This window comes from Perca fluviatilis, chromosome 9 (assembly GCF_010015445.1).
Source record: "Perca fluviatilis chromosome 9, GENO_Pfluv_1.0, whole genome shotgun sequence".
Taxonomy (NCBI): Eukaryota; Metazoa; Chordata; class Actinopteri; order Perciformes; family Percidae; genus Perca; species Perca fluviatilis.
Genome location: NC_053120.1, coordinates 4438439 through 4578472, shown reverse-complemented (window position 1 = coordinate 4578472; position 140034 = coordinate 4438439). Strand labels below are relative to the sequence as shown.

The window sequence follows — 140034 nt, the reverse complement described above, 5'->3', positions numbered from 1 at the left end:
AAAAACCATTGGGATATAATTTTATATTACTACAAATTTTTTTATATAAAGATATACTCGTCTGTGTATCGTACAGTATTGCACGGAATATCGTACTATGCTGTTCTTTTTTACCCTAATAGCAGACCGGCTGCGGGTTGTTGTCCGCATCTACAGTCGAGCTAGCTACCGGGATGAGCATAACCCGAAGCCAGAGAACTCATTTTGTGCAGAATGTGGTACCACGCAGTGGCGGTTTTGCAGGGACGGCAGCTGCAGCATTTTCATGTCACATGGGGGGCAGGAGCTTAAAAAAAATCTCTGCACTGCTGCGTTTCTGTTTTCTATCATTTCACTGTGTGGGAATTGGCATAATAGCCCCAGGGCTGCAGGCCCTGCTTGCTGAGAGAGGTCAACACCCCTACTTTCACAATGAAATGGACTAGTCCTTACAGTGCACCAGCGAAGTAAACACAGTGACAGGAGAAATGGGAGTAGGCTAAGCAGAGACGGAGCAAGATGAGTCTAAACCTTTCTTTTATGTCAATGGTCTAAACGCCAAAGTGAAACAAAGTTACCCAAGCGGCTCAAATAAAAGAAAAAAGCGAAAAGACATGTTTTCGGCAGTAGCAGGACCTTCATCAGCTCCCGTGGCCGATGATAGTAGTGGTGGTGTCGGCTACAGTGACATGCACAGTGAGGAGGAGACTTTAGGAGGAGAGGGACAGAGATGAGGGAGTGAGGCTATAACCTGCGGTAAGCACAACTGCCCTTAAAACACTTAACCCCTTGATAAAACTGAGTGGTGGACAAACTGTTGATGATAACACTACAACAATTAAGACAATCAAAGACGTAGGCAAGCTTTACTGTATGATTGCATTAGTAGCCTATATAAACGTTTCACATCATGCAAATGTTCGTAACGAGAATTGATGCTTTTCTATCTGCATTGACAGACAAAAACACATGAGAGACCTCTTCAAATTATAGCATAGGGCCTTTTGAAATTATATATATATATATATAGCTTGTTTTATGATTTATTAGGAGTATATAGTTTTATTGTATTAATAAATGGCACTTTGTTGAAGTATTTAATGTGTAGTTTTAGGAGTAGGAGTTGGTATACATATTCAGGGGAGCGCAAGGACGGGTACAGCTTTATCAATACTAGTTAAACAGTTGTACAGTTTTATTCCCAATGTGTATATATTTTAAATTATTTGTTCTTATATTTTATCCTGTTATTATTTCATGTATATTGTATCCTATTACTTCATTTATATTCTGTGTGTGCTGTGTGTCTGATATTGTGCTGCTTCAGTCATTCATCATTTTTTTGGGATCAATAAAAATCTATCTGTCTATCTATCCATCTATCTATCTATCTATTTTTGATCTTATGTGGTGGGCCGGTCTGGGCCAAAATGCCAGGTCTGATTTTTGGTCCCAGTCCATCCCTGTCAGTCACTGTGGCTCAAGCAGAGAGGAGCTCATCCAGACTAAAGTTGATCAGGTCATACCTGAGGTCAACCGAACGGTTCACTGGCCTTGTCGTCATCAATATCAATCACTCAATAGGGGAGCAGATTTTATACGATGACATCATTGATGATTTTGCATCAAGGAAGGCCAGAAAGGTCAGGTTTTAGTTTTAGTTTGTGTTTTCTGTTCTTAGTGCTATAGTATAATCATTAGATTCTCTTTAGTGTGTCTTCACATTTGTGTGATGAAGGATTTGTGCTATTTCGAATATTTAGTCTACATTGTGTCTTTTGGCAATGTTGGAGGTAGAGATTGTGCACCTTAACAAAAAAAAATTGTTGGGGGGCGCTTGGAGGGGGTCAAGCATGGGGCGTCATTCAGTGTAGAACCGCCCCTGCCAACCGCAGAATCGTTGTCCAGCACGGCTCACCTGACCTGGAGCCCTGTCGGTAATATACAGGCCATTTTATTTACCACGAAAACAGCACACTGCCGTCTACATAGCCCCCGATGCTAACGTTAGCACAAGTTTGGCTCACTGCTAACCATAGTGAACTAACTCCAGCGCGATCATCTGGAGGGGATACATATTATAGCAGGGGAATTTTACAAGGCGTCCTTAAAGTCTGTACTCCCCAGCTTTTTCCAGCATTCAGCTTGTGCTACTAGAGGGAAGAACACACTAGACCATGTATACTCTAACATAGCATGCAGAACTGCGCCTCTACCTCACCTGGGCCAGTCAGGTCACATCCAACTATTTCTGATCCCAGCATAAATCCCGGTCAGAAGGACTATACAGCGAAGTAGGACTATCAAAACCTGGCCTGACACTACCCTATCTCATCTCCAGAACTGCTTCCAATAAGGACATGGTTGTGTGCAATATGTTACAGAACAGAGCCCTTTATTATTATGATTTAATCTTGCTTGTATGCTGCACAATTTACATTACAGCAGGTGTAGAACTGAATGTTTACTCAGAGTTCAATGTTTCTACACTAGTTCAATTAGTATTAGTATAGTATTCGTATTTTGTCTTTAAATTGTTTTTACTTGAATACTTAAATTTTAAAGAAAATAAATAAGAATTGTTTTCATTCAACATTGTGCCCATTATTATAATCAGTGATTAAGTAACTCAGACTTTTAAAAACACAATTTTAAAGGATATCGTCTAATTATCGTTATCGTCAAAATCTGCAAAAATATCGAGATATTTTTTGTCCATATCGCCCACCCCTAATGAAAAGGTAATTAGTTGTGATTAGTGCTGCTGCCAGTAAGATAAACCCAATAACTCCAGAAAGTCTTACATACTGAGTCTGATATCAGGTCTTCATACCGCTACATCTCGTACAAAGGTCAGTAATAAAAACCCGGCATCTTGGCTTTGACTATTTCAGTGTGTGAAACTCTGTGAGTCATCTTACTCTTCAAGAAGAAGCTACAGTAATCACAAACTTTGTCATGATTTCTTTCAGATATTTGGCTGTAGGTATCCATTCCTGGGAAACGACAGTTAAAGCTCCATTGTATAATTTTTTGAGTTGATTCTTAGCAAAAAAAAAACTTTGTTCTTTCACAAATATGTCCTCATTCATGTGTAATTACTTCCACCAACTAATCAAAGTATTCTTGTACGCGTAGAATCTGCCATTCAGAATCATTCAGAATACATACGAGCGAGTTGCTCGAATGACGGCCGCCATGTCCATCTTTAAAATACATTAGCCAAAGAGGGACATACCTCCGCCTTTCGCGCTTTTACACTCAGTGGCACCGTGACGAATGCCAGGGAGGGGGAGAAGATAACGGAGTCGCCATGGAAGTTAAAAACAGAATTAAAACGACAACGCGACAGGCAAAGAAATAAGACCAAAGTTAATATTGGAGTGGTATTTCCAAGATGGAAAGAGCTCATAAGGAGCAAGGATTTTAAAAGGGATGCCAAAGTTGCCTGCTTTCTTCTCAACAGGTAATTCTGCCTATTTGTGTAAATTCAAAGTTTTGTAGTTGCTTGGTTGCATGGTTGTGCATAACGCTAGAACGACGTCTAAGGATACTTTTCCTGGCGTCAATGATGAGAAAGGATTGTCTACCTTGTAACATAAACAATCATACGTGTCGTGATTTCCCTGACAGACAACTCACGTCATGCAGTTGTAACACAGACTAGCTACAGCTAGAAGAGCTGCGTGTAACCGATGGAGATACTAAGAGGTAATTTGGTTTCATTGACATTGTTCATACTGCTCAGAGAAATATATTAAAAACACAAACCTCTGTTGCTTCTCTCCTATGCTGTAAACATTGCCTTACACTATTAATCTCGTACAATATACAGAATAACGATAGCACTGATACTTTAATAACATTAGCTTGCATATGTTTGGGAACCTGATAGCTGATGTTGAATGAAATGGTACCAAAATAACTTAAAACAATTATTACACTGGAAGGAACACTCACGGACAAAGTCGTACTTCTTGGAATAATACGGCCACCGTAGGAGTTAGAATTTACTCAGAATGGGAGGGGCTAGAAAGTAATATTCAGTTGGTTGTCATATACAATTTTACCACTAGATGGGAGAAATTCTTTCACAATGTAGCTTTAACTTAACAACGGTGTTATATTCCTGTTGTGTTCAATTGTTCTTCATTTGAACTGTATTTTTGTCAGTTTTTATAAGAATATTATACTCTCTAAAATTTGCTCTTTTATAATGAAGACTGTTAATTTGATGTGTAACCTGAATATGATCTCCATTTGTAGCCTACACGATACTATTAAATATACTTTATGTGAACTAAGAAATCCTGTCCCAGTTTGTTTTGATTTGGTGGTAACTAAACAATAAATTCCTGTTTTCTACACAATCTTGCAGAACTTCACACAGGACGATTGATGGACAATAACCAAACTATAACTTCTGAAAGCTGCTGCCAAATTGTTTGTTTTGTTAACTTTCAACTTTTCAGTCAACATGATGAGCATCAAATAAATACAACTGTATATTAATATCTCCGAGGTGACAGGTTAAAGATGATTAAATAGAGATGTTGTGTCTACTAGAAGTGTTTTTCAGTGAAACTGACCCCTGTCAGTGTGAAGTGGTAACAAACAGTAATCTGATTACACCGGTAGGTGGCAGCAGAACGTCATCATGCAGGCGTCTCCTAGGTAACCGCTGTCCCAGCTCACCTGCGCCACATGTAGGTCTACTAAACACGTGTGTAAAGTAGGCTAATGGCTTAATATTTCCATTTGATGTGTTGATGTGTTCGTATACATATACAGTACTGTGCAAAAGTCTTAAGCAGGTGTGGAAACTAAACTAAGAATGCTTTCAAAAATATAAATAATGATTGTTTATTTTTATCAATTTACAAAATGCAAAGTGAGAAACCAAAAAAATATCAATCAATCAAATCACATCAATATTTGGTGTTACTACCCTTTGTCTTCAAACCAGCATCAATTGTTATAGGTACACTTGCAAAAACTCAGGGAACATTGAGGATCGTAGACGTAGTGGTCGGCCAAAGAAACTTAGTGCAGCAGATGAAAAACACATCAAGCTTATTTATTTAAATATATATATATATATATATATGTAAAACCAAATAAAGAAAAAATAGGCTTTGCAAATTATTTTCATTGCTTTATAGGCTATTATCTCAGTCCATCACGTAGCCTTTATGCCTTTAATGTCTGATTTATATTTGAAATTGTTGTAGGCTGCTGTATTTCTGGATTCTATTTCGTCCATTTCCATTTGTAAATGTTCAAAGTGACCACATAAACTAAATATAACATATAACTGCATATATAGCCTAGTTTCAAGGAGAAGAAACAACTTTTTCTAACTTGAAATCTACATACAAGCAAATAATCACACAGTGGGATGAGTCATGTTTTAGTTTTTTATTCCCGGATGTGATTTCTGTTCCTGGGAAATGAAAGACTTGATATGAAAATGCCACACCTCGGACTTTTCTCTTCGAAGCAGCATCAAGCGCAAAACTAAGTCAAATTTAGGTTGAGGAGGAAACAGCTGAATGATGAGGTGAGTGGCTGAATAATGAGAATCGTTATAATTTAGGTTATTATAAGCTATTACTAAATCCCAGAGCTCCTTTCTTTCTGTTTTCTTACTTTTTCTCTCTTCTGTTTCTTGTTCTTTTCATTTCTTCCATTTTCCCTAGAGCCAGGATCATAAGTAGCCAATTAACTTTAAAAAGCATTACATTTTTACATGTAGCTGATGCTTTTATCCAAAGCAATTTACAATTGCTACATATGTCAGAGGACACACACCTCTGCAGCCAGTGTTGGGAAGGATACTTTCAAAACGTATTTCGTTACAGAATACAGAATACATGCCCACAAATGTAATTTGTAACGTATTCTGTAACGTTACTCAATCTGAGTAACGTATTCTGAATACTTGGATTACTTCAGGATTACTTCCACATTGAATTGCGTTTTATAAGTGTAGGAATGCAGCTATCACATCCAGCTTACTAAACAGGCCTATAATGGTGTGTTCTTTTTATTCCAACTAGCTGAATGTGTACCTGAACAAGCAGATAGATTATTGTATTGGTAGTCCCGAACTGCATACTACAAAAATCTAACCGCAGTCTTGCTACCACGAGCTAATTTTAGCTAACGTTAGCTAGCATGTCAAATGGGGCTAGTAAATCAGCAGGTAGGAGAATGTAAAGTCGCACGTCAATGTTAAAATAGCAAGGTGACCAGTAAAACTACAGCAGACGACTACACCTGGCTAATTAAAAAAATAGCTTACTTTAAGATGCTTCTTCAGGTTGGAGGTGGAGTAATTTGGACGCTGAAAGGAGGTTGGTTGCTGGCAAGCAGAGGTTGCACTGCACAGTTATATTTCATTCTCCCTGTTCGTTCTTTAATGTGAAATGCTGTTTGAATTTCCAAGATAGAAATGTATTCCTGTCCTGGCTCTGTCGTGCCGGTTCCGACTCCATTGTGACTGATCACGCAAATAGCTATTTTTTTCGATTTCATATCGGGGCTTCTGGAAAATGCATAGAGTTGCCTTAATTTAGTCAGAGTGAATAAACTCGTGAAACAGATAAGTATCGTCATGTAATCCATTGATTTCAACAATGTGACTGTATTCTAAATACCAACTATTTAAATTGTAACTGTAACGGAATACAGTTACTCATAATTTGTATTCTGAATATGTAACGCCGTTACATGTATTCCGTTACTCCCCAACACTGTCTGCAGCAACTAGGGGTTGCTCAGGGACAAATTGGTTGATGTATTGAAGTGGGAATTGAACCCAGGTCTACCACACCAAAGGCATGTGTCATATCCACTGCGCCATCACAACAGAAAATTAAAAAACAAATAGGCTAATGATCGATTTATTTTCCTACACTGCCATGACTATAACGGTGGCTTATGCTGTCTGTCTGTCTGTCACGCACAAACATCCTGTGTTTAGTTGAGATCTGAATGCATATAGGGCTTCTCCAGTCGGGCATAATGGCGGCCTGTTCGGATTACGATCTCGTATTTTACGGAAATAGTTCATTGAAATGTGTTTCTGAAAACATTAAGCGAGAAATAGACCGTGCAGTTGAAGAATCTGTCTTTATTTCAGTTTAAAAGATTTTTGTCAGATTTTGAGAGCCGTTTGTCCCGCTCATCCCACTCGTCATTTCCGGGTTAGCACTCCACCAATCAGATTGGTCATTGAGTCCGACTGCCCGCCCGCTGACTCAAATCGGCTAAAATGAAGGCCGATGGCACGGAACACACCAAACAGACTCGAGTCACTGACCTCGCCAGACTGTCCGACGGCCGATTATCGGGTTAGTGTGTCAGGGCTATTACAGAAAAAGTCTTTTTTGCGACGTTAGTGCTGCTTTTGTACTTTCATCCGAAAGGAAAGCCAAAACTTTACAACATGGAGTAACATTTCACAGATGAAAAAGGGGTTTTACAATATTTTACTGTTACGAACGAAGAGGTAGGCCTAGCCTAACCTAATGTTAATCCTTCTTTTAAGCTAACATACAGTTAAGTGACTGTCCTGATACTAAATTATGCTAATGCTAGCTTGTGTCATATAAAGTAGCCCATTTATTTTAATTTAAGTAATTAGTAAGATGCTGAAATTTTTTTGGCAGGGGGGTTCCACGGTCCACATAGAGCCTAAAGATACTAAGTTACACAGGCTGTGTATTTTGCAGACCACTCTACCTCTGCCTCTTTTTAAAAACTCACTCGCCCCTCCCCTCCATGAAGTACAGCTGAGCAGACGGTGCGTACAAACTATATCCCAACATAGGACCTACTGCACGGCGAACTCCAAAAACCAGCGATGAAAAAAGTAGGCCTATCTAAATATCTGTGTGAATATGTGCATATAAACTAAAATGTTATTTATATAGTGCAACCAATGTAAATTATATATTATTAGCAATACATGCATAATCAAAATGTCGCACCAGGATTGGTTTTCTAGATGACAATGTATGTTTATTTTAAAACAACCACAAGTAGATTAAGTGTTCATAAACCGCATAACAGCCAGACAAACTATGCAAAATCTTTCTTTTCCGACAGTATGTGACAAATTCTAAAAAATTACAGACTATTCGTTTCTTTATAATAGGCATACATAAATCACCTATATTCTAGGCTAAATGTAGGCTACCATCTGGGCCGGCACGTCGGCAGGAAAAAGTAAGACACTGTGTCTCTACCTTATGATGATTTCGGTACATCAAACGTTGATTTGCGCTCTGGAGTTCGGCTGATAAACTCTGCCATGAGACCGGAGACAAAGTACCGGCGCACTTTAACAGCTCAGCAGGCTCTCTCTGTCACTTTTTGGACGTTTTCTGTGTTGGACACTGTGTGTAAACTGGGGGGCTCGGGGCTCGTGGATAAACGCACTTTTGGGAGAACAACTGATGTTGCATCTCCCTACTGTATGAGCGCATAGGGAGCACAGGACCACCCCTATCCTCCCCTCCTCTCAAGAGGTAAGGTGTTTAGTTCTCCTCGAACACACTTACATCAGGCGGGAAGCCATTAACATGCGGCTCCATGCCTTCCATTAAGACCGGTTACTACTGCCATATTCACCCCGTCAGGTCTCGGTGCTGCTGATTTGCATGTCTTCATGAACAGGATCACTGTGTGGAAGCGTCGCTGTACGTTCAGAAACTTAGAATGTCGCTGCAACAAGGGATAGGGGGAAAGTACAAGACACTCTAAAGATTAACAAACAATAAATAGATATAAATATGATAAATGATAAAGCTATCATTTTATTTTCATTGCAGTTTTAAAGCTTCACCACCAGGTGGTGCAGCTGCACCTGCAGCACCCCCACTTCCCGCGCCTATGCTATCATGTGTGTTAAAATGGTTACAAACCAACCAGATGGCCGACCCTCGGCAGAAAAGCCAGTGGAAATGATCAGTCGCGTCCCCGAGGTCCAAAAAGTGCCACAGAACACACCAAAAAGACGAGACGAGACATAATACATCTCTATAACAGCAGGCGGCGCTAATCTGTATTGTTGCCCAAGAAATGAAAACCGGCAGCTGATTGGACAAACGCGTCACATGGGTTTGTTTTCTCCGGAAATTCAAAGCCAGACTGTCATGGCGGAAGTTCAGAATACGATATCTCATATTGTACTAAAATAGTTCACCGAAACGTGTTTCTGAAAACATTTGAAGGGAGAAATAGGCCGTGCAGTTGCTGAATCTGTCTTCATTTCAGATCGACAAAGGTCAGTTTAAAAGATTGTCGTCAGATTTTGAGAGACTCTAGTCACCTCATTCTGCTCCCCATTTCTGGGTGAGTCCCGACTGCCCTGCCGCCGACTGAACACGTCAGGTTGGCCAAAATGAACGCCGACACAGGCACAGTTCAGGGTGTGGTCTGAGCAAGGGCGCCATAAGTAAGGAAGGAGCCATTTCCATCTTCCTTCCTTCCTGCCCTAGTCCTTCCTCCACATGAAATGAACCAGGATTATCCAAACACTTTAAGGCATATCACATTGATTTACTGTTGATGTTAATTTTATTCTCCATCAGTGCTGCTCAGAGTCAAACAACACTGGAGTCCAAACTGGAGGCCCTGCAGTGCCACTTCACCTGGGATCTGGACCCCAGCAAGTCCATGCTGTTACGTCGAAAGGAAAAGTTCGAAGACATCGGCACCGAGGAGGGGAACAGCTGGCTGGGTCACATTTACAACCTGCGGGGGTTCGTTCAGTACAAGCTGGGGTTCACCGAAGACGCCCAGAGTTTCTTCAACAAGGCTGCAGAGGCCTTCAGCAAGATAAGAAACGCAGATGAGGGTCCCTGGTTGGTGGTGAACTACAGGAACCTGGCGTGGCTGCACCACCACCTGGGAGACCAAGCAGAGAGTCAGGCTTACCTGTCAAAGGTCAACGCCCTGATGAATAAATACCCATCTCCATCCCAGGACCAGCTCCATCCAGAGATCTACGCTGAGAAAGCCTGGACCCTGATGAAGTTCAGCAGAGAACAAAAGAAAGAGGCTGCAGATTACTTCCAGAGAGCCATCAGGATGCAGCCGGATATGGTGGAGTGGAACACCAGCCACGTCTTAGGGTTAGTGGGGTCTATCAGGCACAACAAAAAGCTGGAGGCTGACCTTCTGGAGAAAATGAGAATTGCCAAGGAACAGGATCCAGAGAACTTTTACCTTGCTGTTCACTACCTTTATCAATGTTTTCTGAAAGGAGAGAGAATCGAAGAAGAAGCACGTGAGTTAGCCAGAAAGGTTTTAAAGAATCCTGTCAGCAGCTACAGTGGTATTAAACCATTACTAAAGGTTTACTATTACTATCTATCTGTTGATGAGGCCATTGATTTGGCAGAGGAGGCTCTGGAAACCCATCCAGATGAGCGTTATCTGAAGAGATGCGCTGCCCTCTGCTACAAATGGAAAATCATTTATGTCAGGGACAGTCGTCTAAATCCAAGCATGATAGACAGAGCAATCAGTCTCCATAAAGAGGTGATTGCTCTCTACCCTCATTCTTTCCTTATGAAGAAAATAGACCTCGCAAATATATATGCATTGTTAAATTACGGCCAGGCCGAAGCTGAGCAGATATATCAGGAACTGCTAGAAAGTGATCTGGAACCTGCAGACAAACAGTTGGTTTATTACTGCTATGCAAAACATTTATACCTCCGTTGTAGGGATTACCAAAGGTCAACACAATATCACATGAAGGCAGCAGCGATACCGCAGCAATCCTTCTATAGATGGAACAGCATCAACACTCTGAAGAAGATTAGAGACAGAGGCAGGAGCCACATGTGTAGAGAAATAGAGGAGTTTTTGGCAAACCTGCAAGAGCCATATTGTTTTTAAAAGCACTGGTTCTTAATCCAGAAATTGATTACACATCAGGAAAACCTGATCCTTCTGTTGGTCTGCTGGTCCAGAAGCAGCAGACCAACTGTATCCTTTAGAGGCAGGTTTTTACACTTTATGGAAGTATAATAAAAACCTTTACATTTGTTCTGGAAAACTAAGCAGTAGTACACACTAGATATATGAAACAAGCTGAATCATTTAATAACACTGGTCCTTTAAATAACATCCACTCTGGACACGTTCAAATGTCATCCTCCTCAACCATGGTATTTGTTATAGTCCTGTTGTGTTGAAATGTTTTTCCTTTGCCCTGTAATTTAAGCTTATATAACAACAGTATGAAGTTTGCTTTGCTGTAAGAAAAATAAATGGTTGGTAATGTAATAGTTAATTTGATGTATAACCTGAATATGATCGCTATTTGTGCACACACAATAGTATTAAATATACATTATGTGAACTAACGTATCCTTGTTTCGTGTGTTTGTTGTGTTTTGGTGGTAACTATACAAGATATTCATGTATTCTACACAATCAAGACGATGATGAATGTTATCAAACTGCAACTTTTAAAAACTGCTGCCAAACTTATGTTTATAGCCTACAACTGTACAACAATATCTACAAGTCGATATCTGAAAAGGTGAAAAAAATGAGTAACCAAAGTGCAAAACAAACAAAACTAGTTCTTGCTTTAAATCAACTGAAGACCAAATAATCACAGAATGTGATGAGTCATGTTTTAGTTGTATTTCTGGGTGTGACTTCATTCCTGGGATACGAACGCCAAGCACAAGACTCACCACACCTCGGACTTTGTCTTCAGAGTAACGTCAAGAACCAAACTAACTCATATTTAGAGAACTACTGAGCGGACGAAACAGCTGAATGATGAGGTGAGTCTTCCATGTCAAAAGTTGTCTCTTACAACCCACTTTCCTCATTTCTCCATCTGTCCTCCTCTCTTTCTTTTCCTCAATTTTCTTTTTTTAATGTGTTCCTGGAGGTGAATTTGAATATCCTAGGATGGCAAAGGACTGTCCCGCCCTACTCTGCCTCTGATTGGCTAATATTCGTTGCCTTCGTTAGTTGGATTGGTTAAGTTTAGACAGTAGGCGCATGAGATTGGTTAGAGCTAGGGTAAGAATATCAGGGTAAGCCAATCAGAGGCAGAGTATTGCCTAGGTTTTGCATCCTGGGGCACGTTCAATCTCAAAACGGTGCGCACCGTTTTGCTACGGTTTCCAGGTTGAACGAAATATTTCATCAGTGTGAAACAAACTTTGATAAATTTTTCTCCCGTTTGGTTCAGCAGCGACGTGCATGTAGGCTATTAAAAAGGGAGTGTAATGGCCCCGGCACCTTTTCAGTTTAAATTAACCTTTTGCTACGTTTTGTCTGGGTTAAACATGCTCCTTGAGACACTTACTGTAGGAGGAACTATTATAGAGGCGGTTTGAGTACTTTGCCTTTGTCTGTCTATCCGTCTGTGACCAGGTTTTGTCACTAACAGATAGCATCACAACCATGCAAGTTGCAGTGACCAAAGTCCACAGGTGTGGTCAGAGTAAGGGCGCCAGAACAAGGGAAGGGACCATTTCTATTCTGTTCTTTATTTGCATACCAAAAACAAAGAGCAGGCTGCAGATAAACTAACTGACGCACCGGTCCATGTTTCTGACTGGCTGGATGTTCTTCTCTAAGACAACCACAAGTGCACAGCAGGCTGATGTTTTTATTGGAGGAGAAAAACTCATGGTTGTGTCTGATTTTAAATACCTTGGTATCATTTTAAACTCTAACTTTTAAAATGCATGTTAAAAAGGTGGCTAATACCATCAGATATAATCTGACTAACCTTAGACACATAAGGCCATATCTAACCACAGAGGCAGCCAAACTTTTTATGCATGCCATGATCTTTTCCCACATATCATACTGTTTCACAAGCTGGTCCCAAGCAAACATGACACCCCTTAAACCAATAAAAACCCTTTATCAGCAAACTTTAAAAACACTAGATCAAACACCTATCAGCTATCACCACTGCCATATCACTACTAAATACAACTTGTATTACAAGATAGTATCTAGATGCCTGCCTCATTTTCAAACTATGACATGGGCTTGCACCTCCACCACTGGGTGGATTTATACAACAGAAGAAGAGAAGTGGCAGAGCAACTAGGGTAACTAGGGCAACCACCAGGGGAGACTGTGTTGTACAGTATAGACATACAGTAGTAAGTCTGGCCAAACAGTCTTCTCAGTACAGGGCTAAAATTATTGGAACTGCCTTCCTATTGAACTCAGAGAAAGCACCAGCTGTCTATCATTTAAAACCACACTCAAGAGATGGATTAAAAACGATCACAACTGCAATCATCAATATCTGGTTTACCTGATCCTAGGTACTGCCCTGCTTTTTATTGTACTTATTTTTTATTTATTTAGTCTCTTCTTTCTTCTTTTTTAATTTGCTCTTTAACTTTCTTACATTCTTTTTTATTAATGTAATATGATGATGTGTCCCCTGCCAAGGGACTACAGATGAAAATTATCTTGTTTGCTAACTCTGGCACATTTACATTTTGAGTGTAAACAAAAAATGTCAATGGATGTGCATTGTCCCTTTTAAATAAACAAATAAATAAATAAGTATCTTCCTTCCTTCCCCCCTTCTTCCTCCATATGAAATGAACAGTGATTATCCAAACACTTAAAGCTTAGACTAGAGCATATTAAATTAACTTACTGTTATAGTGTTGTTTTATTCTCCATCAGTGCTGCTCAGAGTCAAACAACACTGGAGTCCAAACTGGAGGCCCTGCAGTGCCACTTCACCTGGGATCTGGAGACCAGTGAGTCCCTACTTTTACGTCGCAGGGACAAGCTGGAGGACATCGGCACCGAGGAGGGGAACAGCTGGCTGGGTCACATTTACAACCTGCGGGGGTTCATTCAGTACAAGCTGGGGTTCACCGAAGACGCCCAGAGTTTCTTCAACAAGGCTGCAGAGGCCTTCAGCAAGATAAGAAACGCAGATGAGGGTCCCTGGTTGGTGGTGAACTACGGGAACCTAGCGTGGCTGCACCACCACCTGGGAGACCAAGCAGAGAGTCAGGCTTACCTGTCAAAGGTCAACACCCTGATGAATAAATACCCATCTCCATCCCAGGACCAGCTCCATCCAGAGATCTACGCTGAGAAAGCCTGGACTCCTGTTGACGTTCAGCAGAGAACAAAAGAAAGCGGCTGCAGATTACTTCCAGAGAGCCATCAGGATGCAGCCGGACATGGTGGAGTGGAACACCAGCCATGCCCGAGCACTAGAGTATGCTTCTAGTCACCACGGCATCTTGGAGATTATGAGAATAGCCAAGGAACAGGATCCAGAGAACTTGTACCTCGCTGCTCACTACTTAACTCTACGTGCTGACCGCGGAGAAGAAATCGAAGATGAAGCACGTGAGTTAGCCAGAAAGGTTTTGAGAAATCCTTTCGGCCTCTACAGTGGTGTTAGACCATTACTACGGGTTTACAGTATCTATGTATCTATTGATGAAGCCATTGATTTGGCAGAGGAGGCTCTGGGAAAACATCCAGATGAGCGTTATCTGAAGAAATGCGTTGCACTCCTCTACCAATGGAAAATCTTCAGGGAGAGTCGCCCAGATCAAGGCGTGATAGACAGAGGAATCATTCTCATGGAGGAGGTGATTTCTCTTTACCCTCATTCTTCATTTGACAGGAAATTAGCTCTTGCAGATATATACGCAATGTCACTTTACAAACAGGATAAAGCTGAGCAGATATTCCAGGAACTGTTAGAAAGTGATCTGGAACCTGCAGACAAAGAGTTGGTTTATATCTGCTATGCAAGATATATTTAAACTGTAATCGACAGGAATACCAAAGGTCTGGAGAAGATGAAAGACAAAGGCCACATGTGTAGAGAAATAGAAGAGTTTCTGGAAAGCCTGCAAGAGCCATAGTGTTTTTAAAGATGCTGTAAGTGATGTGACGTGTTTTTTAGGCTAAAACATTTTTCGTCACATACAGCAAACATCTCCTCACTATCCGCTAGCTGCCTGTCCCCTGAACACACTGTAAAAAAATGTGATCTCTGTAGTCAGCCCAGGCTCCACAAACGGCAACAAAAACAAACTGTGCCAACCTGCACCACCAAACATAACAAACAGTGTTCCAGCCAATAACCGACAAGAAGGAGCTGGTTGAGCCATCACTGCAGCAGCGTTAGCATGTAGGCTACTTCCACAATGCGTATTCATGACTAAACCAGCTCCTTCTTGTCAGTTTATGTAACAAAAATTGTTGTAGCCTAAAAAACGCGTCACATCACTTAGAGCACCTTTAAAAGCACTGGTTCTAAATCCAGAAGAAAAGGTAATGCATTACCTAAAATAAATCTGCACATATTTGTTAAATGCCCAGTGTGTAACGTGTTTAGTTGTTCATTATCAAAATCTGTTTTGCCCGTTCACAAACTTGTCCTTTTTCATGACTATTTACCACCACCATCAATTCCAAGTATCCTATTGGCATGAAATTTTACATTTGCGTTTGCATGAACTGGAGTAGACGCTCCATGTTCATGCGCCATCTTGAAATACGTTAGCGGGTAAGGGACATACAGGACATACTGCTCCACCTTTCGCGTTTTCTCTGTCACATGATAAACTCACAGGTACTGCTAATGCTGCTAACGGGTATCGTAGCTTCCTTGCCTCCGGCAAGTTTGAAAAAGGAAACATGGAGGACCACACGTATTCAAAATCTAAATTTCAGGAACAGGAGTCTTCTTCTTCTTCTTTGCCCAGAAAAAGAAAAAGAAGATTGAAAAGAGCAAGAGACTGGTGTTTTGAAGTGTGAAGGCTACCGTAGCTGGAATACGTACTTTGAACTGCGTGGTGTGAGAGAGTTGATTGCGATATATGATCTCAACGCTAGATGGGAGAAATTCCCACACATTGGACCTTTAATGTAATTACTTCCAGGAAAGATTTGTGGCAATTGTGAACAAGATTCTCAAAATAAAACATGGAAGTGAGAAACTTATAACTGAGTCAGTCAATTACACAATTAATTTAAATATATCATATGTTGTCTTTTTATTATGTTCCTATTGGGTTGAATTGTTTTTCCTTTGCATTGCATTTGACGTTATAATAAGAACAAACTGTCTTAAGGAAATTTGATTTGCTGTAAGAAAAATCAAACTGAATGCTAATGTAATAGTTACTTTGATTGTATAACCTGAATAATGTCGGTAGATGCAACTGATTGTCAACCTGTGTCTCAGTTGTACACAATACAATACAATAAATCTATCTATCTATCTATCTATCTATCTATCTATCTATCTATCTATCTATCTATCTATCTATCTATCTATCTATCTATCTATATATAGTCGGAGTGAATACTCAATTCAGATTGGCTGGGTCCGTGACCCTAGGGGGTCCTCAGAGTAAGTGCAGGGGGGCCGCCATATTATGTCTAAAATGTTTTTGAAAGTTTCTTTTTTCAAAAATTCAAATATGTCTGAAAATATACAATAATATGAATCCAACTTATTATTAGGAAAGATAATTTGGCCTATTTGTGAAAAGAAAACCATTTCATTTACACATTGAAGAGAAGCTTAATATAGGTAGCCATACAGTTAGGCTTAAGAATTCACTGTGCCTTCCACATATATAGTTTACCATTAAAACATGATGTATAAATAATATATATCTATTCATTTTCATCCATCCGACCCAGTTTAACATGCAACTCAATTTTATACAATATATGTACAGTAGTAGGGGGTCCTTAATCCGTCTCTCTTTCAGCTAAGGGGTCCTTGGCCTAAAAAACTTTGAAAATGAATGCGCTACATCAACTGAATATCTCATTTCCAACACTGAGTGTAGTCCTTCAGTTCCTCGTCCTCTGACCAACACAAGATGGCGCTAACACACAAGCTACAAGAAGTAAGTTACACTCTACAACCCTCAACATGCCTCCTCTGAACTTGTTAGGGTTAGTTAGTGTTCATCTCTCTACTTCAGGCTGCGGCCGACAGTTTCAGATTACTGTCTGTTACAATTTAACACTGACAGGGTCCAGTTTCACTCAAAAACACTTCTATTTCACACAAAATCTCTATTTAATCATCTTTAACCTGTCCCCTTGGAGATATTAATATAGAGTTGTATTTGTTGATTGACTGAAAAGTTGAAAGTTCAAAAATGTATTTGGCAGCAGCTTTTTAAAAATGTGTAGTTTGATTAACGTCCATCACCGTCCTGTGTGAAGTTCTGCAAGATTGTGTAGAAAACATAATATAGTTACCACCAACACAAAAAAACGAACGAAAGAGGATTTCTTAGTTCATATAATGTATTTTTAATAGTATCGCGTAGACTACAAATTGCGATCATATTCAGGTTATACATCAAATTAACTTTTGCATTAACAACTGTTTATTTTTCTTTTGTAGTATCTGGACTTCTAATGGACTTTTAATAAACTTTGTCTTAAGTTTCTGGGTATAAAGGAGACCTCAAATGAACTTTACTCTACTTTTACAGGACACTTCCCCGGAAACATCTGGAACGCGTTATTAGTGGGGCCCCTAGAAATAGGGATGCCTATGTTGGCTTGGTTCCAAAAGGATGATAGCCATTGGTCAAATTATTGTTTCCTCCCCCATCTATGTTACACACATTATAGATATATACAGTTTTCAAACAAAGAAAGGCAGAGTGACCATTTGAGAATTGGGAAACTGTCGCTCTCCGGCTCTGCAGGGCTTGTAAATTGATGCTGAATTCTTTGATATAATAAAACTTTTATAATCAAGGACAGTGTCAGCGGATTCTTCTCCACACAACATCACAGCATTGCCACAAAAGACACCACACTTTCAGTAAAGCAAACTTCATACACAGTATTATGTACGTATTTTAACTTCAAAATGAAAACATTCAACACAACAGGAATATAATAAACACCGTGGTTAGGTTAAGAAAAACATCTGATCAAAATCTATTTGAATTAATATTGTAACTGACATTTTACCAACCGTTTATTTTTCTTACAGGAAAGCAAGTATGAGTTTATATAAACATCAAAAACAGTTAAAAGGAAAACATTAAACACAACAGGAATATAATAAACAGTTGGAAAGACAACATCTAATCAAAATCTATTTGAATTAATCATGTGATGACATCTGAACATGTTCACAGTGGATGCTACTTAAAGGACCAGTGTTAATAAATGATTCAGCTTGTTTGATACAGATCTAGTGTACTACTGCTGACAGGTTTTCAGAGTCAATATTTTTTTTATTTTAATCAGAATCACAATTTCCTTTATTGTCATTGTAATGACATACAACAAAATTAAAAGTGCTACTCTACGGTGCAAACATAAAAACACACACATAACAGCCTTTGTCTTCTATTAACTGTACTAAAGCGCAGACATAGATATCTTTGTGATAACCATTAAAAGACCAAAACCAACAACGAGTTGATCGTACATGTTCTGAATAAGGTGTTGCTGCTTCTGGACCAGCAGACCAAAAGAAGGAAACAGGTTTTCCTGATGTATGTAATCAATATAATGTAATGTATGTACCTACACTTAATCTGGATTAAGAAGCAGTGCTTTTAAAAACACGGTGGCTCTTGCAAGTTTGCCAGAAACGCCTCTATTTCTCTACACATTGGACTTTTGTTTTTGTGCTTCTTCAGGGTTGTGATGCTGGTCTTCCGATAGATAGATTTTTGTGGTATCTTTGCAACCTTCATGTGATATCGTAGTGACCCTTCGCTGTCTTGTTGATTAAAGTATAAATGTTTTGCATAGATGTTGTAAAGTATCTGTTTGTCTGCAGGTTCCAGATCTATTTCTAGCAGTTCCTGGTATATCTGATCAGCTTTATCCTGGCTTTTTAACTTTGCGTATATCTTTGCGAGGTTTATTTTCTTCACAAGTGAAGAATAAGGGTAAAGAGAAATCACCTCCTCATGGAGACTGATTGCTCTGTCTATCATGCTTTGCTCTGGGCTTTCCCTGAAGATCTTCCATTGGTAGCAGTGTGCGAGACATTTCTTCAGATAACGTTTATCTGGATGTTTTTCCAGAGCCTCCTCTGCCAAATCAATGGCTTCATCAATAGATACATGTTTTATGTAAACCTCTAATAATGGTCTAATACCACTGTAGCTGCTGACAGGATTTCTCAAAATCTTTCTTGCCAACTCACGTGCTTCATCTTCGATTCTCTCTCCTTTCTTTGCACAATGCTCAAGGTAGAGAACAGCGAGGTAAAAGTTCTCTGGATCCTGTTCCTTGGCAATTCTCATTTTCTCCAAAAAGTCAGCCTCCTGCCCTTTGTTGTTTTCCCTGAAATCATACATTAACCCTAAGATGTAGCTGGTGTTCCACTCCACTATGTCTGGCTGCATCCTGATGGCTCTCTGGAAGTAATCTGCAGCCTCTTTCTTTTGTTCTCTGCTGAACTTCATCAGGGTCCAGCCTTTCTCAGCGTAGATCTCTGGATGGAGCTGGTCCTGGGATGGAGATGGGTATTTATTCGTCAGGGCGTCGACCTTTGACAGGTAAGCCTGACTCTCTGCTTGGTCTCCCAGGTGGTGGTGCAGGCCGCCCACGCCCCGTGCAGGTTCACCACCAACCAGGGACCCTCATCTGCGTTTCTTATCTTGCTGAAGGCCTCTGCAGCCTTGTTGAAGAAACTCTGGGCGTCTTCGGTGAACCCCAGCTTGTACTGAACGAACCCCCGCAGGTTCTAAATGTGACCCAGCCAGCTGTTCCCCTCCTCGGTGCCAATGTCCTCCAGGTGGTCCCTTAGATATAAAAGTAGGGACTTGCTGGTCTACAGATCCCAGGTGAAGTGGCACTGCAGGGCCTCCAGTTTGGACTCCAGTGTTGTTTGACTCTGAGCAGCACTGACGGAGAATTAAAATAAATATTCTTTCATTAATTAACAATTTTAATTCATTTTTTTAACAGTATACAAAAAAAAACGAACCCCCCATTCGTCATCACCACTTACCCAGACAAAAATCAAGAAAAGTAACCCTAACACAACAGAATAACAACAAAATAGATAGTTAACTGTAAACTAAATAAACATATGTATGTGACAACCAGTGGCATTTTTATATAAAAAAAAGGCAACAAGATAACTGGAACATGAGTCGGCTGTACTGCCGACTGAACACAGGGGGGAAGGAGTCTCTCGGGCGCCGGACACTGGATCACTGGAAAGCAGCTTAGACTCTGGAAGGCTGGTCGTCAGCGGAGACTCTGGACCTCTGCACAGCACGGGTTCAGACTCGCTGGACAACACAGGCTTATGGTGCTGACACACTAAGCCGACTAAGTCGGGTCCCCGAGGTCCAAAAAACTGCCTCGGGACACACTGAGGTGACACCGATTTGAGAAACGTAATACATCTACATAGCAGCAGGCGGCGCTACTCTGTATTGTTGCGCAAGAAATGACAACCGGAATCTGATTGGACGAACGTGTCACATGGGTTTGTTTTCTCCGGAAATTCAAAGCCAGACTGTCATGGCGGTTCGTTCAGAATATGATCTCATATTGGACTAAAACAGTTCACCGAAACATGTTTCTGGAAACATTTGAAGAGAGAAACAGGCCATGCAGTTGCTGAATCTGTTTTCATTTCAGATCAACAAAGGTCAGTTTAAAAGATTTTCGTCAGATTTTGAGAGACTCTAGTCACCTCATTCTGCTCCCCATTTCCGGGTGAGTCCCGACTGCCCTGCTGCCTACTGAACATGTCAGGTCGGCCAAAATGAACGCCGACAGCCCCCCAGACTGATGACGGCACGGGACATACCGAACAGACTCGAGAAACAGGAAGACTACAAAATAAAAGAAACAACACATGAAACAAACCCAAGGAAAAACACAAAGGACAGAAAACATGAGAAGTAAAACAAGGAACCAGAACAAATAAACACAATGAAACAGGAAAAAAACAGAAAATCCACAATCATGACATGGGCATGGTCCACGACAGCAGGCCTCTGCATCTGGGATTTAAAACAGCCCCATTGGTAACCATTCACCAGGCATCAGTGATATCAGGGAGGTGCCTGTGCAGAACCCAAAGGATATTAAAAGACAACACCCGCCCAGCAGCAGCCTGTTCCCCCTGTTGCCGTCTGACAAGAAATACAAAAGCATCTGCCATCGTACCACCAAATTACAGCAGCAGCTTTCCTCTGGCTGTGAGACTCCTCAACTCATCCTCTGTAGTCCACCATAACAAATAGTGTTATTTTGTTTCTTGTGTAGCATAAAGGCACTACAATTTGAATTTCGTTATGCAACCCTGTGTTGTGGAATGATAAAAATCAACTTGAAAAGAAACAGAAGATAGAAAAGAAAGAATGAAGAAAGAAAAAAAATGAATGAAAACATCAACATTGACTTGTAGGATCCATAATGTTAATATTTTGGGCTCTGGGGCTCAATAATAAGATGTTAAATACATCATAATTATTCTCTTTATAAATGACCTGCAGAAGCAGCTACTCACCTCATCATTCAGCTGTTAACTCGACTCAGTAGTTCTCTAAATATTCGGCAGGTTTCGGCTCTTGATGCTTCTTTGGGTTCGCTGGTATAAAGTCAGTGATGTCCAACTTTTGCTTCGCTGTAAATGATGAGATGTTGTTGATGCACGCAGCTTTAAATAGTCACACTGAAGTCGGCGTGTATGTCATTTGTAGACAAGTGGTCCAACTCTTTTTAAGTCAACTGTTTTTAATGTTTCCTCATTCCCCAAAACATAAAACAACACTTGATTAAGTGTCTGTAAGAAGAAGCAGGCACAGAGCCAGAAGTATAAGGAAACAGAATTTCACATCCATCAGCAGATGAATGTGAAACAGTCTATTTGGGCGGACATGTTCCGGGACCTCCCTACATAGTTGGAGATCTCAATGTTAAACCTAAAGTTACACCCTTCTGTCAGACAAAGCAGGTGGAGAACTGAATGTGACTTTGCAGCTTCTCTCGCCCCCATTGGCTCGAGATCAAATGCTTAGAAAAGTCACCTAACCGCTGAGTGACAGCAGCCAGAGTCTGAGAAGGGTTGGAGAATAGTTGTGGAATTTGTTTCAACATAATTAAACACTGAACCAACTGGTTCATGGGATGTAACTTTTACTTTAGTTTTCTCTGAAACTCTTTACACTTAATACTGGACCAACGTCAACGAACAGTGGAACAAAATTTTGGTCAAACGGGGCTAGGGAACTGAGGATAGTGGGCATTCGGGAACTGGGGACAGTGGGACTTGGGGACAGAAAGGCTGCAGCCAGCAGGGAAGAAAGCGATACCCCTCAGGCGGCCGTTGGCGAAGGCCCTCTGGAGGCCGAGCCGGTCAACGAAGGCGATATCCCTCTGGAGGCCGCCGGCTCTGGAGTAACTGGAGCAGAAGTCGGCCGGACCACCAACAAAACACGGGGGGCAGGAGTAGGTCGGACCGACAACAAAGGCAAAGTCTCTGGGGGGCAGGACAAGGGCATACTCACTGGGGTGGTCTCAGGAGTGGTCTCAGGGCGCCGGAGACCGGCAAAGTCACAGTGGCTCTGCACGGCACAGTCTCTGAGGTGCCTAACAAAGGCGTAGCCTATGGGAGGTCGGTCGACGTAGACTCTGTGAGGCTACACGTCACCTGAAACTCTGGAACACTGGTCAGCTCAGGAATACCGGCAAAGAGTATAGAAGTACCAAGAGGCGAAACTCTGTACAACGTTGTGTTGCATTCAGTCCAAGATGGAGCTGCAGCTTGGTCATTGATGTGTTTAGTTCTAATAGTGGGGCAGATAAGGGGAAAAATCGTTCACAAGTGGATACAAGCACCAAATTTGGTGTGGTTATCCCTCTGGGGCCAATAATTTGAAAAATAACGTTAGCCACCTGATTTTTCAAAATGGCCGCCATTTCTGGCATTGGAAAACACATATCTTGCCACATAATTTTACTCATGGGACATATTTCAAGGTTTTTACCTTTGAATCCTATGTTTTTGACTATGAGGATGTCACATACTTATCTATTTTGTGTTTTGAGAGTCTTTTGTGGTATTTAGAGTAAATAATGTGAAAAAACAAGCATAAAACGTGACATAATTCCAAGAAAAAAATTATTACGAAGTATGCAAAAGTAACAGGAGGTTTTATGTTATTTACTTTTTTGGAGACACATACAATTATTGTATTTATGTTCTTTGTATTTATGTGGGTGATTATATTTATGTTCATTATAGGCTAACGGTAATGTGAGTTTGCGTACATTTTCAGCTCACGTACTGTACGTACAGGTATAGACGAAAGTGATAGCATTTACATCTTCGGCATTCTGCTTTGCATCCACATTCGCAATTGTCTGTTGTGACAGCTCTCATACAATTGGTGATAGCTCTGTCCAGAAGATCTGTCATACACCACCTGTCTTGGTCCATCCCCACTCAGCAGGACTCAGTGTTTCTGGCTGGCATTAAAGTTGCTTCCAGATGCAGCCTGCCTGGTAGGCTGAAGAATATATGTGCTGGCAATACTTTTAGATTTTTTTTGTTTCTGGCAAAAAGTCCAACCTGGCTTCAAGTTCTACCTCCGCCCGCTTAAAATCTTCAGGTCACCATCATCCATTCGAGTGAAAGTGCTGCTAGGCTTCTAGATTTCAGCAGTCTATATCGTCCAGGTTTGCCAAGCGGTCTTCTTCCCTTTGCCACAAGGTTGAAACAACATCACAGCCAGTGAATGCATGAAAGAAGAGAATACCACTGCTCCTCTCCCTTCCAATACATTGATAGAGGTCATGTACAGGGATCCATCTTTGGTTCACTCTTTGGCCAAAAGCGAGCCACAATTGTTGCAGACCAATGTCCTGAAGAACTGGCAGAACACTGACTGCAATAACAAGAACGTCTGTGTCACTGGCTTTGACCATGAAGTTTTTGCTGCCATTTTTGGCTGCATGTTTAGCATGGACAAAGATCCTGGTGTCAGCTTCCTCATGACTACATGGACTTACATCATCTAGGTTGATGGAGTGGTTGCTGACAGCTTGAGCCTCTTTGGTCACTATAACCACATTTGGTGTTAAAGTTTCTGCAATTCTGTCAGCTAGGAAGTGGAACAGCTCAGTTTTATTCTCATCATCTCTGAGAAAGTTCCGCCAGTTTGTGGGTATTTTGCCATTGCTGGTCACTTTTGTGTCTGGCTCCATGTCCTCTCTTTGACCTAGCTTCTGCCTTCAAACTAGATTGTTGGTAAATGTCAAAGACTATGTCTGTTCTTTTGTATTTCAAAGAGTATGCCTCTATTTTGGGGAGAACCTCAAATGCAGCGTAGTGGTCAAATGTTTTTGAGCTCCGTGGTGGCAAACTGTTCACCAGCGCTGAGCCATCAATAATGATGGTTTCTGCTTCTGGTTCAGTGTCGGGGGTTTTGACAAGAGACTCAAGGATGGCAGCCAGCTGAGATTTCTGTCCACTGTGGAGCTTCCCACCATCACTCAGGGCAGCAGGGAATGGCTGATTCTCATGTCTAAAGAACTCTTTCAGATCACATTATCTGCTCTGGCATGAGATAAACAGTTTGGAGAAGAGCTGGCAGTCCTCTTTCAGCACCTTTTTCTTCAAAGAATTGACAGAGGCTCGTTCCTGATGGAAGAAGTTCATGCAGTTCTTCTTGATTGGCTCATAAAGTTTGGGTTCTTCTTAAAATCCTTTCATGAACTGTTGGAAACGGGTTTTGCCTCTCTCATAGTGCGTATGAATCAATGCAGCTGCACTTGGGTTTGCAATATCCTTTGTGTCTAGTGAAAACAGATCCTGGCTGTCTTCCTTGAAAGGATTGCCCATATCTTTCATGACACTGGTTAGTTTGTTGACTTTGTCAAGAAACAACACTTGAGCTCGTTTGGTCTGCTCATGGTGGCTGGTTTGTTCTGTACCTTCTTTGACTAAAGATGCTGCATCGTACTGCAAAACCAAGCAGCTGACTTCAGGACCAGCTACCATCCACCTTCTTAGGGCTGATGGATCTTCAGTCAAACCTATTGCTCCCCCACTTCCCTTGATGACAGCATTGGCCTGTTCATGAGCTTGGTCTATGGCCATTGCAGAGAACTCTCTGCTTGATTTGTGCACAACAAATTTTCCACTCTGAAACTCCTGGGCTAGCTGAGGGTGTTTATGTTTCAGGGTCATCATGTCTCTGAGGTGGATTGGAAGCCAGCGTGCATAATTCACATTGTTGTTGGAAAAAAAGTATGGTATTAACTCAGCCAGTGACTGACAGTACAGGCTGAAGTTGGCTTCCCTGAACAATCGGATCAGCAGGAGGATCACAAGTTCCATTGAAAACACCAAATGCCAGAACTGAAATTGGGGGCTTTGTACTTTGCGATTCTCACACCAAGCCTCAAATTCAAGCATGTCCTCATTATTTTGAACCGTCTCATTTGTGTAGTCATTGTAAGCTGCCTGCAGAAGCTTGTACAGACAGCATGCCATTATCTGGTGCATTTGTCATGTTTTAGTGGTGCTTGAAGCTGTTAAAAATGATTCTGCTCTTCCAGAGGATGCTATCCCTGCCTCGACCAGAGCCCCTGTCCAACCACTGTCCTGAAGTAGAGTTCCGATTGACCTCAGGGCCGCCATCTCAATATGTAGGCCCCCAAACATGATGACAAAGTTGTCTTCACCATACTTCTCAGGCCAATGCCACTGCACCTGCTTGGCTACTGCATAAATAGGTTGGTCAGCAGCAATAACAGGTACCTGGCCTGGGTTCAGGAATGCTACTATGTCCTTGATCTTGTCCATCACATGTTTGACTGTAGCAACTGAGTGGGCCTGATCCCGAAGCAGAGGTAACAGTGATGTGATGCTGATCTCAAATGCAGGGCTTCTCTTCTTGGAAGCGTGGTGTGCTGACCAAGTCACATCTACTGACTCTTCAGTCAAGGTTATCTTCTCCAGCCACTCATACTCCAGTGCAATCTGTTATCTCAGCAGACTTGTACCTGGATCTGTTTCACTGTCTTCTGTAGGATCTGCCAACTTACTTTGTGGAGGAGAGGGATTCTTCTTTGTGAAGAAGGCAGGATGGATATTTGTGAAGGTTTCAGGTAGTTCTGGAACTCTTTTCACTTTCTCATCTCCAAACCTCAGTTTCTCACGCTCTTTTGTCGTGTCTTGTTTTTGGTTGGATGTTGAAAAACAGAGATGCTGGTTCCATGAAAAGATGTGGTTGCTGTTGTTGCAGTAGGATTATGGTCTATATTATCCATGGCTGCCGTGGTGAACAACCCTCTTCTCAGAACAGATGGACAGACTACACCATCTTCTACATATTTGCTCACTGCTGCCTCTCCCAGCTGTGCAGATATTTCCAGCACCCTGTCATAAGAAATGCTGACACCATGTTCATGAAGCAGTTCAACCAGTGCCCTTTTCCTAGTCTTTGCATAGACAGACATCCCCATGTAAATAGGAAATGGAGTCTCATAGGCTTTCAAGTGCCTGTTAGTTGCATTGCAGTTGTACTGCAGCAGTTGGGCAATTGCAAGGTCTGCCTTTGATGCACCAAATGTCAGCTGAGATTTGATATCAGCTCCATGTTCAACCATGCCCACAAATTGAAGAAGACTGGATGGAATGGCCTCATCAATACACCCCTCATGGAATATCCCATCAAATGTAGACTTATGGTTAAGCATCTGCGTTCGCAAGATCTTAGCTGCTTGACCAAGGATTATGGCATCACTGTATTCACAGGCTTGTGATAAAGCCAACCCAACATCATTTTGGAAAGTGAGGAGTACCATCTCTTCTCCTGCTTATGAGCTTCCAACTCAGGTATTTCTGCCAGTAGTCTATCTTTAAGTCTGGTGGCATTTACATCAGATTTCTCCATACCCAGCTGTTCTAGCCGTTGCTGGTACAGATGAACCAGATCTGCGAGGCGAAGACTGAAGGACCCTCAGAGCTAGATTTGGTCTCCACTATATATATGACCAGTTCAGAAAATGCCTGTGGGTATGTATGCTGTTCATGTGTCTGGTCATGGTCCTGTTTCTTGATTGTTCTGAGGTAGGTTCTCTTTCTGTTGTATAGGTCAGCCAAACATGCAACATGGTACTTCAGCTCCTGTGCAATGGCAGCTCCACCACTCAGCTGTGATAGAATGTTACTCCATTACTATCTTTTTACATAGAAAGCAATGAGATTCTGACCTTCATGGCTCTGCGCATCTTACTGTGACCTTCTGCTTGGTTATTACTCTGTGCATCAGCTCTCCTTTTCCTTGCCCGATCAAGTTTGGTGTTGTTGAATAGAAGGCGGCAGCTCTGATGGTACTTGGCCTGACTTCGTCTAAGAGTCTCTTCTATTCCACCACCCTCATCCAGTCTTGCAGGATCTAGAATAATGGGCAGATCGCTTATGGCAAGAAAGAGGGGGACATTGTTTGCAATCATGGTGTAACCATCTTGTTCTGCTGAATAGCGTGTAGGTGGGGCTTTGAGATCTTCATCTGTCTCCTTTTGGCACAAACAACATTTACTCCAGTCAGTTTGCCATTTAGATGGCACTGGTGATGAATTTGCCATATTGCTTTGCAGTCAATATATCTGCAACATATACCTACAACAAAAAACAAAAGTTAAAGTGATTCAGTACATATTATAGACAGCATAAACATGAGGCTAGCACCTCAATGAGCTATGCTAGGCCAGAGGTCCCAGTTAGCTAAAATGCCAGTTGTGGTGGCATATTCTAAAGAGCCTTTTTGCCTCTTAACAGACACAAAATGTAATTAAAATGTCTGTGCTTCAAGTTGGCCTTATTAAAGTCCCCTGCGATTATATGAAACCCACTGCTGTTCGTTTATGGTGTTCAGCAGGAGAGAGAGCGCCGTGTTTACATTGGCGTCAGGGTGGAATATACACAGCCGTCACGATAACTACTGTTAGCTCTCTTTAGAAAAAAATTGTCAGGGGAACAGTGTTTATCTAAATCCTTGTGAATTGAATTACATTATTTTACATTTAGAAGGTAGGCTACATGCTTTAAAACACTTTAATTATCTCAATGTAAGACAAAATGTAAAAACTTACCTCAGACAAAATGTTCCACAACTGATAAATCATACTTCTTTCAGCGGATTGATAGCTGTCCTCCAGAGTGAACAGAACTGCGTCCATGGCAACGCTCTGCTATGCATGGCAACGCTGTGTTATACTTAGCAACAGTCTGTTATCAACCGCAGAAAGCCATGTAATAAATCCAATGTAACATGTTTTAAAACATTACTCTTTTTTCAAATATTCCACAGATTCACCAGAAATTCCTTAAAATTTCATAATTTTATAATTTACATTCAGGATCATTAGATCTCACCATTAGACTTAACTATTGATATAATTAGTTTATGATGTTGAATATAGTGTCATTGTAATTCTTGACCATCAAAACATAGGGGTAAATATCACCTCTTGTGATTTATCATGTTTGGTTCAAGAGATATGATGGAAAATACATAATTTGGTTATGGCGGAACCCAAAATGGCCGCCACAGCTGTCTAAAGGCCTTCATTTATGTTGCATGTGGTATCATTGTAATCGTTGACCATCAAAACATAAGGGTAGGCATCATCCTTTATGCAGTTGAATGTTTTGTTCAGGAGATATCATGCAAAATACATAATTTGGCTATGGCGGAAAGTAAAATGGCCGCCGCCGCTGACATGACGTTTTTTTGCGATGGCTAACGTACTTTTTTGAAAGAGCACTATCCACTGAGTAATTGTGCCAATTTTGGTGCTTGTATCCACATGTGAACGATTTCCCTAAAAAATGGCACTTATCTGCTCCACTATAAAGAGTGCAGCTCCGCCATCTTGGACTGAACGCAACATAACATTCTATAGAGTTTCGCCTCTTGGTACTTCTATACTCTTTGATACCAGTCAGCTCTGACTTGGGACCGTTGAACAGCACGGGCTCGAGGCCACTGCACAGCACGGGCTCGGGACCACTGAACAGCGAGGACTCAGGGCTGAAGAGTGGTTGATCATGGAAACGGGACCCATATCGACCACGTTCCCTATTGCGGCCTCCATGGTTCCCTAAAAATATAGCCAGATGGGACAAGACTGTTTGTAGATGGGGATATCTTCTGAACGGGTAGCTGATCAGCTGACAGACAGGAGGTCAGGGGAGCTGCTAGTTACTATACTGGACTCCTTCCTTCCATCTGGAAGGCTGGCTGATTTGGCCTCCACAGTCTTTCTAGCTGACATGGCAAAATACTGAAACAAAGTCATATAAGTCTCTGGCTGTCCTCCAGGAAAGGGGCAGGCCGGGTCAAAAACAAAGAACCTGTAGCCAATACGCTGGCAGGCCGAGCAACAGGCAGGCTGGTGTGGGCTAGCTGGCACTGAGGTAGGCCGGGAATCTGAAGAGGAGCTTTGGTGGAGCCTACAGACTTGGTAGAACATATTCCCTTAGCAGATGAATGAGCTGGAGTGGAAAGGAAGCGTTTAGCCCAGTCAGGAAAAGAGTCCTTAAACCAGGGTTTTTCTGACATCTTATCTTGAGCAAATTACAAGATTGCCTCCTTCTGGCAATCACTGTCGGCCTCCTTCCACATAGTCTTCAGCTCTATAAGGTCAAACATTAAATCACACAGTTCAACAGACATAGGTTCTGCCTCTCCTCTAAATGGAGAAACGTCAGGCCTAGGAGAAGCAGGCAAAGGGGCGGACCGGTAAACCGGCAGGCTGGTGGGTGAGTCATTATGAAAACCATCTAACCTTTTCTTGATAACATCAAGGTGGGGAACAAAATGGCTCACCCAAGGTCTCTCATCAAACTTCTGCTGCTGCGAGGAAATAGGAACACGCAGTTGTGGCCTAGATCTCAAAAGTTCAGCCACACTCCGGTCAAACTGCGACACCCTCTCATTGAAGAGATGCATCTCTGCTGGGTCCATGACTGGTCAGGTCATTCTGTCATAACAGTAGAGAATGTTGGACCCAAATGCATAGATGGCAGGCGAAGTGATGAGCTTGAATATTTATTAAACAAAAAATCCATACAACAAAAGGTGTCCAAAAACAGAAAGCAAGGTTATCCAAAAAACTAAGTAACAACGAAGAACAGGAACCACGGGAATAAGCAACAAGGAGACAGACAAATACACAGCACTCCGACACAAAGAAGAAAATACAATGACCTGACAACAGACAAGGGAAACACAGAGACTAAATACAGGAGGTAGCGAGCAAACAAGGCACAAGTGATACAATGGGTGAAACACATAAGACAATCACAAGGACGGGAAAACTAAAGACAGGAAGTAAAACCAGACAAGACTAGGGAGAAAAGACAGACTACTAAATAAAAGAGGAAACAGAACATAACAGAAACTTACAATCATGACAGCCACAGAAATTGGCGCTGGTGAAACAGAGAAAAGGTTAACACAGACCATGCCACAACTCTCTGTCATGAAAAGCAAAAAAAAGGGAAAACCACACACAATCCTCAGGGACACAAGGCACCTGCACAAAAGTGACGGATTGACAGCAGAGTCCCAAATGTTTGTGTCTCAATACACAACATACCTGTCTCGGATGAGGCGAGTAAAGCAAAGAGGAAGAGGCGTGGCCACTGGGATGCTCTTATGGACGGCGGCCAAACCTCCTAACGTCAGTCACATGACTTTGTTGATATAATGTCTCGAGGATACATTGAAGCATCATTCAAGGTAAGACCGTGGTGACGGTCTGAGTGAGGTCGACATAGATCTCTGCACACACTGCACAGAGTTTTTGTGTCGCTTTTGTACAAAGCACTGTGTTACATTAATTTGTATAAAATGTGCAATAGAAATAAAGTTTGATTGATTGACTAACAGCAAGCAAACTAAAACAGTAGCCTATACTGGCAACCCTGCTGGCTTCTTCTGTTTGAATATTTCACTGTGGCATCATAATATAGCTTCAAGAAGCTTTTGTCAAGTGTGTTTCTAGGGTACCATTCCTGGGAAACGAAAGTCAAGGTGAGATAGTAAAAAAGAAACTTAAGGCAAACCTCAGACATCCGCTCCGACTTCAGCGTGACTATGTAAAGCTGCGTGCTTCAACAACATCTCATAATTTACAGCAAAGCAGAAGTTGGACATCACTGACTTTATACCAGCAAACCCAAAGCAGCATCACCAGCCGAATATTTAGAGAACTACTGAGTCGAGGAAACAGCTGAATGATGAGGTGAGGAGCTGCTGCTGCATTTCATATCATTGTGTTATTATGGACCATACAAGTCAATTATGATGTTTTCATTCCCTGCCTTCTTTCTTCTTTCTTACTTTTCTCTCTTCTGTGTTTCTTTTTAAGCTTCAACGTTGATTTATTGTCATTCCACAATATAGATTGTAGAATATCAATCAATCATCATCATAAATATTAGCAGTTAAAGGTATATTTGTGCACGTTGCAAAGGAAGCTGTGTGCAGTCATTGAGGAAGTGGTTCAAGGAAATGTCACTGACGCATAGAAGGTTAAACGTAAGCAGTTAACAATAGTTTAGCTTTTTATGGCATAGGAATGCATTGTGTACCAGACAGATAAGCAGAAAAAATGGAAAGAGCAGAAACCAGCCATATATTAGAGAACTACTGAGTCGAGGAAACAGCTGAATCAGGGCTGGACTGGGACAAAAAATGGGCCCTGGCATTTTTGGCCCAGGCGGCCCACACCCGCTGTGATTGGTCAGACACATTCCCTGCAGACAGTCCTCTTAAAATATGCGTGCATGCTATGATATGAGTTGCCTAGTGTTCTGCGTTCATGTGATAGTTTTGGATCCTTCAAGAGGGGTCTCAAGACTTGACTGTTGATCTTACACTTAAATAATTAATTAATTCTTAGAGTTATGATTTGTATATTTATGGTATTTTTTTATTATTTATTTTTGAAAATGTATTGCCATTATTGTTATTATTACTATTTTGCTTAATATTGGCTTAGTAACTTTCAATTTCATTTTAACTATTGTAATTATATCATTTATATTAGATATTATTATTATATTATTATTATATTAGATTGATATTTTTTGCTTTGGACATAAGTAATAATACTATAACCATAACCATAACCCTTCCCAAAAGCTACAATAAAGCTGAAAGTAGTACAGTATATGCCCTGGAAAAGAGCACCAATACAAGAGAAGCTAATTAAGCCATTCAAGGAACACTGATGCTTGTATCATCACTGATTTTATAGATCACACAGACTTTTCAGCTAACAGGCTAACCGCTAGCATTTTCAATGTAAGCTTAGCAGTTAGGTTACCTGACAGCCACTAACTTTAATGTTACAGCCAAACTGCTTGTTATTGTTATGACGTGACACACGTGCGCACAGCCACTAAAAAGGCCAATAAGAGAATTCATGCTAGAAAAAAAGCACCTTATTTGGGATTTTTTCAGGAAAGGACAGTCTCCGTTTTTACTTTGTTTTCTTGCTGTCTAATTAATGCTCCTCACGTCCTTCTTCCACATAAGATAAACAGGCCAAACATAGCAGACTTCAGAGCATATTGTTTAAACCTGCTGATGTATGTTACAATAATTATTTTTATTCTCCATCAGTGCTGCTCAGAGTCACACAACACTGGAGTCCCAACTGGAGGCCCTGCAGTGCCACTTCACCTGGGATCTGGAGAGCAGCGAGCCCATACCTTTACATCTAAGAGACCACCTGGAGGACATCGGCACCGAGGAGGGAAACAGCTGGCTGGGTCACATTTACAACCTGCGGGGGTTCGTTCAGTACAAGCTGGGGTTCACCGAAGACGCCCAGAGTTTCTTCAACAAGGCTGCAGAGGCCTTCAGCAAGATAAGAAACGCAGATGAGGGTCCCTGGTTGGTGGTGAACTACGGGAACCTGGCGTGGCTGCACCACCACCTGGGAGACCAAGCAGAGAGTCAGGCTTACCTGTCAAAGGTCAACGCCCTGATGAGTAAATACCCATCTCCATCCCAGGATGAGCTCCATCAAGAGATCTACGCTGAGAAAGGCTGGACCCTGATGAAGTTCAGCAGAGAACAAAAGAAAGAGGCTGCAGATTACTTCCAGAGAGCCATCAGGATGCAGCCAGACATGGTGGAGTGGAACACCAGCTACGTCTTAGGGTTAGCGTATACTTGTGATAAGAGAGACACAGGGCAGGTGGCTGACCTTCTGGAGAAAATGAGAGTGGCCAAGGAACAGGATCCAGAGAACATGTTCCTCGCTGCTCACTACTTAACTCTACGTGCTGACTGCGGAGAAGAAATCAAAGATGAAGCACGTGAGTTAGCCAGAAAGGTTTTGAGAAATCCTGTGAGCAGCTACAGTGGTATTATACCATTACTAAATGTTTTCCGTGATTATGTATCTATTGATGAGGCCATTGAATTGGCAGAGGAGGCTCTGGAAACCCATCCAGATAAGCGTTATTTGAAGAGATGCGCTGCACACTGCTACAAATTCAAGCTCATTTTTTTTAGGGACAGTCGCCCAGATCAAAGACTGATAGACAGAGCAATCAGTCTTCATAAAGAGGTGATTGGTCTTTACCCTGTTTCCTCACTTGCGAAGAAAATAGACCTTGCAAATATATATGCAAAGTCAAATTACAGCCAGGATAAAGCTGAGCAGATATACCAGGAACTGCTACAAAGTGATCTGGAACCTGCAGTCAAACAGAGGATTTACCAGAGCTACGCAAAATATTTATACTTCTCTCGACATGATAGCGAAGGGTCACTACGATACCACATGAAGGTGGCAAAGATACCGCAACAAAGTATCCATCGGGAGACCAGCATCACAACTCTGAAGAAATTTAGAGACAGAGGCAGGAGCCACATGTGTAGAGAAATAGAGGAGTTTCTGGCAAACCTGCAAGAGCCATAGTGTTTTTCAAAGCACTGCTTCTAAATCCAGATTAAATAGGTACATACTGTACATTACATTATATTGATTACAATCATCAGGAAAACCTGTTTCCTTCTGTTGGTCTGCTGGTCCAGAAGCAGCAACACCTTGTTCAGAACATGTATGATCAACACGTTGTTGGTTTTGGTCTTTTAATGGTTATAACAAAGATATGTATCATTTGTCTATGCACTATAGTACAGTTAAAGGTGCTCAAAGCGATGTCACGCGTTTTTTAGGCTAAAACTTTTTTTTGTCATGTTAAGAAATTCTAAAAGACGTGATCGTTTGATTTCTGAGGAGGAAGGAGAGGCTGGGTCGAATTGAAAGATTAAGCAAAAGGTTTAATGAACAACACGATGAAAACGACATGACAAAAACATAAAACATGAAACACTGCCAGCAGTGGACTGAAATGACATGCCTCCTCTTCAGGAATTACATCAATCAGTCCTGAAACATGACAAAACAAATACACTGTAAAACAGCGGTATGCTAACATGCTTCCCCTTGCGGGGTCACAGTTGCAGCCCTGAATTCACCTCTGTTTCCGAATTATATTCCTTTAGGATTGTGGGTGTTTCCTTGAATGGAAACTATCCCAGGTTGAAGACACACCTCTGATTTCAGGTTTACTCCAGTTCACAGACAAAGGTTGTTTAACATGGTAGTGCCAATTCTATTCAACTTTACAGATATATGCATTTCCTTTGTTCTAATCAAGTCTGGCCCAGCAGGGAGTGGCTCCCCAAAAGGCAGAAACAACGTGTGTGGGGACAAGGAGCTTTCCTCCAGTATGCTAAATGACAGATATGACCTGAAGAATCTTTAGAAGCTTCAGAAGGTGTGAAGCAGTCGAATGCTGATTAAGCTTAATCAGAATTGAAACCATTTTTGGCTTTTCAGCAGTTTACATAAAATAAGTTAAATGTTTACCTCAAAGTATTTTGCTCTAAAACATCAATGTTTTAACTTTTTTTTAACCTCAACAGTCACATACAGCAAACATCTCCTCCCTATCTGCTAGCTGCCTGTCCCCTGAACACACTGTAAAAAAACATCTCCTCACTATCTGCTAGCTGCCTGTCCCCTGAACACGCTGTAAAAATATCTCCTCACTATCTGCTAGCTGCCTGTCCCCTGAACACGCTGTAAAAAACATCTCCTCACTATCTGCTAGCTGCCTGTCCCCTGAACACACTGTAAAAAAACGTGGTCTCTGTAGACAGCCCAGGGTCCACAAACGCCAACAAAAACAAACTGCACCAACCTGCACCACCAAACATAACATTAACTGACAAGAAGGATTTGGGGGGTGGGGGTTGGGGGGTTAGTGCACGGAAGGGAGGGGGGGGGGCAGGATGTGGAGGAGGGAGGGGCGAGCTAGCCTCCGTTTTGATTGAAAATACTTTGAACGTCAACAAGAAGTGAGGTTACCCAATATTGCTTAGAGCACCTTTAATAGAAGACAAAGGCTGTTATGTGTGTATGTTTATATATTATGCATTATATTTTGTTGTATGTACTTACAATGACAATAAAGTCAATTCTGATTCTGATTCAAAATAAAAATAACTTTAACATTGACTCTGAAAACCTGTCAGCAGTAGTACACTAGATCTGTATCAAACAAGCTGAATAATTTAATAACACTGGTCCTTTAAATAACATCCACTGTGGACATGTTCAGATGTCATTACATGATTAATTAAAATAGATTTTGATCAGATGTTGTCTTTCCAAACTTAACTGTTTATTATATTCCTGTTGTGTTGAATGTTTTACTTTGAACTGTTTTTGAAGTTTGTATAATAACCTAATACTCTCTTGTTAAACATGTTTTTCAAAATTAGGCCCTATTATCCCACACTTCCTTTTTCATAAATTTGTATCAGATTTTATCCCCGTTTCTCCCAATTTGGTAGCCAATTACACCCAACCTATTATCCAGTAGCAATGGACTACATATGGAATATAAACCTAATCGTAACTCTAACATAGGGCTTTTAAGAAGAATTTTAAGAAAAATCTTAGAAATGTGGGACCATAGACCTGTGGGTCCATTGGGCTGTGGGACCATTGGGCTGAACCCAGAAAAATAAATGGTTGGTAAGATGTCAGTTACAATATTCATTTAAATAGATTTTGATCAGATGTTTTCTTAAATTTACCACAGTGTTTATTATATTCCTGTTGTGTTGAATGTTTTCATGTTTAAGTTTAAACAAAGACATTATACTTTAATACTATAAATTTGCTTTGCTGTAAGAAAAATAAACAGTTGTTAATGTAATAGTTAATTTGATGTATAACCTGAATATCATCGCCATTTGTAGCCTACACGATACTATTAAATAAACATTATATGAACTAAGAGATCCTGTTTTTTGTGTTTTTTTTGTTTTCTACATAATCTTGCAGAACTTTATACAGGACGATAATGGATGTTAACCAAACTATAACTTTTTATAAAGCTGCTGCCAAATAATTCTTTTAACTTTCAACTTTTCAGTCAACCCGATGAGCATCAAACAAATACAACTGTATAACAATATCACCAAGGTGACAGTAACCTGGTTACACCGGTAGGTGGCAGCAGAACGTCATAAATATGCTTAACCCTCCTGTTGTCCTCAGTAAAAATTTTACCCATTTTCCAGAAGTTTCCACATCAGAAATTTGGGTTTCTTTCAACCAAAAAAAACGTTGATGGTTCCATACAACACTCTTCACAAGTTAAGTAAATACTCAGTTCACTACTTTCAGCGAATTTGGGTGTTTTAGTCAATTTTATAGCATTTGAAAAAAAAAAAAAGAACTTTGAAAAAAGTGACAAAAATGTCATGAAAAAACCTTCAAAAACGTGGTGAAAAAACTAAAACTTCAAATAAAGTGATAAAGTGCAGAAGAAATCGACAAAGACATCGAAAAAAGTGACAAAAAACTTGGAAAAAAGTGACAAAAACTTAATAAAAGCGACAAGAAGTGTAAAAAAAAAACCAAACAACCAAAGCAAAAGGTTTTAATTTTAAATTTTGACCCCGAAAACTTAAAAGTTGCTTGTTGGTCGACAGGAAGACAACACGAGGGTTAAGACTATTAATTTATAGGCATATTTTTTATGCGTTTTACAGTCAAAATGTGAAGTTTTTGTCAAACAAGATATCCGTTTCCCCTAGTAACACCTGAGGGTTTGACTAATACCCGGAACAATCATTCCTATCCCATATGGTTCTTATGCAATGTAAACATTGTTCACTTCTCCAGTAAATAGGACGGATCTTTGATACGACCACATGGCATCGGGAGATATTTCTAGCTACGAGACATTAGCCAGCTAAGGCTATGCTATCAAGATTTAGAGTCAATGACATTGTAATTACCTGATGTGAGTCGAGTGCAGATGTGAGTTGCGCAAGCTCAGATTTAAACGGTTTATGGCATAATGCCATGGGTTCCGGCAAACGTAGCTATCTATGATTGTTTGATTGCTAAAGTTAGCTCAAAACGGCATTCAAGTGACAGCCTTTGTTGTGTTTGATTGCTAACTTTTAGGCAGCAGTGAACAATCTTTGTTATGTAGGTCCATTTTAATTGTATTGACATTACAGAAGTTTCTTGTTAGCAGATTCTTGTCGGCTACTTCAGCCTCTAATCTAGAACTGACATCAGGGCTCATGCCGTGAACATGTGATGTTTTTTGCTAAATAATAAAGTACTGCTATGTAATGTACCTGTCTCATTATTCTGTGGCTAATAAAGTACTGCTATGTAATGTATCTATCTCATTATTCTGTGGCTAACAGCAAAACAGATCTGTGTGAAGTCACAAAGTGACGCATACGCAACTCACATCTGCACTCAACTCACATCGGGTGGTGACAACATTGTGTACGGTTGACAATCATTAAATATAATCTGACAGTATGTTTAACCCTTATGTTGTCCTTGAGTCCAATTTGACCCATTTTCAAGACAATTCTTCAGAAAATAGTTTTGCTCTTTTTGTTTGCTCTGTAGCATCAGTTCTTTTGGACCTGGGGATATCCTGGCTAATATTTGACATATATGCCAGTCTGTTATAATCCAAAACAACTAATAGACGTACTTTCTCCTCATATTACTCAGAAATTACGGATAATTTTCATGTTTTATTGACCATGAATGCAAAAAGTACGTGTAAAACTAGTTCAAATGAGTTGGAATGTACTTGGCTAAGAAGATGTAAGTCAGAATTTGGTGATACTTTTTTATGCTTTATAAACAGACAAACCAGACGAGGGAGGACAACAAGTGCATGGTCGACGGGAAGACAATACTTAACAACAAGACAAGCTAGCTTTCTCAGCCATGTCTGTGTCCACAAATCAATATGAAGACTATCATGAAGAAATGACCCGCCATGTTTACTGTCAGTCGCAGCCTGAAGTAGAGAGATGAACACTAACTCACCCTAACAAGTTCAGAGGAGGCATGTAGAGTGTAGAGTTTAACTTTCAAAAAACCTACCCTCGATCCTGAAGTCTTAGCCAACTATAGACCTATATCTAACCTTCCCTTTCTCTCCAAAATCCTTGAGAAGGTAGTCGCTAACCAATTATGTGACTTTCTACATAGCAACAGTTTATTTGAAGACTTTCAGTCAGGATTTAGAATGTATCATATCACAGAGACGGCACTGGTGAAAATTACTAACAACCTTCTAACTGCTGCTGACAAAGGACTTGTCTCCATACTTGTTTTATTAGATCTTAGTGCTGCATTCGACACTATTGACCATACCATCCTGTTACAGAGACTGGAGCACTTAGTTGGCATTAAAGGAATGGCACTAAGCTGGTTTAAGTCCTATTTCTCTGAGCGATCCCAATTTGTTAAAGGAATATTTCACCGCTGGAAAGCTGAATATATCTTTAAATTGGGTCACTTATGTAGTAGAAATGTGAAAAAAAAATTGAAATTGGTGCCTTCTAGGCCGAGAAAAGCCAGAAAATGTGTTTTGGTCTTATATGGATGAAAAACACCAAATCCCAGAATGCACCTGCTTCGTTGCTTTGAGTCCACTCCCAAGCCACGCCTACCGCTTGACAGACCGACAGAGGCATTCAACTCAACTCAAGCGTGTTTTATTGTCATTTCAACCATATACCGCGAAACAACGTTTCATCGTTGACTCAAGTGGTGTTACACATTTAACATATATAAAAACGACATTATATAAAAACGACATACGAAAGGCTACATTTAGTACACACACTTTATAGGCTCCTTAAAGTTCAGCTAACGCATACTAGCATTAGCGCTTGGTGGGCTGTAAACACCGAGCATAAACACAGCCGTGAATTAGTGTGTAATGTAGAATGGTCGGCATTTAACAGTCACAAACTCCACCAGCAGTTAGCAGTTAAATGGATACAATACAGAGTATTGCGTCTGTAATAACGTTTCCTCCATATTCTCCGATCTGTACCGATGTATCCCGGTGGTACACACGTCCGGTAGTTTGAATGCAGATAATTGTTGTAAATGTTTTCTGCTGAAAACCGAAAGCCTGTTTAGCGAAGATTCAAGATGGCTGACAGTCGTTTTCATTCGGAATAACCTCGGCCAGACTCGGCAGTCCAACCCCCTGTGGGCGTGTTGAAAACATACGGAAGTAGATCCTACTACTGGCTGTAGTCCTTTGCCTCTGGCCCAAAAATCTTCCAATGACGCAAAAATCGTCATTTTACGTCATCGGAAGATTTTTTCCAGGCCCCAAATGCAGAAATCTCTCGTCTCAGGGGGACATGAGGGAGGGAGGCACGGTCATTCAGAAATACTATCGGGGAGCGGTAACACTTTAGAATAACTACACATAATTCATCATTTATTAAGCATTAGTTAACGATTAGTTAATGGTTTGTTCATGATTACTTATTAATTGTTCATACATAGTTCATCATTAGTAAAGTATTTGTTCACACAATTATAAATGGTTTGTTCATAGTAAATAAGCCTATTAGTTAATGGTTTTTTTCATCATTATTAATTAATTGTTCTTACAGAATTCATCATCAGTAAAGCATTTATTCACATAGTTATAAATGGTTTGGTCATAGTAAATAAGCCTATCTTGAAAAATATGTTTGTAAGTACATGATTTATACTTAACAAATAATGAAACAACCATTTGGAAATGAAATAATTTTCCCACCATAAACCAGTTACTAACTATTGCTAAATGCTTTGTTCATCATTTGTAAAGCACTGCTCCTATGTTAATTCTCATGAATGAAGCATTTGTGTACACACTCATAAATGGTTTGTTCATAGTAAATAAGGCTCTTGTAAGTTATGTTCATAAATAGAAGTTTGACACTTTCTAAGTATTGCAAAACCATTAGTGAATTAAATAATTTTCCTTTATAAACTCTACAAACTAGTAGTAATTTATTTGTTTATCATTTGTAAAGCATAGTTCCTACATTCATTCTAATCAGTAAAGCATTTGTAAATGCAGTTAGTAAATGGTTGGTCCATAGTAAGTAAGCCCATGTAAAAGGTTTATCAGTATTTTTTTTAATAATTCCTACATGATGCATTAACCATTTGTAAATTAAGTAATTTTACCATTAAACGAAACGGTTGTTTATAACTAGGAAGTTAATGATTAACAGACTATCTAGACTTACATTTGTTCATGTCTTAAATAAAATGTTATGATTTAGAAAAAGGCCTAAACTAATAGCTTGGGTGTTAACACATCTGTTACCAATACTTACCAATAATGTAATCCGTGATTAACTCATGAGTTACTACTGGTTAGTTAAGTATACTGTGTGAGCGCATCTAAAGTGAGGACTTTCTATGCTTTACAAACCATTTATAAATGAGTTCCAAAGGCTAACAGAACCCGGACACACACATGTATTGCTCTATCTGGACATGCCTTCAGAAATATAGTTAGTGTTAATACATCTTTAACAAGCACTTACCAACACATCAATTCATGATTAACTCATGAGTTACTAGTGATTAGATGACTACATGGTGTGAGCCCATCTAAAGTGAGGACTTTCTATGCTTTACAGAGCATTTATAAATGAGTTGCAAAGGCTAGCAGATACAAGGAAACAGCAAGTAAAAAAGTATTCGAGCTGTTATTACGATGTAGTAAGAATGTACATTTATGAAATAGAAATAGCTCGTTGATATCAGGGTGAATTTGGACCAGAACCAGAAGAAAACTAGATTGTTAAGACCCAGAGAATTGAACATCAATAAAGAGACTAGGAAACCAGGATAAAGTTTGAGAAGTGTATTAATATACACAGAAACATGGCATACACATATACAGATAAAACACAGGAATGAAAAATAACAACTAAAATAATAAAGTGCGCTCATAAAAGAAACCCTTTTCAGTTCTATGAGCTCAATTGTTCTTTGATGACAAGAGTTCAGAGATGTTCAATGTTGGGGCCCATATAAGTTTGGTTTCTGTTTGTCCTACCACCATAAAGATGGAATCCAGGGCAATCCGTATAAGTTCTTAGTCTTGATCCTGTAGCTGCCACCCAGCCCACTGAACTGGGAATCTCTAACCCCTGGAAGACTCTGGGATCTGAAGAATCAATGTGATCCAATATCTGTCTCTGGACTGGACCTCCCGTCGTGGCAGCTTCTCAAATCTCCACCTCCTCCATCTGTAGATGAGGTAAAATCAGTTCTCTCTATTACTAAAATGCTAATGCTAATCGTTGCTAATCATGGATGTATTAGCTAAGAGAACGGTGCTAATAGTGCAAAGCTAACGGGTTAGCTAAGATGCTGTATTCATATGCTAATAGGGTAATTAGCCACAAAAGGCTAGCCGAGTACTGTATATTTCCTGTGAAAAGGCTAATGATTCTATCTATTGGTTATGGAAAGTAATGTTGCTTTTCAACACTACTGCTAGCTGTGGGTATTTGTTGAATGAATGTTAGTACAAGTTGTGTGTTTAATTGTTTAACTGGAGTTTATGGAGAAGTAACTCAAAGAGGCTAATTTTAGTGCATTCTTTTTACTGTTAGCTGGGCAGGGAGGGATAAATAAGCACGCATGTCTTAATTTCTCTAAATTACAACACTGTAGCTTAAGTTATGGGAAAAAATACAATTTGAGAGATGTTTACATGCAATTTATGCAATTATATTAAGAATAGTGTTAATGCTACTAATGTAGGTTCCTTAAAAACTTGAATTAGAAATGTAGTTTTTGTATAAAGGTTACCTATTAATATAAAATGTACTTTTGATACCTGAAAGGGATTTGTATACTTTTGATACTTAAGAGAAGACATTTTAGAACGGTTGTACAACTGAATAGAGATTTAGATATTTCAATATGGGTTAACTGAAAAATTATTTTCATTGTAGCCTAAGCAATTGATTTTATTTCTGAATAGTAATAGAGAGAACTGATTTTACCTCATCTACAGATGGAGGAGGTGGAGATTTGAGAAGCGCACCGTACGGGGAGGTCCAGTCCAGAGACAGATATTGGATCACATTGATTCTTCAGATCCCAGAGTCTTCCAGGGGTTAGAGATTCCCAGTTCAGTGGGCTGGGTGGCAGCTACAGGATCAAGACTAAGAACTTATACGGATTGCCCTGGATTCCATCTTTATGGTGGTAGGACAAACAGAAACCAAACTTATATGGGCCCCAACATTGAACATCTCTGAACTCTTGTCATCAAAGAACAATTGAGCTCATAGAACTGAAAAGGGTTTCTTTTATGGCGCGCACTTTATTATTTTAGTTGTTATTTTTCATTCCTGTGTTTTATCTGTATATGTGTATGCCATGTTTCTGTGTATATTAATACACTTCTCAAACTTTATCCTGGTTTCCTAGTCTCTTTATTGATGTTCAATTCTCTGGGTCTTAACAATCTAGTTTTTTCTGTTTAAACAAACTATTTCATAAATGTACATTCTTACTACATCGTAATAACGGTTACAATACTTTTTTACTTGTGTTCTGTTGTATCTGCTAGCCTTTGCCAACTCATTTATAAATGCGCTGTAAAGCATAGAAAGTCCTCACCGTAGGTGATACATTATTCTAATCACTAGTAACTCATGAGTTAATCATGAATTGATGTGTTGGTAAGTGCTTGTTAAATATGTATTAACACTAACTATATTTCTGAAGGCATGTCCAGATAGAGTAATACATTGTGTGTCCAGGTTCTGTTAGCCTTTGGAACTCATTTATAAATGGTTTGTAAAGCGTAGAAAGTCCTCACTTTAGATGGGCTCACACAGTATACTTAACTAACCAGTAGTAACTCATGAGTTAATCACGGATTACATTATTGGTAAGTATTTGTAACAGATGTGTTAACACCCAAGCTATTGGTTTAGGCCTTTTTCTAAATCATAACATTTTATTTAAGACATGAACAAATGTAATGCTAGATAGTCTGTTAATCATTAACTTCCTAGTTATAAACAACCGTTTACGTTTAATGGTAAAATTACTTAATTTACAAATGGTTAATGCATCATGTAGGAATTATTAAAAAATATATACTGATAAACCTCTTTACATGGGCTTACTTACTATGGACCAACCATTTACTAACTGCATTTACAAATGCTTTACTGATTAGAATGAATGTAGGAACTATGCTTTACAAATGATAAACAAATAAATTACTACTGGTTTGTAATATAAAGATTTATAAAGGAAAATTATTTAATTCACTAATGGTTTTTGCAAGTAAAACTTAGAAAGTGTCTAAACTTCTATTTATGAACATAACTTACAAGAGCCTTATTTACTATGAACAAACCATTTATGAGTGTGTACACAAATGCTTCATTCATGAGAATAAATTAACATAGGAGCGAAAATAAGTATGAACAAAGCATTTAGCAATAGTTAGTAACTGGTTTATGGTGGGAAAAATATTTCATTTCCAAATGGTTGTTTCATTATTTGTTAAGTATAAATCATGTACTTACAAACATATTTTTCAAGATAGGCTTATTTACTATGACCAAACCATTTATAACTATGTAATAAATGCTTTACTGATGATGAATTCTGTAAGAACAATTAATTAATAATGATGAAAAAAACCATTAACTAATAGGCTTATTTACTATGAACAAACCATTTATAATTGTGTGAACAAATACTTTACTAATGATGAACTATGTATGAACAATTAATAAGTAATCATGAACAAACCATTAACTAATCGTTAACTAATGCTTAATAAATGATGAATTATGTGTAGTTATTCTAAAGTGTTACCCGGGTTTCTACTGATACAAAGCTGAATGCTAAATCGGTGAAGTATCCCTTTAACATTAAGGCGAGACACTACAGGTGAATAGGGAATATTTTTTAACTAGCAGATATCACCATGAAACTCTGCCAGTTGATTACTTACATTAAGATGAGAAAAAAATGTATGACAAGATTTCTGTATTTTAATGTTTAAATATGCAAATTAGGCATTATCTAATGAAAAATGAACTAATTTGCATTTGGATAAAGCCACGTTCAAAATTATTTTTTCATTGTGTTCACATATTAGATGGGGAAATAATTACAGAGGGATTTATGGATATCTACTTTTGTTAACCTGTAAATCAGAAGATACTGTCAATAGCCTTAAAAAAACGATTTTCCCCATGTTTTTTGGAATAAAATGTTATATAAATCAGGCTAGGAATAATATATTTACAAATCCCTCTGTAATTGTCTTCATAATATAACTGGGTACAAGACTGGAAAGTTTGGTGTATAAAGGTGCTACTGAAGTGGAGATTTTGTTCTTGGAGTATGAGAGAAAAGTCATTTTGAGATAACGGGCTTTAAAGATTTTTATAGCAAAATTCCACTAATTTCTAATGAAAGCCATGAATTACAGACACATATCCCTTCTGGTCCAAGTAAGATCCATCTATCTCACTGTTTAACATCCACAACTCATTATTGCTTCATCCATCACTGATCATAACATCCAAAACAACACATCAACATGGCCTTCAACTGAAGACCATTACATCACAAACTTCGAACTGACAGAAAACAACCATTACAAAGCCTAGTTCCCCCAAGTTAGTTTACAGCCCACATATCCATGCCAGTACCATATGTACGGCCCTCCTCCATCTCCTGCCGGTGTCTTTTCACTATTTTGGCTGTGCTTACACTCTTAAGGCTCCACTTTGCACTGGAGGAATGGACACTATTGGCTTTTGAGATCCTAACCATGTCGTCATCCTTCATTGCATTAACAGTCTGTGCTCTGAAGCCACAATTTCACACACTCATTGAATGTAGAAATAGCCTTCATGGCTACAGTCTTTGGACACTGGGCCCATATAACCAAGTTGAGGCATGCGTTGGCATTCTGAGTGCCTCCATGCTGCACTGTCACTGGACATCCGGTGATACACAGGGATGAGCTTCTTATGAATCATTCAAAAGACCAATATTTAGAACATTGGAGAAAGCAATCAAAGTAGACTAAATTGTTATTAAACACATTATTTTCACACTGTCAGAGATACGAAGAAGAGACGGATCCTGACTAAATACAGGCTCAGTGACCACCAACTGGGTCAGACAGAGATGCACTTCCTCCTCCACTGGGAAAAAGTATCTTCACTAAGAGATTTACACCTTGGAAAAATAGTCAAAAAAAGTTAACACCAGAAAAGAAGCTGGTAGTTCTCCTAGGAGAGGGGACAGCAGCTCCACTGACAGCTAAATATGGATCTGCCTGCCACAGCCTGAGGGACTCACAACCACTTAGGATCCCAAAATTACAGATTTGTTTAGTATTTTATAGTAATTATAGTAGAATAGTATATATGTGACACCTACATAATTAATATATGACATGTAGGCCATAAATTTCTGTAAACTGCTTGGAGAGAGAGAGAGAGGGAGAGAGTCAGTCTGATTACCTCCGCTGTCTGAAAACTCCTGTTTTCTGAACGATAGTTGACACATTGGCGTATTATGTGAAGACATTTCATCATCTGCTGTCATAGTTTGTAATCCCCTGTGTCTTCTTAATAATAACAACTGTTTTCGTCTTCTCTGAGGTGTTTTTCGACCATTTTTGACGCATTTATTTTGACATTCTGAACTACCGCGGAAATGTCAGAGCGTGTCACGTGACCATTCTAAGCGAATCACGTTGTCAGGAATTGTCATCAGCCAATGAGATTGCACATTTAGCGCTAAATCCCCCCTTTTACTTTCACGATTGGTTGCTGATGAAAAGGAAATGACCACATTTGGATCTGACAGCATTGTAGATGAGAGAGAGAGCTTTCGGTATATGTGATGACAGGGTGCAGACAGCGATCGCGGAGCAGCGGGATGATTTAGAACACCAACTTTTGTTGAATTTAGGAGAAATCTACTGACGCTAATTGACCAGTGAAAAAAACCCAATGTTTTTGCCTTCCGTGTCTCGCCTTAATGATAAACCCTCTAAGTACGCTAAAGTTAGCCATGGTGTTCCTCAAGGCTCAGTGCTTGGACCAATTCTATTTTCATTATATATGCTTCCTCTAGGCAATATTATTAGGAATCACTCAATTAACTTTCACTGTTACGCTGACGACACGCAATTATATCTGTCAATTAAGCCAGACGAAAGTGGTCAGTTAGCTAAACTTCAAGCGTGCATTAAAGATATAAAATCCTGGATGACCTGCAATTTCCTGATGTTAAACTCAAACAAAACTGAAGTTATTGTTATGGGACCAAAGCACCGCCGAACCTCATTATCTAAAGACATAGCTTCTGTGGATGGAAATCTAGGAGTTATTTTTGATCAGGATATATCCTTCAATGCCCACTTAAAACAAACCTCAAGAACAGCCTTTTTCCATCATTGTAACATTGCCAAAATTAGGAACATCCTATCTCAAAACGACGCTGAAAAACTAGTCCATGCATTCGTTACTTCCAGGCTAGACTACTGTAATTCCCTACTGTCAGGTTGCTCAAATAAGTCCCTTAAAACTCTCCAGCTGATCCAGAATGCTGCAGCACGTGTTCTGACGAGAACTAAGAAAAGAGATCATATTTCTCCTGTATTAGCTTCTCTGCACTGGCTTCCTGTGTAATCTAGGATCGAATTTAAAATCCTCCTCCTGACCTACAAAGCTCTAAATGGTCAAGCACCATCATACTTAGAAGAGCTCTTAGTACCTTATTGTCCCACTAGAGCACTGCGCTCCCAGAACTCAGAGTTACTTGTGGTTCCTAGAGTCTCTAAAAGTAGAATGGCAGCCAGAGCCTTCAGGTACCAGGCTCCTCTCCTGTGGAATCAGCTCCCAGTCCGGGTTCGAGGGGCAGACACCGTCGCCACAATTAAGTGTAAACTGAAAACTCTCCTCTTTGGTAAAGCTTATAGTTAAGGAGTGAGGAGTTGCAGCGTCCGCCTAACCTGGCCCACCTGCTTCTCTTCGTAGTCATCAGATTTATATATCATATAATCAATAATATAGCGAGAGTAGAGGGAGGCAGGCCAGTACAGCCCGATCCAGCAGGGGAGAGTTCAAGCCCGATCCGGCACCTCTCTCTAAGCTAACCTGCCTCTCTTAGCTATGCTATTAAAATTCTAGACTGCCGGGGAAGTTCCTTCCTTTCTATGAGACACTGAGCTGCTCTCTCATCTCTCTTTTCATTTGTTTCCTTTTGTATGCATCCTGTCCCAGAAATTCTTGTTACTAACCTAGCTCTGGGGAGTTTAGAAAGATTTGCCCACACCTGTGCCTTTTAGCGAAAAATGAAACCTAATTAATAATAATAATAATAATAGTAATAATATAATAATAACAATAGTAGTAATAAAAATAATTGCACATTCCATCTGGTTGTAAACTTGCAGTGCAGCAATGTATAAACAAGCTTGTAAATTCTTCACAACTAAAACTGCTAAAATTTCAAAACTGTACATTAACATGTACAAAGGCAGTGTGTAGCCTTCCTTTGGCTATCTGGTTCAAATCTAGCAACATCAGGGTGCACTGTATAGTTTTAGAAAAGTAATTCAAACTCGAAAAGCAAAATTAACAATTTTAATAGGACAATAAAAACTATTTGATCCATTTCCATAACTGAATAAACATCCCATCCTCAGAAGAAAATAAAGTCCCTATAAGACTGCTTCCAACTAGAAAGGTGGCTACTTTACTAAGTAAAGCAGCCTGAAACTTTGAGGACAGTTGTTCATTTAATTATGAAATTGTATCAATGAAGAGCTTTCTTTTCTGATAAAAAATTATTTCCCAAAACTATATAGTACACCTTTTAAAAACAAAATGCCATAGTGTATAAACACTTAATTCAACCTTGCATTTCAGTTTAACAACAATAAAATTTACAATTACAAGTACAAAAACAGTGTGTACTTTGTGTCATTTGGCTGAAAACCAGTTGAGTAGAGCAGCAACTTTAACATCAACAGTTGAACAGTAGTCAACATGGACCTGACATGACATATTCTCATTGTGGACTATGCTTTAACAGAGTGAGCCATCAGAATCCACCACTCCTTTTTGGATCTTGAGTTACACATACAACATCAGGTCATTTGTAAGAGTCTGCAGCTTGGGTGACAGTTTAGAGTCATCAAGACCAAGTATATATGTTATCCCAGAGGACTCCGGAGGCAGTTGCAGGGTACCGAAGGGCCCGAAGGGCTGCAGCCTCTGCCGTGAAAGAGGCAAAGCAGCGGGTGTGGGAGAAGTTTGGAGAAGACATGGAGAAGGACTTTCGGTCGGCACCAAAGTGCTTCTGGAAAACTGTTCGCCACCTCAGGAGGGGGAAGCGGGGAACCATCCAAGCTGTGTACAGTAAGGATGGGACACTGTTGACCTCAACTGAGGAGGTAATAGGGCGGTGGAAGGAGCATTTTGAGGAACTCCTGAATCCGACTAATACACCCTCTATGTTAGAGGCAGAGCTGGAGGATGACGGGGGATTGGCGTCAATTTCCCGGGCGGAAGTCACTGATGTAGTCAAACAACTCCACAGTGGCAAAGCCCCGGGGATTGATGAGATCCGCCAGAAATGCTCAAGGCTCTGGGTGTGGAGGGTGCTCCTGGTTGACACGTCTCTTCAACATTGCGTGGAAGTCTGGAACAGTGCCAAAGGAGTGGCAGACTGGGGTGGTGGTTCCCCTTTTAAAAAGGGGGACCAGAGGGTGTGTGCCAATTACAGGGGTATCACACTTCTCAGCCTCCCTGGTAAAGTCTACTCCAAGGTGCTGGAAAGGAGGGTTCGGCCGATAGTCGAACCTCAGGTTGAGGAGGAACAATGCGGTTCCGTCCCTGGTCGTGGAACAACGGACCAGCTCTTCACTCGCAAGGATCCTGGAGGGGGCCTGGGAGTATGCCCAACCGGTCTACATGTGTTTTGTGGATTTGGAGAAGGCATATGACCGGGCCCCCGGGAGATACTGTGGGAGGTGCTGCGGGAGTATGGGGTGAGGGCCTCTACTCAGGGCCATCCAATCTGTACGACCAAAGTGAGAGCTGTGTCCGGGTTCTCGGCAGTAAGTCGGACTCGTTTCAGGTGAGGGTTTGGCCTCCGCCAGGGCTGCGCTTTGTCACCAATCCTGTTTGTGATATTTTATGGACAGGATATCGAGGCGTAGTCGGGTGGGGAGGTGTTGCAGTTCGGTGGGCTGGGGATCTCATCGCTGCTTTTGCAGATGATGTGGTCCTGATGGCATCATCGGCCTGCGACCTTCAGCACTCACTGGATCGGTTCGCAGCCGAGTGTGAAGCGGTTGGGATGAGGATCAGCACCTCTAAATCGGAGGCCATGGTTCTCAGCAGGAAACCGATGGAATGCCTTCTCCAGGTAGGGAATGAGTCCTTACCCCAAGTGAAGGAGTTCAAGTACCTTGGGGTTTTGTTCGCGAGTGAGGGACAATGGAGCGGAGGAGATTGGTCGGAGAATCGGGCAGCGGGTGCGGTATTACATTCCATCTACCGCACCCGTTGACGAAAAGAGAGCTGAGCCAGAAGGCAAAGCTCTCGATCTACCGGTCAGTTTCGTTCCTACCCACACCTATGGTCATGAAGGCTGGGTCATGACCGAAAGAACGAGATCCAGGGTGCAAGCGGGCGAAATGGGTTTCCTCAGGAGGGTGGCTGGCGTCTCCCTTAGAGATAGGGTGAGAAGCTCAGTCATCCGTGAGGAGCTTCGGAGTAGAGCCGCTGCCTGCGCCGAAAGGAGCCAGTTGAGGTGGTTCGGGCATCTGGTGAGGATGCCCCCTGGGCGCCTCCCTAGGGAGGTGTTCCAGGCCGTCCAGCTGGGAGGAGGCCTCGGGGAAGACCCAGGACTAGGTGGAGGGATTATATCTCCAACCTGGCCTGGGAACGCCTCGGGATCCCCCAGTCGGAGCTGGTTAATGTTGCTCGGGAAAGGGAAGTTTGGGGTCCCCTGCTGGAGCTGCTCCCCCCGCGACCCGACACCGGATAAGCGGACGAAGATGGATGGATGGATGGATGGAAGACCAAGTAAGATTTTCTGTGTGAACTCAAAAGTGTTTGTCAGTCCCTCGGGATAGCTGAGATGTAGTGTATAGATAAGGCCGAACATTACCAGGAAGGCATCAACAAGCCTGGGGAGATTGACAACCACATCACCCTCTAGGATGACAGAGACTCTCACTCGGTGGTAGTGAACTGGGCTTGTGGCATCATCACTGACGGTTGTAAGGAGGACCACTGATGCATCCCCCAGGTCTGGCTCATCCATATCATCCTTAAAAAAAATGAAAGGGAGATCACATACTAATCACATTCACTGAAACTATGGCTGTGGCAATTTTGATTACAGTTGGATGTCACATATAACAATAAATACACAAGTCTGAAAGACTCCTGTTCATTCTGCTGCATTATGCTCTCGTTGCTGAGAAAGTAAGATTACTTTTACGTGTTCCACTGTTAGGCTAATGACGGCTACTTTAATTTCTTTGCAGTTGATTTTTTTTTTATGTCGTAATGGGCTCAAAATGACACTTCACACTTATAAACATCTTGCCAGAGGTTTGTAATTGAAACACTGGTACATATACAGAAATTCTAGTGTGCTGGAAATGAAAATATGAATTGGTTAATTTACAGTACAATAGGCCTAATATCTCTTTTAATGGGAATTACCACACATGTTCTGAAAAATCCAGAGACTTCCTCACGTAGATACAAAGGAAGGGCATGGAGAACAGTGGTACGCCTTGTGTGGACATCATGTAATTCCTAAGAAGATTAAAATAGTGTTAAAAATAGTGACAAGTTTACTAATCAAACCAATGCCAAACAGTCTCAACTAATTATTAATTCATTACCAATATCTGCACATAAATCCACTAATAACCTGCTGACTTGTGCAATTGTAGAAAAGCTTATTTGAAGCATTAAACTCCCAATATTATACTAAGACTACCTGTGAAATGTATAATCACCTGTGTATCATGGACTTTGAAAATGTCTGCCAAAGCATCTGCAGTCTTTCCAGTTTTGGAAGCTTTCTGTCTAAATAAGGCCATCAAACGAGGAGTGTGGCGATCAAGCTCGGTATAGAAAGTGTTAGGTAGGTTCTTGTTAGTTATCCGTTGGAACTCTGCATATACCTGCATTGAGGAAAGGACAGTAACAGCAATTGTTTATTTTATGATGAATGAAATTTGGCAATATTACACACAATGTGACATACAGTAGCAAAGAAAAAAACTGAAAAAAAGAACCTAAAAAATTAATTTATTAAATTTATTTACCAAAGATAAAAACAGATGATAGAGTTGACCCATATTACCTCAGACTGCATATGAAGAGCAGGCCAGAGGTCCATTAGCTCTTTCACTGGTGGGCAGGACATCACAATAGTCTGTCGTCGCAAGGCAAACGTGTTCTGCATCATCTTACCAATAAGGGGTAGGTTTCTCTCAGTCTTCTTTACTTCCTCAACAATAGCCTGCCTCATAAGGTCAAGACTTGAGGGATCCTCTCCTTTAGGAAAGTTAGGCAGAAAGTTGACCTCTGCACGCTTAGGCCTTTTGATGTTGGAGTGTGAAGGTTCATTCTCAGGGTTTTTCCGGCTTCTTTTCCCAGCATTTACAGCAACTTCCTGACATCCAGCCCTTCTCATATTGGTCCTGTAATTGCCCATTTTAAACTTGATGCTGTTCTTCCAGCCGTTCCATCCATTGTCAGATCCTGCTTCTTTTAAACAGGGGTGTTTCCTCACAAGAGCTTCAGCCACCATTGCTATCTCTTTATCACTGGGGTAAGCCTTAAAACCATATATGGTAGATGCCAGTTTGTCTAAAATATTGTGCTTTTGGTCCCTTGACAACTGAAGAGGTGTTTCATTCTTTTCAAATTCAGCATTCCCATCTCTAAGTGTCAGCTCAACGTCCAATGCAAATGTGGGAATTTGAAAAGGACCTGGAGGCCATCTGCTCAACGTTGTCGGGGATACATCTGAAAGCGCAAGGTATTTTATGCAAGATAACTGGAATCCGTTAAGTGAAATATGAACACAGGCTTTTGGTGTACCTCGACGACCAACCAGCTTTGTGCAACTCGTTTAATGGCTACCCATCAAAAGTCAGGATCTTCACAATGCACTGAACGTCAGCAGTCCAATTCCAGTTGTTCTTTCAAAATCTCAATCAGTGCATCAACAGAGACTGGACGGGAGCTGAGTTTTAATTTTCTAACACGGTCTGCCTCGATGACACGAGGGATCATGTTTTGTGGGGCTTCAGCTGCCATCACTTTAATAAATGAAGAGATTTGGAGGTTAAAAACACATCGGCACACAGACATTATAGTGCATTTATAAGGCTTTCTAAATGTTTATAATCATTAATGACAACCTTATACGTGTTCGGCATTCATAATGCTTTATACCTCCATGCCAAAGTGACAGTGTTTGAAAGAAAAATCTGAGACCTGGGTTCCACAGTACATTATAACTACCATAACATTAGCCAGTTAAATGTGTGCTTTTAATGCATTATAGACATGTTCTTTAGAATGTGTTACTATAGAGTGCAATTCAAAAATGCAGGTCATGTATGTTGATTAGGGCTGTCCCGATTACCATGTTTAGATAATTGATTATTCACGGACATAAAATCGATCTTAATCGAAGCTTCGACGGCCGGCTAACTGGCGGACATAATGAATGTATGGCAAAACAAATGCTGCATGTCTCCAAAACTTATCAGGAAAGCTTCGGGAATGCCTACTCATTTCAATGTAACAATTACCGATGAGAACCGGTGTCAAAAATCGATCAGACTTCATGACCGATTACCATGGCAACGAACAAAGCGTCGATTTTTTTTGGGTCAGCCCTAATGTGGATGTATATAATGATTGATTATACTGAGCACATTTTCCAATAAATGAACAATTAATGATTTATGAAGAATTACTTACCATAGAGTGGTCTTAATTTTGTCTCACTTGTATGAACCTCTTGGGAGTCAACAGCAGCAAGCCATCAATCTTGTATGCAGAGAGTGGGATTGTATCATTGAAGTCACTTTGCAGGTGGATAGACAGGCTTCCCTGTGTGGCTGACAGCTCGTAGGATCGAAGATGCTCTACATACCAGGAGTCATAATCACAACAGAGAAAAGAAACATTGTGATTGACAAGGTAGATCTGTGTTAGTCTGCAAAATTTTGACAGTCCCCCACTGATTCCAACTGACACAAACATGCCACTGGTATAGTCTGTGCCATAAATGGTCACCTTGGATGTACGATAGACAGTGTCACTAGAAGTTTGTCCTCTAATGTGAGCCTGAGCTACTTCTGGTAGAGCTGAAACCAAAACAGAGTCAACCCTGGATGTTTGCGTTTTTGGTTTGAAAAACGATGGTGAACCAAGGTGATATGCCATCATGTGTTGGTGTCTGATTGCCAGTGTCTTCAAAACATTTTTGAAGTTTTGAGCGTCATGCACCACCCTCTTGAAGAAACGATGTTTAGCTTCAAATCGCATGGTCCAAACATGCACCAGGGGCCCAAAGCACTTAACTAAGGTGGGGTAATGCTCCACATAGTGATGTTTAGGACGAAGCCTAAACTCAGGGAAAGCCTCTTGTAGGATCTGTCTGTGGTCACTGATTTTGCAAACAAAATAGTCCAATGTTTCATCAGAAAATGATGGGCACAATGCTAATTCCACCAGCTCTTTCAAGTCCATCAAAACCTCCCATGCAAAATTACCCTCTGGTACTTTACTGCCTACAAGTAACGGAAGTAGTCTGAGAAGCGTGGCATTTTCATGCCCGTTGCCTCCAATTGTTCCCCGGGTCATGAATGTTTTGGGAACTGGATGAGGTTTAGTTACTTTATCAGTGTGCTGATACGGGAACGAGGCGATCCTTTGGTTCAAATACTCTAAAGTGAAGTACTTAAGCCGAATCATTTCTCTAATGCAAAGTGCAAGTTCAACTGGAACAATTCCTTCCAAAAGATCGTGTAGTAGATCTGGAGGAAAACCTGTGATAGGGTGGAAGTGCTCAAGTGACTCACGGAAGACACAATCACCTTTAACCCCAAATTGGCTGCTTGAACTCTCATCTTGGAGGACATTTTGTACATGAATGTCATGACTCGCTTTGGTTCTCTGGACAAATTCGTCCCTTTTTACCTCAGTTGTTTGAAACTGTTCACTTGTGGTCATACAGAATCTGCAAACATAATCTGCTCTGAATGACTCCACAAAGCCACCTAACCCATGTGCAGCCAGATTGTCAGCAGAAACACAGAAGATGGTGCCTTTCACATTCTGACCAACAGATTCAATGAAAACACCATCCTGTTCAAGTGTGTGAACATCACGAACCAGTGGAGCAAGTACAGCTGCATATCCATATTTCTGGACGTCTGTCACTTTAGCTAGCATGGCCAACTGTATAGTGTGCATTGCTGATCTATACTTGGGCGGCACATTTGCCAGGACCCAGTATACAGCACAAAGTTTGTGAACTTTACGTGATGTGCCGAGAGGGTTAGCGATTTCATGATCGTCAATATATAGCTGTATTGCTAGGTGTAGATCTTCTGTTGAGAGTAACTCATTTTCCTGGAAATGAGAGCCATCACGATATGACACATAATAACCAGGCTCAGTGTTCTCTGATCTTGCTCAGGATATCTGTGTTTTTAAACAGATCCTGAATCATTTGAAGGATTGGAACATACATGATGGTATGCCCAGGTGCTTCTAAATGGTACTCTACTGGCATTACCAATGGATAGTTGTGCTCTATAAATGTCTTCCTTCGCTTATAAGAGGACAACTCTGCACCTTTGGAGGTTGCACTAAATACAACATTTGGGTCCATGACAGCACTGACAACTTCATTGAGTGTGGAATCTGTGATACTGTGACCGTGTCTCTGCAATATATCATTAATTGCATCCTTGATCAATGGCTGAGATAAAGAGAAGATCTGATTCAAGAAATCAACTATTTCTTGTGTAGCTGTGTTTGACACATGAAGGATAGCCTGCATCTTTAAAAATAAAGATGCTGCATTAAGTTTGAGTTGATGTTTTAGTTTTGAAGTATCACACTGCTCATCATCCGGCATTTCTGTGCTCTGAACTGGACACTCTTCATCCACATCAATAGTGACGTTAGAGTTGGTGTCTTGGAGATTCTGAGAATGCTCAAAGACAACGTCACTACCAAAGTCTGACGCAAGACTCGCTTGATGCACTCTACTTTTATGGGAATTAAAAGAAGAGTATACATTTGTGCTATAGTTACAACCTTTGTATGGGCATACCACTGTCTCATGCTTTTTGTGAGTGTGATCTTATGTGACTAAGGAGTACAGACTCAGAAAAAGGTTGCTGAAATGTGCATAAAGGACACTTGAAAGTCACAAGTTCCTGAATCCCCTTTGCATTGCTGTTATGTTCTTGAGTATATCTTGACAGATGAGTTTTCAGTGCACTAAGTGTCAGAAATGTGCACATGCAATCATCATGGAGGCATGTAAGAAGGGTATGTTATGATGTGGGGGGGTATGGTGAAGGTTATGTGATGATGTGGGGGTATGGTGAAGGGTATGTGATGATGTGGGGGTATGGTGAAGGCTATGTGATGATGTGGGGGTATGGTGAAGGGTATGTGATGATGTGGGGGTATGGTGAAGGGTATGTGATGATGTGGGGGTATGGTGAAGGGTATGTGATGATGTGGGGGTATGGTGAAGGGTATGTGATGATGTGGGGGGTATGGTGAAGGGTATGTGATGATGTGGGGGTATGGTGAAGGGTATGTGATGATGTGGGGGTATGGTGAAGGGTATGTGATGATGTGGAGGGTATGGTGAAGGGTATGTGATGATGTGGGGGTATGGTGAAGGGTATGTGATGATGTGGGGGTATGGTGAAGGGTATGTGATGATGTGGGGGGGGTATGGTGAAGGGTATGGGATGATGTGAGGGTATGGTGAAGGATATGTGATGATGTGGGGGTATGGTGAAGGGTATGTGATGATGTGGGGGGGCTATTTTAATTCCAAAGACCAAGGGAACTTTATCAGGATGCATAGTATCCTGGATCCATGAAATAACTGGCCTTTAAAAATAAACATCTGCCTGCCTCTATGGGAATTTAACATAGGGGTGGACTTAGGGCTGGGCGATATGGACCAAAAGTCATATCCCGATATATTTTGGCTGAAAATCGATATACGATATATATCGCGATATTTTTTCCGCGAAGTGAGAGCAAATGTTCAGTCAAAGCCCAAATCAAATATGACATGTCACAAGTAGTTTCATAGAAACAGTTGCAAAATCAAATAAATAATAAACCGGTTTCTTCACCTGGTTCATGATTAAATGCTCAGCTGTTCAAATAACAATAAAATGTAAACCTAAATACTGTATAACAGGAGTAACTTTTTTGAAATCAAAGCTCCATAGGCTATTTGTGATTCGTTCCAAAGGTCAATTAAGCTTTAGATATTAATATAATCTACTTTGTTCAAAATGTAATGCCTCATGCCTGTAAGCCTAGGTTATAGTCCCATTCTTCCACTTGATACTGCTTCCACTTAAGTAAACTAAAAGATGAACTATCGACTACAAAACAAAGAAACTAATTAATGTGTTAATACAAAGAATATTTATTATGATCGGTTCACAGATCTGAGTCCAAACGGAAACTTCACCCTTCTGAACTAAGAGTTTCTGCTTCAAGGTGAAGTTTAAACAGACTGAAATGTCCAGGCTCATTCCTCCACTATTTATTTCTGTATGTATTTATGCGTTACATGTCATTTTAACGGGCACTGAGCTCCAGATCCTGCAGCCGCAGGCGATGCGCTGCCCCGCTGCAGCTTCTTTCAGTCCGCCTGCCGCCGGCAAACTTAGTGGAACTTTCCGCCCGATATCGACATACAGTTCGTCCCGGACTACGTGTAAGATCCTACCGATCACAACTCTGTCTTTGGCTGGTCCGATCTGGATCAGCGGGGACCCGGCAGCAGCGAAGCGGGCTGTGTTTTTGCCCGGGGAAGAGACGCTGCGGCCGCACGGGCTCTCCGCCTCCGCGCTCGCGGCGACTTTGGTCGAAGGCGGCATATATAATCATAAAACACATTGTCACCTGTTAAATGTTATCCATTGCGGTTTTGTTCTTTTCATTTCCTATCGAACATAATTAAGCGTACAAAAGTCCGGCCATCTTTAGCGTTGATCTGAATGCTTCGGACCCCTGTTCCAAGATGGCGGCGGGTTTTGACGTATGTTTAGAACCTCACGGCGACATATCTATGGGAGCAAGGATCACATTTGAACTATATCGATATATGCGATATGGTCTAATTCCATATCTCATTTAAAAATATATCGATATATTTGTTTATATCGATATATCGCCCAGCCCTAGGTGGACTGACTTATGCCCCCTGTATTTTAAGGAAGAACATTTATTTATTCATGATACATTATTCATTCACAAAGAAAATTGGTGTCCTCAAAAGTTAGATTTTTCCACTTTTTTTATTTATGGCATTAAGATCAATTTCCAAAAGATGATTTTTTTTTTATTCCTCTTTTTAGTCAACTTTAGCGTGGATTCATCAACTTATGAGCAGCACTGTATGTGGATACTTTGAGCATCTTCTGTCTGCAGGTGAGCTGGGACAGCGGTTACCTAGGAGACGCCTACATGATGACGTTCTGCTGCCACCTACCGGTGTAATCAGATTACTGTTTGTTACCACTTCACACTGACGGGTCAGTTTCACTGAAAAACACTTCTATTAGACACAACATCTCTATTTATCCCTCGTGTTGTCTTCACGTTGACAGTGCAGCTTTTAGTTTTTCTGGGTCAAAAACGTTTTGGTCGTTTTATTCGACACCTTTGTCACTTTTCCTGACGTTTTCTGAAGGTTTTTACAATGTTTTTTTTTTATGTTTTTGTCAATGCGCTTTGCATGTTTATTTTCAACATATTTGTCACCTTTTTATCAAAATTTTTGGCAATTTTTTATCAACATTTTTGTCACCTTTTTATCAAAAATGTTGTCACTTTTTTTCAACATTTTTGTCACCTTTTTTCAATGTTCTTTTATCTGTTTCTTCTTCAAATGCTATGAAATTGAATAAACCACCCAAATTCAATGAAAGCAGTGAACTGATCATTTATTTTACTTGTGAGGCCAATGCGTATGCTAACCATCCACGTTATTTTTTTGGACACTTTGTTTGAAAGAAACCCAAATTTCTCATATAGCCTAGAAACTTTTTGAAAATGGGTCAAAGGAAGGGTAAATAATATTTAACCTGTCACCTTGGATATATTAATATATAGTTGTATTTGTTTGATGCTCATCCATGTTGAAAGTTAAAAAAACAATTTGGCAGCAGTTTTCAAAGGTTATAGTTTGGTTAACGTCCATCATCGTCCGGTGTGAAGTTCTGCAAGATTGTGTAGAAAACAGGAATTTATTGTATAGTTACCACCAAAAAACATAAAGAGGATTTCTTAGTTCATATAATGTATATTTAATAGTATTGTGTAGGCTACAAATGGCGATCTATTCAGGTTATACATCAAATTAACTATTACATTAACAACTGTTTATATTTCTGACAGCAAAGCAAACTTCATACACACAGTATTATGTACTTATTTAAACTTAAACATGAAAACAATTAACACAACAGGAATATAATAAACACCGTGATAAAGTTAAGAAAAACATCTGATCAAAATATATATGAATTAATTATGTAATGACATCTGAACATGTCCACAGTGGATGTTATTTAAAGGACCAGTGTTATTAAATGATTCAGCTTGTTTGATACAGATCTAGTGTACTACTGCTGACAGGTTTCAGAGTCAATGTTAAAGTTATTTTTATTTTGAAACAGAATCAGAATTGACTTTATTCTCATTGTAAGTACATACAACGAAATTAAAAGTGCTACACTATGGTGCACACATAACAACACACACATAAGAGTCTTTGTCTTCTATTAACTGTACTAAAGCGCACACAGTTGTCTTTATATGATACATATCTTTGTGATAACCATTAAAAGACCAAAACCAACAACTAGTTGATCGTACATGTTCTGAATAAGGTGTTGCTGCTTCTGGACCAGCAGACCAACAGAAGGAAACAGGTTTTCCTGATGACTGTAATCAATATAATGTCATGTGTGTACCTACACTTAATCTGGATTTAGAACCAGTGCTTTTAATAACACTATGGCTCTTGCAGGTTTGCCAGAAACTCTTCTATTTCTCTACACATTGGGTTTTGTCTCTGTCTTTTAATCTTTTTCAGAGTTGTGATGCTGTTACAACGAGAGGAGGATCGATGTGGTACTACTGCTTCAAGTATTGACCCTTTGGTACTCCTGACGATTACAGTTTAAATATTTTGCATAGAAGCCTTACAAAACATCTGTTTGTCTGCAGGTTCCAGATCAGTTCCTGGTATTACTTCTATGCTTTTTCCTGGGTGTAATTTAATTTTGCATATAGATATTTGCGAGTTCTAGTTTCTTCATAAGGAAAGAAGGAGGGTAAAAAGCAATCACCTCTTTATTGAGACTGATTGCTCTGTCTATCACGCTTTGCTTTGGGCGAATGTGAAAAACACTATGGCTCTGGCAGGTTTTCCAGAAACTCCTCTATTTCTCTACACATGTGGCTCCTGCCTCTGTCTCTAATCTTCTTCAGGGTTTTGATGCTGGTCTCCCGATATATAGATTCTTGTGGTATCTTTGCCACCTTCATGTGATATCGTACTGACCCTCCACTGTCTTGTCGATTCCATGATAAATGTTTTGCATAGGTGCTGTAAATCATCTGTTTGTCTAGAGGTTCCAGATCTCTTTCTAGTACTTCCTGGTATATCTGCTCAACTTTATCCTGGCTGTTATTTAAATTTGAGTATATCTTTGCGAGGTTTATTTCCTTCACAAGTGAAGAATCAGGGTAAAGAGAAATCACCTCCTCATGGAGACTGATTGCTCTGTCTATCAGGCTTTGCTCTGGGCTTTCCCTGAAGATCTTCCATTTGTAGCAGAATGCGCAACATTTCTTAAGATGACGCTTATCTGGATGTTTTCCCAGAGCCTCCTCTGCCAAATCAATGGCTTCATCAATAGATACATGGTTTAAGTAAACCCTTAGTAATGGTTTAATACCACTGTAGCTGCTGACAGGATTTCTCAAAACCTTTCTTGCCAACTCACGTGCTTCATCTTCGATTCTTTCTCCTTTCTTTGTACATTGCTCGAGGTAGAGAACAGCGAGGTACAAGTTCTCTGGATCCTGTTCCTTGGCAGTTCTCATTTTATCCAAAATGTCAGCCTCCTGCCCCTCGTTGTTTTCCCTGAAATCATACATTAACTCTAAGACGTAGCTGGTGTTCCACTCCACCATGTCCGGCTGCATCCTGATGGCTCTCTGGAAGTAATCTGCAGCCTCTTTCTTTTGTTCTCTGCTGAACTTCATCAGGGTCCAGCCTTTCTCAGCGTAGATCTCTGGATCAAGCTCATCCTGGGATGGAGATGGGTATTTATTCATCAGGGCGTTGACCTTTGACAGGTAAGCCTGACTCTCTGCTTGGTCTCCCAGGTGGTGGTGCAGCCACGCCAGGTTCCCGTAGTTCACCACCAACCAGGGACCCTCATCTGCGTTTCTTATCTTGCTGAAGGCCTCTGCAGCCTTGTTGAAGAAACTCTGGGCGTCTTCGGTGAACCCCAGCTTGTACTGAATGAACCCCCGCAGGTTGTAAATGTGACCCAGCCAGCTGTTCCCCTCCTCGGTGCCGATGTCCTCCAGGTTGTCCTTGCGACGTAACAGCATGGACTTGCTGGTCTCCAGATCCCAGGTGAAGTGGCACTGCAGGGCCTCCAGTTTGGACTCCAGCGTTGTTTGACTCTGAGCAGCACTGATGGAGAATAAAAATACGTTTTTTATTAATTAACAACTTTCATTTATTTTTAACACTACACAAAAAACCTTCTCCCCATCGTCATCACCACCTACCCAGACAAAAATCAAGAAAAGATGACATAGTAACCCTAACACAACAGAATAACAACAAAATAGATGTAAACAAAATAAACGTTTGTATGTGACAACCAGTGGCGTTTTTATATCGAAAAAATTGGTGTGGCACAATTTCAAAAGATGGGTTACATACCAGTAAAACTAGAATAGTCTGTAACTTACTCTGTTAACATGTCAACAAACCACATGGCTCCACAAGACAGTGTTGCAACACGGAAGCAACGCGTGAGTGATGCTGCTACCAACGCAAGTTGTTTAGCTATCAATAAGTATGGAAAGCCAAAATGGTCGTATAATTCGTCACAATTCTCACAGTGGTTTGAACATTGTTCTTGGCGCACCATCTGACGTCTAATCAACGCCACCAACATGTGACATCGCATTAGACGCCTGGTGGCATTTTGATAATCAACTCCCGCCCTGTGGTTTTACGGCGCCAGTAGATTTGAACTCTAATTCACCCAATCAGTAAGAAGAAGGTCAGGCAACACTAATCAAGCACGGACCTGCTTTGCTGTTAGTCTGAGTAGCCTAAAGAAAATAATATTCACATTGGGTTTTATTTTATTATTTCTACATATCATTATAAGTTCTAAATATGTGAACTAGTGTATAGTTATAGCATTTAAAAAATATGTATTTGTTCTTGTTGACTGGGCTAAAGCGGTTTGCCTACTGTTGCTCTTACGATCCCTCGAAGGTGGCAGCAGAGGACAATATATAAATTATTTTCTCTAATAAACAATGGGCATGTAAAGCGTAGGGATTATCTGACCTTTTCTATCAATAACATGTTTAGTTTTTTTTTTTTTTTAACTGTTAGAAATGGTTGTTGTGGCATTATTGTAAAAGGTACACAGTCATTTCAATCCATTTTATTTCAATTTAAATTATATATTATTGTAAGATTACAACATGAGCACAAACTAAAGTCTGCAATTTTAAGTTGTTGAATCCAACAAACTAGCCTCCGCAAAGTATGATTTTCATGATGTGGTGGAAGCAAGCCATCTATTTATCTTCCTGAACTGAATGGTTGTGTCCCATTGCAGAATAAAATACTTACAAATGCCCCATCCATCTTGATTGGTGTCATATATGAGTCAGTTCAAAGGTTAACAGAGTGGTGAATTTACTAGCACAGGTGTAAATATGTCTGAATAGCACACATCTTAATGCTGACTTAATGTGTAGTATTTTCTTTTAGCAATTGAATTTCCTAAGTAGATACCAAAAAGAAATTGAAATAAAAAATGGATGCAAAATATCAAAATATTTATTCTACCAACTGGCCCTAATGACCAGTCACCACTGGTGACAACAATAACCAAATAGTATACGCTTAACCCCAGCACATAGCTTTTTATGAGCCCTCCAGAAAGCTTAAGTACTTTCTCCATTTTCTAGTGTAGACATCATTAAACTAGTTTGGACCCAGCTTCTTATGGCTTATCTATCCCGCTTAGGATTGACCCATCTCACAGAACAAATAGTCTTGTGCTTGGGCATAGTCTGTGACTGGCCCAGGACAGCAGGCCTCTGCATCGTGGATTTAAAACAGACCCCTTGGAATGATATTAAATCAACTTGAAAAGAAACAGAAGATATAAAAGAAAGAATGAAGAAAGAAGAAAATAGGGATGGAATGAAAACATTGACTTGTAGGATCCATAATGTTAATATTTTGGGCTCTGGGGCTCAATAATAAGATGTTAAATAAATCATAATGATTCTCTTTAAAAATGTAATGCAGAAGCAGCTACTCACCTCATCATTCAGCTGGTATAAAGTCAGTGATCTCCAACTTCTGCCTCGCTGTAAATGAGATGTTGTTGAAGCAGCTTTAAATAGTCATGCTGAAGTCGGAGCGGATGGCTGAGGAGGGGCGTTTGGATTTGTAGACAAGTGGTCCAACTTGTTTTCAGTCAGTTTCCTCATTCACCAAAACATAAATCAACACTTGATTAAGTGTCTGTAAGAAGAAGCAGGCACAGAGCCAGAAGTATAAGTAAACAGAATTTCACATCCATCAGCAGATGAATGTGCAGATGAATGTGGGCAGACATGTTCCGAGACCTCCCTACATAGTTGGAGATCTCAATGTTAAATGTTAAACAAAGCAGGTGGAGAAATGAATGTGACTTTGCAGCTTCTCTCGCCCCCATTGGACCGAGATCAAATGCTTAGAAAGTCACCTAACCGCTGAGTGACAGCCACCGGAGTCTGAGAATGGTTGGAGAATAATTGTGGAATTTGTTTCAACATAATTAAACTTGATATGATTGATATGAGGAACACATCAGGTAATGCTGTTGCACGACAACACTGAACCAACTGGTTCATGGGATGTAACTTTTACTTTAGTTTTCTCTGAAACTCTTTACGCTTAATACTGGACCAATGTCAAAGACTGCTGTTCCTATCAGTCACTTAGACACATAAACATGGAAAATAAAAACTTTTTTGTGAATTTGAGGAAGTTTTTTTTTTCAAATTTTGCCGTTTCCATCAACATTTTCTAATGCGATACTTGAAATGTGCATAAAAATACATTGATGGAAACATGACTTGTGTCAGATAAAAGCAAGTGCCTTGCAGTGGAAGGTGGTATTCCCCTTTAATTTATTAAAGGGAAAAATCCCACAAATGTGTGCATTTGAAGCGTGCACAAGGAGGCTAACCTAGCTTACCTTAACAAGGTAAAGGAGAACGCAAAGCCCCTTTGCCCAAAGCAGAAGCTAACCCCGGTACAGGGACTGGATGTTTGTTGATTAAAATAAAACAAATGAAAAATGCACTTTTAAAGAATCTGGGTCTGAAGAATGACATGCCAGTCAGTGAAATCACGGCGTGTGCCATCTTCAACCAGAGGTGGGTTCAAACTTTGCTGAGCTGCACTTTCATCTTTTAGCATTGCTTTGAGGCTTTGCAGTATTGGGATATAGTGATAGTGCCTCTTCTGCCTCTTCTGCCCTCTATCATTGTACCCAAGTGAGATTTCAACAGGCTGAACATAGTTAACGTGTGTCGTGTTATATTGAAGCCTTCAATGGTGTGTAGTTAAAGGACCATATGCATCCAAGGGGCCGTGCATTGGGTTCTGCTCGTATGCACTGTTTCCAAGAAGTGTTAATGTCTCTGTTGGAGCACCATACTGTTCAAGGTCTCGAGATAGTACATCCATTGTGTTTTCATGTTGAATAGTTCTGAAGAGTTTTCATTTCATTTGCTATCTCTGTAATTGTGGAGGCTGGGACTAAATACTTTGCCTGCAAACCTAAGGAAAACAAAGCTAGATTATCTGTGTAGGCATCTTGCACTTTATCATTATCAACATCTTTACTTTGGTCTGCATCACTCCCATCCATTACATCAGGTCCATTATCCTCAATATGTGTTCCCTCACCTGAAAAAGACTGTTCTGCAAATTTGTAAATCCTCTGTGATTCCTGGAAATATGAGATGAAAAGGATGTCTTTTACATTGAAATTCTTATTACATCCAAGAAAGGAACAAGGTACATTATTTCCCTCTTTTATGTGTCCACTTAAGTGTGTCATGAGCCCTGCAAAAGTTCAATGAACACCTCAACTGTACAGGCACACACAGTTTGTCTGGTCCCCACAGCTGGGTGTGTTCGTGATATGTGAAAAGCAAAGCAGTTGAATGAGGAAAACATTCTTTCACAATCTTTATGGCCACATAAAAACAATACATTGTGAACATGTCTATGTGATCTGCAGTGCTTTAGATATTCAGTCAGTGAGACTTATTGAAAGTCACAAACACTACAAGCCAACATAATGGTATTCTAACGTTAATCCTCCCTCCACCAAGCAAATGCAGATTGTTCAAAGAAACAGAAACAGAAACTGAACTGTTAATACGTTAACATGGGTTGAGTCTCCCCTCCAGTTACACCTCAGCTTACAAGACAACTTAGCTACTGAGCAGCAGCCAATCACACAAAGATTCACAAAACCACTTCTTAAGTTTCAACTTAAGTTGATGAGTTTAAATGTTCTTCTTCTTGAAGATCTATTATGATGCCACAGTGAAATATTCAAACCCAATATGCCAGCAGGGTTGCCACTATAGGCTACTGTTTTAGTTTGCTTACTGTTAGTCAATCAATTAAACTTTATTTCTATTGCACATTTCATACAGAGGTTTGCCAGAAACTCTTCTATTTCTCTACACATTGGGCTTTTGTTTTTGTGCTTCTTCAGGGTTGTGATGCTGGTCTCCCGATAGATAGATTTTTGTGGTATCTTCACCACCTTCATGTGATAGGCCTATCGTAGTGACCCTTCTCTGTCTTGTTGATTAAAGTATAAATGTTTTGCATAGATGCTGTAAAGCATCTGTTTGTCTGCAGGTTCCAGATCTCTTTTTAACAGTTCCTGGTATATCTGCTCAGCTTTATCCTGGCTGTAATTGAACTTTGCATCTAAAGTATGTTGTTAAAGCACGCAGCCTTAAATAGTCACGCTGAAGTCGGAGCGGATATCTGAGGCGTGGCGCTTGCAATGTTAACTTTCTTTTTCATTATCTCACCTTGACTTTTGTTTCCCAGGAATGGAAACCTAGAAACACACTTGGGGAAAAAAAGCATGACTCACTTTGTCATAATATATTTTCTCTTAAGTTGATGAGTTTAAATGTTCTTCTTCTTGAAGCTATGTTATGATGCCACAGTGAAATATTCAGACCCAATATGCCAGCAGGGTTGCCAGTATAGGCTACTGTTTTAGTTTGCTTACTGTTAGTCAATCACTCAAACTTTATTTATATTGCACATTTCATACACATCAGTGTAACACAGTGCTTTGTACAAAAGCGACACAATAACTGCGCAATTCTACAGAGAACCAGTGCGTGCAGAGATCTATGTGGACACTTTGAGCAGCGTCTGTCTGTCTGCAGATTGTCGGTATGACAACAGTTACCGTGGAGAGACACCTGCATTATGACGCTCTGCTGCCAAGTTACTGTTTGGTTACTTCACACTTAAATACACAAAAGCTTCAATTATATTTCATCTGTTCACATATAAACTTGGAGATAATTGTTATACAGTTGTATGTGTTTAATGTTCATCTGTGTTCGCTTAAAAATTGAAAGCAAAAAAACTATTTGGCAGCAGCTTTTCAAAGTTATAGTTTGATTAGCGTCCATCATCGTCCCTGAATGTGTTGGGTACAAGAATATATAGTTACCACCAAAAACATAAAGAGGATTTCTTGGGTCATATAATGTATATTTAATAGTATCGTAGGCTACAAATGGCGATCATATTCAGGTTATACATCAAATGGTGTATGGTGAAGGGTATGTGATGATGTGGGGTTATGGTGAAGGGTATGTGATGATGTGAGGGTATGGTGAAGGGTATGTGATGATGTGGGGGTATGGTGAAGGGTATGTGATGATGTGGGGGTATGGTGAAGGGTGTGTGATGTTGGGGGGGCTATTTTAATTCCAAAGGCCAAGGGAACTTTATCAGGATGCATAGTATCCTGGATCCATGAAATAACTGGCCTTTAAAAATAAACATCTGCCTGCCTCTATGGGAATTTAACATAGGGGTGGACTGACTTATGCCCCCTGTATTTTAAGGAAGAAAATGTATTTATTTATATATACATTATTCATTCACAAAGAAAATTGGTGTCCTTTTTTTCAATTTCCAAAGATGGTTTTTATTCCTCTTTTTAGTCAACTTTAGCATGGGTTCATAAACTATAGCACCACTATATGTGGATACTTTGAGCAGCTTCTGTCTGCAGGTGAGCTGGGACAGCGGTTACCTAGGAGAGGCCTTGCATGATGACGTTCTGCTGCCACCTACCAGTGTAATCAGATTACTGTTTGTTACCACTTCACACTGACAGGGGTCAGTTTCACTGAAAAACACTTCTAGTAGACACATGGTCGTTTTATTCGACACCTTTGTCACTTTTCCGATGTTTTTTTTTTTTTTTTTTTAATGTTTTTGTCAATGCGCTTGCATGTTTATTTCCAACATGTCACCTTTTTATCAAAATTTTTGGCACTTTTTTCAACATTTTTGTAACTTTTTTCAACATTTTGTCACTTTTTTCAAGATTTTTGTCACTTTTTTCAACATTTTTGTCAACATTTTTGTCACCTTTTTCATGTTCTTTTTATCTGTTTTTTCTCCAAATGCTATAAAATTGAATAAAACACCCAAATTCAATGAAAGCAGTGAACTGATCAGTTATTTTACCTGTTAAGGCGTGGTATGGAAACCATCCATGTAATTGTTTTGGACATTTTGGTTGAAAGAAACCCAAATTTCTGATATAGCCTAGAAACATTTTGAAAATGGGTCAAATTTCAACGAGGACATTAAGAGGGAAAATCATCTTTAACCTTTCACCTTGGATATATTAATATACAGTTGTATTTGTTCGATATTCATCCATATTGAAAGTTAAAAAAACAATTTGGCAGCGGCTTTCAAAGGTTATAGTTTGGTTAACGTCTATCATCGGTCCTGTGTGAAGTTCTGCAAAATTGTGTAGAAAAACAGGAATTTCTTGTATAGGTACCCCCCCAAAAGCATAAAGAGGATTTCTTAGTTCATATAATGTATATTTAATAGTATTGTGTAGGCTACAAATGGTGATCATATTCAGGTTATATCAAATTAACTATTACATTAACAGTTTATATTTCTTACAGCAAAGCAAACTTCATACACAGAGTATTATGTTCTTATTTAAACTTAAACATGAAAACATTCAACACAAAAGGAATATAATAAACACCATGATAAAGTTAAGAAAAACATCTGATCAAAATATATATGAATTAATTATGTAATGTCCACAGTGGATGTTATTTAAAGGACTAGTGTTATTAAATGATTCAGCTTGTTTGATACAGATCTAGTGTACTACTGCTGACAAGTTTCAGAGTCAATGTTATTTTTTTATTTTAATCAGAATCAGAATTTAGTACATACAACAAAATATAATACATTATATATAAACATACACACATAACAGCCTTTGTCTTCTATTAAAGGTGCTCTAACCGATGTTGGGCGATGTCACTTCTTGTTGACGCTCAAAGTATTGTCAAACAAAACAGAGGCTAGCTCGCCCCTCCCTCCTCCTCATCCTGTCCCCTCCCCCTACCTTCCACACACTAACCCCCCAAACCCCCCACCCCCAAATCCTTCTTGTCGGTTATTGGCTGGAAGACTGTTTGTTATGTTTGGTGGTGCAGGTTGGCGCAGTTTGGTTTTTTTGCCGTTTGTGGAGCCTGGGCTGTCTACAGATAAAAAATGTGGCCTAAAAAACGCGTAACATCGCTTAGAGTACCTTCAACTGTACTAAAGCGCAGACAGTTGGCTTTATGGGATACATAGCTTTGTGATAACCATGAAAAGACCAAAACCAACAACGTGTTGATCGTACATGTTCTGAATAAGATGTTGCTGCTTCTGGACCAGCAGACCCACAGAAGGATCAGGTTTTCCTGATGATTGCAGACCTGCCAACGTTGAAGAGCACGTGGCTCATCACTACCTTCTAGATTACAATAAATTATTATTACTGTGTAGAGGAGTGGATGAATGGCTGTACATGTAGTGAAACTACTATACAAATGTTTTCTTATATCCTGTCCCATATTTTGTGCCCATATATTTGTTAGTCTAACCAACAGGAGGCAGGGAGAGCTAATACATATGCCTAAGTACTTCTGTGTTAAAGATGAGAGTCAGACCAGGTTAACACGTAGCCTTCTTCTGATTACTGAAGGGAAATGAAGTAGTCTAAGTAATGATTTACTCACAAAGCAACTTTAAATAGGCCTAAAGCAACCACTAAAAAAGCACAGATTGAAGCCTGACACGCTATAGTTACTTTCCACCGCCGATAAAATGTAATATTACGTGTAGCAAGACTAAACATTAATTCTCGACATGTTATCTGTAAGTTGCTGTCACATTGCTGTCGTCACTGACAGGACACAGATGTTGTCAGTTACCGTCTGGTTCTGGTTCTGACCACGGGGAACAGTGACGGGACAGCTCGCTTCAACGCAGCGTTAACAACCGTTAACAAGTCAGGAAAATAATGTCAAATGTATCTCTGCAGTCATTTCAACCACTGAATTGTAACGCGTTACTCCCATCACTGATGGAAACTATGAACGCTATTTTCTTATCATACATTTATTTTTAATAGCATAATGTTTCGGGGGGTGGGGAGTAATTGTTTATGACACTGTGTTCGTTACCTGTTGCCCCTCGGTGACTGATGTCGATGTCTTTCTTGCACACGGTGCAGAACGCGTGATGAGGTTCTACATACTGTCTATGTGAGGTAGCCTGGACAGGTGGAGGAAAGGCCATCTCTCTCGTTAAGAAATCGTTCCGAACCTTTTTTTGAGGCGGTTCAGCCATGGCATGCAAGCCTACAGTTATCCGGACAGCCTGGCTTGCTGAGGCACTGAATTGAATTGAACGCACGAAGCATTTGGCTAGGAGGGGCAGGTGGGCGGAGGGTTAAAATGGGAGCTCTGATTGGCCGACAGCTTTTCACTCCACTGCTCAGCGGCAGCATCAACGTCATAGATTGCAAAGAAACTGAAACCAGAGAAAGCGAGATGCAACAAAATCATGTATCTAGAGAGACGCGGATCGTACAAAGCGTGCCAAGGGTGCGTAAGAAGCGTGCGAGGTCGCAAAATCGGTACATGTTGGCAGGTCTGTGATTGTAATCAATATAATGTAATGTACAGTATGTACCTACATTTAATCTGGAGTTAGAACCAGTGCTTTTAAAAACACTATGGCTCTTGTAGGTTTGCCAGAAACTCCTCTATTTCTCTACACATGTGGCTCCTGCCTCTGTCTCTAATCTTCTTCAGGGCTGTGATGCTGGTGTCCCGATAGCTAGATTTTAGCGGTATCTTTGCCACCTTCATGTGATATCGTAGTGACCCTTCGCTGTCTTGTCGATAGAAGTATAAATGTTTTGCATACATGCTGTAAATCCTCTGTTTGTCTGCAGGTTCCAGATCACTTTCTAGCAGTTCCTGGTATATCTGCTCAGCTTTGCCTGCGCTGTAATTTAACTTTGCATATATACTTGCAAGGTCTATTTTCTTTGCAAGTGAAGAATCAGGTTAAAGAGCAATCACCTCTTTATGGAGACTGATTGCTCTGTCTATCACGCTTTGCTCTGGGCGACTGTCCCTGAAATAAATGAGCTTGACTTTGTAGCAGTGTGCGAGACATCTCTTCAGATAACGCTCATCTGGATGTTTTCCCAGAGCCTCCTCTGCCAAATCAATGGCCTCATCAATAGCTACATAGTAACTGTAAACCTTTAGTAATGGTATAATACCACTGTAGTTGCTCACAGGATTTCTCAAAACCTTTCTGGCTAACTCACGTGCTTCATCTTTGATTTCTTCTCCGTGGTCAACACGTAGAGTTAAGTAGTGAGCAGCGAGGAACAAGTTCTCTGGATCCTGTTCCTTGGCCACTCTCATTTTCTCCAGAAGGTCAGCCACCTGCCCTGTGTCTCTCTTATCACAAGTAACCACTAACCCTAAGATGTAGCTGGTGTTCCACTCCACCATGTCCGGCTGCATCCTGATGGCTCTCTGGAAGTAATCTGCAGCCTCTTTCTTTTGTTCTCTGCTGAACTTCATCAGGGTCCAGCCTTTCTCAGCGTAGATCTCTGGATGTAGCTGGTCCTGGGATGGAGATGGGTATTTATTCATCAGGGCGTTGACCTTTGACAGGTAAGCCTGACTCTGTGCTTGGTCTCCCAGGTGGTGGTGCAGCCACGCCAGGTTCCCGTAGTTCACCACCAACCAGGGACCCTCATCTGCGTTTCTTATCTTGCTGAAGGCCTCTGCAGCCTTGTTGAAGAAACTCTGGGCGTCTTCGGTGAACCCCAGCTTGTACTGAATGAACCCCCGCAGGTTGTAAATGTGACCCAGCCAGCTGTTCCCCTCCTCGGTGCCGATGTCCTCCAGCTTGTCCTTGCGACATAAAAGTAGGGACTCGCTGGTCTCCAGATCCCAGGTGAAGTGGCACTGCAGGGCCTCCAGTTTGGACTCCAGTGTTGTTTGACTCTGAGCAGCACTGATGGAGAATAAAACAACACTATAACAGTAAGTTAACTTAATATGCTCTAGTCTAAGCTTTAAGTGTTTGGATAATCACTGTAGGAAGGCAGTTCCAACTATTTTAACCCCGTACTGAGAAGACTGTTTGGCCAGACTTACTACTGTACGTCTACTGTACAACACAGTCTCCCCTGGTTGTTGCCCTAGTTACCCTAGTTGCTCTGCCACTGCTCTTCTTCTGTTGTATAAATTCACCCAGTGGTGGAGGTGCAAGCCCATGTCATAGTTTGAAAATGGGGCAGGCATCTAGATAATGTAAAAATTAAACAAGTTGTATTTAGTAGTGATATGGCAGTGGTGATAGCTGATAGGTGTTTGATCTATTGTTTTTAAAGTTTGCTTATAAAGGGTTTCTATTGGTTTAAGAGTTGTCATGTTTGCTTGGGACCAGCTTTTGGGAAAAGATCATGGCATGCAAAGTTTGGCTGCCTCTGTGGTTAGATATGGCCTTATGTGTCTCAGGTTAGTCAGATTATATCTGATGGTATTAGCCACCTTTTTAACATGTTTTTTTAAAAGTTGTTCATTTTTTTCACCTTTTCAGATATCAACTTGTAGATATTGTTGTACAGTTGTAGGCTATAAACATAGGTTTGGCAGCAGTTTTTAACAAGTTGCAGTTTGATAACGTCCATCATCGTCCTGATTGTGTAGAATACATGAATGTCTTGTATAGTTACCATCAAAACACAACAAACACACAAAGCAATGATATGTTAGTTCACATAATGTATATTTAATGCTATTGTGTGTGCACAAATAACAATCATATTCAGGTTATACATCAAATTAACTATATACACATGGTATAATGTTGTTATACAAGCTCTAAATACAGTTCAAAGGAAAAACAATTCTGAAAACATTTTAAGCAAGAAATAGGCCGTGCAGTTGCTGAATGTCTTCATTTCAGATCGACAACGGTCAGTTTAAAAGATTTCCGTCTACTTCTACTGGATAGTCACGTCGCGTTCAACGGATTCATTTGCATAAAGCTGGGCATCGGCCAGCTTTTTGACGCGCAGCGTTTTTTCAAATGCAGCGCCGCCTTCCCGAGATGCTTTGCCTGCACATTGTGGTCGCTTAACGTTACCCATAGGAATAGAGTGGAGCGCGACCGAAGCGTCGCACGGTCAAATGGATCTGTAGCCTGCCGTAATCACCTGGGAATTGTCAGCGTGTTCGTTTGATGAGAAGAAGGTAAAAAAGTCACTCCAACTTCAGATAAAATCGCTACAACTTCTCTCCTTCTGTTCAAGATTTATTCCCAAGCAATACGGCAGAAAAAGGGTACAGGAATACACAGCTGTGGGCAAGAGTTTGCTTCGTTCTGAAAACTCTGCAAAATGTGCCCCGAATCCTTTGTCTCAACAGTTTAAATACTATTCTACTCCAGCGCGTTCTTCTCTTATTGGTCCTGGCAGGTGTCAGGTCTGTTTTGTGCGTCCAATGGCTTTTCCAGACGTCTCCTGAGGGGAGGGACTCTCCTTGAAACATGATAAGCCTAGTTTTTAAATGTTGCATTAAATGTGTCAAAACTGGTTAAAAGTTCAAACTAAAAGCACATATATGATGTATGTTCCTTTAATTTTTGACTGGCATGTTTATCCTCTGTCAAGGAGCTTCCCTGATCTTCGCACCTGTTCCAGTCGCACATCCTCTCTCTGGACAAAGAGCTGGCAATGTGCCAGCCTGTATCACAGCGGGAGACTGCTGACTTGACACAAAAAGTAGCTGAGTTCAATAGTTCAGATGACGTCATCTTCTGTAACTTTCCAGAATGGAAAGTTACCAGGGGAAGGCCCTCTAGGCTGTCCCAAAAATGGAATCTTCTCATCAGACACCCTAGCAACAGGCTCTGAAAATTCTCATTGGAGGATTTCTTTCTATGCTCTATGTTAACCCTTTATCTGCACTACGAGTACACTGAAGTCAAATTGAAACATTCCATTACATAGAAAGAAAGTTATTAAAACTGATTGATCATATAATCCAGAAAGTCATTAGTGATTGCATTTACTCAGGGCCTTGGTGTGACTTGTTTTGTTTAACTTAGGCACATGTTAACTTTTATTTTTTCTTCACAGAATAACAGGGACCGCCCACGTGGTTACGTTGTTTTTCCGACTGGTAGCGTTCACATGGTCGGGATGCGCGTTCTTCTTCTTCTGTTATATTGGCGTTTGGCATAACAACTTGTTGCATGACTGCCACCTGCTGTTGGCCGTAGCCGAGAGCATCAGGTGGGTGAAAACATGGAGGCCACAATAACAAAAGATCTGCTGCTGTTTTCTTATACGAGCATCCAAACAGCACATGGACAGGTGTGTTTTTGTGTTATCTGCAGGACAACCAATGGGAAAGGACACAGATAAGGTGCTGTTTTATACTCATAGGCCTATTTATGAATAATTTGGAACATGTTATGTCTGTGCATGTTTCTTGGCAGAGGCGTTTGTCCACAATAAAAAGTTTATTGTCATTGAAATATGTTCAGTATGTGCCTCCATCACACATCAGTTGTCAACAACGCGTCACCAACTGGGAAACTCTGTTAGCAAAATCGAGCCCCAGTTTCCCACCTCTGATTCCCACAGGAAGTGACGTGAATGGTGACGTTTTCACTCGGAAAAACGTTTTTCCGATGTCCATGAACGCACGGTGAAGCTGTGGTTGCTCTCTGCTCGGCGCCAGATTGTTAAGTCTAGTCACGTAGGTGAAACATCCAGCTCGTATCAGTCTCTGAACCTTTTGTATTCCGCTGTTTTTTGCCTTACCTGCCTTAATTCCATTTTTTGTGCTCTTAAGGAAACCACTCTGTTCTGCTATTTTTTGACCTGCCTGCTGACACCACTATTCACCTGCCATCACCAGCCCGCATGCTTCGTCATCTCTGTCTGTGTCAACTGCTTGCTCTGTTGCCTGAGAGGACTCCTTCACCAGCCCCATTCAGCTATTCTCCAGTTTATTTATTAATAGTAATAATAATAATAGTAACTAATAACCCTTCACCATACCTAGAGATTGGCATGGGGTACTTTCCATAAGATCATCTCTCAATGCAAATCAAACCAGCTATTAGGCTAACTGAGATAAAACCATGCCAATCTCTAGGTATGGTGAAGGGTAGGTGATGATGTGGGGGTATGGTGAAGGGTATGTGATGATGTGGGGGTATGGTGAAGGGTATGTGATGATGTGGGGGTATGGTGAAGGGTATGTGATGATGTGGGGGTATGGTGAAGGGTATGTGATGGTTGGGGGTATGGTGAAGGGTATGTGATGATGTGTGGGGCAATTTTAATTCCAAAGGCCAAGGGAACTTTATCAGGATCCATGAAATAACTGGCCTTTAGAAATAAACATCTGCCTTCCTCTATGGGAATTTAACATAGGGGTGTACTGACTTGTGCCCCCTGTATTTTAAGGAAGAACATTTATTTATTTACGATACATTATTCATTCACAAAGAAAATTGGTGTCCTCAAGAGTTGGATTTTTCCTCTTTTTTTTATTTATGGCATTAAGATCAATTTCCAAAAGTCAACTTTAGCATGGGTTCATAAATTTATGAGCACCACTGTATGTGGATACTTTGAGCAGCTTCTGTCTGCAGGTGAGCTGGGACAGCGGTTACCTAGGAGACGCCTGCATGATGACGTTCTGCTGCCACCTACCGGTGTAATCAGATTACTGTTTGTTACCACTTCACACTGACAGGGGTCAGTTTCACTGAAAAACACTTCTATTAGACACAACATCTCTATTTAACCCTCGTGTTGTCTTCCCGTTGACAGTGCAGTTTTTAGTTTTTCTGGGTCAAAAACGTTTTAGTCGTTTTATTCGACACCTTTGTCACTTTTCCTGATGTTTTTTGAAGGTTTTTACGATTTTTTTTTTTTTATGTTTTTGTCAATGTGCTTTGCATGTTTATTTCCAACATATTTGTCACCTTTTTATCAAAATTTTTGTCAACATTTTTGTCAACATTTTTGTCAACATTTTTGTCACCTTTTTTCAATGTTCTTTTATCTGTTTTTTCTCCAAATGCTATAAAATTGAATAAAACACCCAAATTCAATGATAAGACAACACGTGCAAATAAACCACAGCACGCAACAATAAGACAACACGTGCAAATAGCCCACACCACAACGGAAGTGTTTCCAGGGGACACTTTAAGTGATGCACACGTGCCTCAACCATTGGCTTTCCGGTTACATAGACAGACCAACAACAGTACAATTTTAACAATTTTCGCCATTTATTCATCACTAAATTCACTTGTGATACGTTTTAGGGCAGAAATGAACTCTTTAGATTTCGAATATATATTTTTTTTATATTTCGTTGTCACAGACTAGAAACCTTTTGACATCAGGAGGGTAAATCATCTTTAACCTGTCACCTTGGAGATATTAATATACAGTTGTATTTGTTTGATGCTCATCATGTTGAAAGTTAAAAAAACAAAAAATAATTTGGCAGCAGCTTTCAAAAGTTATAGTTTGGTTAACATCCATCATCGTCCTGTGTGAAGTTCTGCAAGATTGTGTAGAAAACAGGAATTTATTGTTTAGTTACCACCAAATCAAAACAAACTTAGAGAGGATTTCTTAATTCACATAATGTTTATTTAATAGTATTGTGTAGGTTACAAATGACGATCATATTCAGGATATACATCAAATTAACTCTTACATTAACAACTGTTTATATTTCTTACAGCAAAGCAAACTTCATACACAGAGTATTATGTACTTATTTAAACTTAAACATGAAAACATTCAACACAACAGGAATATAATAAACACCGTCATAAAGTTAAGAAAAACATCTGATCAAAATCTATTTGAATTAATCAAGTAATGATATCTGAACATGTCCACAGTGGATGTTATTTAAAGGACCCGTGTTATTAAATGATTCAGCTTGTTTGATACAGATCTAGTGTACTACTGCTGACAGGTTTCAGAGTCAATGTTAAAGTTATTTTTATTTTAATCAGAATCATAATTGCCTTTATTGTCATTGTAAGTACATACAACAAAATTAAAAGTGCTACTCTACGCTGCACACATAACCACACACATAACAGCATTTGGGACCTATTTTGCACTCAGCGCAATTGCCTTTGTACACCGATGCATGTATGATTCCTATTTACAAAGTCAAGGTATTGGAGTGGCCATCACAAAGCCCTGATCTCAATCCCATAGAACATTTGTGGGCGGCACTGAAAAGGCAGTGGGCGAGCAAGAAGGCCACAAACCTGACCCAGTTACACCAGTTCTGTCAAGAGGAGTGTGCCAAAATTCCAGAAAACTATTGTAGAAAGCTTGTGGAAGGATGCCCAAAACGTTTGGCCCAAGTGAAACAGTTTCAGGGCAATTCTACCAAATACTAAGGAAGTGTATGTATACTTCTGACTTTGATGAAAGTGATAAAAAAAATACATAAAAATTCTCCCTCGCTCGATTCTGATTTCCGTCTACTTCTACTGGATAGTCACGTCGCGTTCAACGGATTCATTTGCATAAAGCTGGGCATCGGCCAGCTTTTTGACGCGCAGCGTTTTTTCAAATGCAGCGCCGCCTTCCCGAGATGCTTTGCCTGCACATTGTGGTCGCTTAACGTTACCCATAGGAATAGAGTGGAGCGCGACCGAAGCGTCGCACGGTCAAATGGATCTGTAGCCTGCCGTAATCACCTGGGAATTGTCAGCGTGTTCGTTTGATGAGAAGAAGGTAAAAAAGTCACTCCAACTTCAGATAAAATCGCTACAACTTCTCTCCTTCTGTTCAAGATTTATTCCCAAGCAATACGGCAGAAAAAGGGTACAGGAATACACAGCTGTGGGCAAGAGTTTGCTTCGTTCTGAAAACTCTGCAAAATGTGCCCCGAATCCTTTGTCTAAACAGTTTAAATACTATTCTACTCCAGCGCGTTCTTCTCTTATTGGTCCTGGCAGGTGTCAGGTCTGTTTTGTGCGTCCAATGGCTTTTCCAGACGTCTCCTGAGGGGAGGGACTCTCCTTGAAACATGATAAGCCTAGTTTTTAAATGTTGTATTAAATGTGTCAAAACTGGTTAAAAGTTCAAACTAAAAGCAAATATATGATGTATGTTCCTTTAATTTTTGACTGGCATGTTTATCCTCTGTCAAGGAGCTTCCCTGATCTTCGCACCTCTCCCAGTCGCACATCCTCTCTCTGGACAAAGAGCTGGCAATGTGCCAGCCTGTATCACAGCGGGAGACTGCTGACTTGACACAAAAAGTAGCTGAGTTCAATAGTTCAGATGACGTCATCTTCTGTAACTTTCCAGAATGGAAAGTTACCAGGGGAAGGCCCTCTAGGCTGTCCCAAAAATGGAATCTTCTCATCAGACACCCTAGCAACAGGCTCTGAAAATTCTCATTGGAGGATTTCTTTCTATGCTCTATGTTAACCCTTTATCTGCACTACGAGTACACTGAAGTCAAATTGAAACATTCCATTACATAGAAAGAAAGTTATTAAAACTGATTGATCATATAATCCAGAAAGTCATTAGTGATTGCATTTACTCAGGGCCTTGGTGTGACTTGTTTTGTTTAACTTAGGCACATGTTAACTTTTATTTTTTCTTCACAGAATAACAGGGACCCCCCGTGGTTACGTTGTTTTCCGACTGGTAGCGTTCACATGGCTGGCGGGATGCGCGTTCTTCTTCTTCTGTTATATTGGCGTTTGGCGATAACAACTTGTTGCATGACTGCCACCAGCTGTTGGCTGTAGCCGAGGCATCAGGTGGGTGGAAAACATGGAGGCCACAATAACAAAAGATCTGCTGCTTGTTTTCTTATACGAGCATCCAAACAGCACATGGACAGGTGTGTTTTGTGTGTTATCTGCAGGACAACCAATGGGAAAGGACACAGATAAGGTGCTGTTTTATACTCATAGGCCTATTTATGAATAATTTGGAACATGTTATGTCTGTGCATGTTTCTTGGCAGAGGCGTTTGTCCACAATAAAAGTTTATTGTCATTGAAATATGTTCAGTATGTGCCTCCATCACACATCAGTTGTCAACAACGCGTCACCAACTGGGAAACTCTGTTAGCAAAATCGAGCCCCAGTTTCCCACCTCTGATTCCCACAGGAAGTGACGTGAATGGTGACGTTTTCACTCGGAAAACGTTTTCCGATGTCCATGAGCGCACGGTGAAGCTGTGGTTGCTCTCTGCTCGGCGCCAGATTGTTAAGTCTAGTCACGTAGGTGAAACATCCAGCTCGTATCAGTCTCTGAACCTTTTGTATTCCGCTGTTTTTTGCCTTACCTGCCTTAATTCCATTTTTTGTGCTCTTAAGGAAACCACTCTGTTCTGCTATTTTTTGACCTGCCTGCTGACACCACTATTCACCTGCCATCACCAGCCCGCATGCTTCGTCATCTCTGTCTGTGTCAACTGCTTGCTCTGTTGCCTGAGAGGACTCCTTCACCAGCCCCATTCAGCTATTCTCCAGTTTATTTATTAATAGTAATAATAATAATAGTAACTAGTAACCCTTCACCATACCTAGAGATTGGCATGGGGTACTTTCCATAAGATCATCTCTCAATGCAAATCAAACCAGCTATTAGGCTAACTGAGATAAAACCATGCCAATCTCTAGGTATGGTGAAGGGTAGGTGATGATGTGGGGGTATGGTGAAGGGTATGTGATGATGTGGGGGTATGGTGAAGGGTATGTGATGATGTGGGGGTATGGTGAAGGGTATGTGATGATGTGGGGGTATGGTGAAGGGTAGGTGATGATGTGGGGGTATGGTGAAGGGTAGGTGATGATGTGGGGGTATGGTGAAGGGTATGTGATGATGTGGGGGTATGGTGAAGGGTAGTGATGATGTGGGGGTATGGTGAAGGGTAGGTGATGATGTGGGGGGTGTGGGGGTATGTGATGATGTGGTGGGGCAATTTTAATTCCAAAGGCCAAGGGAACTTTATCAGGATCCATGAAATAACTGGCCTTTAGAAATAAACATCTGCCTTCCTCTGTGGGAATTTAACATAGGGTGTACTGACTTATGCCCCCTGTATTTTAAGGAAGAACATTTATTTATTCTGATACATTATTCATTCACAAAGAAAATTGGTGTCCTCAAGAGTTGGATTTTTCCTCTTTTTATTTATGGCATTAAGATCAATTTCCAAAAGTCAACTTTAGCATGGGTTCATAAATTTATGAGCACCACTGTATGTGGATACTTTGAGCAGCTTCTGTCTGCAGGTGAGCTGGGACAGCGGTTACCTAGGAGACGCCTGCATGATGACGTTCTGCGCCACCTACCGGTGTAATCAGATTACTGTTTGTTACCACTTCACACTGACAGGGGTCAGTTTCACTGAAAAACACTTCTATTAGACACAACATCTCTATTTATCCCTCGTGTTTGTCTTCCGTTGACAGTGCAGCTTTTTAGTTTTTCCTGGGTCAAAAACGTTTTAGTCGTTTTTATTCGACACCTTTGTCACTTTTCCTGACGTTTTCTGAAGGTTTTACAATGTTTTTTTATGTTTTTGTCAATGCGCTTTGCATGTTTATTTTCAACATATTTGTCACCTTTTTTCAAAATTTTTGGCAATTTTTTATCAACATTTTTGTCACCTTTTATCAAAAATGTTGTCACTTTTTCAACATTTTTGTCACCTTTTTTCAATGTTCTTTTATCTGTTTCTTCTTCAAATGCTATGAAATTGAATAAACCACCCAAATTCAATGAAAGCAGTGAACTGATCATTTATTTTACTTGTGAAGACCGTCGTATGCTAACCATCCACGTTATTTTTTGGACACTTTGTTTGAAAGAAACCCAAATTTCTCATATAGCCTAGAAACTTTTTGAAAATGGGTCAAAGGAAGGGTAAATAATATTTAACCTGTCACCTTGGATATATTAATATATAGTTGTATTTGTTTGATGCTCATCCATGTTGAAAGTTAAAAAAAATTTGGCAGCAGTTTTCAAAGGTTATAGTTTGGTTAACGTCCATCATCGTCCGGTGTGAAGTTCTGCAAGATTGTGTAGAAAACAAGAATTTATTGTATAGTACCACCACCAAAAATATAAAGAAGAGGATTTCTTAGTTCATATAATGTATATTTAATAGTATTGTGTAGGCTACAAATGGCGATCTATTCAGGTTATACATCAAATTAACTATTACATTAACAACTGTTTATATTTCTGACAGCAAAGCAAACTTCATACACACAGTATTATTTACTTATTTATACTTAAACATGAAAACAATTAACACAACAGGAATATAATAAACACCGTGATAAAGTTAAGAAAAACATCTGATCAAAATATATATGAATTAATTATGTAATGACATCTGAACATGTCCACAGTGGATGTTATTTAAAGGACCAGTGTTATTAAATGATTCAGCTTGTTTGATACAGATCTAGTGTACTACTGCTGACAGGTTTCAGAGTCAATGTTAAAGTTATTTTTATTTTGAAACAGAATCAGAATTGACTTTATTCTCATTGTAAGTACATACAACGAAATTAAAAGTGCTACACTATGGTGCACACATAACAACACACACATAAGAGTCTTTGTCTTCTATTAACTGTACTAAAGCGCACACAGTTGTCTTTATATGATACATATCTTTGTGATAACCATTAAAAGACCAAAACCAACAACTAGTTGATCGTACATGTTCTGAATAAGGTGTTGCTGCTTCTGGACCAGCAGACCAACAGAAGGAAACAGGTTTTCCTGATGACTGTAATCAATATAATGTCATGTGTGTACCTACACTTAATCTGGATTTAGAACCAGTGCTTTTAATAACACTATGGCTCTTGCAGGTTTGCCAGAAACTCTTCTATTTCTCTACACATTGGGTTTTGTCTCTGTCTTTTAATCTTTTTCAGAGTTGTGATGCTGTTACAACGAGAGGAGGATCGATGTGGTACTACTGCTTCAAGTATTGACCCTTTGGTACTCCTGACGATTACAGTTTAAATATTTTGCATAGAAGCCTTACAAAACATCTGTTTGTCTGCAGGTTCCAGATCAGTTCCTGGTATTACTTCTATGCTTTTTCCTGGGTGTAATTTAATTTTGCATATAGATATTTGCGAGTTCTAGTTTCTTCATAAGGAAAGAAGGAGGGTAAAAAGCAATCACCTCTTTATTGAGACTGATTGCTCTGTCTATCACGCTTTGCTTTGGGCGAATGTGAAAAACACTATGGCTCTGGCAGGTTTTCCAGAAACTCCTCTATTTCTCTACACATGTGGCTCCTGCCTCTGTCTCTAATCTTCTTCAGGGTTTTGATGCTGGTCTCCCGATATATAGATTCTTGTGGTATCTTTGCCACCTTCATGTGATATCGTACTGACCCTCCACTGTCTTGTCGATTCCATGATAAATGTTTTGCATAGGTGCTGTAAATCATCTGTTTGTCTAGAGGTTCCAGATCTCTTTCTAGTACTTCCTGGTATATCTGCTCAACTTTATCCTGGCTGTTATTTAAATTTGAGTATATCTTTGCGAGGTTTATTTCCTTCACAAGTGAAGAATCAGGGTAAAGAGAAATCACCTCCTCATGGAGACTGATTGCTCTGTCTATCGCCTTTGCTCTGGGCTTTCCCTGAAGATCTTCCATTTGTAGCAGAATGCGCACATTTCTTAAGATGACGCTTATCTGGATGTTTTCCCAGAGCCTCCTCTGCCAAATCAATGGCTTCATCAATAGATACATGGTTTACGTAAACCCTTAGTAATGGTTTAATACCACTGTAGCTGCTGACAGGATTTCTCAAAACCTTTCTTGCCAACTCACGTGCTTCATCTTCGATTCTTTCTCCTTTCTTTGTACATTGCTCGAGGTAGAGAACAGCGAGGTACAAGTTCTCTGGATCCTGTTCCTTGGCAGTTCTCATTTTATCCAAAATGTCAGCCTCCTGCCCCTCGTTGTTTTCCCTGAAATCATACATTAACTCTAAGACGTAGCTGGTGTTCCACTCCACCATGTCCGGCTGCATCCTGATGGCTCTCTGGAAGTAATCTGCAGCCTCTTTCTTTTGTTCTCTGCTGAACTTCATCAGGGTCCAGCCTTTCTCAGCGTAGATCTCTGGATGGAGCTGGTCCTGGGATGGAGATGGGTATTTATTCATCAGGGCGTTGACCTTTGACAGGTAAGCCTGACTCTCTGCTTGGTCTCCCAGGTGGTGGTGCAGCCACGCCAGGTTCCCGTAGTTCACCACCAACCAGGGACCCTCATCTGCGTTTCTTATCTTGCTGAAGGCCTCTGCAGCCTTGTTGAAGAAACTCTGGGCGTCTTCGGTGAACCCCAGCTTGTACTGAATGAACCCCCGCAGGTTGTAAATGTGACCCAGCCAGCTGTTCCCCTCCTCGGTGCCGATGTCCTCCAGGTTGTCCTTGCGACGTAACAGCATGGACTTGCTGGTCTCCAGATCCCAGGTGAAGTGGCACTGCAGGGCCTCCAGTTTGGACTCCAGCGTTGTTTGACTCTGAGCAGCACTGATGGAGAATAAAAATACGTTTTTTTTTATTAATTAACAACTTTCATTCATTTTTTAACACTACACAAAAAAACCTTCTCCCCCATCGTCATCACCACCTACCCAGACAAAAATCAAGAAAAGATGACATAGTAACCCTAACACAACAGAATAACAACAAAATAGATGTAAACAAAATAAACGTTTGTATGTGACAACCAGTGGCGTTTTTATATCGAAAAAATTGGTGTGGCACAATTTCAAAAGATGGGTTACATACCAGTAAAACTAGAATAGTCTGTAACTTACTCTGTTAACATGTCAACAAACCACATGGCTCCACAAGACAGTGTTGCAACGTGAACACATGCGTGAGTGATGCTGCTACCAACGCAAGTTGTTTAGCTATCAATAAGTATGGAAAGCCAAAATGGTCATAATTCGTCACAATTCTCACAGTGGTTTGAACATTGTTCTTGGCGCCATCTGACGTCTAATCAACGCCACCAACATGTGACATCGCTTATTAGACGCCTGGTGGCATTTTGATAATCAACTCCGCCCTGTGGTTTTCACAGCCAGTAGATTTGAACTCTAATTCACCCAATCAGTAAGAAGAAGGTCAGGCAACACTAATCAAGCACGGACCTGCTTTGCTGTTAGTCTGAGTAGCCTAAAGAAAATAATATTCACATTGGGTTTTATTTTATTATTTCTACATATCATTATAAGTTCTAAATATGTGAACTAGTGTATAGTTATAGCATTTAAAAAATATGTATTTGTTCTTGTTGACTGGGCTAAAGCAGTTTGCCTACTGTTGCTCTAACATTCCTCAGGGTGGCAGCAGAGGACAATATATAAATTATTTCCTCTAATAAACAATGGGCATGTAAAGCATGGGATTATCTGACCTTTTCTATTCTAAAGAACCTGTTCTAGTTTTTGTTTAACTGTTAGAAATGGTTGTTGTGGCATTATTGTAAAAGGTACACAGTCATTTCAATCCATTTTATTTCAATTTAAATTATATATTATTGTAAGATTACAACATGAGCACAAACTAAAGTCTGCAATTTTAAGTTGTTGAATCCAACAAACTAGCCTACAGCAAAGTATGATTTTCATGATGTGGTGGAAGCAAGCCATCTATTTATCTTCCTGAACTGAATGGTTGTGTCCCATTGCAGAATAAAATACTTACAAATGCCCCATCCATCTTGATTCGTGTGTCATATATGAGTCAGTTCAAAGGTTAACAGAGTGGTGAATTTACTAGCACAGGTGTAAATATGTCTGAATAGCACACATCTTAATGCTGACTTAATGTGTAGTATTTTCTTTTAGCAATTGAATTTCCTAAGTAGATACCAAAAAGAAATTGAAATAAAAAATGGATGCAAAATATCAAAATATTTATTCTACCAACTGGCCCTAATGACCAGTCACCACTGGTGACAACAATAACCAAATAGTATACGCTTAACCCCAGCACATAGCTTTTTATGAGCCCTCCAGAAAGCTTAAGTACTTTCTCCATTTTCTAGTGTAGACATCATTAAACTAGTTTGGACCCAGCTTCTTATGGCTTATCTATCCCGCTTAGGATTGACCCATCTCACAGAACAAATAGTCTTGTGCTTGGGCATAGTCTGTGACTGGCCCAGGACAGCAGGCCTCTGCATCGTGGATTTAAAACAGACCCCTTGGAATGATATTAAATCAACTTGAAAAGAAACAGAAGATATAAAAGAAAGAATGAAGAAAGAAGAAAATAGGGATGGAATGAAAACATTGACTTGTAGGATCCATAATGTTAATATTTTGGGCTCTGGGGCTCAATAATAAGATGTTAAATAAATCATAATGATTCTCTTTAAAAATGTAATGCAGAAGCAGCTACTCACCTCATCATTCAGCTGGTATAAAGTCAGTGATCTCCAACTTCTGCCTCGCTGTAAATGAGATGTTGTTGAAGCAGCTTTAAATAGTCATGCTGAAGTCGGAGCGGATGGCTGAGGAGGGGCGTTTGGATTTGTAGACAAGTGGTCCAACTTGTTTTCAGTCAGTTTCCTCATTCACCAAAACATAAATCAACACTTGATTAAGTGTCTGTAAGAAGAAGCAGGCACAGAGCCAGAAGTATAAGTAACAGAATTTCACATCCATCAGCAGATGAATGTGCAGATGAATGTGGGCAGACATGTTCCGGAGACCTCCCTACATAGTTGGAGATCTCAATGTTAAATGTTAAACAAAGCAGGTGGAGAAATGAATGTGACTTTGCAGCTTCTCTCGCCCCCATTGGACCGAGATCAAATGCTTAGAAAGTCACCTAACCGCTGAGTGACAGCCACCGGAGTCTGAGAATGGTTGGAGAATAATTGTGGAATTTGTTTCAACATAATTAAACTTGATATGATTGATATGAGGAACACATCAGGTAATGCTGTTGCACGACAACACTGAACCAACTGGTTCATGGGATGTAACTTTTACTTTAGTTTTCTCTGAAACTCTTTACGCTTAATACTGGACCAATGTCAAAGACTGCTGTTCCTATCAGTCACTTAGACACATAAACATGGAAAATAAAAACTTTTTTGTGAATTTGAGGAAGTTTTTTTTTTCAAATTTTGCCGTTTCCATCAACATTTTCTAATGCGATACTTGAAATGTGCATAAAAATACATTGATGGAAACATGACTTGTGTCAGATAAAAGCAAGTGCCTTGCAGTGGAAGGTGGTATTCCCCTTTAATTTATTAAAGGGAAAAATCCCACAAATGTGTGCATTTGAAGCGTGCACAAGGAGGCTAACCTAGCTTACCTTAACAAGGTAAAGGAGAACGCAAAGCCCCCTTTGCCCAAAGCAGAAGCTAACCCCGGTACAGGGACTGGATGTTTGTTGATTAAAATAAAAACAAATGAAAAATGCACTTTTAAAGAATCTGGGTCTGAAGAATGACATGCCAGTCAGTGAAATCACGGCGTGTGCCATCTTCAACCAGAGGTGGGTTCAAACTTTGCTGAGCTGCACTTTCATCTTTTAGCATTGCTTTGAGGCTTTGCAGTATTGGGATATAGTGATAGTGCCTCTTCTGCCTCTTCTGCCCTCTATCATTGTACCCAAGTGAGATTTCAACAGGCTGAACATAGTTAACGTGTGTCGTGTTATATTGAAGCCTTCAATGGTGTGTAGTTAAAGGACCATATGCATCCAAGGCCTCGTGCATTGGGTTCTGCTCGTATGCACTGTTTCCAAGAAGTGTTAATGTCTCTGTTGGAGCACCATACTGTTCAAGGTCTCGAGATAGTACATCCATTGTGTTTTCATGTTGAATAGTTCTGAAGAGTTTTCATTTCATTTGCTATCTCTGTAATTGTGGAGGCTGGGACTAAATACTTTGCCTGCAAACCTAAGGAAAACAAAGCTAGATTATCTGTGTAGGCATCTTGCACTTTATCATTATCAACATCTTTACTTTGGTCTGCATCACTCCCATCCATTACATCAGGTCCATTATCCTCAATATGTGTTCCCTCACCTGAAAAAGACTGTTCTGCAAATTTGTAAATCCTCTGTGATTCCTGGAAATATGAGATGAAAAGGATGTCTTTTACATTGAAATTCTTATTACATCCAAGAAAGGAACAAGGTACATTATTTCCCTCTTTTATGTGTCCACTTAAGTGTGTCATGAGCCCTGCAAAAGTTCAATGAACACCTCAACTGTACAGGCACACACAGTTTGTCTGGTCCCCACAGCTGGGTGTGTTCGTGATATGTGAAAAGCAAAGCAGTTGAATGAGGAAAACATTCTTTCACAATCTTTATGGCCACATAAAAACAATACATTGTGAACATGTCTATGTGATCTGCAGTGCTTTAGATATTCAGTCAGTGAGACTTATTGAAAGTCACAAACACTACAAGCCAACATAATGGTATTCTAACGTTAATCCTCCCTCCACCAAGCAAATGCAGATTGTTCAAAGAAACAGAAACAGAAACTGAACTGTTAATACGTTAACATGGGTTGAGTCTCCCCTCCAGTCACACCTCAGCTTACAAGACAACTTAGCTACTGAGCAGCAGCCAATCACACAAAGATTCACAAAACCACTTCTTAAGTTTCAACTTAAGTTGATGAGTTTAAATGTTCTTCTTCTTGAAGATCTATTATGATGCCACAGTGAAATATTCAAACCCAATATGCCAGCAGGGTTGCCACTATAGGCTACTGTTTTAGTTTGCTTACTGTTAGTCAATCAATTAAACTTTATTTCTATTGCACATTTCATACAGAGGTTTGCCGGAAACTCTTCTATTTCCTACACATTGGGCTTTTGGTTTTGTGCTTCTTCAGGGTTGTGATGCTGGTCTCCCGATAGATAGATTTTTGTGGTATCTTCACCACCTTCATGTGATAGGCCTATCGTAGTGACCCTTCTCTGTCTTGTTGATTAAAGTATAAATGTTTTGCATAGATGCTGTAAAGCATCTGTTTGTCTGCAGGTTCCAGATCTCTTTTTAACAGTTCCTGGTATATCTGCTCAGCTTTATCCTGGCTGTAATTGAACTTTGCATCTAAAGTATGTTGTTAAAGCACGCAGCCTTAAATAGTCACGCTGAAGTCGGAGCGGATATCTGAGGCGTGGCGCTTGCAATGTTAACTTTCTTTTTCATTATCTCACCTTGACTTTCGTTTCCCAGGAATGGAAACCTAGAAACACACTTGGGGAAAAAAAGCATGACTCACTTTGTCATAATATATTTTCTCTTAAGTTGATGAGTTTAAATGTTCTTCTTCTTGAAGCTATGTTATGATGCCACAGTGAAATATTCAGACCCAATATGCCAGCAGGGTTGCCAGTATAGGCTACTGTTTTAGTTTGCTTACTGTTAGTCAATCACTCAAACTTTATTTATATTGCACATTTCATACACATCAGTGTAACACAGTGCTTTGTACAAAAGCGACACAATAACTCGTGCAATTCTACAGAGAACCAGTGCGTGCAGAGATCTATGTGGACACTTTGAGCAGCGTCTGTCTGTCTGCAGATTGTCGGTATGACAACAGTTACCGTGAGACACCTGCATTATGACGCTCTGCTGCCAAGTTACTGTTTGGTTACTTCACACTTAAATACACAAAAGCTTCAATTATATTTCATCTGTTCACATATAAACTTGGAGATAATTGTTATACAGTTGTGTGTGTTTAATGTTCATCTGTGTTCGCTTAAAATTGAAAGCAAAAAAAAACTATTTGGCAGCAGCTTTTCAAAGTTATAGTTTGATTAGCGTCCATCATCGTCCTGAATGTGTTGGGTACAAGAATATATAGTTACCACCAAAAAACATAAAGAGGATTTCTTGGGTCATATAATGTATATTTAATAGTATCGTGTAGGCTACAAATGGCGATCATATTCAGGTTATACATCAAATGGTGTATGGTGAAGGGTATGTGATGATGTGGGGTTATGGTGAAGGGTATGTGATGATGTGGGGTTATGGTGAAGGGTATGTGATGATGTGAGGGTATGGTGAAGGGTATGTGATGATGTGGGGGTATGGTGAAGGGTATGTGATGATGTGGGGGTATGGTGAAGGGTATGTGATGATGTGGGGGGGCTATTTTAATTCCAAAGGCCAAGGGAACTTTATCAGGATGCATAGTATCCTGGATCCATGAAATAACTGGCCTTTAAAAATAAACATCTGCCTGCCTCTATGGGAATTTAACATAGGGGTGGACTGACTTATGCCCCCTGTATTTTAAGGAAGAAAATGTATTTATTTATATATACATTATTCATTCACAAAGAAAATTGGTGTCCTTTTTTTTCAATTTCCAAAAGATGGTTTTTTTATTCCTCTTTTTAGTCAACTTTAGCATGGGTTCATAAACTATAGCACCACTATATGTGGATACTTTGAGCAGCTTCTGTCTGCAGGTGAGCTGGGACAGCGGTTACCTAGGAGACGCCTGCATGATGACGTTCTGCTGCCACCTACCAGTGTAATCAGATTACTGTTTGTTACCACTTCACACTGACAGGGGTCAGTTTCACTGAAAAACACTTCTAGTAGACACATGGTCGTTTTATTCGACACCTTTGTCACTTTTCCCGATGTTTTTTTTTTTTTATGTTTTTGTCAATGCGCTTTGCATGTTTATTTCCAACATGTCACCTTTTTATCAAAATTTTTGGCACTTTTTTCAACATTTTTGTAACTTTTTTCAACATTTTGTCACTTTTTTCAAGATTTTTGTCACTTTTTTCAAGATTTTTGTCAACATTTTTGTCACCTTTTTCAATGTTCTTTTATCTGTTTTTTCTCCAAATGCTATAAAATTGAATAAAACACCCAAAATTCAAGGTGAAGGAACAGTGAACGCAGTTATTTTACCTGTTAAGAGCGTCGTATGGAAACCATCCATGTAATTGTTTTGGACATTTTGGTTGAAAGAAACCCAAATTTCTGATATAGCCTAGAAACATTTTGAAAATGGGTCAAATTTCACACGAGGACATTAAGAGGGAAAATCATCTTTAACCTTTCACCTTGGATATATTAATATACAGTTGTATTTGTTCGATATTCATCCATATTGAAAGTTAAAAAAAACAATTTGGCAGCAGCTTTCAAAGGTTATAGTTTGGTTAACGTCTATCATCGTCCTGTGTGAAGTTCTGCAAGATTGTGTAGAAAACAGGAATTTCTTGTATAGGTACCACCAAAAAGCATAAAGAGGATTTCTTAGTTCATATAATGTATATTTAATAGTATTGTGTAGGCTACAAATGGTGATCATATTCAGGTTATATCAAATTAACTATTACATTAACAGTTTATATTTCTTACAGCAAAGCAAACTTCATACACAGAGTATTATGTTCTTATTTAAACTTAAACATGAAAACATTCAACACAAAAGGAATATAATAAACACCATGATAAAGTTAAGAAAAACATCTGATCAAAATATATATGAATTAATTATGTAATGTCCACAGTGGATGTTATTTAAAGGACTAGTGTTATTAAATGATTCAGCTTGTTTGATACAGATCTAGTGTACTACTGCTGACAAGTTTCAGAGTCAATGTTATTTTTTTATTTTAATCAGAATCAGAATTTAGTACATACAACAAAATATAATACATTATATATAAACATACACACATAACAGCCTTTGTCTTCTATTAAAGGTGCTCTAACCGATGTTGGGGCGTGTCACTTCTTGTTGACGCTCAAAGTATTGTCAACAAAACAGAGGCTAGCTCGCCCCTCCCTCCTCCTCATCCTGTCCCCTCCCCCTACCTTCCACACACTAACCCCCCAAACCCCCCACCCCCAAATCCTTCTTGTCGGTTATTGGCTGGAAGACTGTTTGTTATGTTTGGTGGTGCAGGTTGGCGCAGTTTGGTTTTTTTGCCGTTTGTGGAGCCTGGGCTGTCTACAGATAAAAAATGTGGCCTAAAAAACGCGTAACATCGCTTAGAGTACCTTCAACTGTACTAAAGCGCAGACAGTTGGCTTTATGGGATACATAGCTTTGTGATAACCATGAAAAGACCAAAACCAACAACGTGTTGATCGTACATGTTCTGAATAAGATGTTGCTGCTTCTGGACCAGCAGACCCACAGAAGGATCAGGTTTTCCTGATGATTGCAGACCTGCCAACGTTGAAGAGCACGTGGCTCATCACTACCTTCTAGATTACAATAAAATATTATTACTGTGTAGAGGAGTGGATGAATGGCTGTACATGTAGTGAAACTACTATACAAATGTTTTCTTATATCCTGTCCCATATTTTGTGCCCATATATTTGTTAGTCTAACCAACAGGAGGCAGGGAGAGCTAATACATATGCCTAAGTACTTCTGTGTTAAAGATGAGAGTCAGACCAGGTTAACACGTAGCCTTCTTCTGATTACTGAAGGGAAATGAAGTAGTCTAAGTAATGATTTACTCACAAAGCAACTTTAAATAGGCCTAAAGCAACCACTAAAAAAGCACAGATTGAAGCCTGACACGCTATAGTTACTTTCCACCGCCGATAAAATGTAATATTACGTGTAGCAAGACTAAACATTAATTCTCGACATGTTATCTGTAAGTTGCTGTCACATTGCTGTTGTCACTGACAGGACACAGATGTTGTCGTTACCGTCGTTTGGTTCTGGACCAACGGGGAACAGTGACGGGACAGCTCGCTTCAACGCGAGCGTTAACAACCGTTAACAAGTCAGGAAAATAATGTCAAATGTATCTCTGCAGTCATTTCAACCACTGAATTGTAACGTTACTTCCCATCACTGATGGAAACTATGAACGCTATTTTCTTATCATACATTTATTTTTAATAGCATAATGTTTCGGAGGGTGGGGAGTAATTGTTTATGACACTGTGTTCGTTACCTGTTGCCCCTCGGTGACTGATGTCGATGTCTTTCTTGCACACGGTGCAGAACGCGTGATGAGGTTCTACATACTGTCTATGTGAGGTAGCCTGGACAGGTGGAGGAAAGGCCATCTCTCTCGTTAAGAAATCGTTCCGAACCTTTTTTTGAGGCGGTTCAGCCATGGCATGCAAGCCTACAGTTATCCGGACAGCCTGGCTTGCTGAGGCACTGAATTGAATTGAACGCACGAAGCATTTGGCTAGGAGGGGCAGGTGGGCGGAGGGTTAAAATGCAGCGCTCTGATTGGCCGACAGCTTTTCACTCCACTGCTCAGCGGCAGCATCAACGTCATAGATTGCAAAGAAACTGAAACCAGAGAAACGCGAGATGCAACAAAATGCGTATCTAGAGAGACAGCGGATCGTACAAGCGTACTTAAGGGTGCGTAAGGGCGTGCCGAGTACGCAAAATGCGTACATGTTGGCAGGTCTGTGATTGTAATCAATATAATGTAATGTACAGTATGTACCTACATTTAATCTGGAGTTAGAACCAGTGCTTTTAAAAACACTATGGCTCTTGTAGGTTTGCCAGAAACTCCTCTATTTCTCTACACATGTGGCTCCTGCCTCTGTCTCTAATCTTCTTCAGGGCTGTGATGCTGGTGTCCCGATAGCTAGATTTTAGCGGTATCTTTGCCACCTTCATGTGATATCGTAGTGACCCTTCGCTGTCTTGTCGATAGAAGTATAAATGTTTTGCATACATGCTGTAAATCCTCTGTTTGTCTGCAGGTTCCAGATCACTTTCTAGCAGTTCCTGGTATATCTGCTCAGCTTTAGCCTGGCTGTAATTTAACTTTGCATATATACTTGCAAGGTCTATTTTCTTTGCAAGTGAAGAATCAGGTTAAAGAGCAATCACCTCTTTATGGAGACTGATTGCTCTGTCTATCACGCTTTGCTCTGGGCGACTGTCCCTGAAATAAATGAGCTTGACTTTGTAGCAGTGTGCGAGACATCTCTTCAGATAACGCTCATCTGGATGTTTTCCCAGAGCCTCCTCTGCCAAATCAATGGCCTCATCAATAGCTACATAGTAACTGTAAACCTTTAGTAGTGGTCTAATACCACTGTAGTTGCTCACAGGATTTCTCAAAACCTTTCTGGCTAACTCACGTGCTTCATCTTTGATTTCTTCTCCGTGGTCAACACGTAGAGTTAAGTAGTGAGCAGCGAGGAACAAGTTCTCTGGATCCTGTTCCTTGGCCACTCTCATTTTCTCCAGAAGGTCAGCCACCTGCCCTGTGTCTCTCTTATCACAAGTACCCACTAACCCTAAGACGTAGCTGGTGTTCCACTCCACCATGTCCGGCTGCATCCTGATGGCTCTCTGGAAGTAATCTGCAGCCTCTTTCTTTTGTTCTCTGCTGAACTTCATCAGGGTCCAGCCTTTCTCAGCGTAGATCTCTGGATGGAGCTGGTCCTGGGATGGAGATGGGTATTTATTCATCAGGGCGTTGACCTTTGACAGGTAAGCCTGACTCTCTGCTTGGTCTCCCAGGTGGTGGTGCAGCCACGCCAGGTTCCCGTAGTTCACCACCAACCAGGGACCCTCATCTGCGTTTCTTATCTTGCTGAAGGCCTCTGCAGCCTTGTTGAAGAAACTCTGGGCATCTTCGGTGAACCCCAGCTTGTACTGAATGAACCCCCGCACGTTGTAAATGTGACCCAGCCAGCTGTTCCCCTCCTCGGTGCCGATGTCCTCCAGCTTGTCCTTGCGACATAAAAGTAGGGACTCGCTGGTCTCCAGATCCCAGGTGAAGTGGCACTGCAGGGCCTCCAGTTTGGACTCCAGTGTTGTTTGACTCTGAGCAGCACTGATGGAGAATAAAACAACACTATAACAGTAAGTTAACTTAATATGCTCTAGTCTAAGCTTTAAGTGTTTGGATAATCACTGTAGGAAGGCAGTTCCAACTATTTTAACCCCGTACTGAGAAGACTGTTTGGCCAGACTTACTACTGTACGTCTACTGTACAACACAGTCTCCCCTGGTTGTTGCCCTAGTTACCCTAGTTGCTCTGCCACTGCTCTTCTTCTGTTGTATAAATTCACCCAGTGGTGGAGGTGCAAGCCCATGTCATAGTTTGAAAATGGGGCAGGCATCTAGATAATGTAAAAATTAAACAAGTTGTATTTAGTAGTGATATGGCAGTGGTGATAGCTGATAGGTGTTTGATCTATTGTTTTTAAAGTTTGCTTATAAAGGGTTTCTATTGGTTTAAGAGTTGTCATGTTTGCTTGGGACCAGCTTTTGGGAAAAGATCATGGCATGCAAAGTTTGGCTGCCTCTGTGGTTAGATATGGCCTTATGTGTCTAAGGTTAGTCAGATTATATCTGATGGTATTAGCCACCTTTTAACATGTTTTTTAAAAGTTGTTCATTTTTTCACCTTTTCAGATATCAACTTGTAGATATTGTTGTACAGTTGTAGGCTATAAACATAGGTTTGGCAGCAGTTTTTAACAAGTTGCAGTTTGATAACGTCCATCATCGTCCTGATTGTGTAGAATACATGAATGTCTTGTATAGTTACCATCAAAACACAACAAACACCACAAAGCAATGATATGTTAGTTCACATAATGTATATTTAATGCTATTGTGTGTGCACAAATAACAATCATATTCAGGTTATACATCAAATTAACTATATACACATGGTATAATGTTGTTATACAAGCTCTAAATACAGTTCAAAGGGAAAACAATTCTGAAAACATTTTAAGCAAGAAATAGGCGCGGCAGTTGCTGAATGTCTTCATTTCAGATCGACAACGGTCAGTTTAAAAGATTTCCGTCTACTTCTACTGGATAGTCACGCGCGTTCAACGGATTCATTTGCATAAAGCTGGGCATCGGCACAGCTTTTTGACGCCGTTTTCAAATGTCCACCAAACGCCCCGCCTTCCGAGATGCTTTGCCTGCACATTGTGGTCGCTTAACGTTACCCATAGGAATAGAGTGGAGCGCGAACCGAGCGTCGCGACGGTCAAATGGATCTGTAGCCCGTCGTAATCACCTGGGAATTGCTCGTGTTCGTTTGATGAGAAGAAGGTAAAAAGTCACTCCAACTTCAGATAAAATCGCTACAACTTCTCTCCTTCTGTTCAAGATTTATTCCCAAGCAATACGGCAGAAAAAGGGTACAGGAATACACAGCTGTGGGCAAGAGTTTGCTTCGTTCTGAAAACTCTGCAAAATGTGCCCCGAATCCTTTGTCTCAACAGTTTAAATACTATTCTACTCCAGCGCGTTCTTCTCTTATTGGTCCTGGCAGGTGTCAGGTCTGTTTTGTGCGTCCAATGGCTTTTCCAGACGTCTCCTGAGGGGAGGGACTCTCCTTGAAACATGATAAGCCTAGTTTTTAAATGTTGCATTAAATGTGTCAAAACTGGTTAAAAGTTCAAACTAAAAGCACATATATGATGTATGTTCCTTTAATTTTTGACTGGCATGTTTATCCTCTGTCAAGGAGCTTCCCTGATCTTCGCACCTGTTCCAGTCGCACATCCTCTCTCTGGAACAAAGAGCTGGACGTTGTACCAGCCTGTATCACAGCGGGAGACTGCTGACTTGACACAAAAAGTAGCTGAGTTCAATAGTTCAGATGACGTCATCTTCTGTAACTTTCCAGAATGGAAAGTTACCAGGGGAAGGCCCTCTAGGCTGTCCCAAAAATGGAATCTTCTCATCAGACACCCTAGCAACAGGCTCTGAAAATTCTCATTGGAGGATTTCTTTCTATGCTCTATGTTAACCCTTTATCTGCACTACGAGTACACTGAAGTCAAATTGAAACATTCCATTACATAGAAAGAAAGTTATTAAAACTGATTGATCATATAATCCAGAAAGTCATTAGTGATTGCATTTACTCAGGGCCTTGGTGTGACTTGTTTTGTTTAACTTAGGCACATGTTAACTTTTATTTTTTCTTCACAGAATAACAGGGACCGCCCACGTGGTTACGTTGTTTTTCCGACTGGTAGCGTTCACATGGTCGGGATGCGCGTTCTTCTTCTTCTGTTATATTGGCGTTTGGCATAACAACTTGTTGCATGACTGCCACCTGCTGTTGGCCGTAGCCGAGAGCATCAGGTGGGTGAAAACATGGAGGCCACAATAACAAAAGATCTGCTGCTGTTTTCTTATACGAGCATCCAAACAGCACATGGACAGGTGTGTTTTTGTGTTATCTGCAGGACAACCAATGGGAAAGGACACAGATAAGGTGCTGTTTTATACTCATAGGCCTATTTATGAATAATTTGGAACATGTTATGTCTGTGCATGTTTCTTGGCAGAGGCGTTTGTCCACAATAAAAAGTTTATTGTCATTGAAATATGTTCAGTATGTGCCTCCATCACACATCAGTTGTCAACAACGGCTCACCAACTGGGAAACTCTGTTAGCAAAATCGAGCCCCAGTTTCCCACCTCTGATTCCCACAGGAAGTGACGTGAATGGTGACGTTTTCACTCGGAAAAACGTTTTTCCGATGTCCATGAACGCACGGTGAAGCTGTGGTTGCTCTCTGCTCGGCGCCAGATTGTTAAGTCTAGTCACGTAGGTGAAACATCCAGCTCGTATCAGTCTCTGAACCTTTTGTATTCCGCTGTTTTTTGCCTTACCTGCCTTAATTCCATTTTTTGTGCTCTTAAGGAAACCACTCTGTTCTGCTATTTTTTGACCTGCCTGCTGACACCACTATTCACCTGCCATCACTAGCCCGCATGCTTCGTCATCTCTGTCTGTGTCAACTGCTTGCTCTGTTGCCTGAGAGGACTCCTTCACCAGCCCCGTTCAGCTATTCTCCAGTTTATTTATTAATAGTAATAATAATAATAGTAACTAATAACCCTTCACCATACCTAGAGATTGGCATGGGGTACTTTCCATAAGATCATCTCTCAATGCAAATCAAACCAGCTATTAGGCTAACTGAGATAAAACCATGCCAATCTCTAGGTATGGTGAAGGGTAGGTGATGATGTGGGGGTATGGTGAAGGGTATGTGATGATGTGGGGGTATGGTGAAGGGTAGGTGATGATGTGGGGGTATGGTGAAGGGTATGTGATGATGTGGTGGGGCAATTTTAATTCCAAAGGCCAAGGGAACTTTATCAGGATCCATGAAATAACTGGCCTTTAGAAATAAACATCTGCCTTCCTCTATGGGAATTTAACATAGGGGTGTACTGACTTATGCCCCCTGTATTTTAAGGAAGAACATTTATTTATTTACGATACATTATTCATTCACAAAGAAAATTGGTGTCCTCAAAAGTTGGATTTTTCCTCTTTTTTTATTTATGGCATTAAGATCAATTTCCAAAAGTCAACTTTAGCATGGGTTCATAAATTTATGAGCACCACTGTATGTGGATACTTTGAGCAGCTTCTGTCTGCAGGTGAGCTGGGACAGCGGTTACCTAGGAGACGCCTGCATGATGACGTTCTGCTGCCACCTACCGGTGTAATCAGATTACTGTTTGTTACCACTTCACACTGACAGGGGTCAGTTTCACTGAAAAACACTTCTATTAGACACAACATCTCTATTTAACCCTCGTGTTGTCTTCCCGTTGACAGTGCAGTTTTTAGTTTTTCTGGGTCAAAAACGTTTTAGTCGTTTTATTCGACACCTTTGTCACTTTTCCTGACGTTTTCTGAAGGTTTTTACAATGTTTTTTTTTATGTTTTTGTCAATGCGCTTTGCATGTTTATTTTCAACATATTTGTCACCTTTTTATCAAAATTTTTGGCAATTTTTTATCAACATTTTTGTCACCTTTTTATCAAAAATGTTGTCACTTTTTTTCAACATTTTTGTCACCTTTTTTCAATGTTCTTTTATCTGTTTCTTCTTCAAATGCTATGAAATTGAATAAACCACCCAAATTCAATGAAAGCAGTGAACTGATCATTTATTTTACTTGTGAAGACCGTCGTATGCTAACCATCCACGTTATTTTTTTGGACACTTTGTTTGAAAGAAACCCAAATTTCTCATATAGCCTAGAAACTTTTTGAAAATGGGTCAAAGGAAGGGTAAATAATATTTAACCTGTCACCTTGGATATATTAATATATAGTTGTATTTGTTTGATGCTCATCCATGTTGAAAGTTAAAAAAACAATTTGGCAGCAGTTTTCAAAGGTTATAGTTTGGTTAACGTCCATCATCGTCCGGTGTGAAGTTCTGCAAGATTGTGTAGAAAACAGGAATTTATTGTATAGTTACCACCAAAAAACATAAAGAGGATTTCTTAGTTCATATAATGTATATTTAATAGTATTGTGTAGGCTACAAATGGCGATCTATTCAGGTTATACATCAAATTAACTATTACATTAACAACTGTTTATATTTCTGACAGCAAAGCAAACTTCATACACACAGTATTATGTACTTATTTAAACTTAAACATGAAAACAATTAACACAACAGGAATATAATAAACACCGTGATAAAGTTAAGAAAAACATCTGATCAAAATATATATGAATTAATTATGTAATGACATCTGAACATGTCCACAGTGGATGTTATTTAAAGGACCAGTGTTATTAAATGATTCAGCTTGTTTGATACAGATCTAGTGTACTACTGCTGACAGGTTTCAGAGTCAATGTTAAAGTTATTTTTATTTTGAAACAGAATCAGAATTGACTTTATTCTCATTGTAAGTACATACAACGAAATTAAAAGTGCTACACTATGGTGCACACATAACAACACACACATAAGAGTCTTTGTCTTCTATTAACTGTACTAAAGCGCACACAGTTGTCTTTATATGATACATATCTTTGTGATAACCATTAAAAGACCAAAACCAACAACGAGTTGATCGTACATGTTCTGAATAAGGTGTTGCTGCTTCTGGACCAGCAGACCAACAGAAGGAAACAGGTTTTCCTGATGACTGTAATCAATATAATGTCATGTGTGTACCTACACTTAATCTGGATTTAGAACCAGTGCTTTTAATAACACTATGGCTCTTGCAGGTTTGCCAGAAACTCTTCTATTTCTCTACACATTGGGTTTTGTCTCTGTCTTTTAATCTTTTTCAGAGTTGTGATGCTGTTACAACGGAGGAGGATCGATGTGGTACTACTGCTTCAAGTATTGACCCTTTGGTACTCCTGACGCATTACAGTTTAAATATTTTGCATAGAAGCCTTACAAAACATCTGTTTGTCTGCAGGTTCCAGATCAGTTCCTGGTATTACTTCTATGCTTTTTCCGGGGTGTAATTTAATTTTGCATATAGATATTTGCGAAGTTCTAGTTTCTTCATAAGGAAAAGAAGGGGTAGTAAAAGCAATCACCTCTTTATTGAGACTGATTGCTCTGTCTATCACGCTTTGCTTTGGGCGAATGTGAAAAACACTATGGCTCTGGCAGGTTTTCCAGAAACTCCTCTATTTCTCTACACATGTGGCTCCTGCCTCTGTCTCTAGTCTTCTTCAGGGTTGTGATGCTGGTCTCCCGATATATAGATTCTTGTGGTATCTTTGCCACCTTCATGTGATATCGTACTGACCCTCCACTGTCTTGTCGATTCCATGATAAATGTTTTGCATAGGTGCTGTAAATCATCTGTTTGTCTAGAGGTTCCAGATCTCTTTCTAGTACTTCCTGGTATATCTGCTCAACTTTATCCTGGCTGTTATTTAAATTTGAGTATATCTTCTTCGAGGTTTATTTCCTTCACAAGTGAAGAATCAGGGTAAAGAGAAATCACCTCCTCATGGAGACTGATTGCTCTGTCTATCAAGCTTTGCTCTGGGCTTTCCCTGAAGATCTTCCATTTGTAGCAGTATGCGCAACATTTCTTAAGATGACGCTTATCTGGATGTTTTCCCAGAGCCTCCTCTGCCAAATCAATGGCTTCATCAATAGATACATGGTTTACGTAAACCCTTAGTAATGGTTTAATACCACTGTAGCTGCTGACAGGATTTCTCAAAACCTTTCTTGCCAACTCACGTGCTTCATCTTCGATTCTTTCTCCTTTCTTTGTACATTGCTCGAGGTAGAGAACAGCGAGGTACAAGTTCTCTGGATCCTGTTCCTTGGCAGTTCTCATTTTATCCAAAATGTCAGCCTCCTGCCCCTCGTTGTTTTCCCTGAAATCATACATTAACTCTAAGACGTAGCTGGTGTTCCACTCCACCATGTCCGGCTGCATCCTGATGGCTCTCTGGAAGTAATCTGCAGCCTCTTTCTTTTGCTCTCTGCTGAACTTCATCAGGGTCCAGCCTTTCTCAGCGTAGATCTCTGGATGGAGCTGGTCCTGGGATGGAGATGGGTATTTATTCATCAGGGCGTTGACCTTTGACAGGTAAGCCTGACTCTCTGCTTGGTCTCCCAGGTGGTGGTGCAGCCACGCCAGGTTCCCGTAGTTCACCACCAACCAGGGACCCTCATCTGCGTTTCTGATCTTGCTGAAGGCCTCTGCAGCCTTGTTGAAGAAACTCTGGGCGTCTTCGGTGAACCCCAGCTTGTACTGAACGAACCCCCGCAGGTTGTAAATGTGACCCAGCCAGCTGTTCCCCTCCTCGGTGCCAATGTCCTCCAGGTTGTCCTTGCGACGTAACAGCATGGACTTGCTGGTCTCCAGATCCCAGGTGAAGTGGCACTGCAGGGCCTCCAGTTTGGACTCCAGCGTTGTTTGACTCTGAGCAGCACTGATGGAGAATAAAAATACGTTTTTTTTTTATTAATTAACAACTTTCATTCATTTTTTAACACTATACAAAAAAACCTTCTCCCCCATCGTCATCACCACCTACCCAGACAAAAATTAAGAAAAGATGACATAGTAACCCTAACACAACAGAATAACAACAAAATAGATACGTTGTATGTGACAACCAGTGGCGTTTTTATATCGAAAAAATTGGTGTGGCACAATTTCAAAAGATGGGTTACATACCAGTAAAACTAGAATAGTCTGTAACTTACTCTGTTAACATGTCAACAAACCACATGGCTCCACAAGACAGTGTTGCAACGTGAACACATGCGTGAGTGATGCTGCTACCAACGCAAGTTGTTTAGCTGTCAATAAGTATGGAAAGCCAAAATGGTCATAATTCGTCACAATTCTCACAGTGGTTTGAACATTGTTCTTGGCGCCATCTGACGTCTAATCAACGCCACCAACATGTGACATCGCTTATTAGACGCCTGGTGGCATTTTGATAATCAACTCCGCCCTGTGGTTTTCACAGCCAGTAGATTTGAACTCTAATTCACCCAATCAGTAAGAAGAAGGTCAGGCAACACTAATCAAGCACGGACCTGCTTTGCTGTTAGTCTGAGTAGCCTAAAGAAAATAATATTCACATTGGGTTTTATTTTATTATTTCTACATATCATTATAAGTTCTAAATATGTGAACTAGTGTATAGTTATAGCATTTAAAAAATATTTATTTGTTCTTGTTGACTGGGCTAAAGCAGTTTGCCTACTGTTGCTCTAACATTCCTCAGGGTGGCAGCAGAGGACAATATATAAATTATTCCCTCTAATAAACAATGGGCATGTAAAGCATGGGATTATCTGACCTTTTCTATTCTAAAGAACCCGTTCTAGTTTTTGTTTAACTGTTAGAAATGGTTGTTGTGGCATTATTGTAAAAGGTACACAGTCATTTCAATCCATTTTATTTCAATTTAAATTATATATTATTGTAAGATTACAACATGAGCACAAACTAAAGTCTGCAATTTTGAGTTGTTGAATCCAACAAACTAACCTACAGCAAAGTATGATTTTCATGATGTGGTGGAAGCAAGCCATCTATTTATCTTCCTGAACTGAATGGTTGTGTCTCATTGCAGAATAAAATACTTACAAATGCCCCATCCATCTTGATTCGTGTGTCATATATGAGTCAGTTCAAAGGTTAACAGAGTGGTGAAATTACTAGCACAGGTGTAAATATGTCTGAATAGCACACATCTTAATGCTGACTTAATGTGTAGTATTTTGTTTTAGCAATTGAATTTCCTAAGTAGATACCAAAAAGAAATTGAAATAAAAAATATTTATTCTGCCCCCTGCCCCCTGCCCCTAAGGACTAGTCACCACTGGTGACAACAAATAGTATACGCTTATCCCCAGCACATAGCTTTTTATGAGCCCCCCTGAAAGCTCAAGTACTTTCCCCATTTTCTAGTGTTGACATCATTAAACTAGCTTGGACCCAGCTTCTTATGTGCTAATCTATCCCACTTAGGATTGACCCATCTCACAGAACAAATAGTCTTGTGCTTGGGCATAGTCTGTGACCAGCCCAGGACAGCAGGCATTTGCATCGGGGATTTAAAAAAGCCCCATTGGTAACCATTTACCAGGCATCAGTGATATCGGTGAGGTGCCTGTGGAGAACCCAAAGGATGTTAAAAGACAACACCCGCCCAGCAGCAGTCTGTTCCCCCTGCTGTGTTTTGGAATGATAATAAATCAACTTGAAAAGAAACAGAAGATAGAAAAGAAAGAATGAAGAAAGAAGAAAATAGGGATGGAATGAAAACATCAACGTTGACTTGTAGGATCCATAACGTTAATCCATGTTAAATTAATCATAATGATTCTCTTTAAAAATGAAATGCAGAAGCAGCTACTCACCTCATCATTCAGCTGTTATCTCGACTCTCTAAATATTTAGTTACTTTGGGTTCGCTGGTATAAAGTCAGTGATGTCCAACTTCTGCTTCGCTGTAAATGATGAGATGTTGTTGAAGCAGCTTTAAATAGTCATGCTGAAGTTGGAGCGGATGGCTGAGGTGGGGCGTTTGGATTTGTAGACAAGTGGTCCAACTTGTTTTAAGTCAACTATTTTTAATGTTTCCTCATTCCCCAAAACATAAATCAACACTTGATTAAGTGTCTGTAAGAAGAAGCAGGCACAGAGCCAGAAGTATAAGTAAAGAGAATTTCACATCCATCAGCAGATGAATGTGCAGATGAATGTGGGCAGACATGTTCCGAGACCTCCCTACATAGTTGGAGATCTCAATGTTAAATGTTAAACAAAGCAGGTAGAGAAATGAATGTGACTTTGCAGCTTCTCTCGCCCCCATTGGACCGAGATCAAATGCTTAGAAAGTCACCTAACCGCTGAGTGACAGCCACCGGAGTCTGAGAAGGGTGGGAGAATATTTGTGGAATTTGTTTCAACATAATTAAACTTGATTTGATTGATAGGAGGAATCCATCAGGTGATGCTGTTACATAACAACACTGAACCAACTGGTTCATGGGATGTAACTTTTACTTTAGTTTTCTCTGAAACTCTTTACGCTTAATACTGGACCAATGTCAAAGACTGCTGTTCCTATCAGTCACTTAGACAGAAAAACATGGAAAATAATTTAAAAAAAATTGTGAATTTGAGGAAGGTTTTTTCCAATTTTGCCGTTTCCATCAACATTTTCTAATGCGGTACTTAAAAAATGTGCATAAAAATACATTGATGGAAACATGACTTGTGTCAGATAAAAGCAAGTGCCTTGCAGTGGAAGGTGGTATTCCCCTTTAATTTATTAAAGGGAAAAATCCCACGAATTTGAAAGTACATTTGAAGCATGAACAAGGAGGCTAACCTAGCTCACCTTAAAAGGTAAAGGAGAACGCAAGGCCCCCTTTGCCTAAAGCCGAAGCTAACAATGGTACAGGGACTGGATGTATGTTGACTTAAATAAAAACAAATGAAAAATGCACTTTTAAAGATGTTGAATTCATGTTGAATAGTAGTTCTGAAGAGTTTTCATTTCATTTGCTATCTCTGTAATTGTGGAGGCTGGGACTAAATACTTTGCCTGCAAACCTAAGTAAAACAAAGCTAGATTATCTGTGTAGGCATCTTGCACTTTATCATTATCAACATCTTTACTTTGGTCTGAGGGAATTATTGTAATTTTTGGGGCTTTGTAAATTATAGAGTGTGGTCTAGACCTACTCTATCTGTAAAGTGTCTCGAGATAACTCTGTTATGATTTGATACTATAAATAAAATTGAATTGAATTGAATTGAATTGAATTGCATCACTCACATCCGTTACATCAGGTCCATTCTCCTCAATATGTGTTCCCTCACCTGAAAAAGACTGTTCTGCAAATTCGCACATCCTCTATGATTCCTGGAAATATGAGATAAAAAGGATGTCTTTTACATTGAAATTCTTATTACATCCATGAAAGGGACAAGTTACAGTTAGACCCTCTTGTAATTGTCTACTTAAGTGTGTCATGAGCCCTGCAAAAGTTCAGTGAACACTTCAACTGTACAGGCACACACAGTTTGTCTGGTCCCCACAGCTGGGTGTGTTCGTGACATGTGAACAGCAAAGCAGTTGAATGAGGAAAACATTCTTCCACAATCTTTATGGCCACATAAAAACAATACATTGTGAACATGTCTGTGTGATCTGCAGTGCTTTAGATATTCAGTCAGTGAGGCGCATTGAAAGTCGCAAACACTACAAGCCAACGTAATGATAATCTAATGTTAATCCTCCCTCCACCAAGCAAATTCGGATTGTTCAAAGAAACAGAAACAGAAACTGTACTGCTAATACATTAACATGGTTTGAGTCTCCCCTCCAGTCACACCTCAGCTTGCAAGGCTTAACTTAGCTACTGAGTAGCAGCCAATCACACAAAGCTTCACAAAACCACTTCTTAAGTTTCAACTCAAATTGATAAGTTTGAATGTTCTTCTTCTTGAAGCTATATTATGATGCCACAGTGAAATATTCAGACCCAATATGCCAGCAGGGTTGCCAGTATAGGCTACTGTTTTAGTTTGCTTACTGTTAGTCAATCAATTAAACTTTATTTCTATTGCACATTTCATACACATCAATGTAACACAGTGCTTTGTACAAAAGCAACACAATAACTCAATTCTACAGAGAACCAGTGCGTGCAGAAATCTATGTGGACACTTATAGCAGCGTCTGTCTGTCTGCAGAGTGTTGGTATGACAGCAGTTACCATCATTGTCCTGAATGTGTAGGGTACAAGAATATATAGTTCCCACCAAAAAACATAAAGAGAATTTCTTAGTTCATATAATGTATATTTAATAGTATTGTGTAGGCTATAAATGGCGATCATATTCAGGTTATAAATCAAATTAACTATTACAGTAACAACTGTTTATTTTTCTTACAGCAAAGCAAACTTCATACACAGAGTATAATGTACTTATTTTACTATATTTGAATTAACTTTGCGAGGTTTATTTTCTTCATAAGTGAAGAATAAGGGTAAATAGAAATCACCTCCTCATGGAGACTGATTGCTCTGTCTATCATTCTCAGCGTAGATCTCTGGATGGAGCTGGTCCTGGGATGGAGATGGGTATTTATTCATCAGGGCGTTGACCTTTGACAGGTAAGCCTGACTCTCTGCTTGGTCTCCCAGGTGGTGGTGCAGCCACGCCAGGTTCCCGTAGTTCACCACCAACCAGGGACCCTCATCTGCGTTTCTTATCTTGCTGAAGGCCTCTGCAGCCTTGTTGAAGAAACTCTGGGCGTCTTCGGTGACCCCCAGCTTGTACTGAATGAACCCCCGCAGGTTGTAAATGTGACCCAGCCAGCTGTTCCCCTCCTCGGTGCCGATGTCCTCCAGCTTGTCCTTGCGACATAAAAGTAGGGACTCGCTGGTCTCCAGATCCCAGGTGAAGTGGCACTGCAGGGCCTCCAGTTTGGACTCCAGTGTTGTTTGACTCTGAGCAGCACTGATGGAGAATAAAACAACACTATAACAGTAAGTTAATTTAATATGCTCTAGTCTAAGCTTTAAGTGTTTGGATAATCACTGTAGGAAGGCAGTTCCAACTATTTTAACCCCGTACTGAGAAGACTGTTTGGCCAGACTTACTACTGTACGTCTACTGTACAACACAGTCTCCCCTGGTTGTTGCCCTAGTTTCCCTAGTTGCCCTGCCACTGCTCTTCTTCTGTTGTATAAATTCACCCAGTGGTGGAGGTGCAAGCCCATGTCATAGTTTGAAAATGGGGCAGGCATCTAGATAATGTAAAAATTAAACAAGTTGTATTTAGTAGTGATATGGCAGTGGTGATAGCTGATAGGTGTTTGATCTATTGTTTTTAAAGTTTGCTTATAAAGGGTTTCTATTGGTTTAAGAGTTGTCATGTTTGCTTGGGACCAGCTTTTGGGAAAAGATCATGGCATGCAAAGTTTGGCTGCCTCTGTGGTTAGATATGGCCTTATGTGTCTAAGGTTAGTCAGATTATATCTGATGGTATTAGCCACCTTTTTAACATGTTTTTTTAAAAGTTGTTCATTTTTTTCACCTTTTCAGATATCAACTTGTAGATATTGTTGTACAGTTGTAGGCTATAAACATAGGTTTGGCAGCAGTTTTTAACAAGTTGCAGTTTGATAACGTCCATCATCGTCCTGATTGTGTAGAATACATGAATGTCTTGTATAGTTACCATCAAAACACAACAAACACACAAAGCAATGATATGTTAGTTCACATAATGTATATTTAATACTATTGTGTGTGCACAAATAACGATCATATTCAGGTTATACATCAAATTAACTATATACACATGGTATAATGTTGTTATACAAGCTCTAAATACAGTTCAAAGGAAAAACAATTCTGAAAACATTTTAAGCGAGAAATAGGCCGTGCAGTTGCTGAATGTCTTCATTTCAGATCGACAACGGTCAGTTTAAAAGATTTCCGTCTACTTCTACTGGATAGTCACGTCGCGTTCAACGGATTCATTTGCATAAAGCTGGGCATCGGCCAGCTTTTTGACGCGCAGCGTTTTTTCAAATGCAGCGCCGCCTTCCCGAGATGCTTTGCCTGCACATTGTAGTCGCTTAACGTTACCCATAGGAATAGAGTGGAGCGCGACCGAAGCGTCGCACGGTCAAATGGATCTGTAGCCTGCCGTAATCACCTGGGAATTGTCAGCGTGTTCGTTTGATGAGAAGAAGGTAAAAAAGTCACTCCAACTTCAGATAAAATCGCTACAACTTCTCTCCTTCTGTTCAAGATTTATTCCCAAGCAATACGGCAGAAAAAGGGTACAGGAATACACAGCTGTGGGCAAGAGTTTGCTTCGTTCTGAAAACTCTGCAAAATGTGCCCCGAATCCTTTGTCTAAACAGTTTAAATACTATTCTACTCCAGCGCGTTCTTCTCTTATTGGTCCTGGCAGGTGTCAGGTCTGTTTTGTGCGTCCAATGGCTTTTCCAGACGTCTCCTGAGGGGAGGGACTCTCCTTGAAACATGATAAGCCTAGTTTTTAAATGTTGCATTAAATGTGTCAAAACTGGTTAAAAGTTCAAACTAAAAGCAAATATATGATGTATGTTCCTTTAATTTTTGACTGGCATGTTTATCCTCTGTCAAGGAGCTTCCCTGATCTTCGCACCTCTCCCAGTCGCACATCCTCTCTCTGGACAAAGAGCTGGCAATGTGCCAGCCTGTATCACAGCGGGAGACTGCTGACTTGACACAAAAAGTAGCTGAGTTCAATAGTTCAGATGACGTCATCTTCTGTAACTTTCCAGAATGGAAAGTTACCAGGGGAAGGCCCTCTAGGCTGTCCCAAAAATGGAATCTTCTCATCAGACACCCTAGCAACAGGCTCTGAAAATTCTCATTGGAGGATTTCTTTCTATGCTCTATGTTAACCCTTTATCTGCACTACGAGTACACTGAAGTCAAATTGAAACATTCCATTACATAGAAAGAAAGTTATTAAAACTGATTGATCATATAATCCAGAAAGTCATTAGTGATTGCATTTACTCAGGGCCTTGGTGTGACTTGTTTTGTTTAACTTAGGCACATGTTAACTTTTATTTTTTCTTCACAGAATAACAGGGACCGCCCACGTGGTTACGTTGTTTTTCCGACTGGTAGCGTTCACATGGTCGGGATGCGCGTTCTTCTTCTTCTGTTATATTGGGGTTTGGCATAACAACTTGTTGCATGACTGCCACCTGCTGTTGGCCGTAGCCGAGAGCATCAGGTGGGTGAAAACATGGAGGCCACAATAACAAAAGATCTGCTGCTGTTTTCTTATACGAGCATCCAAACAGCACATGGACAGGTGTGTTTTTGTGTTATCTGCAGGACAACCAATGGGAAAGGACACAGATAAGGTGCTGTTTTATACTCATAGGCCTATTTATGAATAATTTGGAACATGTTATGTCTGTGCATGTTTCTTGGCAGAGGCGTTTGTCCACAATAAAAAGTTTATTGTCATTGAAATATGTTCAGTATGTGCCTCCATCACACATCAGTTGTCAACAACGGCACCAACTGGGAAACTCTGTTAGCAAAATCGAGCCCCAGTTTCCCACCTCTGATTCCCACAGGAAGTGACGAATGGTGACGTTTTCACTCGGAAAAACGTTTTTTTGACGTCCATGAACGCACGGTGAAGCTGTGGTTGCTCTCTGCTCGGCGCCAGATTGTTAAGTCTAGTCACGTAGGTGAAACATCCAGCTCGTATCAGTCTCTGAACCTTTTGTATTCCGCTGTTTTTTGCCTTACCTGCCTTAATTCCATTTTTTGTGCTCTTAAGGAAACCACTCTGTTCTGCTGTTTTTCGACCTGCCTGCTGACACCACTATTCACCTGCCATCACCAGCCCGCATGCTTCGTCATCTCTGTCTGTGTCAACTGCCTGCTCTGTTGCCTGAGAGGACTCCTTCACCAGCCCCATTCAGCTATTCTCCAGTTTATTTATTAATAGTAATAATAATAATAGTAACTAATAACCCTTCACCATACCTAGAGATTGGCATGGGGTACTTTCCATAAGATCATCTCTCAATGCAAATCAAACCAGCTATTAGGCTAACTGAGATAAAACCATGCCAATCTCTAGGTATGGTGAAGGGTATGTGATGATGTGGGGGTATGGTGAAGGGTATGTGATGATGTGGGGGTATGGTGAAGGGTATGTGATGATGTGGGGGTATGGTGAAGGGTAGGTGATGATGTGGGGGTATGGTGAAGGGTATGTGATGATGTGGGGGTATGGTGAAGGGTATGTGATGATGTGGTGGGGCAATTTTAATTCCAAAGGCCAAGGGAACTTTATCAGGATCCATGAAATAACTGGCCTTTAGAAATAAACATCTGCCTTCCTCTATGGGAATTTAACATAGGGGTGTACTGACTTGTGCCCCCTGTATTTTAAGGAAGAACATTTATTTATTTACGATACATTATTCATTCACAAAGAAAATTGGTGTCCTCAAGAGTTGGATTTTTCCTCTTTTTTTTATTTATGGCATTAAGATCAATTTCCAAAAGTCAACTTTAGCATGGGTTCATAAATTTATGAGCACCACTGTATGTGGATACTTTGAGCAGCTTCTGTCTGCAGGTGAGCTGGGACAGCGGTTACCTAGGAGACGCCTGCATGATGACGTTCTGCTGCCACCTACCGGTGTAATCAGATTACTGTTTGTTACCACTTCACACTGACAGGGGTCAGTTTCACTGAAAAACACTTCTATTAGACACAACATCTCTATTTAACCCTCGTGTTGTCTTCCCGTTGACAGTGCAGTTTTTAGTTTTTCTGGGTCAAAAACGTTTTAGTCGTTTTATTCGACACCTTTGTCACTTTTCCTGATGTTTTTTGAAGGTTTTTACGATTTTTTTTTTTTTATGTTTTTGTCAATGTGCTTTGCATGTTTATTTCCAACATATTTGTCACCTTTTTATCAAAATTTTTGTCAACATTTTTGTCAACATTTTTGTCAACATTTTTGTCACCTTTTTTCAATGTTCTTTTATCTGTTTTTTCTCCAAATGCTATAAAATTGAATAAAACACCCAAATTCAATGATAAGACAACACGTGCAAATAAACCACAGCACGCAACAATAAGACAACACGTGCAAATAGCCCACACCACAACGGAAGTGTTTCCAGGGGACACTTTAAGTGATGCACACGTGCCTCAACCATTGGCTTTCCGGTACATAGACAGACCAACAACAGTACAATTTTAACAATTTTCGCCATTTATTCATCACTAAATTCACTTCTGAATACGTTTTAGGCGAGAAATGAACTCTTTAGATTTCGAATATATATTTTTTTTTATATTTCGTTGTCACAGACTAGAAACCTTTTGACATCAGGAGGGTAAATCATCTTTAACCTGTCACCTTGGAGATATTAATATACAGTTGTATTTGTTTGATGCTCATCATGTTGAAAGTTAAAAAAACAAAAAATAATTTGGCAGCAGCTTTCAAAAGTTATAGTTTGGTTAACATCCATCATCGTCCTGTGTGAAGTTCTGCAAGATTGTGTAGAAAACAGGAATTTATTGTTTAGTTACCACCAAATCAAAACAAACTTAGAGAGGATTTCTTAATTCACATAATGTTTATTTAATAGTATTGTGTAGGTTACAAATGACGATCATATTCAGGATATACATCAAATTAACTCTTACATTAACAACTGTTTATATTTCTTACAGCAAAGCAAACTTCATACACAGAGTATTATGTACTTATTTAAACTTAAACATGAAAACATTCAACACAACAGGAATATAATAAACACCGTCATAAAGTTAAGAAAAACATCTGATCAAAATCTATTTGAATTAATCAAGTAATGATATCTGAACATGTCCACAGTGGATGTTATTTAAAGGACCCGTGTTATTAAATGATTCAGCTTGTTTGATACAGATCTAGTGTACTACTGCTGACAGGTTTCAGAGTCAATGTTAAAGTTATTTTTATTTTAATCAGAATCATAATTGCCTTTATTGTCATTGTAAGTACATACAACAAAATTAAAAGTGCTACTCTACGCTGCACACATAACCACACACATAACAGCATTTGGGACCTATTTTGCACTCAGCGCAATTGCCTTTGTACACCGATGCATGTATGATTCCTATTTACAAAGTCAAGGTATTGGAGTGGCCATCACAAAGCCCTGATCTCAATCCCATAGAACATTTGTGGGCGGCACTGAAAAGGCGAGTGCGAGCAAGAAGGCCACAAACCTGACCCAGTTACACCAGTTCTGTCAAGAGGAGTGTGCCAAAATTCCAGAAAACTATTGTAGAAAGCTTGTGGAAGGATGCCCAAAACGTTTGGCCCAAGTGAAACAGTTTCAGGGCAATTCTACCAAATACTAAGGAAGTGTATGTATACTTCTGACTTTGATGAAAGTGATAAAAAAAATACATAAAAATTCTCCCTCGCTCGATTCTGACATTTAACAAATGCAAAAAATATGTTAATATGTATTGATCTAAAACAGAAATAGTTTACTCTGATTTAATGTATGACAGTAAAGAAATAAAAGTTTTTGTGTTTTTTTCTGAAGTGTATGTAAATATCTGGTTTCAACTGTATTTGCGCTCCCGGGTGCAGTTCAGCGAAAAGAGGAGGCGTGTTCCGGCGCAAACGTTCCCTGGTGCTATTTAGCAGTTTTCACAAAACAATTCCGCCACAGACCAAGAAAAACCTGGTCTAAAGTCAGTGGTGCTAGTCTAAAGTCAGTGGTGCTAGTCTAAAGTCAGTGGAACTAGTCTAAAGTCAGTGACGCTAGTCTAAAGTCAGTGGCGCTAGTCTAAAGTCAGTGGAACTAGTCTAAAGTCAGTGACGCTAGTCTAAAGTCAGTGGCGCTAGTCTAAAGTCAGTGGAACTAGTCTAAAGTCAGTGACGCTAGTCTAAAGTCAGTGGCGCTAGTCTAAAGTCATTGGTGCTAGTCTAAAGTCAGTGACGCTAGTCTAAAGTCAGTGGCGCTAGTCTAAAGTCAGTGGTGCTAGTCTAAAGTCAGTGGTGCTAGTCTAAAGTCAGTGGTGCTAGTCTAAAGTCAGTGGCGCTAGTCTAGTGGTGCTAGTCTAAAGTCAGTGGCGCTAGTCTAAAGTCAGTGGTGCTAGTCTAAAGTCAGTGGTGCTAGTCTAAAGTCAGTGGTGCTAGTCTAAAGTCAGTGGTGCTAGTCTAGTGGTGCTAGTCTAAAGTCAGTGGTGCTAGTCTAAAGTCAGTGGTGCTAGTCTAAAGTCAGTGGTGCTAGTCTAGAGTCAGTGGTGCTAGTCTAAAGTCAGTGGTGCTAGTCTAGAGTCAGTGGTGCTAGTCTAGTGGTGCTAGTCTAAAGTCAGTGGTGCTAGTCTAGTGGTGCTAGTCTAAAGTCAGTGGTGCTAGTTCAAAGTCAGGTGGCTAGTCTAAAGTCAGTGGTGCTAGTCTAGAGTCAGTGGTGCTAGTCTAAAGTCAGTGGTGCTAGTCTAAAGTCAGTGGTGCTAGTCTAAAGTCAGTGGCGCTAGTCTAAAGTCAGTGGTGCTAGTCTAAAGTCAGTGGTGCTAGTCTAGAGTCAGTGGTGCTAGTCTAAAGTCAGTGGCGCTAGTCTAAAGTCAGTGGTGCTAGTCTAGTGGTGCTAGTCTAAAGTCAGTGGTGCTAGTCTAAAGTCAGTGGCTTAGTCTAAAGTCAGTGGTGCTAGTCTAAAGTCAGTGGTGCTAGTCTAAAGTCAGTGGTGCTAGTCTAAAGTCAGTGGCGCAGTCTAAAGTCAGTGGTTTTGTGCTTAAAGTCAGTGGTGCTATTAAATTGTGCTAGTCTAAAGTCAGTGGCTAGTCTAAAGCAGTGGCGTAGTCTAAAGTCAGTAGCGTGTTATTCAGATGCTATTTTAGCGTGGCAGCCCATAATGTAGCGTGAAAAGAAAAATATTACTGAAAATGCGCTTTGGGTGTTTATAGATCAGGGTACAGTCTTCAAAAAGTCACAGCATTCTTTGTGGCTTGTTGTGTTTTACACATTTCCATGAATCATGGATGTGTTGATGACATAAATGAGGAAATATTAGAGGACTTAAGGAGACGTGATGTTGAACTACGGCGGGATCTGGTCCGGGTATGTACGCGATGCGCTCCTGATGGGAGCGGGTGGACGCGAGATGGAGTGGGGCACAACAGGTGCAGGTGGTTGCGTTTGGAGAGCCACGCTCCATGGCTGCAGCAGTCCTCTCCAGACTTGAGGAGATGCGCCGAGGCCGCAGCAACATCGCCCACCCGATCAAGACGGGCATTTATTACTTTGCCGCATCCCGGACAGCTCCGGCTGGCGTCGCCAGGCAAATCCTCCGTCATAGTAGCAATCCGCCACGGAACAAGCACGCCTGCTCGCATAGGCAATGTGAGATGACGCTCTGATTGCCCAAACCACACCTAGCTACATCAGACCAACCCATTTCCGATTGCGCTCGGGGCAAGAGTCATCTATTCCTCCGGTATAATAGCAACAGCGCCCGAGATCCCGCCCACAAAGCTACGTGCGTTTCCGCTTTGATACTTGCGTTTTAAATCGTTAAAACAGGGCCCCTTGTCTTCTATTAAAGGTGCTCTTGAATCAGAATCAGAATCAGAATTGACTTTATTGTCATTGTAAGTACATACAACAAAATTAAAAGTGCTACACTATGGTGCACACAAAGCACACACATAACAGCCTTTGTCTTCTATTAAAGGTGCTCTAACCGATGTTGGGCGATGTCACTTCTTGTTGACGCTCAAAGTATTGTCAAACAAAACAGAGGCTAGCTCGCCCCTCCCTCCTCCACATCCTGTCCCCTCCCTCCTCCCTTCCACACACTAACCCCCCGAACCTCCCAAACCCCAAATCCTTTTTGTCAGTTATTGGCTGGGACACTTTTGGTTATGTTTGGTGGTGCAGGTTGGCGCAGTTTGTTTTTGCCGTTTGTGGAGCCTGGGCTGTCTACAGATGAATAAATTTGGCCTAAAAAATGCGTCACATCGCTTATAGCACCTTTAACTGTCTTAAAGCGCTGACAGTTGGCTTTATGGGATACATAGCTTTGCGATGACCATGAAAAGACCAAAACCAACAACGTGTTGATCGTACATGTTCTGAATAAGATGTTGCTGCTTCTGGACCAACAGAAGGATCAGGTTTTCCTGATGATTGTAATCAATATAATGTAATGTATGTACCTACACTTAATCTGGAGTTAGAGCCAGTGCTTTTAAAAACACTATGGTTCTTGCAGGTTTGCCAGAAACTCCTCTATTTCTCTACACATGGCTCCTGCCTCTGTCTCTAAACCTCTTCAGGATTGTGATACTGTTCTCCCGATAGATACTTTTTAGCGGTATCTTTGCCACCTTCATGTGATATCGTAGTGACCCTTTGCTGTCTTGTCGATTGAAGTATAAATATTTTGCGTAGCTGTTGTAAATCCTCTGTTTGACTGCAGGTTCCAGATCACTTTCTAGCAGTTCCTGGTATATCTGCTCAGCTTTATCATGGCTGTAATTTGACTTTGCATATATACTTGCAAGGTCTATTTTCTTTGCAAGTGAAGAATCAGGGTAAAGAGCAATCACTTCTTTATGGAGACTGATTGCTCTGTCTATCACGCTTTGCTCTGGGCGACTGTCCCGAAAATAAATGAGCTTGACTTTGTAGCAGAGTGCGCGGTATCTCTTCAGATAACGCTTATCTGGATGGGTTTTCAGAGCCTCCTCTGCCAAATCAATGGCCTCATCAATAGATACATAGTAACTGTAAACATTTAGTAATGGTATAATACCACTGTAGCTGCTGACAGGATTTCTCAAAACCTTTCTGGCTAACTCACGTGCTTCATCTTTGATTTCTTCTGCGGTCAGCCGCGTGAGTTAAGTAGTGAGTAGCGAGGAACATGTTCTCTGGATCCTGTTCTTTGGCCACTCTCATTTTCTCCAGAAGGTCAGCCACCGGCCCTTTATTATGATCACAAGTATACGCTAACCCTAAGACGTAGCTGGTGTTCCACTCCACCATGTCTGGCTGCATCCTGATGGCTCTCTGGAAGTAATCTGCAGCCTCTTTCTTTTGTTCTTTGCTGAACTTCATCAGGGTCCAGCCTTTCTCAGCGTAGATCTCTGGATAGAGCTCATCCTGGGATGGAGATGGGTATTTATTCATCAGGGCGCGCCTTGACAGCGGGGTAAGCCTGACTCTCTGCTTGGTCTCCCAGGTGGTGGTGCAGCCACGCCCAGGTTCCCGTAGTTCACCACCAACCAGGGACCCTCATCTGTGTTTCTTATCTTGCTGAAGGCCTCTGCAGCCTTGTTGAAGGAAACTCTGGGTCTTCGGTGAACCCCAGCTTGTACTGAACGAACCCCCGTAGGTTGGATGGGTTGGAAGACTGGATGGGACGGTTGGGATGGATGAATGGGACGGATTGAATTCGAACGATGGATGGATGGAACGGTCGGTGGTCATTCGGTCTTCGATGGATGAATCGACAAAACAATTCGATACCGGTCGATGGACATCAAGATAAATGGATTTATGGATATGGAACAAGATGAATGGGCAGAATATAATAAACGTCATAAAGTTAAAGAAAACATCTGGTCAAAATCTATTTGAATTAATCAAGTAATGATATCTGAACATGTCCACAGTGGATGTTATTTAAAAGGGACCGATATTAAATGATTCAAAACTATTTTGATACAGATCTAGTGTACTACTGCTGACAGGTTTCAGAGTCCAATGTTAAAGTTATTTTTATTTTAATCAGAATCATAATTGCCTTTATTGTCGTTGTAAAGTACATACAACAAATTAAAGAAAAGTGCTACTCTCGCTGCACACCAACCACACATAACAGCATTTGGGACCTATTTTTGCACTCCAAACAATTGCCTTTGTACACCTGATGCATGTATGATTCCCAATTTACAAAGTCAAGGTATTGGGGTAGCCATCACAAAACCCTGATCTCAATCCATACAACAGACATTTGTGGTACTGAAAAGGCGAGTGCGAGCAAGAGGAATACAAACCCTGACCCAGTTACACCAGTTCTGTCAAAGGAGGAGTGTGCCAAAATTCCAAAGAAAACTATTGTAGAAAGCTTGTGGAAGGATGCCCAAAGCGTTTGGCCAAGTGAAACAGTTTCAGGGCAATTCTACCATGCAAGAAGTGTATGTACTACGGCTTTTGTTGAAAGTGATAAAAGAATACATAAAAATTCTCCCTAAGCTCGATTCTGACATTTAACAAATGCAAAATATATGTATTACGATCTAAAACAGAAATAGTTTACTCACGGTTAATGTATGACAGTAAAGAAATAAAAGTTTTTGTGTTTTTTTCTGAAGTGTATGTAAATATCTGGTTTCAACTGTATTTGCGCCCGGGTGCAGTTCAGCGAAAGAGGGAGTCGGTTCCGCGTACGTCCCTGCGGTACTTTTTTAGCAGTTTTCACAAAACAATTCCGCCACAGACCAAGAAAAACCTGGTCTAAAGTCAGTGGTGCTAGTCTAAAGTCAGTGGTGCTAGTCTAAAGTCAGTGGAACTAGTCTAAAGTCAGTGAGCGCAGTCTAAAGTCAGTGGCGCTAGTCTAAAGTCAGTGGAACTAGTCTAAAGTCAGTACGTGGGTCTAAAGTCAGTGGCGCTTAGTCTAAAGTCAGTGGAACTAGTCTAAAGTCAGTGACGCTTAGTCTAAAGTCAGTGGCGCTTAGTCTAAAGTCATTGGTGCTAGTCTAAAGTCAGTGACGCTAGTCTAAAGTCAGTGGCGCTAGTCTAAAGTCAGTGGTGCTAGTCTAAAGTCAGTGGTGCTAGTCTAAAGTCAGTGGTCCTGTCTAAAGTCAGTGGCGGCTAGTCTAGTGGTGCTAGTCTAAAGTCAGTGGCGCTAGTCTAAAGTCAGTGGTGCTAGTCTAAAGTCAGTGGTGCTAGTCTAAAGTCAGTGGTGCTAGTCTAAAGTCAGTGGTGCTAGTCTAGTGGTGCTAGTCTAAAGTCAGTGGTGCTAGTCTAAAGTCAGTGGTGCTAGTCTAAAGTCAGTGGTGCTAGTCTAGAGTCAGTGGTGCTAGTCTAAAGTCAGTGGTGCTAGTCTAGAGTCAGTGGTGCTAGTCTAGTGGTGCTAGTCTAAAGTCAGTGGTGCTAGTCTAGTGGTGCTAGTCTAAAGTCAGTGGTGCTAGTCTAAAGTCAGTGGCGCTAGTCTAAAGTCAGTGGTGCTAGTCTAGAGTCAGTGGTGCTAGTCTAAAGTCAGTGGTGCTAGTCTAGAGTCAGTGGTGCTAGTCTAAAGTCAGTGGCGCTAGTCTAAAGTCAGTGGTGCTAGTCTAAAGTCAGTGGTGCTAGTCTAGAGTCAGTGGTGCTAGTCTAAAGTCAGTGGCGCTAGTCTAAAGTCAGTGGTGCTAGTCTAGTGGTGCTAGTCTAAAGTCAGTGGTGCTAGTCTAAAGTCAGTGGCGCTAGTCTAAAGTCAGTGGTGCTAGTCTAAAGTCAGTGGTGCTAGTCTAAAGTCAGTGGTGCTAGTCTAAAGTCAGTGGCGCTAGTCTAAAGTCAGTGGTGCTAGTCTAAAGTCAGTGGCGCTAGTCTAAAGTCAGTGGCGCTAGTCTAAAGTCAGTAGCGTGTTATTCAGATGCTATTTTAGCGGCGCATGCTTGGCCATAATGTAGCGTGAAAAAGAAAAATATTACTGAAAATGCGCTTCAGGTGTTTGGATAGATCAGGAGTACAGTCTTCAAAAAGTCACAGCATTCTTTGTGGCTTGTTGTGTTTTACACATTTCCATGAATCATGGATGTGTTGATGACATAAATGAGGAAATATTAGAGGACTTAAGGAGACGTGATGTTGAACTACGGCGGGATCTGGTCCGGGAGTAATGCGCGATGCGCTCCTGATGGAGCGGGTGGACGGAGATGGAGTGGGGGCACAACAGGTGCAGGTGGTTCGTTTGGAGACCCACGCTCCATGGCTGCAGCAGTCCTCTCCAGACTTGAGGAGATGCGCCCGAGAGGCCGCAGCAACATCGCCACCCGATCAAGACGGGCATTTATTACTTTGCCGCATCCCGGACAGCTCCCGCTGGCGTGCGCCAGGCAAATCCTCCGTCATAGTAGCAATCCGCCACGGAACAAGCACGCCTGCTCTTATAGGCAATGTGAGATGACGCTCTGATTGCCCAAACCACACCTAGCTACATCAGACCAACCCATTTCCGATTTGCGTCGGGCGCAAGAGTCATCTATTCCTCCGGTATAATAGCAACAGCGCCCGAGATCCGCCCACAAAGCTACTTGCGTTTCACGTTTGATACTTGCGTTTTAAATCGTTAAAACAGGGCCCCTTGTCTTCTATTAAAGGTGCTCTTGAATCAGAATCAGAATCAGAATTGACTTTATTGTCATTGTAAGTACATACAACAAAATTAAAAGTGCTACACTATGGTGCACACATAAGCACACACATAACAGCCTTTGTCTTCTATTAAAGGTGCTCTAACCGATGTTGGGCGATGTCACTTCTTGTTGACGCTCAAAGTATTGTCAAACAAAACAGAGGCTAGCTCGCCCCTCCCTCCTCCACATCCTGTCCCCTCCCTCCTCCCTTCCACACACTAACCCCCCGAACCTCCCAAACCCCAAATCCTTTTTGTCAGTTATTGGCTGGGACACTTTTGGTTATGTTTGGTGGTGCAGGTTGGCGCAGTTTGTTTTTGCCGTTTGTGGAGCCTGGGCTGTCTACAGATGAATAAATTTGGCCTAAAAAATGCGTCACATCGCTTATAGCACCTTTAACTGTCTTAAAGCGCTGACAGTTGGCTTTATGGGATACATAGCTTTGCGATGACCATGAAAAGACCAAAACCAACAACGTGTTGATCGTACATGTTCTGAATAAGATGTTGCTGCTTCTGGACCAACAGAAGGATCAGGTTTTCCTGATGATTGTAATCAATATAATGTAATGTATGTACCTACACTTAATCTGGAGTTAGAGCCAGTGCTTTTAAAAACACTATGGTTCTTGCAGGTTTGCCAGAAACTCCTCTATTTCTCTACACATGGCTCCTGCCTCTGTCTCTAAACCTCTTCAGGATTGTGATACTGTTCTCCCGATAGATACTTTTTAGCGGTATCTTTGCCACCTTCATGTGATATCGTAGTGACCCTTTGCTGTCTTGTCGATTGAAGTATAAATATTTTGCGTAGCTGTTGTAAATCCTCTGTTTGACTGCAGGTTCCAGATCACTTTCTAGCAGTTCCTGGTATATCTGCTCAGCTTTATCATGGCTGTAATTTGACTTTGCATATATACTTGCAAGGTCTATTTTCTTTGCAAGTGAAGAATCAGGGTAAAGAGCAATCACTTCTTTATGGAGACTGATTGCTCTGTCTATCACGCTTTGCTCTGGGCGACTGTCCCTGAAATAAATGAGCTTGACTTTGTAGCAGAGTGCAGCGTATCTCTTCAGATAACGCTTATCTGGATGGGTTTTCAGAGCCTCCTCTGCCAAATCAATGGCCTCATCAATAGATACATAGTAACTGTAAACATTTAGTAATGGTATAATACCACTGTAGCTGCTGACAGGATTTCTCAAAACCTTTCTGGCTAACTCACGTGCTTCATCTTTGATTTCTTCTCCGCGGTCAGCACGTAGAGTTAAGTAGTGAGCAGCGAGGAACATGTTCTCTGGATCCTGTTCATTGGCCACTCTCATTTTCTCCAGAAGGTCAGCCACCGGCCCTTTATTATGATCACAAGTATACGCTAACCCTAAGACGTAGCTGGTGTTCCACTCCACCATGTCTGGCTGCATCCTGATGGCTCTCTGGAAGTAATCTGCAGCCTCTTTCTTTTGTTCTTTGCTGAACTTCATCAGGGTCCAGCCTTTCTCAGCGTAGATCTCTGGATAGAGCTCATCCTGGGATGGAGATGGGTATTTATTCATCAGGGCGTTGACCTTTGACAGGTAAGCCTGACTCTCTGCTTGGTCTCCCAGGTGGTGGTGCAGCCACGCCAGGTTCCCGTAGTTCACCACCAACCAGGGACCCTCATCTGTGTTTCTTATCTTGCTGAAGGCCTCTGCAGCCTTGTTGAAGAAACTCTGGGCGTCTTCGGTGAACCCCAGCTTGTACTGAACGAACCCCTGCAGGTTGTAAATGTGACCCAGCCAGCTGTTCCCCTCCTCGGTGCCGATGTCCTCCAGGTGGTCTCTTAGATGTAACAGTATGGACTTGCTGGTCTCCAGATCCCAGGTGAAGTGGCACTGCAGGGCCTCCAGTTTGGACTCCAGTGTTTGACTCTGAGCAGCACTGATGGAGAATAAAAATAAATATTGTAACACAACATCCGCAGGTTTATACGGAAGCGTATTGCATTCACCATGAAATATCTTTTATTAGACACCTTATATCGTAATTACGAGATCATTTTAAACACCTGGAGGCGGCATATCTAGTTGTCAGTAGGCCACGGCCCAGTAATCAACTGTACCACCGAGAGGTAACATTAAATTCAGCTGGGTTAAGTTAGCGTGATACTTCTAATGTAACTTTATAGATAGTATTAGTTAATGGACATATCTGTTCAACTGATCTTGCTATATTAAATGCAGCAGCAGCTCCTCACCTCATCATTCAGCTGTTTCCTTGACTCAGTAGTTCTCTAAATATTCGGCTGGTTTCTGCTCTTGATGCTGCTTTGGGTCTGCTGGTATAAAGTCAGTGATGTCCAACTTCTGCTTTGCTGTAAATGATGACATGTTGTTGAAGCACGCAGCTTTAAATAGTCACGCTAAAGTCAGAGCGGATGTCTGAGGCGGGGCGTTTCCATTTGGAGAAGTGGTCCAACTTGTTAAGTTTCTTTTTACTATCTCACTTTGACCTTTGTTTCCCAGGAATGGAAACCTATAAACACACTTGGAAAAAAGCATGACTCACTTTGTCATAATATATTTTCTCTTAAGTTGATGAGTTTAAATGTTCTTCTTCTTGAAGCTATGTTATGATGCCACAGTGAAATATTCAGACCCAATATGCCAGCAGGGTTGCCAGTATAGGCTACTGTTTTAGTTTGCTTACTGTTAGTCAATCAATTAAACTTTATTTCTATTGCACATTTCATAGAGAGGTTTGCCAGAAACTCTTCTATTTCTCTACACATTGGGCTTTTGTTTTTGTGCTTCTTCAGGGTTGTGATGCTGGTCTTCCGATAGATAGATTTTTGTGGTATCTTTGCCACCTTCATGTGATATCGTAGTGACCCTTCTCTGTCTTGTTGATTAAAGTATAAATGTTTTGCATAGATGCTGTAAAGCATCTGTTTGTCTGCAGGTTCCAGATCTCTTTTTAACAGTTCCTGGTATATCTGCTCAGCTTTATCCTGGCTGTAATTGAACTTTGCATCTAAAGTATGTTGTTAAAGCACGCAGCCTTTAATAGTCACGCTGAAGTCGGAGCGGATATCTGAGGCGTGGCGCTTGCATTGTTAACATTCTTTTTCATTATCTCACCTTGACTTTCGTTTCCCAGGAATGGAAACCTAGAAACACACTTGGGGAAAAAAAGCATGACTCACTTTGTCATAATATATTTTCTCTTAAGTTGATGAGTTTAAATGTTCTTCTTCTTGAAGCTATGTTATGATGCCACAGTGAAATATTCAGACCCAATATGCCAGCAGGGTTGCCAGTATAGGCTACTGTTTTAGTTTGCTTACTGTTAGTCAATCACTCAAACTTTATTTATATTGCACATTTCATACACATCAGTGTAACACAGTGCTTTGTACAAAAGCGACACAATAACTCGTGCAATTCTACAGAGAACCAGTGCGTGCAGAGATCTATGTGGACACTTTGAGCAGCGTCTGTCTGTCTGCAGATTGTCGGTATGACAACAGTTACCGTGAGACACCTGCATTATGACGCTCTGCTGCCAAGTTACTGTTTGGTTACTTCACACTTAAATACACAAAAGCTTCAATTATATTTCATCTGTTCACATATAAACTTGGAGATAATTGTTATACAGTTGTGTGTGTTTAATGTTCATCTGTGTTCGCTTAAAATTGAAAGCAAAAAAAAACTATTTGGCAGCAGCTTTTCAAAGTTATAGTTTGATTAGCGTCCATCATCGTCCTGAATGTGTTGGGTACAAGAATATATAGTTACCACCAAAAAACATAAAGAGGATTACTTGGGTCATATAATGTATATTTAATAGTATCGTGTAGGCTACAAATGGCGATCATATTCAGGTTATACAGTGCCTTGCGAAAGTATTCGGCCCCCTTGAACGTTTCGACCTTTTGCCACATTTCAGGCCTCAAACATAAAGATATAAAACTGTAATGTTTTGTGAAGAATCAACAACAAGTGGGTCCCAATTATGAAGTGGAACGAAATTCATTGGCTATTTCAAACTTTTTTAACAAATAAAAAACTGAAAAAGTGGGCGTGCAAAATTATTCAGCCCCTTTACTTTCAGTGCAGCAAACTCTCTCCAGAAGTTCAGTGAGGATCTCTGAATGATCCAATGTTGACCTAAATGACTAATGATGATAAATAGAATCCAGCTGTGTGTAATCAAGTCTCCGTATAAATGCACCTGCTCTGTGATAGTCTCAGAGGTCCGTGTAAAGCGCAGAGAGCATCATGAAGAACAAGGAACACACCAGGCAGGTCCGAGATACTGTTGTGGAGAAGTTTAAAGCCGGATTTGGATACAAAAAGATTTCCCAAGCTTTAAATATCCCAAGGAGCACTGTGCAAGCGATAATATTGAAATGGAAGGAGTATCAGACCACTGCAAATCTACGAAGACCCGGCCGTCCCTCTAAACTTTCAGCTCATACAAGGAGAAGACTGATCAGAGATGCAGCCAAGAGGCCCATGATCACTCTGGATGAACTGCAGAGACCTACAGCTGAGGTGGGAGACTCTGTCCATAGGACAACAATCAGTCGTATACTGCACAAATCTGGCCTTTATGGAAGAGTGGCAAGAAGAAAGCCATTTCTTAACGATATCCATAAAAAGTGTCGTTTAAAGTTTGCCACAAGCCACCTGGGAGACACACCAAACATGTGGAAGAAGGTGCTCTGGTCAGATGAAACCAAAATCGAACTTTTTGGCAACAATGCAAAACGTTATGTTTGGCATAAAAGCAACACAGCTCATCACCCTGAACACACCATCCCCACTGTCAAACATGGTGGTGGCAGCATCATGGTTTGGGCCTGCTTTTCTTCAGCAGGGACAGGGAAGATGGTTAAAATTGATGGGAAGATGGATGGAGCCAAATACAGGACCATTCTGGAAGAAAACCTGATGGAGTCTGCAAAAGACCTGAGACTGGGACGGAGATTTGTCTTCCAACAAGACAATGATCCAAAACATAAAGCAAAATCTACAATGGAATGGTTCACAAATAAACATATCCAGGTGTTAGAATGGCCAAGTCAAAGTCCAGACCTGAATCCAATCGAGAATCTGTGGAAAGAACTGAAAACTGCTGTTCACAAACGCTCTCCATCCAACCTCACTGAGCTCGAGCTGTTTTGCAAGGAGGAATGGGCAAAAATGTCAGTCTCTCGATGTGCAAAACTGATAGAGACATACCCCAAGCGACTTACAGCTGTAATCGCAGCAAAAGGTGGCGCTACAAATTATTAACTTAAGGGGGCTGAATAATTTTGCACGCCCAATATTTCAGTTTTTTATTTGTTTAAAAGGTTTGAAATATCCAATAAATTTCGTTCCACTTCATTATTGTGTCCCACTTGTTGTTGATTCTTCACAAAAAATTACAGTTTTATATCTTTATGTTTGAGGCCTGAAATGTGGCAAAAGGTCGAAAAGTTCAAGGGGGCCGAATACTTTCGCAAGGCACTGTACATCAAATGGTGTATGGTGAAGGGTATGTGATGATGTGGGGGGTATGGTGAAGGGTATGTGATGATGTGGGGGTATGGTGAAGGGTATATGATGTGGGGGGGTGTGGTGAAGGGTATGTGATGATGTGGGGGGGCTATTTTAATTCCAAAGGCCAAGGGAACTTTATCAGGATGCATAGTATCCTGGATCCATGAAATAACTGGCCTTTAAAAATAAACATCTGCCTGCCTCTATGGGAATTTAACATATAGGGTGGACTGACTTCCGCCCCTGTATTTTAAGGAAGAAAATGTATTTATTTATATATACATTATTCATTCACAAAGAAAATTGGTGTCCTTTTTTTTCAATTTCCAAAAGATGGTTTTTTTATTCCTCTTTTTAGTCAACTTTAGCATGGGTTCATAAACTATAGCACCACTATATGTGGATACTTTGAGCAGCTTCTGTCTGCAGGTGAGCTGGGACAGCGGTTACCTAGGAGACGCCTGCATGATGACGTTCTGCTGCCACCTACCAGTGTAATCAGATTACTGTTTGTTACCACTTCACACTGACAGGGGTCAGTTTCACTGAAAAACACTTCTAGTAGACACATGGTCGTTTTATTCGACACCTTTGTCACTTTTCCTGATGTTTTTTGAAGGTTTTTACGTTGTTTTTTTTTTTTTATGTTTTTGTCAATGCGCTTTGCATGTTTATTTCCAACATGTCACCTTTTTATCAAAATTTTTGGCACTTTTTTCAACATTTTTGTAACTTTTTTCAACATTTTGTCACTTTTTTCAAGATTTTTGTCACTTTTTTCAACATTTTTGTCAACATTTTTGTCACCTTTTTCAATGTTCTTTTATCTGTTTTTTCTCCAAATGCTATAAAATTGAATAAAACACCCAAATTCAATGAAAGCAGTGAACTGATCAGTTATTTTACCTGTTAAGAGCGTCGTATGGAAACCATCCATGTAATTGTTTTGGACATTTTGGTTGAAAGAAACCCAAATTTCTGATATAGCCTAGAAACATTTTGAAAATGGGTCAAATTTCACACGAGGACATTAAGAGGGAAAATCATCTTTAACCTTTCACCTTGGATATATTAATATACAGTTGTATTTGTTCGATATTCATCCATATTGAAAGTTAAAAAAAACAATTTGGCAGCAGCTTTCAAAGGTTATAGTTTGGTTAACGTCTATCATCGTCCTGTGTGAAGTTCTGCAAGATTGTGTAGAAAAGGAATTTCGGAATTTGTATAGGTACCACCAAAAAGCATAAAGAGGATTTCTTAGTTCATATAATGTATATTTAATAGTATTGTGTAGGCTACAAATGGTGATCATATTCAGGTTATATCAAATTAACTATTACATTAACAGTTTATATTTCTTACAGCAAAGCAAACTTCATACACAGAGTATTATGTTCTTATTTAAACTTAAACATGAAAACATTCAACACAAAAGGAATATAATAAACACCATGATAAAGTTAAGAAAAACATCTGATCAAAATATATATGAATTAATTATGTAATGTCCACAGTGGATGTTATTTAAAGGACTAGTGTTATTAAATGATTCAGCTTGTTTGATACAGATCTAGTGTACTACTGCTGACAAGTTTCAGAGTCAATGTTATTTTTTTATTTTAATCAGAATCAGAATTTAGTACATACAACAAAATATAATACATTATATATAAACATACACACATAACAGCCTTTGTCTTCTATTAAAGGTGCTCTAACCGATGTTGGGCGATGTCACTTCTTGTTGACGCTCAAAGTATTGTCAAACAAAACAGAGGCTAGCTCGCCCCTCCCTCCTCCTCATCCTGTCCCCTCCCCCTACCTTCCACACACTAACCCCCCAAACCCCCCACCCCCAAATCCTTCTTGTCGGTTATTGGCTGGAAGACTGTTTGTTATGTTTGGTGGTGCAGGTTGGCGCAGTTTGTTTTTTTTGCCGTTTGTGGAGCCTGGGCTGTCTACAGATAAAAAATGTGGCCTAAAAAACGCGTAACATCGCTTAGAGTACCTTCAACTGTACTGAAGCGCAGACAGTTGGCTTTATGGGATACATAGCTTTGTGATAACCATGAAAAGACCAAAACCAACAACGTGTTGATCGTACATGTTCTGAATAAGATGTTACTGCTTCTGGACCAGCAGACCCACAGAAGGATCAGGTTTTCCTGATGATTGCAGACCTGCCAACTTTGAAGAGCACGTGGCTCATCACTACCTTCTAGATTACAATAAATTATTATTACTGTGTAGAGGAGTGGATGAATGGCTGTACATGTAGTGAAACTACTATACAAATGTTTTCTTATATCCTGGCCCATATTTTGTGCCCATATATTTGTTAGTCTAACCAACAGGAGGCAGGGAGAGCTAATACATATGCCTAAGTACTTCTGTGTTAAAGATGAGAGTCAGACCAGGTTAACACGTAGCCTTCTTCTGATTACTGAAGGGAAATGAAGTAGTCTAAGTAATGATTTACTCATAAAGCAACTTTAAATAGGCCTAAAGCAACCACTAAAAAAGCACAGATTGAAGCCTGACACGCTATAGTTACTTTCCACCGCCGATAAAATGTAATATTACGTGTAGCAAGACTAAACATTAATTCTCGACATGTTATCTGTAAGTTGCTGTCACATTGCTGTTGTCACTGACAGGACACAGATGTTGTCAGTTACCGTCTGGTTCTGGTTCTGACCACGGGGAACAGTGAAGGGACAGCTCGCTTCAACGCAGCGTTAACAACCGTTAACAAGTCAGGAAAATAATGTCCGTGTCGCAAATGTATCTCTGCAGTCATTTCAACCACTGAATTGTAACGCGTTACTCCCATCACTGATGGAAACTATGAACGCTATTTTCTTATCATACATTTATTTTTAATAGCATAATGTTTCGGGGGGTGGGGAGTAATTGTTTATGACACTGTGTTCGTTACCTGTTGCCCCTCGGTGACTGATGTCGATGTCTGTCTTGCACACGGTGCAGAACGCGTGATGAGGTTCTACATACTGTCTATGTGAGGTAGCCTGGACAGGTGGAGGAAAGGCCATCTCTCCCGTTAAGAAATCGTTCCGAACCTTTTTTTGAGGCGGTTCAGCCATGGCATACAAGCCTACAGTTATCCGGACAGCCTGGCTTGCTGAGGCACTGAATTGAATTGAACGCACGAAGCATTTGGCTAGGAGGGGCAGGTGGGCGGAGGGTTAAAATGCAGCGCTCTGATTGGCCGACAGCTTTTCACTCCACTGCTCAGCGGCAGCATCAACGTCATAGATTGCAAAGAAACTGAAACCAGAGAAACGCGAGATGCAACAAAATGCGTATCTAGAGAGACAGCGGATCGTACAAGCGTACTTAAGGGTGCGTAAGGGCGTGCCGAGTACGCAAAATGCGTACATGTTGGCAGGTCTGTGATTGTAATCAATATAATGTAATGTACAGTATGTACCTACATTTAATCTGGAGTTAGAACCAGTGCTTTTAAAAACACTATGGCTCTTGTAGGTTTGCCAGAAACTCCTCTATTTCTCTACACATGTGGCTCCTGCCTCTGTCTCTAATCTTCTTCAGGGCTGTGATGCTGGTGTCCCGATAGCTAGATTTTAGCGGTATCTTTGCCACCTTCATGTGATATCGTAGTGACCCTTCGCTGTCTTGTCGATAGAAGTATAAATGTTTTGCATACATGCTGTAAATCCTCTGTTTGTCTGCAGGTTCCAGATCACTTTCTAGCAGTTCCTGGTATATCTGCTCAGCTTTAGCCTGGCTGTAATTTAACTTTGCATATATACTTGCAAGGTCTATTTTCTTTGCAAGTGAAGAATCAGGTTAAAGAGCAATCACCTCTTTATGGAGACTGATTGCTCTGTCTATCACGCTTTGCTCTGGGCGACTGTCCCTGAAATAAATGAGCTTGACTTTGTAGCAGTGTGCGAGACATCTCTTCAGATAACGCTCATCTGGATGTTTTCCCAGAGCCTCCTCTGCCAAATCAATGGCCTCATCAATAGCTACATAGTAACTGAAAACATTTAGTAATGGTATAATACCACTGTAGTTGCTCACAGGATTTCTCAAAACCTTTCTGGCTAACTCACGTGCTTCATCTTTGATTTCTTCTCCGTGGTCAACACGTAGATTTAAGTAGTGAGCAGCGAGGAACAAGTTCTCTGGATCCTGTTCCTTGGCCACTCTCATTTTCTCCAGAAGGTCAGCCACCTGCCCTGTGTCTCTCTTATCACAAGTATACACTAACCCTAAGACGTAGCTGGTGTTCCACTCCACCATGTCCGGCTGCATCCTGATGGCTCTCTGGAAGTAATCTGCAGCCTCTTTCTTTTGTTCTCCGCTGAACTTCATCAGGGTCCAGCCTTTCTCAGCGTAGATCTCTGGATGGAGCTGGTCCTGGGATGGAGATGGGTATTTATTCATCAGGGCGTTGACCTTTGACAGGTAAGCCTGACTCTCTGCTTGGTCTCCCAGGTGGTGGTGCAGCCACGCCAGGTTCCCGTAGTTCACCACCAACCAGGGACCCTCATCTGCGTTTCTTATCCTCCTGAAGGCCTCTGCAGCCTTGTTGAAGAAACTCTGGGCGTCTTCGGTGAACCCCAGCTTGTACTGAACGAACCCCCGCAGGTTGTAAATGTGACCCAGCCAGCTGTTCCCCTCCTCGGTGCCGATGTCCTCCAGGTGGTCTCTTAGATGTAAAAGTATGGACTTGCTGGTCTCCAGATTCCAGGTGAAGTGGCACTGCAGGGCCTCCAGTTTGGACTCCAGTGTTTGACTCTGAGCAGCACTGATGGAGAATAAAAATAAAAATTGTAACACAACATCCGCAGGTTTATACAAAAGCGTGTTGCATTCACCATAGAAAATCTTTTGGAGGCGGCATATCTAGTTGTCAGTAGGCCACGGCTCAGTGATCAACTGTACCACCGAGAGGTAACATTAAATGCAGCTGGGTTAAGTTAGCTTGATACTTCTAATGTAACTTCATAGATAGTATTAGTTAATGGACATATCTGTTCAACTGATTTTGCAGAAACACTACAATGTCCAACAGATCAGAATGGGCTTTCCACCGGAACAACCGCAAAGTCCTGAGGTGCCTGTGCAAAGTCAACAAACTGATAACAATCCCATCTATAGTAGGCTACTTAAAGACATTAGCATCTCCCAAGGTATAAAACCCAAACCGAAATAAAAACGGATTAAACTAAACGTGTGATGATATGTAATGAATCAACTGTAACACCTAGTGTGACCAGCAGAGGGTATCGAGGTCTATGACCATGGTGTATGTTGGTATTAAGGGAAATGAAGAAGAGTAGCTACAAGCTAAGTTTTGGTGATGATGTTGGTTCCTACATTGAAGTTTGAGAACAAGCTCATTGTGGATTAAAAAACATTTATCATATGTAAGATACAAACAACACGTGACTGTTTCCATGGCATCAGCTAGCCTGAAATCTTCAAACTAAAAGAGCTGTTTTCTGTTGTTGTGAAAATGCATTCATCTCGTAATTATGAGATCTTTTCTCAAAATTACGAGATCTTTTCTCAATATTACGAGATAAGGTGTCTCCATTTTTTTTCTATGGTGAATGCAATACGCTTCGGTAGGTTTAAACAATATACACTGAAGTCTGCAATGTTTGGCTTGTTTATCTTATGTAGAGGAAGGAAGTGAGGAGCATTAATTAGACAGCAAGTAAACGGAGAGGAAAAAAGGAGATCCCAAATAGGTGCTTTTTTTCTAGCATGAATTGCGACTCATATTGGCCTTTTTAGTGGTCATTAAAGCTTAGGTCGGGCCCAAAAAATCAGGCCTGACCATACCCGAGCCCGTGCACGTTGTGTCCGAGCCCGGCCCGACACATTAACTGTAATTGACCCTTCGCTAAGCCACGCCCGAAAACCGCCACAGACCAATCGTGGCTTAGCAACCGTAACTAGGCGCAGGACGCCTGTCAAGCTTTCGAGTGAGGAAAACACGACGAAGTGTTGTGCAAAACCGATACCCGGTATCCTAAAAGTTTGGACAGGGTGGTGGAATTTGTTCCCTTCCCAAAACCCAAGGGGAGAAATGTCGGGCATGTATCAAGCAGTGTGGGAGGCCCCATTCACAACTAAATGAAAAAAACACCTAGCTAGCTAGCTACGTTTGCTCCAAGGTTAACACGTTAATGTTAGCTAGCTAGCTAACTCAGCACAGCATTGCTTGGAAATAATGACGGTTCTTTGTTCATCATAATGCATATATTTGAACGTAAAATAAAGGACAATTCCGGCGTAAGACGAACCAAGGCGATAATAACAGATGTGTACCCACTCGATCTCTGATGCATGTTTTCATGCTAATCGAATGTCATAGCTTGAAACAAGCTAGCGCGGACCGCTGATTAGCTTACAACGCTAGTATTCGGGGCACAGGGAAAGTAAAAACAAATCGCTATTTATACCACTAAAAAGGCTCAAAATTATAAATATAAAAATATCACCACACTTCAACGGTAGCATAATGAGGGTATCTAAATGTTAACAGAAGCATTGAGAAATAGATTGAAGAAAGAGAGATTATAAAGACAGTCGCGTTCTCGTATAGAGGCGGCCGCCGTCTTGGGAGCTATGGTCTTTATAAACTATCTTTTTAATAAACTGTCTGTACACTTACAATGTTCTCAATGCTTCGGTTAACATCTAGGGACCCCTACCGTTAATATCGGTCGTGACGGTGTTATTTTATATTTATAATTTTGAGCTTTCTATGTTTTATAAATAGCGTTTACTTTCCCTAACAGTATAAGTTATATATCAGCGGTCTGCGCTTGCTTAAAGCCACAAACACATTCAATTTTGATGACATTATTCACTAATGGTTGCATATTATGTCGTGGATATATCCCTCGAATGCATACTGCAGTCCCTTTTTGTCTTGCTCTCTCAGACATTTCACCTGTTCGCCAAAAAATACTAATTATCTCCTTGGGAATGTCTGACACCGGTGCATACATACTGTAATAGACGTGCCAGGCACGAAAGCTTGACAGTAACTTAGACAACAGTAACTAAGGAGGGCGGGGCTTAACGAAGGGTCAATTATGAGCCCGGGCCCGATTTAAACCCATATTTAAACCCAACATTTTTTTAATACGTGGGCCGTTGGGTGGGTTTGGAGGACTTGTTGAAAACAATGAATGGACCGGATCTAACAGGCTATTCCTCCCAGTCACACAGTCTTCACCATTGTTTCCCACATGAGCGTTAAATTACCCCAAAACTAGAGAGTCCTTAGGAAGTCCAAATGAGGAAATAACTATAAGCAGAGCCTTATCACCCAGGAAACACATTAAAGCCCAAAAAACTATGTCAAATAAAATGAAAATATAATTCTTTCATTAAATGAAAACAAAATGTATGTATTTAGCATTTCTCCACCAGACTTAGGCTATAGGCTATTTCTGTTTTGTAATAATTGTTCAAGTAGCCTAAATAAAAAAATGGGAAATCCCTGGGGATTGAATAAAAACATCAACATTGACTTGTAGGATCCATAATGTTAATATTTTGGGCTCTGGGGCTCAATAATAAGATGTTAAATAAATCATAATGATTCTCTTTATATAGGCCTAGTATTCTTCTCACCTCATCATTCAGCTGTTTCCTCGACTCAGTAGTTCTCTAAATATTCGGCTGGTTTCTGCTCTTGATGCTGCTTTGGGTCCGCTGGTATAAAGTTTGTGATGTCCAACTTCTGCTTCGCTGTAAATGATGAGATGTTGTTGAAGCCCGCAGCTTTAAATAGTCACGCTGAAGTCTGAGGTGGGGCGTTTGCATTTGGACAAGTGGTAACTTGTTAACTTTGTTTTTTAGGCTACTATCTCACCTTGACTTTTGTTTCCCAGGAATGGAAACCTAGAAACACACTTGGAAATAAGCATGACTCACTTTGTCATAATATATTTTCTCTTAAGTTGATGAGTTTAAATGTCCTTCTTCTTGAAGCTATATTATGATGCCACAGTTAAATATTCAAACCCAAGATGCCAGCAGGGTTGCCAGTAGTACTTTATTTCTATTGCACATTTCATACAGAGGTTTGCCAGAAACTCCTCTATTTCTCTACACATTGGGCTTTGGTATTTTTGCTTCTTCAGGGTTGTGATGCTGGTCTCCCGATAGATGGATTTTTGTGGTATCTTTGCCACCTTCATGTGATATCGTAGTGACCCTTCTCTGTCTTGTTGATTAAAGTATAAATGTTTTGCATAGCTGTTGTAGAGCATCTGTTTGTCTGCAGGTTCCAGATCTCTTTCTAGCAGTTCCTGGTATATCTGCTCAGCTTTATCCTGGCTGTAATTGAACTTTGCATATAAAGTATGTTGTTGAAGCACACAGCCGTCACGCTGAAGCCGGAGCGAATGTCTGAGGCGTGGCGCTTGCAATGTTAACTTTCTTTTTTACGATCTCACCTTGACTTTCGTTTCCCAGGAATGAAACTTAGAAACACACTTGGGAAAAAAAGCATGACCCACTTTGTCATAATATATTTTCTCTTAAGTTGATTTTAAATGTTCTTCTTCTTGAAGCTCTATTATGATGCCACAGTGAAATATTCAAACCCAAGAAGCCAGCAGGGTTGCCAGTATAGGCTACTGTTTTAGTTTGCTTACTGTTAGTCAATCACTCAAACTTTATTTATATTGCACATTTCATATACATCAATGTAACACAGTGCTTTGTACAAAAGCGACACACAAACTCAGTGCAATTCTACAGAGAACCAGTGCGTGCAGAGATCTATGTGGACACTTTGAGCAGCGTCTGTCTGTCTGCAGAGCATGGGCGTCAGTTTGGTTTGAAATGTGCTGGGACGGAGACGCATTTGGAAGTACATTTCCAGAAGTGCTGGGTACAATGACGCATTCATTTTTTTTTCTCTTTCGTGCAGGTCATGTTTTGAAAGACGCTGTCCTGTAGCTTACTAATGAATAAAAATGTGGTTTAATGTATTTAATGTAATGGTCAATGATTACCAAATTTCTCTTTCATAATGCTCCTCATAACCACTGAAAACTGTCAAAAAATCTGACCCAAAGTCCAATTGTTATGGTTATCTGACATCTGACGCGTTTCTGGTTCACATTTTCAGCAGGGCAGCGGAGCGGCTGTGGGTTTACTCCCCACGGTTCTCATGGGCTTTATAAGTCCTAACATGAAAAGGCTTAATGTGGTTTACAGTTTTTTACGATCGCTATGACACTTTTTTCTATTCTTTTAACAACTTTCCTAAACTCTTAACACAGTTAGCACAACATCTGTCTGTTTGGGCTATACAATTAACACATTTCTTGTTGCTTTGACACAAAATGCATACAGTTAACACAAATTTAAAATGCTTGAACTTCTTTTACACACAAGCTCCACCAAAAGCCAAACAATGGATCTTTACTGCCAAATTTACAAATGCTTTCACACTGTATTTCAGAACAGATAACATCATGTTCTAAACCTAACTCATAGGCTAAAGTCAAAGTGAACAGCTGATCACATTGTAAATTGAAACACAAATATATCCCCTGCATTTTATACATGCATTTATTGAGAAACAGCTGATTGAAGTTATAGATCAATCACAGCTGATTCCCTTCTAGGAAACACACTCAGGTGTTGAGGGTCTTTCAATCACATGATCATATGGTAGTACAGTAAAAGAGGACCTATTGGAACAATATACTGTAGATGAACACAGAAAATAAGAAAAATGCCTTCACGAGGGAGAGGAAGAGGAGTACCAGGACAATTCTGTCTCTGTCTCCTTTTTTTCATAAACCCCACATTCTATAAAGCTACTCTGAGATGGGTCAATCATTTTTTGTATTGAATCTCTGCAGCAAAAGAAACAAAATGGAGGCCGGGTTGGCTCATTGGGTAGAGCAGGCACACATATACTTGGAGGTTTATTCCTCAACGCAGAGATCCAGGGTTCAAATCCGACTTGTGATGATTTACTGAATGTCTTTCCCCTTTCTCAACTAGCAGTCCTGTCAAATAAAGGCAGAAAAGGCCAAAAAATATTCTTTGAAAAAAATTTACTAAACCCAACAAAACAAAAATGTAGAGAGGCTTCAAGAGAAACTGCAGTGCAAAACACAATCTATGATCAATACAATCACTATTGTCTATTCTATAAGGGCAGACCTGACTGACACATATAAAATAATGCAGTTTCTGTAATTCCATAGGATGTTAGTGTTTTGTATGACATTGTGCTATGATTGACTAAATGTTCCTGTTGGGAGAGAACATGTGTTAGTGTTTTGCAAGAATTATTTGATTTTGAGACATGATTGCATTGTTTTGGTAAACATAGTGTATTGTGTTAGTGAATTATTGTATTTTGAAAATCAGTTTTGGAGTCTAGTTTACAATTTGTGATTTTGAACATGAAATTAACTGTTTTGCCAATCGTGTGTTGTAGGTGTGTTGGTGCGTTAAGAGTTTAGGAAAGTTGTTAAAAGTATTGAAAAAAGTGTCATAGCGATCGTGAAAAACTGTAATGCACATAAACAACGATCAATCATCACCACATTTCTGGTTAGATTTTTTGACAGTTTTCAGTGGTTATGAGGAGCAATATGAGAGAGACATTTGGTGATCACTGATCGTTGTTTACGTATTAAACCACGTTAAGCTTTTTCCTCGCCATAGGCGCCATGCAGTGAAGAAGAAAACGTTAATGTGAGATATCTTCTATAATCGTTGGATTTCGGTTTAGTTTTTTGGACAGGCTTAAGTGTTCATGAGAACATATGGCCATGAGAAATTTGGTGATCAGTGCTCGTTGTTGAGGTACATTAAACCACGTTAAGCTTTTTCACGTTAAGCAGAATGTCCCGACAGGCAGTGTTGAACAGAGAGTGCAGCCAGCGCAGCAGCAGAGCGGCGTGTGTGTGTGTGTGTGTGTGTGTGTGTGTGTGTGTGTGTGTGTGTGTGTGTGTGTGTGTGTGTGTGTGCGTGTGTGTGTGTGTGTGTGCCTGCCCTGTGGGGATAGAGATTGTTGTGGATTTTTTGGCATCTGTCGCTCAAGAAAATATATGTGTTATGGATTTTTATTTATTTTTTAACAAAATTGAGCTCGAGGTTTTCAAAAAAAGTGGTGGGTACAAAATTACCCATGACGAAATCTGGTAGGTAGTGCAGGCCTACCCACCGTCCCCACCGAAATCGACGCCTATGCTGCAGAGTGTCGGTATGACAACAGTTACCGTGAGACACCTGCATTATGACGCTCTGCTGCCAGGTTACTGTTTGGCTACTTCACACTTATATACACAAACGTTTCAATTATTTTTCATCTGTTCCCATATAAACTCTGAGATATTGTTAGTTGAATGTGTTTAATGCTCATCTGTGTTCCTTAAAAGTTGAAAGCAAAAACAACTATTTGGCAGCAGCTTTTCAAAGTTGTAGTTTGATTAACGTCCATCACCGTCCTGAATGTGTAGGTTACAAGAATATATAGTTACCACCAAAAAACATAAAGAGGATTTCTTAGTTCATATAATGTATATTTAATAGTATCGTGTAGGCTACAAATGGCGTTCGTATTCAGGTAATACAGTTATAGGTTTTGCTGTTTCTTACAGCAAAGCAAACTTCATACAAAGAGTGTAATGTACTTATTTAAACTTAAACATGAAATCATTCAACACAAAAGAAATATAATAAACAGTTATGTTTGGAAAAAACACCATCGGCTCAAAATCTATTTTAATTAGTGCTGTCAAACGATTAAAATATTTAATCCTGATTAATCGCACTAATGTCATAGTTAACTCGCAATTAATCGCAATTAATCGCACATTTATATCTACTAAATGTCCTCTGATTTCTTTTTGTCATTTTAATGCTCTTATCAACATGATACAGCAATACTTTTACGGTATTGTGCCTGAACGGAAACATGTATATTTATAAAAGGAGCACCCTGTTCAATTGTATTTGTCTGTTCTGTATGTTCAAAAACGGCGAAAACAACCACTGGATGGGAAAAGGGTATTTTACAATTACTGTGAATGCACCACGAGGCTGGCGAGGCGAGCAACATGACGATATGACTGTGTTTTTCAGACAACGGCAGCTACAGTCCGGTGTTGGAGTCCTCTCCAGTGAAATACAGACAAACTTTTACACCGTTTAGCTGTAAACATTTGAACCATGTTTACTCCAGCTGCTAGCTAACGGTAGGCTAACGTTACCTGCTGCTAAGTGCAGTGTTGACTGGCTAACGGTAGGCTAACGTTACCTGCTGTCAGGTGAAGTGTTAACTAGCGTCCCTTGCGGCAATGTTTCAGTTCCCTCTAACGTCCATTTTCTGAGCATCAGAGTGAAGCGCAGTCATTTAAGTAGCACCTAAATAAGGCACCGAAATCCGCGTTTCTATTCTGTCCGGTAGATAACGGTCGTTAAGGCACCGGTGCCGTATTAGCACCGGGTCTCGGACCCCATTCGAATGGCGATTTTTGCCAAAAAGTGACTAGTTTGCAGGTATGTAGCTACTCTTTGGCCGGCTCGCAAGCCCAAACCAGTGTGTGCAGCGTGGCTGTTGTTGTGTTTCCGGTCTAGCTAGATCCGGTGTGGTGTTGTAGTTTTTCTAACGTTACTAGTTGTTGCAACAGCATGTGAAAAAACGACAAAGTTTCCTAGGCCAAAAAGAACGTTAATCTCGCTATAAAAAAATGTACGCCGTTAAAATGGATTTGCGTTAACGCCATTAATAACGCGTTTAACTGACAGCACTAATTTTAATTAATCATGTAATGACATCTGAACTGTCCACAGTGGATCTTATTTAAAGGACCAGTGTTATTAAATGATTCAGCTTGTTTGGTACAGATCTAGTGTACTACTGCTGACAGGTTTTCAGAGTCAATGTTAAAGGTAATTTTATTTTGAATCAGAATCAGAATTGACTTTATTGTCATTGTAAGTACATACAACAAAATTAAAAGTGCTACACTATGGTGCACACATAAAAACACACACATAACAGCCTTTGTCTTCTATTAACTGTACTAAAGAGCAGACAGTTGGCTGTATATGATACATATCTTTGTGTTAACCATGAAAAGACCAAAACCAACAACGAGTTGATCGTACATGTTCTGAATAAGGTGTTGCTGCTTCTGGACCAGCAGACCAACAGAAGGAAACAGGTTTTCCTGATGATTGTAATCAAAATAATGTAATGTACAGTATGTACCTACACTTAATCTGGATTAAGAACCAGTGCTTTTAAAAACACTATGGCTCTTGCAGGTTTGCCAGAAACTTCGTTATTTCTCTACACATGTGGCTCCTGCCTTTGTCTCTAATCTTCTTCAGGGTTTTGATGCTGGTCTTCCTATAGTTACTTTTTAGCGGTATCTTTGCCGCCTTCATGTGATATCGTACTGAACCTTTGCTGTCTTGTTCATAGAAGTATAAATATTTTGCGTAGCTGTTGTAAATCCTCTGTTTGTCTGCAGGTTCCAGATCACTTTCTAGCAGTTCCTGGTATATCTGCTCAGCTTCATCCTGGCTGTAATTTAACTTTGCGTATATACTTGCAAGGTCTATTTTATTTACAAGTGAAGAATCAGGGTAGAGAGCAATCACCTCTTTATGGAGACTGATTGCTCTGTCTATCACGCTTTTCTCTGGGCGACTGTCCCTAAAATAAATGAGCTTGAATTTGTAGCAGTGTGCAGCACACCTCTTCAGATAACGCTCATCTGGATGGGTTTTCAGAGCCTCCTCTGCCAAATCAATGGCCTCATCAATAGAAACATAATAACTGTAAACCTTTAGTAGTGGTCTAATACCACTGTAGCTGCCGACAGGATTTCTCAAAACCTTTGTGGCTAACTCACGTGCTTCATCTTCGATTTCTTCTCCGTGGTCAACACGTAGAGTTAAGTAGTGAGCAGCGAGGAACAAGTTCTCTGGATCCTGTTCCTTGGCCACTCTCATTTGCTCCAGAAGGTCAGCCACCTGCTCTGTGTCTCTCTTATCACAAGTACCCACTAACCCTAAGACGTAGCTGGTGTTCCACTCCACCATGTCCGGCTGCATCCTGATGGCTCTCTGGAAGTAATCTGCAGCCTCTTTCTTTTGTTCTCCGCTGAACTTCATCAGGGTCCAGCCTTTCTCAGCGTAGATCTCTGGATGGAGCTGGTCCTGGGATGGAGATGGGTATTTATTCATCAGGGCGTTGACCTTCGACAGGTAAGCCTGACTCTCTGCTTGGTCTCCCAGGTGGTGGTGCAGCCACGCCAGGTTCCCGTAGTTCACCACCAACCAGGGACCCTCATCTGCGTTTCTTATCTTGCTGAAGGCCTCTGCAGCCTTGTTGAAGAAACTCTGGGCATCTTCGGTGAACCCCAGCTTGTACTGAACGAACCCCCGCAGGTTGTAAATGTGACCCAGCCAGCTGTTCCCCTCCTCGGTGCCGATGTCCTCCAGGTGGTCTCTTAGATGTAACAGTATGGACTTGCTGGTCTCCAGATTCCAGGTGAAGTGGCACTGCAGGGCCTCCAGTTTGGACTCCAGTGTTTGACTCTGAGCAGCACTGATGGAGAATAAAAATAAAAATTGTAACACAACATCCGCAGGTTTATACGGAAGCGTGTTGCAGTCACCATAGAAAATCTTTTGGAGGCGGCATATCTAGTTGTCAGTAGGCCACGGCTCAGTGATCAACTGTACCACCGAGAGGTAACATTAAATGCAGCTGGGTTAAGTTAGCGTGATACTTCTAATGTAACGTCATAGATAGTATTAGTTAATGGACATATCTGTTCAACTGATTTTGCAGAAACACTACAATGTCCAACAGATCAGAATGGGCTTTCCGCTGGAACAACCGCAAAGTCCTGAGGTGCCTGTGCAAAGTCAACAAACTGATAACAATCCCATCTATAGTAGGCTACTTAAAGACATTAGCATCTCCCAAGGTATTAAACCCAAACCGAAATAAAAACGGATTAAACTAAACGTGTGATATGTAATGAATCAACTGTAATACCTAGTGTGACCAGCAGAGGGTATCGAGGTCTATGACCATGGTGTATGTTCGTATTAAGGGAGATGAAGAAGAGTAGCTACAAGCTAAGTTTTGGTGATGATGTTGGTTCCTACATTAAAGTTTGAGCACAAGCTCATTGTGGATTAAAAAACATGTATCATCTGTAAGACACAAACAACACATGATGTAGGCCTAGAGAGAGCTGTTTTCTGTTGTTGTGAAAATGCATTCATCTCGTAATATAAAGTAAAATCCCTGTGGATGGAATAAAAACATTGACTTGTAGGATCCATAATGTTAACATTTGGGGCTCTAGGGCTCAATAATAAGATGTTAAATAAATCATAATGATTCTCTTTATATATTAAATGCAGCAGCAGCTCCTCACCTCATCATTCAGCTGTTTCCTTGACTCAGTAGTTCTCTAAATATTCGGCTGGTTTCTGCTCTTGATGCTGCTTTGGGTCCGCTGGTATAAAGTCAGTGATGTCCAACTTCTGCTTTGCTGTAAATGATGACATGTTGTTGAAGCCCGCAGCTTTAAATAGTCACGCTAAAGTCAGAGCGGATGGCCGAGGCGGGGCGTTTGCATTTGGAGAAGTGGTCCAACTTGTTAAGTTTGTTTCTTACTATCTCACCTTGACTTTTGTTTCCCAGGAATGGAAACCTAGAAACACACTTTAAATAAGCATGACTCACTTTGTCATAATATATTTTCTCTTAAGTTGATGAGTTTAAATGTTCTTCTTCTTGAAGCTATGTTATGATGCCACAGTGAAATATTCAGACCCAATATGCCAGCAGGGTTGCCAGTATAGGCTACTGTTTTAGTTTGCTTACTGTTAGTCAATCAATCAAACTTTATTTCTATTGCACATTTTATACAGAGGTTTGCCAGAAACTTCTCTATTTCTCTACACATTGGGCTTTGGTATTTTTGCTTCTTCAGGGTTGTGATGCTGGTCTCCCGATAGATAGATTTTTGTGGTATCTTCCACGTTCATGTGATATCGTAGTGACCCTTCTCTGTCTTGTTGATTAAAGTATAAATGTTTTGCATAGATGCTGTAAAGCATCTGTTTGTCTGCAGGTTCCAGATCTCTTTCTAGCAGTTCCTGGTATATCTGCTCAGCTTTATCCTGGCTGTAATTGAACTTTGCATCTAAAGTATGTTGTTGAAGACGCAAAAAAAAAAACAAAAAAAAAAAAAAGAAAGGGGGGGCGAGGCCGGCTTTTTTTTAATTTTTTTTTATTTTTTAACTTTTTTTTTTTTTTCCAAAAAAAGAAACTTAGTTACATACTTAAGAAAAAAAAGTATGACTCACTTTGTCATAATATATTTTCTCTTAAGTTTGGTTACTTCACACTTACATACACAAAAGCTTCAATTATTTTTCATCTGTTTTCATAT

The 140034-nt window shown here is 40.5% G+C and overlaps 4 protein-coding genes and 8 pseudogenes across 6 annotated transcripts; 3 read left to right on the top strand and 9 right to left on the bottom strand.

The window, feature by feature from the left end:
- Positions 1 to 5514: 5514 nt before the first annotated feature.
- LOC120565677 (interferon-induced protein with tetratricopeptide repeats 1-like) lies at positions 5515 to 11364 on the top strand. The gene is made up of 2 exons (XM_039811601.1): positions 5515 to 5539; positions 9579 to 11364. The coding sequence occupies exons 1-2, from the start codon at positions 5532 to 5534 to the stop codon at positions 10891 to 10893; spliced, it is 1323 nt and encodes a 440-aa protein (XP_039667535.1). The 5' UTR covers positions 5515 to 5531; the 3' UTR covers positions 10894 to 11364.
- A 332-nt stretch (positions 11365 to 11696) lies between these two features.
- On the top strand, positions 11697 to 14949 carry LOC120565676 (annotated as a pseudogene).
- A 16169-nt stretch (positions 14950 to 31118) lies between these two features.
- LOC120565675 (interferon-induced protein with tetratricopeptide repeats 1B-like) lies at positions 31119 to 34330 on the top strand. The gene is made up of 2 exons (XM_039811600.1): positions 31119 to 31266; positions 32652 to 34330. The coding sequence occupies exons 1-2, from the start codon at positions 31259 to 31261 to the stop codon at positions 33958 to 33960; spliced, it is 1317 nt and encodes a 438-aa protein (XP_039667534.1). The 5' UTR covers positions 31119 to 31258; the 3' UTR covers positions 33961 to 34330.
- Positions 34331 to 58879: 24549 nt separating this feature from the next.
- Positions 58880 to 63421, bottom strand: LOC120565674 (interferon-induced protein with tetratricopeptide repeats 3-like). 2 transcript variants are annotated; one of them, XM_039811598.1, is made up of 3 exons: positions 63366 to 63421; positions 60776 to 61476; positions 58880 to 58981 (listed from the first exon to the last, which is right to left on the bottom strand). In XM_039811598.1, the coding sequence occupies exons 1-3, from the start codon at positions 63371 to 63373 to the stop codon at positions 58962 to 58964; spliced, it is 729 nt and encodes a 242-aa protein (XP_039667532.1). In that variant the 5' UTR covers positions 63374 to 63421; the 3' UTR covers positions 58880 to 58961. The 2 variants fall into 2 exon arrangements, with proteins under 2 accessions (XP_039667532.1, XP_039667531.1); XM_039811597.1 differs by lacking the exon at positions 58880 to 58981 and having other exon boundaries at positions 59045 to 61476.
- Positions 63422 to 70342: 6921 nt separating this feature from the next.
- Positions 70343 to 74726, bottom strand: LOC120565609 (annotated as a pseudogene).
- A 6355-nt stretch (positions 74727 to 81081) lies between these two features.
- On the bottom strand, positions 81082 to 85277 carry LOC120565673 (annotated as a pseudogene).
- A 6446-nt stretch (positions 85278 to 91723) lies between these two features.
- Positions 91724 to 96546, bottom strand: LOC120565608 (annotated as a pseudogene).
- A 2599-nt stretch (positions 96547 to 99145) lies between these two features.
- On the bottom strand, positions 99146 to 102589 carry LOC120565672 (annotated as a pseudogene).
- Positions 102590 to 113512: 10923 nt separating this feature from the next.
- Positions 113513 to 115558, bottom strand: LOC120565607 (annotated as a pseudogene).
- A 2716-nt stretch (positions 115559 to 118274) lies between these two features.
- On the bottom strand, positions 118275 to 120394 carry LOC120565671 (annotated as a pseudogene).
- A 5074-nt stretch (positions 120395 to 125468) lies between these two features.
- On the bottom strand, positions 125469 to 131315 carry LOC120565670 (annotated as a pseudogene).
- A 3633-nt stretch (positions 131316 to 134948) lies between these two features.
- LOC120565669 (interferon-induced protein with tetratricopeptide repeats 5-like) lies at positions 134949 to 139133 on the bottom strand. Of its 2 annotated transcripts, XM_039811596.1 has the most exons (3): positions 139012 to 139133; positions 137470 to 138167; positions 134949 to 135051 (listed from the first exon to the last, which is right to left on the bottom strand). In XM_039811596.1, exons 1-3 carry the CDS (start codon positions 139017 to 139019, stop codon positions 135044 to 135046), a joined length of 714 nt encoding a protein of 237 aa, XP_039667530.1. In that variant the 5' UTR covers positions 139020 to 139133; the 3' UTR covers positions 134949 to 135043. The 2 variants fall into 2 exon arrangements, with proteins under 2 accessions (XP_039667530.1, XP_039667528.1); XM_039811594.1 differs by lacking the exon at positions 134949 to 135051 and having other exon boundaries at positions 136269 to 138167.
- Positions 139134 to 140034: the final 901 nt, after the last annotated feature.